At 26.3% G+C, this 133,027-nt stretch overlaps 4 protein-coding genes across 4 annotated transcripts; 2 read left to right on the forward strand and 2 right to left on the reverse strand.

The window, feature by feature from the left end:
- The first annotated feature begins 21,898 nt into the window (after positions 1 to 21,898).
- Positions 21,899 to 46,669, forward strand: LOC135121851 (calcium-transporting ATPase PAT1-like). Its single transcript, XM_064046133.1, has 32 exons — positions 21,899 to 21,983; positions 22,050 to 22,128; positions 22,187 to 22,292; positions 22,385 to 22,501; positions 25,142 to 25,234; positions 29,441 to 29,510; positions 30,977 to 31,063; positions 33,487 to 33,602; positions 35,595 to 35,672; positions 36,220 to 36,336; positions 37,203 to 37,279; positions 37,743 to 37,798; positions 37,967 to 38,063; positions 38,687 to 38,754; positions 39,595 to 39,674; positions 41,934 to 42,039; positions 43,498 to 43,576; positions 43,796 to 43,880; positions 44,023 to 44,124; positions 44,176 to 44,318; positions 44,371 to 44,489; positions 44,550 to 44,659; positions 44,712 to 44,888; positions 44,945 to 45,053; positions 45,103 to 45,180; positions 45,243 to 45,326; positions 45,382 to 45,489; positions 45,539 to 45,586; positions 45,799 to 45,840; positions 45,944 to 46,038; positions 46,175 to 46,228; positions 46,630 to 46,669. Exons 1-31 carry the CDS (start codon positions 21,899 to 21,901, stop codon positions 46,223 to 46,225), a joined length of 2,862 nt encoding a protein of 953 aa, XP_063902203.1. The 3' UTR covers positions 46,226 to 46,228; positions 46,630 to 46,669.
- Positions 46,132 to 50,638, reverse strand: LOC135121853 (RRP15-like protein). Its single transcript, XM_064046134.1, has 8 exons — positions 50,580 to 50,638; positions 50,442 to 50,529; positions 50,295 to 50,387; positions 50,154 to 50,232; positions 49,152 to 49,238; positions 47,853 to 47,917; positions 46,666 to 46,816; positions 46,132 to 46,322 (listed from the first exon to the last, which is right to left on the reverse strand). The coding sequence occupies exons 1-8, from the start codon at positions 50,600 to 50,602 to the stop codon at positions 46,294 to 46,296; spliced, it is 615 nt and encodes a 204-aa protein (XP_063902204.1). The 5' UTR covers positions 50,603 to 50,638; the 3' UTR covers positions 46,132 to 46,293.
- A 3,955-nt stretch (positions 50,639 to 54,593) lies between these two features.
- Positions 54,594 to 58,791, reverse strand: LOC135121854 (centromere protein F-like). The gene is made up of 7 exons (XM_064046135.1): positions 58,674 to 58,791; positions 58,519 to 58,614; positions 56,368 to 58,460; positions 56,188 to 56,309; positions 56,048 to 56,139; positions 55,042 to 55,991; positions 54,594 to 54,964 (listed from the first exon to the last, which is right to left on the reverse strand). The coding sequence occupies exons 1-7, from the start codon at positions 58,734 to 58,736 to the stop codon at positions 54,667 to 54,669; spliced, it is 3,714 nt and encodes a 1,237-aa protein (XP_063902205.1). The 5' UTR covers positions 58,737 to 58,791; the 3' UTR covers positions 54,594 to 54,666.
- An 8,482-nt stretch (positions 58,792 to 67,273) lies between these two features.
- Positions 67,274 to 68,585, forward strand: LOC135121855 (uncharacterized). The gene is made up of 5 exons (XM_064046136.1): positions 67,274 to 67,331; positions 67,440 to 67,558; positions 67,620 to 67,817; positions 67,894 to 67,965; positions 68,479 to 68,585. Exons 1-5 carry the CDS (start codon positions 67,304 to 67,306, stop codon positions 68,566 to 68,568), a joined length of 507 nt encoding a protein of 168 aa, XP_063902206.1. The 5' UTR covers positions 67,274 to 67,303; the 3' UTR covers positions 68,569 to 68,585.
- The last annotated feature ends 64,442 nt before the right edge of the window (positions 68,586 to 133,027 follow it).

The raw sequence follows: 133,027 nt of genomic DNA on the forward strand, positions 1-133,027 counted from the left end.
CCACAAAAAAAAAAGTTCGAATTTTTTTTTAATTTTCTCGTTCTATTAAAAAAATAGCGTTGGATTAAAAAAAGTTAGAAATTTAAACTTAAAATCTGCAAGGCTTGAAAATTTATATAAAAAAAAGTTTTAGCGAAATAAATAATTAAGTCTTGAACTAAATGTAAAATTATAAATTAATTTTAATTATATCAATTATAAAAATTTTTTTAAATAATTTAACATTGAAATAAAAATGGTTAAAATTAAATTTTAAAATTAGCAGTAATTGTAAAAATTTTATATTACATTTTTACTTAAATTAAAAGGTAATATTACAGTAAAAAGTATTAAAGACTTAATATATTATCCTTGTTATTATAAAAAAAATTTTATTTCCTTATTAACAAAATAAAAAATTTGGTGGCTTTGAGGTAAAAAAAGTTAGAAATTCAATTACGAAGTCAGCATTGCTTGGCATAAAAAGCAGTACTTAAAATATTTGTTAAAAACAAAAAATTTAGAGATTTAATTAAAACCAATTATTCGTTAAAAAAAATTTAATTTAATTGTTCATGAGAAATTAATATCCACTTGTTTATTTTCCTTTCTAAAAAATTATTGGCTTGGAATTAAATAAATTAATAAATTTAGTTTTAAATTCAGCAATGAGTGTTTACTTTGAACAAAATTTTTATATTAAAAAAAAGGAAAATTTTACCAAATAATTTATTTAATTGGTGTACTGAAAGGCAAAATAATTATAAAAAACAGCTACTGAGTATACTTTTTCCCATCTGTATACTAAAATTCAATCTAAATAAAATATATTCAGCAGTAGAGAAAGGGTGGATTTTACTATTTTAAGCTTGCATTCCTCTATAAATTAACTTTTTAAAATTTCCAAAAAAAAAGTTATAAAAGCTGCAGCGTTTCTCTAACGTTATAGCTTATAAATAATAACACACATTTTTCTTATTATTCAAAGTTTTTACTATGAAAATACTGTAAATAAATTTATTAAAAATTTAATTTTTTTAAAGTTTAAAAAAAAAATTTGTAGGAAGATAGAGTACTTTATTACAATATTAAAATTTTTAATAAATACTACATTCTTTATTGATGTTCAGCTAAATATTGCGCGTTAAGTATTATTTAAGTTATTATAAAGTAAAAAAAAAATTGGATAGTTACTAGTGCTCTTAATTTTTATAATGTAAGCAAAGAAGCGCAAATTGCCATAGCTAGCTAACTTGGGTTTAAGTTATGTTAGAGAAGCACGGTTCGAAAGAACTACTCTTAAAATTGACAAAAAGTCAGACAAGTTATATAGCCATACGCCCCAGCATCAGGTTTCATAATCTATTTCACTCCCATAGGGTTCTGTTTCACACCTACTTAACAGTAGGTTTCCATATCCTAGTCCCCTTTTGAGTAGCTTAACCTCAACAAAGGTTTGTAGCCAGCAACCCGTACTTTCCGTTTTTTATAAAGTGGAGAATAAAAAGATAAGAAACTTTGTTTATATGAAAATAAACTAAAAGTATAAAGAAAAGTAAAGAGTTTAAAGATTAAACAAATTCTCAAAAAGATATATTAGCGAGGAAACTAGTTTACTTGCAATGCTAACTGTCAACCTTTTATCTACCAAAGGTCGGACGGCCTACTTAAAAGGGAAGTATATCACTTTCTTGAAGCATTACTTCAATATATTTCTTACTTTTACAAATGCTATTCATAACCTTTTCCAAAGCACACCGAGTAAAAAGTTTCGAGACCGACCCAGAAATGTCCCTTTTAAAAAGAGTTCATAAAATTTCAGTTAGTAGCAACCTAAAAGTGATACGTGTCAGAATTTGATGACTAGTGACTTAACCTTTCTTTATTTCGAGAATAATGGGAAAAAACCCGGATTTGTGTGTTGATTAAGCATTGTTTTTGATAGGGAACATACCGTTCAAGCCCAGCAAGGGCTTGCAAAAGTTGAAAGGAATCTGCTCCGTCGAAAACAACGATTTGTCAGTGGTTTGCTGACTTTGAACGGGGCCGTAAGTATGCAAGTAATGATGATCGCCCTGAACGCCTAAATGAGGCATTTGTTTCAGAAAACTTTATAAAAAAATTACAACATTGTCGTTGATGATCGTAAAGTGAAGTTGTGTGTGTTAGCTGACATCGCAAAGATCCAATTAAGTGTTTGAGCTATATTTTGCACGAAATTTTGGCTTGAGAAAACATTTCTAAATAGGTACCGCGTTTGCTCACAGCTATCTAAAAACAACTACGTGTTGATGCTTCGGGACGCTGTTTAAGCTGTTTAGGCGAGATATAAAGGATTCTTTTCTGCGATATGTAACAATGAATAAAGTATAGTTCCATCCTTACACTCCAAAGTTCATTCGGCAGTGAGCTGAGTGGAAAGTTAAGGATGTAAGCCGCTCAAAGAAGCAACAGTTGGTTGAAATATTAGGGCCTCATGTTTTGAGATGCGCAAAGTATAATATTCATTGACTACCTTCGGAAAAAGAAAATCCATGGATAGCGAATATTATATTACACTATGCTAAAGGAAAAAATTTTCAAAAAAAGGACTTCAAACGGCGAAAGAAAAGAGTGCTCTTTATAATGCATCGTTTTACAAGTCGATGTTTACGTTGGAAAAATCGCATGAATGGAAGTTCGACACCTACCGTATTCCACAAATTTATCCAGCGACTATTATTTCTTTGTAGGCCTTAAAAAAAGAAGTCATCGGCCTTCTTTGAAGGTACAGAGAAATCGTAATCTAATGTAGAATTGCTGGAAACGTTGGATTAATTTCTTTCGTTTTTTAAGACTATCTTAATGTGGAATTTTCAAAAATATTTTTTGTTTTAGTTAATCTTGGGACTTTTTAGGCGATGTGTTATACTTAAGTAAATTCAAGCTCTGGTGTAAATTTATTCCTTACTAAATAAAAAGAAACCGAACCCCCCGTTAAGGAGAAAATCAGTATGGTATCAAGTCTGAACAGTGTTGAAGTCTTTAAGTTATTGTTTACTTAGACTTAAAAGGTTATTAAAAAAAAAAGCTTATAAACGGATCGACCTTACTCTAGGTCTACCTGGAATTCGTTAAAAAAATCCAATTCTTATTTTAAGTGGTCGCTACTTCCCAATATTAGAAGAGAAATGCTGTGAACCGCTTAATTTACTCTTTTATCCTTAAATAAACGGCGTTATATTAAACCCGAATTTCTATAAAATTATTATCAATTATTCTTTAGTAGCAGCTTTTTGCAAAGACTATAACTTACTTAAATTTTTAACTTTAAAGATAATGTAAAGTTTTTACTCTATTTAAACAAAATTACTGAAAGGCGTTTATGTTTTTGAAAACGGCCTTAAGTATGTTTCTTAAGAGTGATATCAGAGTTCTCCATCGTATAATGCTCTACTTATTAAAATAAATTAACAATAAATTCCTGAAGGAATGTATGAATGAGTAATAGTGGGAAAAAGGAAGTAAAAATAGTTATTACACTTGCAGCGTTTATAAACTTCAATTTCGGCAGGTTTACTATCTTATGCGGTGTTAACGCCTGATAAGTAGCAAGTAAAATTGGTATAAATATAAATATTTAGCTAAAATTTAAGTTTGTAACGTATTTATGCTAGTTTATTAACTCTCCTGTATTCATCGCAGAAGTCTTACTAATTTAGCTTACACCTTTTTTATATTTCTTGGAAAAGTTTAAATATTAATAAATATGAATATGAAAAAAAAAACCGTAGTAATAAACATTTAATTCTACATAAGAGGTAATATGACTTAAACTTTAAATGTGGCTTTTTACCCTATAAAAAAAAGAGTAAATCAAATAATAGTTATAAAAAAGGACTCCGAGAATTTAAAAGGTTTAATAACATTTTTATATAAAGAAGAAGCCGTGTAGTATTTAAGAAATTTTACTATTTAGGAAAAATCAAAAACACACTAATCGTTAAAAGCTATCAAAATAATAGTTAATAAGGAATGTCCAAACAATTAAAAGACTAATTTTAAAAATCTATTTTCGTTCTTTTAAAGCATTTTAATAATATTTCTATATAACAGAGAAGCGTGTATATGCCAAGCAGTGTTTAAAAAATTTAACTTTTTTATAAAGGGACCAAAAACATTATGAACCGTTAAAATTATAGCGACATGAACAATCATTAAATCTTTATCTTTAAAGCCCAAATTTCTTAATATTTTACCCAATTCAATGTGAGATTTGAAGGTGGGCTCATCAAATTCCTTACCGTTTTGTCGATATCCATTAACAGAGTTAAGAAGCGTTGCTGCACATTTAGCTTTTGTAATTTTGTCTTCTAAAAAGATTTGAATGGGTGCAATATTTCCTCCGTTTTTAACAGTATTATTGTAATCACATCTACCTATAATATTCCCGTTTATTTGATACTGGAGATCAGTATCGAGACACAAATCATGTTCGGTTAGTCCTACTAGTTTTCTAACTTTATTTTTACTTAAGTTCACTGAATTTAAATTCGCGTACTTGTTTATATTTTCATCAAACAAAGTTGCCGAACTATACCGCCTTCTGCTATTTTTCGGTATATCAATGTTGATGTTTTCTGCGAAATGGTTGATAAAAGCGGAAGTTTTTTCTAGCGGGCTGGGAGGTTTGCTAGAAGAATTCTCCGAGTACAGCTCAGTTAACCTACTTCCAGACTTCCGTTGAAAAAGTTTTTTCACAGTGGGGTTAGTACCATCTACAAGCAGATCGGTTTTTTTTTTGACTAAAAATAGGTTTTGAGTAAATTCTTCTATAAAATTGTGCATTCCAAACGGTTGATTTAACTTTTTAAGGAGCATTCCGTAACACTCCTTGAGAAGACTAACCTCCTCGGGAGCTAAAGCTTTCTGTTGAAAAAAAAAATAGCAATTAGGGACCAACTACATAAAACTTTAAAAGTTTAATTAATTATTTTTGTAAAAAATGGTTTTTATTATCATAACTTCTCCTGAACATAAAATTCGATTAAATGTTTAGTTTTTTCTACAATAAATTCTTTTTCTTGAGCTAAAAAAGTATAAATTTAAGATTAATCAAATAGTTAAAGCTTCGATATACCTGAAAGTTCTCCCTCTATGCTCATTTTAATAAACTTATGGTTATTACTTGGTTGTGAGTTTTAAATAAAAGTAAGAACTTGATAACTGTGAATGACGTCCTTGATTAAATTGTGACGCAATTCATTAAAATTTTGCCAGCTTCGTTGAGAATACATAAAATGAACCTAAAAATTTGTTTTTTTTAATCAGATTTAACTTGTAGTCCACGTTTTTCCTTATATCTAAAACCTTAAATTTATTCCTTCTTTGATAATTCGACTCATCAGTAAATTGAGCCTTCTAAAAACGTTAAGTTCTTCAGCCTCTTTCCGAAAGAAATGAAGTTATGTTCTTTCAAATATAAAGTTTTATAATAAAAATAATCAATAAAATTTTATAATAAAAATAATCTTAAGGAAGAACACTGCTTCATTTTAATATAATTAATAATACTATTAAGTTAACTAGTTAAAAAATAATATTTATGCTTACTTGTTTAACTACAAATTAACAGTTACAATTAAAAGAAAGAATCCATTTGGCATGTATGTTATTTGAAGGTGGTTTCCTATTATATGTAGGGACAATCTTATTGGCTATAATAAAACATATATTTCTTAGTTTTTATGAAGACCGACCAATGGCCTCATAAGAGTTAAAATTCACATTCATAAATATCTTTTTTTAATTATAAACCAGAGAAATTAATATTTTTTTATTTAATAAAAGAAAAATTTTATGTTCCTCTTTATTGTTTGGGCTGGAAAAAAGTTTTTACTAGTATTTCAAAATAACTTATTCGTGGGGCTTTGAACTTCATATCGCGCTTTAAAAGTGGTTTAAGTTTTAATATTAATAATTAGAATTTTAACTTTACTAATTATGTTATAGAAAAACTTAGACATTTATTTAAACTTTTAGTTTAAGGAATTTTAAAAAAAAACTTTAAAATTAATATAGTATTAACAATAGAAATAAGTGATAGTATATAATGTATCACGGAGGCTGGTTGCTGTTCGTACTATCATTGTTTTTTTTGCGTTTCTAGCATATGGTCTTTCCTTGATTCCGTATTGCCGTTGTAATTTTCTCTTTCTAGGCCAACTCTATATACTTTGTTTGAATTTATGTTTCTGTGTACCTTCTATCTTTAACTTAACGAAAATAATAAATTTGAAACTTTGAACGCAATTACTATTAAAATTAATTCTTGTTATTGCTTTTATTTTTTATTACTTAAAATTCTTACTGAATTTAATTAATGTTATGTATTTACGTCCTTTTTAGTTATTCTAAATATTATATTTTACTTGCTATATGCGTTTGTGTTTTTTAAGTTTGTCCAAATTAAATAAAACTTTTTTTATAATATTGTTAAATATTTAAAGAACTATATACCATAAAAATATTTGTTATTATGGTCCAGTTAAAAAAGTAACATTTTAGCTTGCTTTTTTTGTTACATTTTTTTCAAGGCTATAAAATTTTTTAGACTTCATATCAAAACGATTCCATAACTTAGAAAGCAAAATTTCTTTAATTTTTTTTTTTGCACCTACCAGCTTTTGTCAGAATACAATCGCTGTAGTCAAAGTTTAAAATTAGCACGTTGGGATTCACAAACGTGTAAAGTAAAAAGATTTAAAAACAGTAAGTTAGGGATCAAATTGATTTTAAAGTCCGTAAGTTACCTGAGGAATTTAGTCTTTTCGAAGAAGTGTTAAGAGAGCATTTTTTTTGGTTTATATTGGGAGAAAAGGAGGAATTTTAAAGCATTTTTTTTGGTTTATTTTGGGAGAAAAGGAATTTTAATTTATTAATGTTGGTCAGCCATGAGCGTTTTAACTAGGTTGACTGATGGTACATTACGAATAAATGCATACCCAATTAAAAGTTGGATCCGAAGGTTCGTGTACAAACCTAGTAAAACCAATTACAATGGTAAACGTTTTTATGCTCGCGTCCCCGCAAGCAGTGAATGAAACAATAAAGTAAATCATTATGCTTAAGAGATCACAATCTTTCTGATGAAGTGCGAAGTAAAAAAAATAAAAATTCTACCTTTACCTTCCTTTTTATTTTATATAAATTAAGGCTATAGTTCAGCCCTAAGATCTACGCGAAGTGGAGTTTAGATCGACAGTACGTAGCGTGTATAAATTTTTATTTTTGTATGGTGTTATGTTTCTGACTATAATTTGTTCTAAACTCTGCTACTGTTGTTTTTTAAGTTAAAAGAGAATGCTTCTCTTATTGTACTCATATTAACATAACCTGTTGTTTAGAACTCGGTGCTTATAACATAACGAAAAATAAAAGAGCGAGAGCGAAAAAGACAAAGATAAGTATTACGGCGAAAAATAGTTAACCCCATAAATAAAGTTCTTGTATTCCTTAAACTTTTTTAATTTTCAGTTAACGAGTTAAGGGGAAGTACCTCCACTTATCCAGCCTGCCTGCCTAAATAATGAAAGCCGTTTTAAAGTGCCAATTAACTAAATTTCAGATGAGGCGTTAACCTCAACTGGGCGGTCATTAATTTCAGCAATTGCTTTATTTATAGACGTGCAGCTCGCTTTTTTTTAGCTAAACGTTTTCCAAGTTTATAACTATAGGTTAAGAATTTTTTATAACTACTAACCTTATTTTATATTTTTTTTTCTATTTTTCACTTAGTTTAACTTTATATTATCTTTGGAGAACTTATTTGTTAATAGTAACTTTATGTCGTCTTCTGCTCTTTCCCAGTTAAACAAGTTTGGGTAGAAACAATAATATTATATATATTTATGTTGGTTAACGTAACTTAAATTCTTATAACAGATAACTATTTTTGAAATGAATCTCTCTTTTATCTATATTTGAAGTTATAATATTTTAGTAAAATTGTGTTTAGCAACTTGAAAACACCTTGCTAACTGTAATCTCTCTCCCTATACCCATTTTTACTTGTTCTTTGCAGGGGTGAAAAACTGGATAAACTTAAAATAATGTTCTAGGCACTGTAACTTCGATAAGCAAAATGTTAATTTATATCTAAATAAAATTAAATTTGCAAAAGGATAACCGCAAGCTAAGAAGGAAGAGTTGAAAAACTTTTAAACCTATTCAAAGCGAAACTGTCAAGGAATACTGAGGGGATTATTAAAAAAACGCTTTTTGTAAGCCATAACTCAAAAACCTTACAAAAACTGGTATAAAGCTAGTAAAAACTTTAAAATTGGAACAAATCTTTTATTCAGCTTACACTTTAAATAAAGTAGCCAAGTTAAAGGATAAAATCTTTTAAAAAATAATTACCCATACAACGTTCTTAATCAAATGTTTACAAAAAACCAGGGCACAACACAATGGGAGTGAAAAAGCGCGACCACTTTCACTACAACAGGCAGCTTTAAAATACATTAACACTCCCCCGAACGGGTGGTTGCGTACAATATATAGTTTTTCTGAGGGGATCCTTTTGTGTACTTTAATCCAATCAATACATCTTTTAATATTTTTAAAATATTTTTAGGTAATTTTAACTATACGCACTTTAAGGTTTCCCTGTTTTTTTTTTTGCGAAAGCAATATGGGTCGTGTTTTTGTTTGTGCTTTGTTATTTTATAATTTTATAACCCCTTCTTTAAATATGTGCTAGTGAATTACGACAAAAACGCCTTTTTTTTAACAAAATCTAACTAATCATTCGAAATCATTGTTTAAGAATTAATTATTTTATTTCAAACAATGATATTATAACTCGTTAGTTTTCCTATAGTTAATTTGTAGATTCAATATTTAAAATAACTATAGTGAAGCCTTTTTTGTAAGAGAATTTTAAATTTTATAAACCTTTATATTTAATAGTTTATCTGTTACTTCTGGCTCTTGTCCGAGTAGTTCGTAGTGGTTAACTATAGCATCTTTAACGTAACACAGAAGGAGAAAGCAAAAAATAGTTTTTTTTGTTAAACTAGCTCGGGTTGACGTAGCCTTGTAGTTATATGTCTACAGTTTAACTTAAGGCTCCGTTTCTGAATATTAGCGTACTCTTTCTATTAATTCTTTGTTAGTCGCATACTTTCTTTTTAACTCATTATACTTATCCTCTTACTGAGGTAAACCCTGTTATGCTCTTAACCTTTTTTTAAATGCTGGAAAGGTTCACTCTCATACTCGTTTATTAACTGAAAAGGGACATAAAATTTAGATATTACGTAGATTAATAAGTAATCCTTCGAGATTTTCTAAGTAATTGCACTATGGATATGTTTTTGTAGAAAAAAAAGTTATAATGGTCTATATAAAAAACGGTTTCATATGCGTTTTTAATGGTTCATTTATATATTTATATTTGACTTTTCTTGGTGGTTGCACGAGTTAACAACTGATTACTGGCGTTCTCAGTAAGGAGTAATCGGATATATTTCACATCAATCGCATTGTGCTTATCCAGATTCTCTGAGGAGAGCGCATAATGTGGCAGCCTTCGTGATCACTTACCGCAGTACTAAGCAGGCTTCAGGATATTTGCTTTCTCAGATAGAAACGGGATTGCAATCTTAAAAAAATTACAAAAACTTATATAATATTAAAAAAAAATTGAATTTATTCATGAAACGCCTTATCTTTCGTTTCTTAAAGCAACTTCGCTATAATATAAGCAAGCCTCCAAACATGAGAAAATAGACATTTAGGCATATAAAATAAAATTAAAATAAGTTAATGAATTTAAAACAGAATTGGTATGCATTGTAAGTATTACTCTTGCCTTAGCGCGATCTTGACTTAAGTAAGAAACTCAAATACACTTTTATACTAGAAATTGAGCTCAACGAAGGCTGTTTAGGAAATTAGTTGGCTTACTAAAAGCGCTCTCATCGAAGAGCCTACGTAGTTTTTTTTAATAGTTGAATTTTTTTAAAAGCTTTAAGGGAAGGGCTCGCCGTGCTTATTCTAGGTATATACTAAGTAATAGCACTATATACCGCCGGTCAAGGGGAGCAGAAGGCACCAGGAGAACATTTGCATAACATGCTCTCATACTAATATTTAAAGATAAGCTAATTACCAAAAAAATAGAAGGAGTCAAATAGAAAATTAAAGAAAGTCTAGTCTTTGTCAAATTCCATTATTTAAACACAAGGTTACTAATAATTATAACCTGATATTTCTTAATAAAGATAACTGTTTGGATTTTTAAGTGGCAAGAATAAAAAAAAATAAATAAAAAATAATTTTTTTAGTGACTAATTTAGTATTTAAATGACAAAATTACTTAGAGATAATTTTATTTTGATAATAAAAATTTTTAAGGCGACGAAACTAAAAAAAATAAAAATTTTATTTTAAGAATTCTTATCAATATAAGAAAAATATAATTTTAAAATTCTTTTCATAAAATTATTTCAACGTAAATCTCGCTACCTCTTGAGAAACGTAAACTTCGTCAAAAAAATTACCAATTTATTTTATGGAAGATGGATTAGTACTGTACAAAATTAAATTGTAAATTTAATAAAGGAAAGTTGTAAATTATATTAGAAAATAAAAATATTTCTTCTAAGAATCAAATTATCAATGTCCCTGGCTAATTAATTTTTATTCAAGCTTTTAATATATATAAACTTCAGTAACAATAACCATTTCTTTAAAATGAAGGATTGAACTTTTACTGTTACAAGAATATATATAAACTTCTTAAAATAAAAAGATTAAATTTTTAAGTGATAAAAAAACAAATAAATTAGATATTATCTTTTAAAATGAATGATTGAAACGATCAAAGTAACTGTGTTCATCACTCTCGGTCACTATATTATCTTCACGAAGAGATGGTAACGGTGCAAGTACCGGATTTTTTTGATCTTTTTAAAGGAGCGGCCGCTGTTGCCTGTTTCGAATATGTGGTGCAGGTTTTGCCTCCCATTTATTGTTATATTGAGCTATTAACTTCTTTCTTATATGCACCTGTGCAGTCGATTAAGCGCTAGTCTGTCTCCGGCGCTCTGAAACACCATGGCACACATGAATAAGACGTCGACGTTGGCAGAGCCGTGCCTTTAGTTCGTCAGGCAAGCGATCGGGGCGGTACGTTACTCCAGGAGTCGTCGGGCAGTAGTGCAAATCATGTTCAGTGCGCTTTCAAATAAGGCGACAGCATCATCCAGCAGGGCGGGTGTGGTCGGTAGTGACGGACACGGAGGGAGCATAGTTTCTAAAAACTCAGCATATTTGTGCAAGTTGGTAAAAAAGAGAGGGTGATAGGTCTACGGTGAGCGGCCGTGCTAATACATATAGAACTAGTACCTAATACCTCTTATAGTAACAACACTATTTCTACCGATCACGATAGATCAATGTACATTACTAACATTAGTATAATAGTACAACTAGCTAATAAATTCTATAGCTTTATGTATCTAAAACCGTACCAATGGTCCTAAAGCAGAACTAAAGTGTAAATGCATCTCACTCATTCTATAGCACTTGCTCCGATCGCTCCCGTTCGCAACAATTTCGCTACTAAGGAGTAGACTCCTATAAAACTTAGCTGCTGTCAACTAGGTTTAATAGTGTATATGTTGAGTCCTACAGGCTCGACCTAAGCAAATTAGGTTTTCTCGTCGCCTAATTCGACAACAACTAGAAGGTGATCAGAGGGCAGCTTGTGAAGCGCATCAATTGCTATTGTGAGATGTATATCCTTTAGTATGGAGATATCTAGTGCGCCCAGTGAACCTGTAGTCGCCAAATGGGTTAATTGTTGGGACCTAGTATGCACAGCCTGTAGTCATCAGTATAGCCCTCAAGGGTGTGGGCCATTCGAAATATCGACTCGGCTGTTCCATAAAGGGTGCTTGCGATTGAGATCCCCACACAAAACAGCTGAGAAGTCACCCGCATAGATGGCGTCCAAAACCCGAGGGCGGTATTAGCTTCCGGGGGATTGGTAGACAGCGATTTACAGACATGGGTCCCTTGTCTGCCATATACAGGGAATTTCCACTGCCTCGAGCCTCTGGGGAGATGGCAGAGAGACCGAACGATGCGGAATGCTCCGGTTTACCAAGACAGTCACGCCCCCGCAGCGCGCGTCGATCCGGACTTGGCAATACGTCATAAAAGTTGCACAGGTTTAATTCAACCTTAGGAAGGAGGTGTGTCTCGTTGATAGCGCACAACTCAAGTGCTTTCACGTTGTAACAGCAGCTCATGCTTCTTACTCTGAACACCAATCTCATTCCAAAATAATAGTCGAATGTAGCGACTCCTCTTTGGCTTAGAAACCTTTGCAAACAGATTCTAGCCCTTTCAAAGTTTCAAGCACGCTGGGCAAATTCGTAGTTAAAAATTGGTTACAACTGCCGTAATGTCGTCTGTGGTTATTGCTGTTGCTGATCAGTTTTCGCAGTAGAAGCGTGGCCAGAAGCTTTAGAACTAACGAAATAGTAGGCGACTCTTGAAGAGGTTATGTCCTCAAACGGGACGTGTAAGAGGCCCCCGGAGAAACGGTGTTGTTTGTAGTGAGTACCGACGAAGTGGACTTTGCTGGTTGGCTGGCGGTCTTCCACGAAGAGTATTTGCACCGCAATTAGCATAAGTAGCAGAACCTATCTCGTGCTTCCGTGCATAGGGCTGTCAAGTGACCCGCACCACATTAATCGCATTGGGGGACTGCAGTTTAAAAGCTTGCGATGTGCCTAAAGGCCTAACAACGATGGCACTGACCAACGCGATTTCTCTTTCGAAGTCCCTCCACTCGAATTTGAGGAAGAGATAGGCTTTAGTTCTAACACCCATTCGTCTCTCATTTCTGGTTATAAGTACTAAAACTAGTGGTAAGAACGCTTCTCACGTTCGCCATTGCCGATGTTCCTCCGTGTGCATTCGCGCAACTCGAAAGGGTGTGACGCCCTGGCAAGCAAATCCTCCTCCACGGTTGGAAGAGCGAGTTCACTGTGAATCCCACGGAGGATAAATAAATTTCAAATTTTCCTCAGGTAGTTGATACGTAAAGAACTGAACTCCTGAGCTCGCATGATCGCTGTTTTAGAGCGGTAATCGTTAGCTGCCGTGGGAAACATCTTGATTCAAGGCGGGTGTCCCTTGCTCGTGGGATATTCACCCCTTTGGTTTGTTGAACTACTAAGGGCCACTTTTGTTTTTCGCATAGAGTAACAGGAGGAATTTTTTTTCACGAGATTTCATTCCTTTCGGTCGTTCATTTTTATTAGGAGCGGTGCCCGAAGCACTACCCATCTCCACCCCATACGCTGTGCCGTAAAGCTAGCGGGCTTTTCCAAGTCTCCGTAGATTTCGCTACTCTCACTACTCTCATCTAAGCTATATTACCTCCCTGATTATTACTAAACTTATTACCACTACTTAACTAAATAATATTACTAATAGCCTGGTCGCTCTCGACTATATTTTTCATAGAAACGCTATTATGAGGAGTATCAATATTACTACTACTACTATTACTACTAAAACCAACTTTATTGATAAGAGTTTCGTTTTGTTTAACTGTAAGTTCTCGCTTTCTTCTACCATTTTAGAAGTATGTGGCTGATCTAGAAAGACGTAAAGTCGAGTAAACATTATAACCGTCAAGATATCACCAGACTCCTTTTGTCTTTTAGACTTTAATTTGTCCTGAGTAGTTTTTATGTGCTCATTAAGTTTAGCTTTAGATGAGTCCTACTCTCTTCTGATTTCTTTGTTGATAGCTAATAAGTTACCAGTTCCCTCTGGCAGCTAGACCTTCCCGACTATGATGAGCTCCTCACCAGCAGGGAGGAGCCCCCTAAGAAGGTTTTATTTATTTATTTTTTATTTATAACTCTGACAAGCTACAGTCAGTATAAGGGTTCAACTACTGTTTAAGCTAATTTTGTTGCGGCGTATAAAATCGGATGATTGGATAGTCAGATTAATTAGGGGGTCACCGGTGCATTGGACACAATCAAGTTAATGTTGAAGTCTCCTGTATTTCTTGTTTAAACTCCTATCGTTTTCTTAAATAAATAGAGGATTAGAATGAGCCAAAACTTTCTTAATTCCTTTTGGCTGTACGTTGAGAAAACTGTGGTAGAGTTTCAATATTTAAGTCGCGGTGAAGAATAAAGATTAGAACAAACTATTGAGCACTTAAAATAGTTCTTAGTATAGAGTTTTTTATTACCTGGAGTGGCTAAATAATGGCAGGGAAACAATATGACCACGCCACGGATGCGTAGGTCATATTTAGTCTAATAGTAGTGAGATAAAGTTGAAGCTTTTTGTGTTTAAAGAGGAGGGCTTTTCCCTACAGATGAGCGGTTATAGTAGTTTGATCTCTAGTGTAGCCTTTTTCGTGCCATGATCCATATGGTTGCGCCAAGGGGGTCTCTTGTCTATGTCGAGGCCTGGTTAGTTTATGGTGGTGCGTTAGGGGGCTGGTGTACCGTTAATGATAATTGGTTAACAACTAGTCTTTTACAATATTTAGCAATGATTTCGACTGCACTCCTTGAAGGGTTAATATTAAGGTGCCACTGGGCGAACCAGAGCTCGATATTCCATTGTATGCTTTTACATGTTTTATTGCTAGGGGAACTGAGTTAGAAGTAGTAAAGGTTATCGTGTCAACTGCGAATTGTGGTGAGGGTATTGGGTGACCTGGGTATGTCAGTCATGTGAAACGAAAAGAGTATGGGTGGAAGTAAGGAACCTCGTGCTACGCCTTCCCTGAGTTCCTTTAACTTGAGCAGACCTTTCCAAAGTTAGTGAAAAACTTTCTTCGGTGCAAAAATGATTCGGTTAAGGTGAGAAGGTAATCTGGTAATCTTAGGATGATCATTTTAGCTATAAGACCCGCTTGCCAAAATCTATCAAATGCCTTTATAATATCTAAGAGGTCAGCACATGTGCACTTATTGTTAAAGCCTTTGTTCACGTTCTCGGTGAACCTCAAGAGTTGCTGCGTAGTTGAATGGCTCCCCTGAATTCAAATTGGTTTCCATGGATGATGTGTATTTGTTCTATATTTCAGTAATCGCCTAAGTGTAGTAGCCTCTGTTACTTTACCAGCACAAGATAGTAGACTTACTGGGCGATCCCCGGGGCAAGAGGAAGGGTTTTTTAATTTGGGTAGAAAAATAGAAGTGGCCACTTTTTATGGAGCTGGAAATAATGAAAAACTAAGAGTGGTGTTCATTATGAGAGTGAGATTTTAACGGCCTACCCAAAAAGGTTTTTTAGCGTAAGGTTTATTATACCATCAGGTCTTGGTGACTTATTGAGCAGGTGTTAATAATTAATTGTACCTCCCCGAAGTTTGTGTGATCCTCCAGCGGTGCTTGCTTACTAGAGGGGGGTGAGGGTTGCGTATCCTATCTGAAGGAATTGTTAAGGGGGTGTATTGCGACAGTAGACAGGAGCAAAGGTTTTCTCTTTCTTTTTCTTCTCGTAAACAGACCTAGTTTTTGACTTTAATGGGAAGCTGTGCTGCTATGCTGTTTATGACTGTTCTTCACCGATTTTAATGAATTACTAAAAAGAAAGAGGGCTATTGTTTATTCCATAAAATAGAAAGCTTATTCTCCCAATCTCCACTGTGGAAGGTGAGATGACTTTTTTTGACCTTTTTGCCAAGGTTTTTAATAATCGTTTATCTTCAGGGGGCCAAGTTAACGCAAACTTCCTCTTTTGCTGTTTTCTGGATTGAAGAAGAACTTCAACTACTGTCGGCAGAGACGGTTTCAAATATGACTGTTTCATAGCGGTAGAGATCTTTTGGTATAATGATTTGAATGACCGTGCTTTCAAGTTAGCCACTGAATTATTGAGAAGTGTGGGTGAATTAGATCTTAAAGGGTTGTCCTTAAGATTTTAGCCTAGAAGATTTTTAAAAAGTTTTCAATTGGCGAATTTAAGTAATAAAGGCGGAGGGTCGACTATTTTGGGGAGCCTATTTCGGGAACTACAAATAGTTGATCTGTGTAAAGCCCATATAAAATCGTCTGTTTAACTTCGGGACAAACATTTTATATAACTGCAATGTGTAATACATCAGCATTTCCCCACTTTGGAATACGTGTGGGCTGGTTGGATCAAAACAATTAACTCCTTATCTTCGGCGTACTTGATGAAAATTTCTCCATTAGGATTCACTATTCTGCTATTCCAAAATGAATTTTTGCAGTTGAGATCGTCACATAGATTTAGGGGGTTATGACAACTTATGACAAGGTTCAATTTCGTCACCTACTAGGGGCTTTCCAGAAATTTTAAAAAATGTAAAGACAATCGCTACATTGCCTAGAGCAGATAGATTTTTTAAATTAAAATTGCCTCGATAAAAGTTAACATTAAATAAACCTCTGAGAGGGGAAGGTGTCTACTGACCAATAATGCTACATCTCCTTTTCTAGAGAATTCTAAATTTACGGAATACTATGTAGTTGGACAATTTAAAGATATTTCCGGGTTTTAGGTGTGTTTCGCTTGGTTTTTTCTCTTATAAGAAGCTCTTCCAACTCCGCTCTTTTGCATCGCAGGCCGTCGTTGTTCCAGAATAAGATACGAAAACTTTAATACGTTGTGCAGGACAATCATAACAATTTGAGAGGTTCATTAAGCAATTTGGTTATAGTAAAAAGTGTATTTTTTAAAAAAAGAGGGTTTATTATTATTTTTATTCTAAATTTACCAAAAATACTTTTTAAAGTTTTTTAACTTATAAGAGTAGTTCAGGAAAACAATACTTTAGTAGAGAATTTTTTAAAACTTCAATTATACGATTATTAAATGGAATTTTCATCTCCATTGTGCAAGTTAGACTAATTATGCCAAAATATTTTAAAATTTTAGTGTCCCTTTCGTTTTTAGTAGAAAACAATACTGTAGTTTAAAAAAAAATGTTAAAGTTCATACATATGCCTAGTTGATAGGAGGAAGGTGGTTTTCAAATAAAAACGGCTGCGACAGGTTCTCTATTTTTAAATTTTATGCTTCAGTTTTTATATATATTCAGTTCGTAATTTTTTAATATATTCTTTATATAAAATGAAAAAAAACAGGACTAGAGTCTCTCTTTTGCATGTAAAGCCAAAGTACTCACTAACTTTTTGGTTTTTACATTTACAAAGTTTAGAAATAACGGAATAAAAATAGGAATGAACTTAACTTATCTTTATTCCTATTCCTTTGCACAATGTTCTTGCTTTAGTTTTACTTAGGGCCTTAGAGTATATGATGTCAGCTCCATTTACAATAGTTTAAAAACACAACTTATTAAATTAGAGTGAGTATTTCACTGCATTATACGAAGTTAATTATTGTGCTATAAATGGAATTTATTGTTATATAAATAATGCAAGAAGACTGATTGGTTTTAACCCCATACTTTTGCATCTCCCTTTTTTTTATGTATATATTTTTGTTAAAGTGGTTTCGGACACTGTCTCATAATTTGTATAAAAAATTATATATAAAATGTATAAGTTAGAGCTGCTTTTATTGACCAGTTTGGCCTGTATTTATACCTCTACACAAGGGTCCTAATACGCTTCCGTATATGTACAATAAATTTAATAGAACCAGATAAAATTTTACTTTATTTTGTTTGTTTCGATTAATAAGGTAGGGCCATTATATTTTTGGTATTGAACTATTAACTTCTCTTTTCTTGTATATTTATTGGTTGTTTCTCAGGTTCTGATTGGATTAAACACTGATCACTTCTCCTGAGAAAATTTAGAGGGATAGTGTTTTGTATTTTTGTGTTTATATGTTTTACGGTGGCGTGCTTTATACTTAATGTATTATACAATATTTTGTAGTCTATTTTTTTTTATTTTTGCTTTTTCTATTTGTGTGTTCCGTATAATGTTTTGTGTATCTTTTGTTTTTAATTGTGTCATAACTGTCGTGTGTACTGCGTTATTGTGTTACTCTATGTACCAGTGAAAAAAAATAATTACTCCCAACTAGGTTCCCTTACAGAATTGTGGTGACAGTTTTTATCACATTTTAGCATCGTTATGTCGATAACAATAGCGACTTTTGACTAAAGGTAGTGAAGGACAGGAATCGGGAGTTATATTAAATTGCTGTGCCCTACACCTCAAGGGCTGTTGCCTTGAGCGTGCGTATAACTAATTGCTTGGCTTACCATAACATATTTTGAAGCTCCTCCTGTAGCAAACTAAAGAGGGACATCCACTTCTACGAAGAAAGGAGGACTTTTTAGAACCAGAAGAAAATTGTCAATAATATATATGTTTCTCTATAGTTAAGTAAGAAGAACAGAAGAGAGACATCCAACCATGAAGAGAATAAACAAACTCATGCTTGCCTGCTAGGTGCATATATACACGTGAGTACAAGTATAAAATAAATTAATGAAAAAAAAAGGCTTAAAATTATAGTCTACGGTCGTTTTCATCACCTTTTCCTGGTACTGGCTTTCTCTATAGTGCGTTTATTATTATTTTTTTAAATTTTAATTAAACAGTCTTTAATTTACATTCCTGAGTACTAAGTTAAACCCTCCATTCGCGTAACCTCTTTTAGCTTGTCACTAGCATCTTCAGTAATAAATGATGTAGCAGGTGAAATTGAACTATTTCACGAATAAATACTTAAGACAGCTCACGAACATGTTATACTACTTTGCCATTTTGAACTGTGATAGAAGAAAAATTTCAATTCGTATATCAGTACAAAAATTATATAACCAAAGTACAACAATAGGAAAAATTAAAAACAAGCTAAGAGCAAAAAAATTGGTGACCACTTATTATTCACAAGTATGGTGCATATTTCTATATTAGCAAAATATTAAGAAATTAAATATATTTAATGTAAAGTTTTATTAATAGAGGGCACATCACTAATTAATTTTAAAAAAAAAGAAATGATTTGCGCACACGTTCTTTTCTTTTTGATTATCTTAGGTGGTGCAAGTTGCCGTCCTTAGGTACATTAAAACTATCAAATGAATTATTAAAATTTTTTTGTATTCCAATAAGTTTATATAACACTTCTTTGTTTCTTATTGAAAATAGTCCTTAAAATCTAAGCTTGTAAATAAAGAAAAATTTCTTTAGTTATTTGACGTAAATTACTATACTTTGTTCAAGATTGCTTTCTTTTAAAACCAGACAACTTAAAAATTTTTCCTTATTATATATAAAAATTAGTTGAACAGGAATAATTAACATATAAAAAGTTACGAAATGTCTTGAACCTCAAGAATGTTCCGGAATGATGATCAATACAATACAAAATTTTATTCTTAATAAAAATAACCCTTAAAAAATGTGACAATCATTGTTTAATTTAGTTGACATTTTTGTTTGTTAAATTTGTTTTAATGTAAACTTTGTATTCAGATCGTGTTATCAATATACGGTGTAAGTTTTAAACTTCGTATTATATATAGAATTATTTTTTGCATTACTCTCAATATATTATAGAATTGTGCTAAAAGTTTAAATAATTTTGGTTTTCGGATAAAACTTAGACCACCGCGCACATTTTAGACAAAATTATAAAAGTGGTCCCTCAGTTGAGCTTGATATTCACTTTCGAATCATTTTTTCACAAGTTTTTGCGCTTTGCGGTTATGTTTTTATACAGTGTATAGTAAAGAACATCTATAGTTGAGCTAATTACGTTAAAAAAATTAAAACGTGTATTTCTTCCACCTACACTGAAAGTGCTATGATCTAGCATGGTCTTTATCTTAATTTCTATTGGATATTACTATTTTATACGCGCCAATGCATGAAAACATTCTGATTTGCGCTTTTGGCGCTTAAACAGATATTTAAGGTTCCAACCCATGGGATGAGGGAGTGGATTCTGTTAATTTCTTTATGTAGAGCGCTCGTCGCGTATTTTCTCTTTAGGTTACTTGCGTTCAATTTCTAATTTGTTTCATTCTACGTTAAATAAATAAATAGATAATAATAATATTAATATATATAAATTAATATTTAATGATGAGATAATTAAAAAATAAATAAATAATAATAACCAAAAACAAGTAATAAATATATAATAATAATAATAAAAAATAAATTTAAGGGATTTTCCGTATAAGTTGGTCGAGGTGAGAAGTTTGATTCATAAAGATTGTTGTTATCGTTTTCTACGTCCTTTCCTAGTATTTGTAAATTATGCTATATTTTATGCAGTACTCTTTTTTAAGATTTTCTATAAATGTGATGTGGTCTCCAATTATAATGCAGTCATCAACATATTTCCGCCTGTGCACAGCGATGATAGAGTTGTGCGCATTAGTTCCATTTTTGCTCTGAAACCTTAGCTCTGTTAAATATTATTGTTCAAAGTTAATTAGTTTAGTTTTTGTTTTTTTCTCCTTATCATATATTTTAATTCTTATAACTTCACCTCTAGGCGCTTATTATCGTTAGAGAACCTTATGATCTAGTATCGTAAGAGAAGGTATGTTCCATATATCGGGAATTATTGTAAAATTAGTATTTGTAGATTACTAAATACAACAAGAGCAGGGCCAATAACAAGACTAAAACAGGACGGTTATAATAAGCCTTAGACTAAGGTTAGGGTTAAGGATTAGGTAGCAGTGCTTCGATCCTTATTACATGTAAAGTTACAAGAATGTGCGTATTAGGAAAAAAACTAATAATAACTACAATATAGCAATACAGGAATACCAACGCAGTTAAAAATAAGAACATACCAGCTAATTGCTATAGTAATTATCTTTGTTAAAGAAGACGGACTAAAAATTATATCTATTCCAGGTTTTTGGCATCTTATAAATTACGTTTTTTTAAAGTTCTATGGCTTGTGTTAAGTTTCAAGTTCTATTAAGAATGAACTAACGGGCGCTTAAAAAACGTAACCCGTCTTACAATATTATATTAGACTGTCCCTTTTTCCCGCTGTAACACAGGATAAAAGTTGAGATAAACAAATTCCTATTTTGGCTTATATTTGATATGCACCCTAAAGTTTTGAAGTAAAATGCTAAAATTTTTTTAGAGTGCGCATCTTTCAAAAAAAGCGCAATTTAAAAACAAGATCAGAATCGTGATATTAGAACGAATAGATACTTCCACTGGATTTTCTTTATTTTGCATAGTCACCTGATATTTATATAAAATATTTAACTAATTAACTGATAAGCAAAAAAACCATTTTTTTATGATATACGCATTTAAAACAATTTAAGATTTACAAAATAAACATCGAACAAATAAACAAAATTAAAGCTAAATAGAACCTGTTGAGGGACTAAAACTACCAACGTTTTATTTCCAATTTTTAAAAGCATATCTTTCGACCTGTGGAATAGTAAAACAATAAATAATACCATATCACTCTCTGCAGTACAAATGAATATTTAGAACTATTAAACTAAAAGAAACATATATAATAATTGACAAACAATTATAAAGATTTAAAAATAGACTTAGCTGGGACACAGAGTAAAATGAAGGCCTATCATGGGTGTTGGTTGCTGCACGAGCTGTACCTCACAATTGTATAAAGTATAGTTTCATAATTTGGTTTTAAGATAGTCACAAATTAACAAAAAACAGGGCCAACTGGCGGTTTGTTGCCGTAGGTTGTGGAGGCTTTCCGCGGAAATCTTTCTTTAAAAAAAATTAAACCTCAAAACTAATTGACCCTCATTCAAAGTGAAGATCTAAGTTGAAAGCGTTTTTTAGCAAATTCTTTTTTATCTTTGCTTTGACCATAAAAGTTTTTTTTTACTTTTATAAGGACTTTAATCTTCTGTCTTCGAGAATAATTAAATTAATTTTTTTTCTCGTTAAGTTCTAAGACAAATATGTGTTGGAAATCTCCTGATGATTTAGCTAAAATAGTAAGTGAACAGAGCTTAGATCTTTTACAACAGTATGGAAATTTAGAAGGTAACAAAAAATAGTTTATAGTATATGGACCACTTCTTCCATTTTGTTACATGAAACTATATATAGGTCTTGCCCAGCTATTAAAAACTGATTTTCAAAAAGGCTTAAATAAAGAAGCACTTAATAAATATGGAAGAGTAGATTTGTATTATTATAAATTGTTATCTTATTATATATTGTACTTAACTTAAAACCATTTATAGTTACGGAGATAATTCGATACCTCAACCTCCTGTTGTTACTATGACTGAGTTAATGGTAGAAACGTTGGAAGACAAAACTTTAATAACTTTATCAATCTCCGCTGCTGTAATATTCTTTACTATAAATATATTTGAAATTGCCTTGATTTACATTTTATTTTATTTATTTTTTTTTTCAAACCTTTTTAATTGAGATAGATTAGTCTTGCTCTGGGTTTATATGAAAACCCATCGTCTGGTTGGATAGAAGGCGTGGCCATCTTAGCAGCAGTGGTAGTCGTCGTGTTTGTTACTGCTTTAAATGATTACGAAAAGGTGATTATTCTTTTGTTATCTGCTTTCTTTAGTTATTAAAGAAAACTCCATTCTTTTTTATACATTATTTTTTAAATATTAAGGTTTTAGTTTTATATAATACGTTTATTTTTTTTAAATATATAATTATTATAAAGTTTGATCTTAATAAGTTTATTACGAGCACTGATTGTTTCATTTAATTTAATTTTCCACAAAAAATTATATTTTACTAAAAAAGTATTGTAGTCTTCAATGTTATTTCGGTGTCTAATTTTATGAATATTTTAAATTTTTGTTTAAATTTAACTATATAATATTTACTAAATAACATTTTAGTTTATTATTATATTACTAACTTGTTGGAATAACCTAAAATTTAAATTATTTAAAATTCTTTTTCCTTATCTTTCTTTATTGATAATATATTATAATAATGAATAATATAAATAATAGTATTTTTAACAAAAACTATTTTTTTTACACTTTAATTTTTTTTGATTAGAACTTTATCAATCTTTATTCATTCAAAGATTGATTCTGAATGTAAAATTCCACTTTAAATTATATTAAAACGTTTTATTTATAATTTAAAAGAAAAATTTGTGTTTTAGTTTTAAATTTATAAGCTTTTTCTATATATCATTTATAATATTAAATAATTTATTTTTTTAATTGAACTTTTTAATAAATTATATAAAGAAATTAATTATAATTTTTATAATTTAGTGTTTTGCTGTTTTGATCTTTAAGTTTAGAACTTTTAATATCATAATATTTCTTTAGATTCTTAAAAATATTTACATAATTATTAAATTTCTTATAATATAACTTAACAAGTTTCAGTTGTATAACTAATTTAAACTTGCGTTTTACTATTGTTATTATGCACTTTACACTATCCCTAAAGTAAAATAAAAAATATATGTTTGAATAAATTGTGTTTTGGTTTATAAGAAACTTCTATCAATTAAGGTTTTCTGTTTTTTATTTTTATTTTTATAAAATAAAATAAACTTAAATGTGGAGATTTGTGCTTTTTTTTTTACTGTATTAAATTTATAAACTTCAAACTACTTTATGACAAAGTATTTATAGCAAAACTTTTTTATAAAGTTAATTAATTTAGTAAATTATAAATTTTTTTAATTATCCTTTAATTAGCTATTATATATATTTTTATATAAAACTTTCTACAAAAGTTTGACATATTTTTATTATCAATTAAAATTTTTTAAATGAGTTAATAGATTTTAATTTCGTATTTTTTTTATAAAATAACAACTTTAATTTATGTAAATTTTGTTTTAAATTATAAACTTTATTATAATTTTTATACTATAAAATATAAAAAAAAATTTTTTTTCGATTTTAAAAAAAGTTTACCCATTATAAATTATTATTTTAAATATTTTTTTAGTAAACTCCGAACTTTGACTTTCATTTCTGTAATTAACTGTACTTAATAAATTATGGTAGTGTTTAAAAGTATTTTTTTTTAATAAACACTAGCAAGTTATTATATATTGCCTTTAGACATCTTTCTTATATTTGTAGCGTTGACTTACTCTGGGATTGATTGATTATCAAACTTTTTATTACTTTATATATTATTTATTATCCAATAAAGTTAACTCTTTTTAAAATCAAATTTATTTTAGAACTTTATTTACAAAAATTCGAGTTCTAAATTTTGATTATTATTAATTTATAATTTTTATAGTAATTTACCAACTTTGAGTTTCATATTTTGTAAATCATTTTTTATATATAATTGTGTGATCCGTGTGTTATTTAAACTAATTTATAAACTTTATACTTTTTACTAAAATACTTATAATTTATCTTTTTATAAGGATTACTAAATTATATGTAATTTAATTTAAATTTTCCATAATTAATTTTTTGATATGAATATCTATAGGTTTCTTTCTTTTCTTTACTATTTTTACAAAAATTTTTTGTTAGTAAAAATTTTACTTAAACTAATGAATGCTAAAATATAACTATAAATCTTGTCGTGCTTATAATTATTACAATATTTATTCAATTTTTTTTTTAAAAAGGTGTTATAAAAAAATTTTATATATAATTTTTTTTAACTTACATTAAATAATATAAAAAATAGTTTTTTTCGATTACAATTTTTATTTTTTACAAAGTTATTTGTACTTTTATAATTTATTTAATATATTTCATTTTACTTCTGTAAAAAATAATAATAATTCTTCTCGTTATAAATATTGTGGTGGTTTTTTGATATTTACAAACTTTTTTATACTTTCATAAAGTTTATTAAAATTATTTTTACTTAATCACTTTTTCGTTAACTATTATTATTTTTAATATAAAAATGTGTTCTATTTTATAAACATTATGACATACATTGTTTGGTTCCCATATTTTTTTTAATATATATATATATATATATAAATTTATACAAATTTTATATTTTTTAATTTTGTTAAAGTTGAAAATTTCTATTATACTTTATTAGTATTATTAAAATCTTTTATACTGTATATAAAGGGAATTTTTTTTTATAATAGTTATAAACGTTCTTTTCTTTTTTTTCTTATTTATAAAAATTTTGTATTTTATTTATATTTAATAAATGTAAATTTTATACAATATTTTTTGATTAATTCTTTAATTTTGCAGGAAAAACAATTTCGAAAGTTAAACGAAAAAAAAAATGATATAGACGTTAAAGTTTTAAGAAATCAAAAGCAAACTGAAGTTTCTGTTTACCAGGTTTTTTTTTATAAAAAGTTTATTGTTTTTAGTTTAATTTTATTTTATATTTTTTTAGTAATTATAATTAAAGTTATGAATTTTAAAAAATATTAATCTATTGAAATATCTTTTTAATAATATATGAAACTTACTATTATTATTTCTAATTTTCTTTATAATTTTTGTATTAATTTTTTTTTCGTTCCTTCTTTAATTTAATAAATGTATTAATAAAAATATAGAATTGATAGAATATATTTTTTAAAACTATTATTGATGTTATTATTTGTTTTTGGCAATTTATTTATATATAATATAAATGGAAACTACAAATTGTTATAATAAAATTAAAGTTTTACAAAAAGTATTATTTTTGTACAGTTGGTACTTTCTAACTATATTTCATTATTTTAGTAAATTCTTGTTTTTTTTAATTTTTGTTAATATTTTAATTAATTTTTAAATATATAATTTTAATTTTAGAAATGGTTTATAATATTAACAAAAATTTTAATTATTAATACTTTTTATTTTTATTATTTTGGTATTTTTTATATTCTTTTATGTTTATTTTTTTACACAAAATTTTATATAAATTTTTTTTTTAAATTTATTAGATTTTATTAATTTTAAAAAACTAATAATAAATATTTTTTTTATATATTTTAAAATTTATATATTAACTTATAAATAAATTAAACATTTTATTTTAAATTTAGAGGTAAATATTTTATAATGGAAGATATTCTTTATTTTTTTTTAATTTATTGTAAAGAAAACTAAAAAATCTTAATTTCGATATAATAAATAATGATTTACTAATTTACTAAATAAAAGATTTTTCTTCATTTTTTAATCAATAAATACTATAACAAATTTGTTTATGCTTTCCATTATATTCTTTATTTATTCTTTTTGTTTTTTTTCTAATATCGCTTAATGTTTATTTTTATATACTTTTTTGTAATTTATCTTTATTTCTTATAATGGAAGGAAACTTTAAGCTTCCTTTGTTTTTTTTTTTCACTTTTATATAAATTTTATTAGCTTTATTATATAATTATTAATTGAAATTAAAAAAAAATATTAACTGTTGCAATAAATTTAAGCTATTATTTTTGTATTGTTGTAAACTTTTTTATTGCATTTTCACTTTTTTTTTTTAAAGCTCTTTTAATTTTTTATAAAACATTATTATTATCATTTTCTTTAAAAAATTGTATAATTATAAAAGGCTATAAACAGTTTTTTCAAAAAATATTAAAGTTTTATTGTGAAATTTATTTTTTTTAATAAAACTTTACTTTTTATAATATTTTAAAAATTTTTAAATATTATTAAAGTTACTGCAGAATACGTGGAAGTAAAATATATTTATTAGTTTGCTAAAACCTTTTATAATTTATATAAAACTTTATTATATATAAAAATAATGCTGGAAACTCTTTTTCTAATTTTATTATATTTACTAAAAAATTATTTGATAGTTTTTTAATAATAATTTTTTATAGAATATTTATATTCATAATTTTACTTTAAAAAATTTTAACAGTATTTTTAAAAAAAACCCAATTATAATTCAATTTTTTTTATATTATATATAATATTTAAAATATTTAACAGTTTTTTAGCAAGTTATATTTGACATTACAAAAGTTTTATTTTTTTTATTTTAAATATTTAATAGTTATTTTAATTTATTAATTATTGTTATTTAAATCTTGCTGAGTTTTTTTAGAATAATTGTTGGCAATTATTATTATAAGTTTTGCGAGAATCTTTTAATCAACTTTTTCTTTAACCTCAGTTATTATTAAACAAAAAATTTATACTTTAACAAAAGTTACTTAACAATTTTTTATGATAAAAATATATTTATTTTACTAAGCAAAGCTTTATTTTTAGTAAAGTAACTTAATTTTTTCTATAGTTTTACAAAAAAAGTATTAAAGAAAATTCGATATAATCTTTTCTAAATTTTATTATCATATTTTTAAAATTTTACAGTTTTTAAATCCTCAAGCTTTTTATTATTTTTTATACTTTTATTAAGAAAACTTCATAATTAACTTTAAATGAAATTCGGAATTTTTTAAAGTTTTTCTAAATGTTTATTAATTAATAAATAATCTACTATTAACTAAAAGAAGAGTTAATATCTTATTTTTAGTTTTTTTGGATTATATTACTTTTTTTTATAACTTTATATTAAGTTTAAGGTTATATTAATTTTTTAGTATATTTTATTATTTTTATAAGCTTTTAAACTATTTACAAAAGTTACAATATAATAATTATTGTCCAAAATTTTATTTATATTTACGAAAAGTTTATATTATACCAAAATTTACAGAATTTATAAAGTTTTTTAAACTTTCATAGTTAACGAAATATTTTTCTTTTTATTATTTATGGTATATTTTATACTTATATTAAGTCTATGTATATATTAATAATGTTATGTATTATTAATTATAATTTTTGCTTAAACGGTTTACTAAAGTTGCAAATATAATAGTTTAAAAATAATCTTAATACTTATTTTATGCAATAAACTTTTTTTTGAAAATTTTAATAAAAAAATGAAACTATAATTGCTGTATAATATAGAAATTATATAATAACAACCATTTAGCAGTTTATTAAAGTTATAATAAAGAAAGAACTTTTATAGAAATCCTTTTTTTTTTATTATAATAATTATTTATCCAGAAAAACTTTTATTTTTAATATAAATGCTTATGGATACGTTTTTTATTTAATAATTTATAAGATTCACTATTAATAAACAAAATAAATAACAAAAAAATAATTCAAATGTAAATATTAAAGCAGAACAAAAAGTATTTCTAAAAGTGTATATATGAAAATAATGAAGAATAATATTATCATGTAAAAAAATTTATTTGAAATTCATTACTTTTAGGATTTACTAAATGAAGCTAAAAAAACAGTCAAACTTTTATTATTCTGTAAATATTTACAAATTTTTCTTTAGAAAATTTCATTTTTTTTAGTTAACTTTTCATTTTCACATAAAAATATATTTATTTTTATAAAAACATCAATTTTTTTAAGCTTCAAACTTTTAATACTTTTTATTTGAGCGACTATAAATTTTTAGTTTATTATTTTATTTTTAAAGTTTTTTTTGTAAAATTTTCTCTTAAAATTTTTTTATAAAGAAAATATGTATTACTATTTATTAAAATTTTTATTATCACTTAATATTATATTTATTGATTTTTTCATTATTATTACTTTTTAGAGTGACTATAAAGATTTAGTTAATTGTTACCTTTTCAATTTTTTTAAAAAAATTTCATTCATAATTTATTTTTTATATAATAAAATATTTTATATAAAATATTTTTATCATTATAACGTTTTTTCTTTATATTCTATTAAAATTATAAAAACCTCTTTTATTATTTATTATATAAAAAATATTTATAATTAATATTATTTTTTAAATTTTTTAATATTTTTTTTGTAATTCTATTAATATTTATAATAAATTATTTCATATCTATTAATAAAAAATATTTTATATTTAATATCATTTATAATAATATTTATTAATTTTATTTTTCGAAGTTTCTTTAATATTTTCTAAATAATTCTATTAATATATATAAAACACTATTTCATTAGTTATTATATAAAGATATTATAAACTTTATTTTATTTTTAATAATAATTATAAAATAATTTTTATTATTTTCAAGTTTTTTATGCTATTTTCTTTATTATACTATCACAATTATTGAAACGTATTTTATTATTTATTATTCAAAGAACAAATTATAATTAAGATTATTTTTAATAATATTTAAATTTTATTATTTTTCAAATTTTTTTGAAAAATTTTTTTTTCTTTATCATTCTTTTAAAATTTTATTAGAAACTATTTTATTATTTATTATAAATGAATATTTTAAGTTTATATTATATCTAATACCGTTTATTTATTTATTGTTATATTTATTTAAGTTTTTGATAATATTTCCTTTACAATTCTATTAATATTTAAAAAAAAAGTATTTCATTATTATAAAAATAAATATTTTGTATTTATTATTTTTATTGTAGTTTACTTATTGTTATCATCTTTTAAAGTTTAATTAATATTTTCTTTACGTCTATTAGAAAAAATCCTAAAAACCCATTATACTTAAAAAATATATATTTAATTTTCATTAAAAAAATAAATAAAATTTTAAGGTTTACGTTGGGGACATTTTAGTGGTTGAACCTGGCGACATTTTATGCGCAGATGGCTTGCTTATTACTGGTTTATTAATTTCACTATATAAATTTATATTCATGTGATTTTATATTATTAACACCGTAAAAGAGTATTATAATAAAAATAAATATTATAAATTTATTTATTATATTTTATATATACTTCAAAAATTAAAATTAACTTTAATGAAAAGTTTGTAGAAGTAAAAATTGAAAATAGAAAACAATGAAATGATATTTTTTATATATTACAAGCATTTTTTTAATAATTTCTTTTACAATAATATATTAAAGAGTAAAATGTATTTATTATTATAATATTTTTTATTTTATTATAAAAATTATATAAAAGTAATAAATATATCAAATAAAAATTAATAATAAATAAAGTTTTTTGACTGGTACGAGTTTATAAAAGAAGTGAAATTTTTTTAAAAAAAAATTATTTTTACAAATTTTAAATTATTATGAAATATAAAACCGCAATCACTTTTTATATCATAATTTATAAGAAGTCAAAAAATTATTAATACAACCAAATAAAAGTTAAAGTAAATTGCTGAGTGTGAAAAATGATATTCTTTATAATTATTACTATACTATATATATTGAGTATCCTTTTATTAGCATTTATAAAACTGCAGTCATTTTGATATAATAACTATATGAAAAGTGTAAGAAAACTATAAATGTAATACATAAAAGTAAAAGTGAATTATTTTAGTATGAAAAAAGTAATTTTTCTATTTATTATTACTAGTAGTATTCATTAAACTGCATTTGATATAATAAATATAAGAAAACCACAAGAAATTTCTAATGATAATAAATAAAAATAAAAGAATATTATTTTATATGAAATTACTACTGAAATAAATTTATTTATTACTATTTATAAAATTTTGTAAAATTGAATTTTTTTTAATAAAAATTTAAAAAAATATTGCATTCTGAAAGTTGGCTTACATTTAATAAATAATAAATTTCACTTTCTTGTTCGTAAAAAAAAAACCGTGCATAAAATTCATGCATACCACGCGTCAGCACGTGTTTGTCTGAGGTAAAGATTTCTCCGGTACAGTGCAAAGCAGCTAATTAAAACTTATCAATGTTACTTGACTATAAAATTTATATATTTTTTATTAGTAGTGGTATTAGAAAAGTGTGTGTCGTTTCTATATTTTTACTATAAAAGTTTGTTATATAGAATATTTTATTATTGATAAAAGTAATATTTGTTAATAAACATCGTTTTATTTTATTATTAATAACTTTTATATTTCGTTGTTTTATCGTTTGTTATTAATTAAATTAAACAATTATAATAATATAATTAATTTAATAAAATTTTGTTATAGACATTATTTTGTAACTTTCATTGTTCTACACTTTTTTGTTATAAAAAAAGATTTACTAACATTTTAAAAATTTTCAAAAAGTTTATTAGTTATTACGTTATTTTTTATATTGTTATTATTATTTATTTTAACTAATAAATGACTAATAAACGAGGCCGGAATTTAGTTTGTGACCAATCGAGTATAACTGGCGAATCTAAGCCAATCAAAAAAGGCAAAGACGATCCGTTTATGATTTCTGGTATTATTAATATTAAAATTTTTACTTAAATAATTTAAGACTTTTACTGTTTTTTGTTTATAATATTTTTACTCACAAAAAACTTATTATTAATTTTTATTATAATCTGTTTTAATATTTTTAGTATAAACTTTTTTATATATTATTTTTAGTTTCTTAAAAATTCTGCAGAATTTAAATATTATATCAACTTTTTATTAAATGTTTTTAATAAATATTAAATAATAAATATATTATATATATAAACGTAACTAGAATTTAATATAAAATATTCTATTTTAATAACTTTAATGAATAGTTTTTAAAAAACAAAATACTCTAAACTTTTTTTATAATAGTTCCTTATTATTTTTTTTATTTTAGTGATATAAATTTTTCTTTACTTAATTTTGGTTATATTAAGGACTTGTTTCGTTAAAATTCCCATTATTTTTTTTGGTAATTGTATTACACTTAAAAAAGTTTTTTGGAATATTTTTTCAGTATTACTTTTTTTTTATTGTAAGCCTATATTTAAAAATAATAAATTTTATTTATTTTTGGATTAATTATTTATAAAAATTTATTCTATATACAGATTTTTTTTGTTTTTTAATAATTTTTATGAATATTAATCAATTTCACTGCCAAAGTTTTATTATACGTAAAAATTTATTAAAATTTCCTAATTTGCATTATATTTTGTAATTTTTTTTAATAATTTTATAATATTAAAAAATATGATTTGTAATATTATAAAAATTCATTATTATTTTCTTGTTTTTTTTAATTATAATAAATTTAAAATATTTTTTTTTGCTTATAATTATTATTAATAAAAGATTCATTATTTTTGTCATTTTTTATTGGTTATTCTAAATTTTTTAGTAACGTTTCTTTTGATATTATTTTTTATAATAAAAATCATTAAGTATCATTTTTTTTAATTTTAATTATTTTTCCTATAACGAAAATTTACAAAGAATTCATTAATTTTAGTGTCAATTTTTTATTCTAATTTTTATGATGTTTTTTAAACCTTTTTTAATTTTATTTTATAAAATTCATTATTTTTGAAGGCTTTTCACCAGTCTTAAATAAATTTTTACTTTTTATATTTAACTCTTTTTTGTTTTTTTTTTTAAATTATTTTAAAAATTCATTTCTAGTACTTTTTTTATCCATTTAATTTGATTAATTTTTTTATATAATAATTTAAACCGTTTCTTTAATATTATAAAAATTCATTATATTTAAAGACTTTTTTTTGGTTAATATAATAAAAAATTATAAATTTGTTATTTTTATGGTCTTTCCAAGTACTTTGATTAGTTTAATTTTTTTTAATTTTTTTTTAAATTCATTATTTTTATTGACCTTTTTTCAAATAATTTAATGAAATTATTTAAAAATTTTTTTGTGACCTTATGTTTTATATACTTTTAAAATTATATATTGTTGCAGCTTTATTAACTTTCTTGTTTAATTTTTTAATTTTTTAATAAATTTTTATAACATTTTAAATTTTTTTATTTGTACTTTTTTTATATTTATAAAATACTTTCTCTTCTTTCTTTTTCTTTTTATTGTTTTATACTTCATTATATATTTTATTTATTATTTTACGAATAATAAACTTTTTTAATATATTTTTCCTTTTTAACTCTAATGAGACCCGTTCTCATACCACATGGTACATATACCATGTGATATTGTATCTCGTGTCCGTGCCACCTGTCTGTCTGGTTAGGCTCCACGTCTCTACACACGCTCTTTATACCGTGTACTCCTACCACGTGTCTACACACGTATTTCTATGATTTCTCCGACATTTTTTATATTAGAATAGTTTATTATAATTAGTATTTATAATTTATAAAAGTTATTACTTATATTTTTGTTAAACTTCCTATTCTTTCTAAAGAAAACTTGCATTTTTTGTAATTATTGCATTCACGTTTAGTAGTTTCATAAAATAATACTTTTATATATATTTAATGTATTTGTTGTATTTCTTCTGAGAAATAGTTTTTAATATTTATTATTAAGTTTATTTATTTTTATATATATTTCTTGTATTTATCGTACTACTGAAAAAAAGTTTTTAATATATATTATCAAGTTTTTTTATTATTTGTTATTAAAAAAGAAGTATATCTAGAAAAATTTATAATAATTATTATATTAGATTATATATTTACAGTAGTTTTTATGAAATATTAAGTTTTAAGTTTATTATTTTATCATTAAAAGAAAGTTTACTTAGAGTATTTGTTATATAATAGTTTTAATAAAATATTAATAGTTTATTATTTTTATTTTATAAAGACTTTAAGAAATAAAAAAAAATAAAAAAACTAAAAATATAATTATAAGACCAAAAAAAAAAGAAAAAATTAAAAATAGAATAAAGATATTTTATTATTATTGTTTAATAATAAAAGGCTCGACCGTTAATGAGGGCCACGGAAAAGTCCTCGTATTGGCTACTGGCATTCATTCTTTTCAAGGAAAAACTTTATTGGCTCTTCAAAGGAAGTCTGAAGAAACGCCTCTTCAAGTTTTTTTATATATAAAAATATTATAATTTAAAATTTTTTATGTAAGTTTTTATATAATTATATTTCTTATACGGTAATTTTTTAGTGATACACTTTTTTATGTTTAATATTTTTATATAGTTAATAATTTTTAAAAATACTATTAGTAATAATAATTATATAAAAAAAATAAATTAAAAATTATTTTAGTGCAAAATATTAAAATATGAAAATTTTTTATATTTATTTTATAGTAGTACTATTTTGTTATAATAAACTATTTTTATATGTTTAATATTAATAAAATTCTTTTATAGTATTAAGTACAAAAAATAATGAACTAAAAAAAAATATAATTTTTTTAATATAAATTATTAAGGAAAACATTATAATAAAAAAACTTTTATATTTCTTTTTAGCAATAATATTTTTAATAAACTTTTTTTTTATTAAATAAAATATTTGATAATTATAAATATAGAAAAAAAATAAAATAATAAAATTTCAAAAAAAGAACTTCTTATATGTACGTTTTATATGAAAATATTGTTATAGGATAGTTTCTGTTTTATTTATATAAATATAAGAAATATATAAAAGAAACTACTATTACTAATAATAATTATTTAGTGAAGTATAGATGCTTAACTTTTTATATACAATTTATTAATTATTATTATCGTTTTTTATATATAGTTATAACATAATAATGATAATAATAACGTCTATATATTAATTTATTAATATATTACTTTTATTATTTATTGTGCGTTATTAAAGTATATATATATAATAATGGAATAGAAAAAAAATATTTATAAGCCAACGAAAACGAGGAATGTTTCACTTTTCTTTTTGATAATAAATTCTTAGCCAATGAAATTAATGTAATTTTAGTTTTCATAATATACTATATGCCAATGAAAATTTGTTTCTTATAAAAATATTTTCGATTGCAGTTTTTTATTGAATTAATGTAAACTTTAAGCCAGTGGAAACAAAAGCTTGTTTACCTTTTTTTAATGTTAAATTATTTTAATATAAAAACACTTTTAAAAGGAAATTTTAATATTTTATATAAAAATACTTTTAATAGAGTAAATTATTCATAAATATTAAGCCAATGGAAATAAAATTATTTATTTATTTATAATGAATGAAAAAAAAATAAAAAATTTTAGGAATTTTGGTAATAAATTTAAGCCAATAATTTTGTTACTATTTAATTAAACTTATGAAAATAAAAAAAGATATATTTTTTTATTGTTTAATTTTTTCTGTAGAATTGTATATTATATAACAATTTGTTTAGATATTAATCGTAAAAATATAATAAGTATTAATAAAAATAAAAAACTAGAGAAAATTTTTCATTTTAGTTAGTGATAATAATAATGCTCAACTTTTTTTATAAAAGAAACTACCCAAAAATATTATTAAACTGTATTTTAAAAAACATTTTTAATATCTTTGTATAGAAATTAGAAGTACTGTAACTCTAAAAGTAAAAAAAAAATACAAAAATTTTTTTTAATATATAAAATGAAAATAAAATTATGATAACCTTGTTATTATTATCTTTTTACTTGATACACTTTTATATTAGTAAAAAGAATATATAAACTTTTTGTGAATACTTTTTACTTGGCGTATTTTTATATATAAGAAATTCTTTTGTACATCCTTAATGAAGAAAAATTTTAGTAAACTTTTATTATTATTTTTTTTACAAGATATACAATTTTTTATCCAGAATAAGTTATATATAAAATTTATATAAAAAAAGTAAAACGAAAATATTTTCAGTATTATTTACCAAGTATCTTAACGGTTAATTACCATATTTATATTTTTTTGTCTAAATTTGTATACTACCAAAAAAAAATTTTTTGCTACTACTTTATATTCCACAGTTTTTTCCTATATAAACTTTTTTTTATATTAATAAATTAAAAAAAGTACAGCCTTATTATTTCTTTTCAACATTTTTATTTTTCTTTTATATACAAAAGAAAAAATTGAACAGTTTGGCGGACAAAATTGCCTATTTTGGAATGGCCATGGCGCTTCTCACAATGTTTTGCCTCACAGTTATTATAATTACTATTATAATTCATTTTTTTCTTTTTGTCTATATTATATTATGTAAATTTACTATAATTATTGATACTACAAATGTTTTATTAGGTTTTTATTAACATTATGGTTTTCTTATAATTCATTTATGACAATTATAATTTTTCTATTAAAACATTAATTTGCTGCCGTAATTGAAGTTATTGGTAGCATAGTGAATGCTGGGCGCCTACTTGTTTTATTCTTTTTTTTATTTTTTTTGATTTGTGGATATTTTTTCGCACTAAATTTTGTTATTATTTTTTATCACGAATAATTATTATAACCTGTTAATATATTTCGCACTGTATTTAGTTATTATTATTATGAATAATTATTATTATAAATTATGGTTTGTTATTATTTATTCGCACTAAATTTTGTTATCACTTTTTATGTATTATTATTTTTTTATATTCTATTGATGTTATCTATTTTGTATTTAATTATATATTTTTATAATAAAGTATTTTTTATATAAATAATGTTATATATATATTCATTATATTTTTATATAAAAAGGTTCGATATATCGTCAATATGTACGTTCAGCTTCTCCCTTTTGATCTTCACTTTTTTTCTGTCTTGACTAAAATTATTATTACTGGCGTTACTATTCTTGTCGTTGCTGTGCCTGAAGTAATATTTTTTTTTTACTTAAAACTATATTATTAGCGAGTCTATTATGAAATATAAAAAGTTTTTATATTAATAACTTTTAATAAATAAATAAAGAAAAAATTAAAAAATATAAAAAGTTTTAAAAAAAATTATTTATAAAAAACTATATATATATATAAATAAAATATAATGAGATGTAAAAAGTTTATAAAAAAACTTTTTAGTAGTTTTTTTTTATAATATAAAACCTTTTAGGAAATATATTTAGCAAAAATATTGTATAATAATAAAAAGTTTATGAAATTTTTTATAAGTTTTTTATTTTATATAAAAACTTTTAAGAAATTATTTAGGAAAAATATTAATTATAAAAAGTTTATAAAACTTCTATTAAAATTACTTTTTTTTATATAAAAATTCAAGAAATATCGTAAAACTGATTTTTTATGCTTTTTTCCTTATTTTATATATAATGTTAATGTAACTTTAAAAAAATTATTTAAAAATATATTTCAGAACAATAAGAAGTTTAAAAAAACATAAAATTTACTTTTTTTGTGAAAACTTATAAGAGATATTAATATTTTAACTTTCTTAATGCTTTATCGTATATTTTCTATATTAAAACTTTCTAAAAATTGTGTTTAGCAAAAATATTATAGAAATATAAAAATCTTAAAATTATTAAAACTTATAAAAAATGTTATTATAACTTTTTCCATGCTTTTTATTTATTTTATATATAGAAACTTTCAATAATATTATAAAACTGATTTTTTATCCTTTTAAAAATATTTTTTAGACCTCTAATGCTTTTTCTGTAGTATTAAGAAACCTTTACAGAAATTAATTTAAAAATTTTTATATATATTTATTTTCTTGAGGGACTGCCTTTAGCCGTTACTATTTCCTTAGCGTATAGCGTTATGAAAATGTTCAACGATAATATTTTAGTCCGAAGGTTTTTTATAATATTAATGGCTATCATTTTATTAGTAAATATTTGTATTTTATATTTATTTTTTTTATTATGTACAATTTTTATTTTATTTTATTATAATAATAATAATGGTTTAGTAAAGAACTTATAAAATATATAAGTAACACCTTATATAATACTAATACTATAAATTTATTAATATATAATTTATATATATATTTTTTTACATATACAATTTTCTTTTATTATAGAATTACTATTATTTTTCTTATTATAATAATAGTAATATCAATTTTAATAATGAATAATTATGTTTTTATATTTATTTTCTTATTCAAATTTTTTGTTTTTATTTTTTTTATGGTTTTATTATTTTTTTAATTTTATATAATAATAATAACATAGTCGGGTATTATTTAAAAATATAATAACAAATAAAAATAACATAAATTTAAATACTAATAATAAAAATAAAAATAAACAGGCTTGAAGCATGTGAAACGATGGGAGGAGCTTCGGCTATTTGTTCTGATAAAACTGGTGCAATTCATAACTTTTTATGTATTTATAAATTCTTAAGTATTTGTTTTTATTTTTTATTTTTGTTATATATAAATTTTTACTTCTCAATATTTATAAATATCAAGTTTATTTTTATTTTTATTATATAAATTTTTACTTCCAATTATTTCTATTTATATTTTTCAGGAACTCTCACTCTTAATAAGATGACTGTAGTTAAGGGATTACTGGGAAACGAACTTTTTGATGACATGAAACAGTTGAAAACAGTATACGAAAATTCGTATGTTATTAATATTATTATTGATATATTTATATATAAGCTCCTCTACTAATAAAATTTTATATTTTTATGAAAAAAAAGTAGTTATTATATTATTAAACAGTTGAAAAAAGTTCATGGGAAATTGTGAATTTATATTATTATTATTTAAATTAATATATATATATATAAACTATACTAATAAAGTTTTTTCTTATACTATAAACGATTTTAATAGTTTATGAAAAGTCGAATGTTATTATTATTAATTTTATAAAGAATATTTTAATTTTTTCTACTAATAAAGTTTTATATTATTAAACAGTTTTATTAAGTTGCGGGGTTCGTATTATTATTATTTAATATTAAAAATTAATTATAACAATTTTATTATATTCTACATAAAATTATATCATGTTTATATGAAAAAGTTATAAAAACTAAATTTTTTAACCCGACTATCATTGAATAAATGCTCCAATAAACATTATTTTCTGATAGAAAATCGTATTTCATTTGTTCTAAATTTTTGCTAGTGCACCACTTTTATTACCAAAAAAGTGTTTACATTGGTTTTTTAGAAAATTTATTTCCTAGTTTTGTAGTTAAAAAAATTATTTTTTTTGTATATTCACTTTTTATAGTTTTCTCAAAGATCTTATAAATGAGAATATTTCTTGCAACTCTACTGTTTATCGCTTGGAAAAAGAAGGTTATTATTTTTTTATTTATTAATTATTATTAGATATTTATATTATTAAAGTTTTTCATTACTATTGATTTACTAAATTAAGTGTTTATAAAGTTATGAGCCACTAAAAAACAATAACTTTTTTGAACATATAAATTTCACCAATTAAACAAGAAAAAATAGAAATAATATTATCTTTATTAATTTAATTATATTTTCTTTAATATTTCATTCTGATTTATGGCAAAGAAATTATTATTTTTTTTTTATTTACTTAAGTGATAGCTTCTTAAAGTTATAAGCCACTTGAAAGTATAGATTACAACTTTTGTGCACATAAATTTTACCAATAAAAACAAGAATAAATAGCAAACAAATTTATTTTTAAATATTTAAATTTCCTTTTATAATAAATCTAATAATTATAATTTTTATACAAAGAAAATTAGATTTTTGTGTTATACTTTATTTATTATTATTGTTGTTTTAGAAATTAGACTTTTAATAAAACTGTTATTATTATAATTATAATATAAAACAAAAAAGTTTAGTTTTTTTATTATTTAACTTTTATAATTTATTATTTCACCAAACTTCTAAATATTAAAAGAAATTAATATATTGTCGATTTGTTATATTTTTTTTTTATATTTATATAAAGTTTCTTTTTAGTTAATATTTTTTGAAACTATTATTTTTATTTTCATAAATATTTGTGCGCAAATTTATTAATACTTTTCTGGGTTAATAATAGTTTAATGAAAAAGTAATAAATAGATTGTAAATACAAATTTACATAATACAATAAAAATCGCCTAAAGAATATTTTTGTTAATAATAATAAAAAATAATTTTTTTCAGGGAAAACCATCATTGCAGGCTCGCGAACAGAAACCGCGCTTGTAAATTTCTTAGCAGAACTCGATTATGACTTTGAAAAAGTTTTTTTTTTATTATTTATCGTAACAAGTAACGTCTTTTACTTTTTTTTATCATGTAAAAACGTTATTATTATTAAAAAGTTATTATGTAATTATTATATTCTTGAAAAGTTCAAACTCATTGTTTTTCTATATTTAATTTTTTTTTAATAGTTATTATATGAGTATTTATATCCTTTTTTATAAAAAACTTTTATTTCTGTATAAAAATTGTACTAATTACATTTATTTTAAAGTTCAAGTATTTTTATTATTATTAAAACTTTTGTCTTTATTAAGAGAAGTTAATAGTTTATAATATTTTTATATATTTTAATATGAAATTTTTATCGTGTTTAAATATTATATAGTTGTTTCTACTTATTTATAATTATTACAATTTTTAGTTAAATTTAATTTTAGAAAATAATATTTTTCTTAATATTATTCTCTCTCTTTAACTAATTTAATTATGTTTTTATTTACTCATGACTATTATACTTATTAAATAAATATTTTATATATTTTAAATTTTTAAAAAAATATATATTTATAATATAATTATTATCGACCTGATTTTTTTTATTTTACTATTTAATATATTTTTATATACTTATTGTTGTTATTTTACAAATTCTTTTGTATATTTTTAATTTATGGAAAGTTTTATTCTTATTACTTTTTATTATCATTTTTTTTTTATTTCTGATTTAATATTTTTTATTACTTTTGATTGTGCTTCTTATTATTAAGAAATATATATATATCCTTTATATATTTTATTTTAAGAAAAATTTTATTTTATATAATTTTTTTACTATTTAATATGTTATTATTTGCTTATTATTATTATTTCTCAAATATTTTTAGATTCATCTTATTTAAGGAAAATCATAAATTTCCAAACTTTTATTAAATATAGTTTTCGTTATTTTTAACAATATTTTTATCATAATTTTTATTATTAATATAATTATTTTTTTATTATAGTTTTATTTACTTATTATTATTTAAAAAATATATTTCTATATTTATTATGAAGCAGAATAACGTTTTTATTATAAATATATTTATTTCTTTATTTTTCTATTCTATATGTTTTATTTACTATTATTAATATTAAACTAATATTTTTATATTCCATATATTATAAGTAAAATTACACTTTTACTTAATTTCGGTTGTTAATAATATTATTTTATTATAAATATTTTTTTACTTGTTAATTTTTGTTTTATTTTTACTTTTTTTTACAAATAGAGTAATCTATATCTCTACTAATATTATATTATTATTTTGTTTCTTTTAAATATTTGTAATATTTTTTATTACTTTTTTATACTAAAATAAAAATATATATATTTTTCTTTTATTATTATTGTTTTATTATAATTCTCTTTTTTATATATAGATAATTTCTTAACACTTCATTTATTTTGCTTTTCATTATTATAAAAGTTATAATTTTTTTTAATATTTACAGTTTATTTCTTTTTTATTTATTAATTTTATATCTTTATAAGTATTTAAAATACTTTTTATTAATATTTTTTTATTTTTTTTTAAGTTTTAATATTTATTATTATTATTTATTTTTTCTATATATTATTAATTTTTTTTAATAATTTTAGTATTTTGTATTATTATAATTTTTATATTTTAGCATTTCTTCTTTTTCCTCCAATAAATAAAATATTTCACTTATACTTTTGTCAGTGTATTATTTTTTTTCTCTTAATTATTTACAATATTTTTTAATAACTTTTTTTATTTTTACTTTTTTATAATATATTTATAATTTTTTTTTTAATATTTACGGTTTAAATCTTTTATTCATATTATTTCTTTTTTTAAAGCTTATAATATTTATTATTATTGTAACTTTTATTATTTATTATTTAAAATTCGTTAATTTTATTATTACATTTTTACACTAAATAAATAATATTATTTTCACTTTTATAATTATTATTATTGTATAATTTTTATTACTATTAATTATATTTTTCTATAACTGTTATTTATTTTTAATTTTTATTATATGAAAATTAATATTTTTATTTCTTTTTAAAATATTTATAATTTTTTTTAATTTTCTATAAATTTTATAAATTTACTTTTATATTTATATATATAATTTATTTTACTTATTATATATTTTATATATTTATAATATTTTTTATTTTTTTAGATCTTATAATTTTATTACTACATTTTATTAATATAATAAAAAAATTATTTCACTATCATTATTCTTCTGTCTCTTATAAATATTTTTAGATTCGAGAAAAAACAGATATTCTCAACGTTTTTCCTTTTTCTTCAAAAGAAAAAAAAATGTTGACTATTATTCAAAGGCCACGTGGAAAAAGAATTTATATAAAAGGTAGAAAATTTTTTTGGGGTGCAGAAAAAAATAGTGATTCGAATAATTATATAAATATAATATATAATAAAGTTTATAAAAAATTCTTTAAAATGTTTACCAGTTTGTGTAAAAAAAAATAATTTTGTGCAAAAAATATTGTGATAAAACACTATAAATGACTTTTAGACGTTTTATTGGTTTATTTTTATATAAAAAATTAACAAAATAAAAGATAATTAAAAATTTTGTTGGTTGCAGGAAAAATAGTGAAAAGAAATAATAAAATAACTTTTAAATGCTTTTTAGTTATTATTTTTCATTTTAGTATATATGAAAACATATTTGTTGATTTCAGTAAATATGGTGAATAAAACTTTAATATTTATGTAAAAAAATTTAAGAAATTTTATAGTTTCTTCGTATAAGATATTAGTAAAATAAAATACTTTAGGTTGGTTGCAGTATAAATATAGTGACAAAAATTATAATAAAGTTAAAATATATATTGGAAAAGTTTAATAAAGAAGAGTTAAAATATTGAAAAGAATTTTGGCGAGTTGCATAAAAATAGTGAATTTTAGAAAAATTTAGTTAATTTAAAAGTTTATAATAATAATACAATATTTTGAAAAAAATTTTCTGTCGGATTCAGAAAAAATACTGAAAAAATTAATGACAGTCATTATAATTGTAATAATTATACTACTATAAAAAATAAAACGACTATTTAATAATAATAGTGTATGTTTTCTTTTATAAAGTTATTTACTAAGTATAATGAAAGACCCTTTTTCGCGACTGTTATTTAATAATGATACCTTTGGAAAAACAAATAAAAATGAAATACAAAAATATTTTAATGAATATTAAAATTTTTCTGAAACCTAAAAAATTGTAATGCTATAAATTTTTTTATTATAAAAAGTTACGAGTGTCTATTTATAATGAAGTATATCTAATATGAAGAAGTTGATTACCCAAAGATAAATAGAAATGTTATACGGGAAAAAAAATAATGGGACTTTATTAAAAGTATATAAAATACAAATAAGTTCATTATTTCAGGTAAATAATTTTTATTAACGGATAAAAAAAAGAAGTTCTTTATAAAATTTCTTATAGTAAATAATTTTATTCGATAATTATAAGCTTATTATAGTTATGGTGTTAAAAATTTTTTAATAAAAAAATTAAAAGTTTTTATTTTTTTAGTAATGTGTAATTAATAATTATAATAATAAGTAAATTAATAAAAATAAAATGAAAAGTTATTTTACTTTTTATTAACTCTCTATAATTGAATAAGTTCACCTATTATTTTTATTGGTTAAACTTTTTACACGATTATTATTAATCATAAAAATTCTTTAGTTGCTTAAATATTAATGGACAGATACCTTTTTAACAATCCAATAAAAAGCTTTATTTTTTCTATTCACTATCGTTAAGTCTATTCCCTGTACTGCACTATTATAGGTGCGTCGGAAATGGTTCTGAAGTCTTGTGAATCCGTTCTTACTCACGACGGAAAAAAAACGGATATTCCTCAAAAATGGTGAAATTATAATAATGAAAATATTATTTTTATATTAAAAGTTTCAAATTAGTGAAGTTATAGTGTATTTTTTCATAAATTTTTTAGTAACTAAAAAAATTTGTATTTAATAAAAAAAAGTTCATAATTTTTAAATAAATAAGATATTTATTTATTTGCTAAACATTTTTTATTCGTTATTTCTTTTGAGGGTTTTATATTTTAAACTTTTTTGTTCAGGTTTTATAATGAAATTGACCGCATGGCGAACGAGGCACTTCGCACCATCGGATTGGCCTACGCCGATGTGGATGAAAATTTTGATGTACTTCTTTTACTCATGGTTTATTTAGAGTATAACAAAAGTGGCGGCCCACGTGCTTTTGAAATGCACTGCCGTCAGGCGCGTGTTGTAACAATTTGTAATGCTGTTGACCACGTGCGTTGATTGTTCACCTCGCGAATAGGCCGAATTCGAGTATGCTGGCCCGTTTGTACTACTTGGCATTGTAGGTATTATGGACCCCGTCCGGCCGGAAGTGCCCCACGCTGTGCGCCAGTGCCAGCAGGTTCAATTTAATTTGCTCGTTTTTTAATGGATACTCCTTATAGCACGCTAGGCAGGCATAACTGTCCGATTGGTGACTGGAGACAACGCAATCACCGCCAGAGCGATCGCCCAGAGATGCGGTATCGACGACGGATTAGTCATGGAGGGACCGGACTTCGAAAAACTCAGCGAAGAAAGGCTTAAGGAAATTTGGTGCGAAAAGTCACGTGTCTCCTGGCCCAATTAATTGCTTATTGGTTACTAGCCCGAATTTGAGGGTCCTCTCCCGTTCCTCGCCCAACGACAAGCTTACTCTCGTGCGCGTTCTCAAGGAGTTGGGAGAAATCGTTGCTGTGACGGGCGATGGCGCCAACGACGGCCCTGGTAGACGCTTATTTTTGTGAGGGCGAGACCCGTGAGCGTTTCTCTAATGGCGCCTTGCAGCTTTAAGCCAGGCACACGTGGGATTCAGCATGGGCCTGACGGGTACGGAGATAGCCAAGCAGGCCTCTGCCATTGTTTTGTTGGACGACAACTTTAAGTCGATTGTCCAAGTAAGTTTTATAATTGGTCGTAGATGTTCTGTTTTGCTCAAGCAACCAATAGGCGTGTGTATGGGGTCGGAACGTCTTCGATTCGATCCGAAAGTTTCTGCAGTTCCAACTGACTGTCAACATTGTGGCTGTATCTCTGGCGTTTATTGGGTCTCTCAGCAGCGTGGAGGGCACCTCTCCCTTGAAGCCTGTCCAGCTGCTTTGGGTCAACCTCATCATGGACACCATGGTACCCCTTAAGCCATGTGGCCACTCCGGATAAATAGAGTGATTGGGGGTATTAAGGCCGCTCTTGCTCTGTCCACTGAGCCGCCATCCCCCGACCTTCTTCAACGACCGCCTAACGGCCTTAATGAACCACTCATCACTTCGCTTATGTGGAAGAATATCATCGGTTGGCTCTACGTAGGTCTTCGGTTAAACTATCTAACTCGGCCGGGCAGGGCAGGCAGCTTATCAGTTATTGGTCAATTTCTATGTTCTCTACTATGCACCAGCTGCGTTTGGGCTTGAGTATCTTGGTACAAAATAAAATTATATGGTATCATTTAATAATTTTGTGCGCTGATGGTCAACTTGGCAGGAAGAGAGCACCTGACTGTGTTTTTCAACGTGTTTGTCATGTGCCAGATTTTTAATGAAGTCAACTGCCGGAAGATCCATGGCGGTCCGCCTTTTATTACTATTATTGGGATTATTATTATTACTCCTTATTTTTATAGAAAAAAATATCTTTGAGAATATTTTTAAAAATACTGCTTTTGTTTCTGTTTTACTCTTTACAATGGTGGTTCAGTTTCTTTTTGTGGAATTTGGCGGCGAGTTTGCTGGTTAATTCATTATTATTATCCACTATAATTATTACTATTATTGTTATAGGCACAGTGCCCCTCTCGCTCTATTGGTGGCTTTATTCGATTGGTTTAGGTATACTTTTATATGGAATAATCCCAAATATCATTTTAAGTAGAATAAAAAAACCCCTAATAACTTGGCGCTATTAACTATAAATAGCCAAGTGGCTAAAACACGTGCTTTCGTACATATAAAATTTCAGTTGACTCAATAATCTTCTAATGAATAATAATTGTACAATAAAAATCAGTTGCTGATATAATTAATTATTTGATTCAATTAAGGCGCAATTGGGATCCCCATTAATTATCTTCTCAAAATAAAAGGTTGTTTATTAATATTTATAAGAAAAAGAGTTTTTTTTACTACTACTACTAATGATAATAATAATAATATAATATTAATAATACTAAAACTTTATATAAAAAGTAACAAAAAAAAAGTCGAGAGTAAGAACAGGATCAGCCGCAAAAATGAAAAGAGCCAAAATGAAGATCAAAGCAATTTTTGCTTTTTCTCACGGAGTTTATTATTATTATTAATATTATTACTAACACTATTATTATCATTATAGTAAAAAAGGATTCATATATATTTATTAATACTTTTATAGTATACTTGACATATTTATAAAATGATTTTCTTTATTTTTTTGTCAAGCGCTTCCATCAAAACGTCCGACGGGCCCACCACGAGCACAATAACTTATGATTCGTTACGTTGAAAATATTAAAAAATTGTTATCATTACTATTATTGTTATTATATTTAACGTAAAAGTTATGATCTGCTATCGGAATCAGAAGAATCTGTTGGTGTATAAGTAAATAACGTTTTAATAATAAAAACAAAAAGAAAAGTTTAAAAGTTGCAATGAAAATATGAAGTTACAAAAAAAGTTTTGTTCTTTTAAAATTTAAAGATCAGAATTAATAAATAATAAATAATTCAATAATGAATGTAATTATAAATTATAAAAAATAATAAATACAAATAATTAAAAATTATAAATTTAATAAGTTACTAAATGAAAATATCGAAAGGTAAAATCTATATAAATTTTGTTATTAATAAAAAAATTATAGAAGTAATTAATAATTAAAAAATTTAAAAAAGTATACAGAAGAAATAGATGCTAATAATATGGACTACCTTGAAGCAATTCGGGTTCTGATTCTTCCTTCTGATCCCAATTAAGCTTCGATTTTAACAAAAAATCCGCTTTTAGCCAATCCGCCTTATGTCCAGGACAGCTGTCTTCAGTTAGAAGAGTTTTTTGATTGGTTGTACTTTCAGAGTTTGGCTGAATATGAAATATGAAAGTTTGATTTATTAAAAACATTTTCTAAAATTTATAAATTTATACATTTAAATTAAATTTAAATTTTATTAAAAATAAAAAATTTTCAAAATATATTTACTGTCACTAAAAACTTCTTAATAATAATATTTCATTAAAAACTAAGTATAAAAAAAATAATACTTTTTTTTAAGATAATAATAATTAAAATTATGTTTTAAAAATTTTAAAAAAATCTAGATTAATAACTTTGCAAAGTTTAATAACTATTATACTTTTTTTGAAAAATAAAAAAAAAATAATATCTTAATTAAAAAGAATTAGCAGAATTCTTGATAAAAACTTTGCAAAGTATAATAGATAAAATACTTTGTTTAGAGATTTTAAAAAAAATAAAAAAAATACAATACTTTGTTTAAACTTTAAAAAAATAAAAGAAAATTAAATAATTTAAAAAAAAAAGGTAGCCAACTACTAGCAAAAAACTAGTAAGAAAATTTGTTGAGTATAATGAATAAGTACATTTTTAATAAAGATTAATTAGAAAAAAATAACATAATAGAATCTAAATTTTGAATTATTTTAATAAACTTTGTAGCAAAGTACTAACCAAAATCTAAATAAAGTTACTTTCAAAAACTTTTTAGCAAATTAATAATATCCAGATAAAAAAAACTTTTTAAGTATAATAAATACAATACTTCAAGAAAGATTCAAGAGAGCAAATTTAAATTTAAATTTTTTTTTAATTTAACTAAAAAAAAATTAAAAAAAAAAAACTAAATTATTTATTATTTATAAAAATCTTCGCAAATTACTAACAAAATTTAGAAGATACTTGGTCAAGTATAATTAAATGCACTACTTGGAAAGAGATTAAAATTACTTGAAAAGTTGTAGCAAAACATCGGCAGAGTATAATAATTATTTTGGAAAAAAAAAATCTTATTTAAATTTATTTTATAATGAACTAAAAAAATTAAAAATTAAAAATTATATTAAAAAAAACTTAAAAGGCTAAAATATATATAAAATTTACTTTGGCTAGTCTAAAGGTTTTCAAACTTTTTAAAAATTGATTCTTGTCCATTATTTTCTTGGTTACTTCGTAATTCATTATTATTAATTAATAAATATATAAAAATTAATAAGATTAACTAAAAAATAAAATGCACAAAAAATTTTTTTTATTAAATTAAATAATTATATAATAAAGTAACCTTTTAGCTAATAATAATTAATTGCGGTTAAAAATATTTATATGAAAGTTTTACTTTATTTTAATCCTTAAAATCCATTAAAAAAATAGTTAAAAATTAAATCTTCAAAAATTTAAAGTTCCAAATATTAATTTTCGCTAGATTTGTTTGAATACACAAAAAATAATCGTTAAAAAATTTACTTTGATATTAGAAATTTAAAATTCTTACATTTAATTTATAATATAAAATTTATATAGATAATAAAATTAAATCTTTACTCAAAATATTTCCAGTAAAAAAAATTTAAACCAAATTTACGTAAGGATCATTACTTTTAAGTACCATCTAATGAAACTTTTTATAATATATACAAGTTCAAAAGTTACATTTATTTGCAAAATAAAAAAATTATATAAAAATTCGAATTCTTTTCCAAAAAAAATAATAAATTTCCCACTTTCAAAAGTAAATAATCTTTCTAAATAATTAATGTTCAAAAAAATTGTTTACTTTTGAAAAAATCAAAATATTTTCCTTTAATAAATTATAAATTAATAGAAATATAAGTTATATACAAAAATTAAATAATTGAGGCCAAACTTAGAAATTTATAGTTTTTTTGTAATAAATTGCATATAATAATTAAAAAAAACATTATTCAACACGAAAAAGAAATTATTTCATTAAAATAAAATTATTTATGTTAACTGAATTATAAAGGCTTATAAATTTTGTAATAAGAGAATATAAAAATTTATAAATTTATATAAGTTATACAAAAACAATTATATAAATTTAGTATAACAAATTAATTCTGTAAATAAGGGGTTATATGTAAATCAATATAAACTTCACCACGACATATAAAAATAAGAAATTCTATAAAAATTATGTATATTTTCTAATATTTGGTTTATAACAATATCAAATAAAAATTTTGTTTAACAAATAAATTCCACAATAAATAATAGATGTATATGAAAATCGATATAAGTTTCACACCTAAAAGAATATATAAAAACCGGTTCAAAAAATATTGTGTATAGTAAATTCACACGGTTTATTAAATAATAGAAGCTAAAAATTAAAAATTAAAATTCATATTATAAAATTTATTATAAATTTATATTAGAAACCTTTTTTTTCTTCAAAGCCCGAAGCTTTTGAAAGAGCAACTTGCAAACTTTTTTGTTGTGTTCTTACAGCGTTAAACAAAGCAATTACTATAAAAAAAGTGATAAAGTACAGAAAATTAAAAAGTATAAAAATATTAAGAATTGCTCCTTGAAGATGTGATAAAATTATTATATATAAAACGTAGAAAAACTTAAATTTTAATAAAATTTAAACTATTGATAGCACTTTCAACTAAATTAAATTTTAAATTTATTTGCCATCACTTTTAAAAAAATTCAATTATCTCTTAAAAAAATTAAAATTCTATATAATTAAAAAATTAATTCGAAAAGCAAATCTTAAAAAATATTTAAAATTATAAAAAAATTTTATTTTTCTCTTACCATTAAAAACTAAAGTTATTTTCTTTATAAAACATTTTTTAATAAAGATATAATTGAAATTTTTTGATTATAAATTAAAAATATAAAATATTAGGGTATTCAAAGTGAGGCTAATTTTTATAATATTAAAGCTGACAAAAAAATTAGTTATATCTACTATATCAGTATTTTTTCTGCTCAATCCTTATAAAAAATCCACACTTAGTAAAGTTGGCAATATCTTTATTTTATTAAACAAAATTCTTATATAAAGTTCTATAACAAAAGATTTATTATACATTCCTCGCACAATGAAAATAATTTAATTTAAAATTTTTTTAAATTAAAAAGATTTTTTTATAATATTTAACCTGTAACTAATTAGAGCTAATAAAAAAATTAAATTGACTATAAAGAGTAAAAAAAATATGAGAAAGATTTGTTTTAGTCTTTTTTATAAAACGACGTTAAGTAAAATTTGGTAATAAAATAAAAATTTAAAACTATTTTTATAAAAAAAATTAAAAGTTTTTAAAAAAAGATTTACAAAATATACAAAAATATATATTTATATATACTATAATAATATAAAAGTTAATGAATAACAATAAAGCAATTTAAAAAAAAAGCAGCAACTACCTCCTTGCGTTGCAGTTTTCTGCAGTCCGCGATCAAAATCTTTTGTAACAACAGAAGGAAGTACGTAACCAGGATCATCCTCAAATTTTATTATCGTAAAATAATATCTAAAATATTCTTATAAAATAATTAAAATATAACTTTTTTTATTTTTTTAACGGCACAGACATTTTCCTCTTTTAAAGAATTATCAATTTTTCTCTCTGTGCCTCTCGATCTCGCCAAAATTGGTGACTATCGAAATGTTTTAAATTTTCCAAATATACTTAAAAAATATATATTAAAGACTTTTCTCTTTAAGCAAGGTTTCAATATTTTTGCCATAGCATCTGCTAGGCCTAAATTTTCCTCCTTAAATTCACATACTGCACTTGATCTGTATAATTTTATAAAAAAAGGAAAATAATAAAAAATGAGCATTTATACTTGGTTAAGCTTCCAGTCTCCATGTTAACAGTACTAATACAACTTTCTTATTCGTAAACTTTCTTACACTTACAATAATACTAAAACCCACGCAAACTCCTTTACAAAACTTAGAAAGAAAGCACGCGTATGGTTGCGGTCACGTGGGTCTCGCACATGCTATATTATTACTACTTTCTAACTTCATAGTTGACCATCGAAACTAAAGAATGAAAAAGGCGTAGTTTTGAGTTACGTGAGGCATGGCTCACTTAAAAATAACTAAATATAATAAATTTAAAAAAAAAAATTATAATAGTAAATACTTATAAAAGTAGCGTCTGGATAACGCCCTAGTGACATCTACGGGCCTTCACACCGAAAATCTATAGAGGGGTGCCGTCCTCAAGCTCTAAAATTTTATCAAATTATCAGTTTTAGATCTAAGAATAATATAGAAGTATTTAATCCTATTTTTCTTTTGGAAAACTTGTTAAACATTGGGGAATGCTAATAACTGTCTAGCGTTAAGATACAACCATAGTATCTTTATGAAAAAGTAAGGATAGGGTAAATGGCATACTTAACGTTAACAATTATCTTAATAACTGTAAAAGTAGTACTTCCTTGAGTGTTTTACACAATGAAAGGCTTTTAGAAGAAAAAGGAAGAGGCCTGACCATCTTAAAAAATACTTTTGGGCGGGCTCAAAAGGTGGTGTTACCGTCTTTTTCAATTGTAAATTAGTTCATTAAAGACGCCTTTTAAGAGTTATAATATGTGCATTGTATTTTAATAAATTAAATATTTATCAGATACTGATATACTTGGTGGGTTTTTCTAGCTCTTTCTGTCAAGGTTGACATGTAATTACATTAAAGTTATTATTTGCGAATACATACATAAAATTAAAATTTTGATGCTTTAACTCTTTCAGGTATACTAAATTTTGTTGAAATTGTCTTTTACCTTCTTGCACAGCTTTCCATAAATTGTGCAAGTCAAAATGTTTAGCCATCTTTGCGTCTTCTCGTTGATGGAAAGTGATTTGTCTCATGCTGAAGAGTAAGCAATTGCTTAATGCCACATTTAAGTAGCTGGTGCTCTTTTTTCGTCATATAGCCTCACAAAAGCATAGAGCTTCTAATTTATCTTGAGCAGTCTCTTTAAATCCAGGTAGCCAAATTTTAGCCTTATACGCTTTTTTTAGTCATTTAGTAAAAAGTACTTAGTAAACAGTCCTAGTAATTCCCAGCAATGGAGCCTCAAATGATCTGCCTATGATTAAAGAGATCCGCTAACCCTTTAAAAAAAAAGGATTTTTTCACTTAAGTTAACTTTGGACTATACGAGAGGAAGGCGTGGATTACTAAAACATCTATCATAGGATAACCCTAATCGCATTTTATAAAAAAGGATTGGAGACGCTCCAATCCTGACTGTGAAACTTTGCTCAGTCTGTAAATAATCTTGTTTAGGTCTTTGCTGCGATCTTACCTCGCTCAAGTTAAGTAGGAAGGTGTACGCGGATCAAGGAAAGCGTACTTAATGCCTCGACCGCTTAGCAGATGAACGTCCTCTAATACGGCTAGATCTATCACGTCTAGTGTTTGTTTTCGTTCTGTGTGTGGGTCATTGAGGTGGTCAGGGGTAGATTTGTTATTATTATTATTACCTGACATACTACAGTCAGGCCCTATATAAATAAGAGTCTAATATACAGCTTAAACTGCTTTAAGCGGACACGAATGCCCATCTGAAGGAGCTTGCGATATCTTGACTTCCCCCCGCAGTTTATACAATTTTTAATTTACACTGTTCCAAGCAGCGTGTTTACAGTAGGATGTTTTGCAGAGGATGACGGGCGAGTTAAGGTACAGCAGCGGAATCAAATCTGTTATAGTTGCGGATTGCCGGACAAACTAAGACATTTCAAGGCACATACGCTTTTGGAGTTTGAAGAAGTTATGGGATGGCGCGGGGGGGGGGGGGTTTACCCCATCAAAATAGTAATGGCCCTTTCCCTAAGACAGTACATCTAGTTGCTTAGTTCTTGTTAGGCGTCTGCTTTACATGTGCCATGCTCAACAACGTGAGATCCACACCTTTGTGGCGGACTATGTCAACCTCACATCTGTTTTTCAGCTCCTCCAATGGCATTTTACTTCAATAGTAGCAACTGACATAATGGTCTGGAAAGAGCAATTCTGATTATGTTGCTTCTCGCTCGTAGAGTGGATTAAGTGCAGCAATCTAGCGTCATCGGTATCCCAACTACTTGTTGGGGAACAGCAGGTAACTGCTATTGTTAGAATTATTAACGCTAAGTTTTTCCCCAATATGACCACGAAAGACAACCACGATGCCACCGGGGGGGTTTTCAACGGGCGTTAGATTGCTTTTTATACTAAAAGATTTATCCCTTGCATTCTCGAAAGTTCACAGTATGACATCAGTAGTACACTACGCAGAGATAACGAGGCTTAGATTTCAGTTTTAATTGCTCTTTCCCACACTTAACGCAGCGTAGAGGTACGAAGCGGTTTTGCGTGCTGAGCCAAGGCGCTGACGCGATAAAAAAGATGCTTTAATGTTTATTCGCAGAAACTACGACTAGGGTCAGCGGTTGCTTCGTGCGTTGATCGCGCTACTCGAAGAAATTGAAATTTCATATCATGGAGCGCCTCTTTAAGGACGACATAAAAAATCAGGATAAAGTCCTCAAAGGCTACCTTTAAAAGTTTGTCTTTTAGAAAATGGTAATATTACAGGCTTTAATATTTTAAACCAATGAAAATTTGATGCATTTCAGAAAAAAGATTTAATTCAATATCCAATAAACAATGATTTAACCTCCCCCTTTTAATTAAATGCTTTAAATTTTCATTGGTTTAAAGTCTTGTTTTTTTCACAGCGGTCGAGAGCGGTAGACAAATGACTTCCAACGTCACCAGGTACCACGAGTTTCAGCTTGCCTACATGAGAGGTGAAGGATGAAGCAAGTTTTTATTTCCTTTGCTTGCTTCTATAAGATTTATAGGCTTCAGTAGCTTTTTAAATCTTTATAAAGTTTCAATTTTACCTAGAGTTCAAATAAATTAATTTGGTATTCTATTATAATATATGTTATCTTCTTATCTCGTTCTAAGCTAGTACACCGAAGCTCTTAGTTTCAAACTAAGAGGGAAACATTAATAGTAAAATTTTTGATTATAGTTTTTTCTATTTCTAAATAGGCGCAGTGTTTACTAAGGTTTTTAAAATATTAATGAATGAAGTTTAGGTTAGGGATCGGATTGTGTCTAGAATTGCCTATCTTTATCAAATTTTATTCTACCTATGTCTTATTAAACAAAACTTTTTTTTATTAAAATCTAAAGCAACCCGTTTTCCCCTCCACGTTTAAGTATTTTAGTTGTAGGCAGATTACTTTTGTCTGCAAAATCTAAATAAAATAAAATTGCATTCCTTTAGTACAGCTTTCAACAGTTGCTACTTTTTTGGTCAAATAAATTTTGATTAGTACTTAGTAATTTGGAAAAAGTGTATGCTAGCGGAATTCTACTTCACAAAAACGAGGCCATATTTGTTCATTCAAAATAAATCCAATTTTGTGCAATCATTGTGATGACGTAAAGAAAGCCTCTTCTACTTGCAAAAAATATAAATATTTATCTTTTTTTAATTAACAAAACACTCTCCGATTTATTTTGGACAGTGATAAAGATGGCTTAAGCATGTGTATACAAAAACAGATAGCATAGTAATAATCGTACTCTAAAGTGTACTAGGTAGAAAAGAGAAAACCAAGTACTGCGAATTTTGATTAGAAAAAGTAATGAATATATTCCTAAGGTGTAGACCAAGCGTGTATTATGTCCTAAATAAATTTTATACTTAGAAAGTTTTGTCTTCAATTCTTAACACTTTGCCAGCTATAAAAACCAATTAAATAACAAATTAAAAGGTTAACTAATTATTTTCCCCTCTAAGTTGGGTATTCTTTACTGTTAATTCAGAAAGTAATAAATTACAACGATTTTTTAGCACTGGAACTTTTTCTGTTCTCCCTTCACTTACAAAGATGTTAGGCTTCATATTTATGTTTTCATTTCATAAGTTCTACAATTTTCTGCCGCAATTTGGAGACTTTTGCGGGGCGTCGAGCTTCTGGAAAACCAGAAGTTTTTTCAAGCATTTTTTTGAGTTGATTTGTCTCGCGCGAAGGGCACGAATTAATGTGTTTTGTAGATTCCGTGAGGGGATGTACGTAAGAAAGATAGTATAAAGGTTCTTTGGTTTTAGCAGAACTTTCTCGAAGAATTTTAGAAGTTTTTTCAAGTTTAACAGCAAAGACCACGGCCAGTGCCACTGCTTTAAAAGATATTTTGCTTCCCTTTGTAAATCTATAATATAGTAAGCATTAATAATCATGATTTTTCACAATCTTTTGTTAAGAATATAATAATAAAAAAAACAATACTGTTTAGTGGTTTCCAAAAAACCGAGTTTTTGTTTTGTGGCGTAATCGAGGGCACCCAAGAGGGCTTCCTGGTTGTGCTTAAGCGCAGCGATGCTCACGTGGTCTCGTTTAGCCTTTTCTTCGTATCGACTAAGCAGAGCGATATATTCCTGAGTTTTCTGTACAAATGTTGTTATTTGTTGAGTATTAGCGACTTCCATTTGTTCAATAATCTCTTCTGTTTCTTTTTTAATACGCGAAAGCTCTTTTTTGTGTTCATTTAGTTCCCTGCTTAATACCTCTTTTTCTTCTAACACCAGATTTAGTTGTTTTTGTTGTTTTTCTAAATGTTCTTTATATAAAGGAATATCAATAACATCTTGTTCTAAAAGGTTTTTATCCCTTTCTAACGAGGCAAGTTTTTCATTTAAACAAGTGTTATTCCAGTGGAGGTCGGAATTTTCTTTCCTCAGTTCTTCGAATTCATGCCGCAGACGGGCCTCTAGCATCTCTATCTGAGCGAGTTTCTCCTTGGTTTCGAGGGTATCCCTTTTGGATTCTATTAATTGGCATTTCAAAAATTCATATTCAGTACTAAGTCTTTTATATTCTTCGTTTAAAACTTCGCTTTCTCTTTTGAGTCCTTCCACTATTTTTTCGTACTCATCTTTCTGAGTCCGCAATTTTTCAAGTAAAAGCTCCTCTCCTTTATTACTATTATTAACTAAACGCTTAATCTCCTCTTTAAAAGTTTCTTCCTTTGTACTATACTCTTCCAACTTTAGGAGAAGCAGCTTCCTTTCGTCATGCCACTCAGCTGCCTCCTCCTTATATATGGCCTCTTCTTCCTTTAAATTGGAAAACTCTTTTTTACAGCGTTCCAAATCTCTTAAAAGATTATCATATTCAACTTTCGGCATTGTTTGTGAGTTGTTTTGCTTAGTCAACTCGTCAGTGCTTTTCATTTTTTCCTAGTTTAATATAATTTATGAGATAATCATCCCTTGTATAAGAAAACTATGGTAACCAATAAAAGTTCTTGCGTTTTGGCAACTTCTTCTTCAAGTTTCAATATATGGCTTTTAAGATCAACAATAGTTTTGTTAGCTCCTTCTTGCTCTAAGCCAAAAACTATTAGGTAAAAAAAAGAGGGAACAATAAACGCACCCTCAAGCATGACATTCTTTATATAAGCAATAGTTGCCTGAAGCTGATTCATCTCCTTTTTATGCTCATTTTCCTCGTTGGACGCCTCCTGAAGCACAGAAGATTTGTTTATTTTCCCTTCCCTAAGTCAAAGTAAAGCATATAACTAGGTGTTAATACTGCGAGAAGATCAGAGTATACGGGAAGGCTGTAGAGTCTAATGAATCGGGTAATACCGAATCACTACTTTTATATAGAGTCCACAGAAGAGCAACGGCTTCTCTCATAGGACGAGCGTCTTTCAGCTCTTCAATAATATTAGTCACGGCGGACATGCGAGCATCGTCCCGGGAGAGAGAAAGTTGCTCGGACTGGTCCAAGTCTATCAACTTGTTTAAATAAATTTCAGTTGAATTAAGATCCGAGCTGTCAAGTAGCGAATCAATTTGATGATACTGTCGGATGACTGCTTGCAATTCGTCAATGCGCTGGATGGCCTTTTGCAACTCAGACTGGCAGGAGTTGTATTTGTCTAGTGCTTCTTTTCTGGAAAGCAAGACAGTATCAAGCTCACTTGTAAGCTCTCGTACTCGGACTTTTTGAAGCTCGTAATCGTCCGGATCGAGAGACTCATACTTATTTTTAAGAGTTTGAAAAGCGAAATTGTGGGTCTCTCTTTGTTTATGGTGATAATGCAAAAGTTCACGTAAATCTTCAGATAGTCGATGGTACTTATCCAGCAGATCCCTTTGCTCTGCGTAAAGAGTTTCGTTTTCATCCTTCACGCATTCATAGGCGGATATCACGTGCTCGTAACGGGCCTTCAAATCATCACAGTCCACCCGTAGAACGGAATTTTGGTGATTCAAGTCTTCTATTTGACGAGTGAATGCGCCGCAAGAGTCGCAAGGACCAACCGCCGGGGTCCTAGACGGTTGGCTTAAGCGGAGTACAGCGCTATTGGCGACTTCTATTTCTGTCTGTATGGCGGTATTCTTCTCTCTTTCCTCGTTAAGTTGTTTTTTTAACGAGAGAACTTCTCTAGCCAAAAACTCTCGTTCACTCTGCAACTGCTGAACTTCTGCATCCCGCGTGTTCTTACTGGTCACCGCAAAAGTCGTCAGCTTTTCGTTCTGGCGAGTAATATCAGTCATATTGGCAATCATTTGGCTTTCGAGGGCTGCTTTCTCGTGCTCCAACTTTTTGGTTAAGTTAATAAAATGTTGATTTACTTGCATAAGCTTCTTGTTTTCCTCTCTAATAAAATCCAATTCTACGGCTGTACCCTTTCTTTCTTCAAGAATTTTGTCAAACTGCTCTGCGACCAACTTTTCTATTCCTGCAATCTTCTGTACTTTTTCCTCAATAGTCTTTTGCAAGGTTTGCTGGACTTCCAAGCCATGCAGAAATTCAAAGGCGTAATTATTGAGGTATTTTATAGCTGACTTTTGTTGAGCCGTTTTTTTATTAAGGCTGTTTTTTAGGTCAACAGAAACGTGAAGGACCTGTTGCAGGGTATATTCCGTACAACTATTGTCAAGTATCTGCGGAGCAAAATACCCTATCAGAGCTCGAAAATTATCGGCCTCAGCCACAGATCTCTCGTGTTGGGCTTTTAGTTCGCCTTTTATTTTTTGCAACTGCAGGCGCAAGTGAACTTCTTCTTGCAGTTGGCCTTCCTTAGAGGAAAGGGTCTCCTGGGCAGCTTCAAGATTCCTATAAAGCTCCTCAGCACGCCTGTTGGTCTCTAAAACGGAAGCCTCAAGCATGGCTTTTTGCTCGCGCATTTTTTTATTAACATGTGCGTTTCGAGCCAACTCTTTTTCAAGCTGTGCTACTTTCTGCTGCTGCTGGCCGGTAAGTCTTTCCAACTGTTCAACCTTTTCTGTGGCCGTTCTCCACTCCGTTTCCCTGCGCGCCAACGTTGTCTGGAGACACTCCAGCTCGCCTCGAAGGACAGCCAGCGCTTTCTCTTTTTCTAGCAATTCCTCTTCGAGAGACTTCTGCTCCTGATTTGCCCGCTCCAAAGACGTTTCTGAAGCAGAGAGCGACTGCTTAAGCAAGCGAATTTCGTTAACAAGTTGCACTTGTTTAGCCTCTAGGGGGACCCACGTAGTGTCTCTCTCGTGGTTAAGCATTTCGACTAGAACTTTAGCTTTTCCCATGCTTCTCTCAGTCTGCTTAAATTTTTCTTCTACAGATTCCAACTGCCGAATGAGCTCTGCGTTCTTTGCAGTCGTCTCTCTAAGTTGAGCTTGAAGGATAAACTTTTCATCATCAAGAATTTTAGTCGTCTTTGTGAAAAAAATTTAAAAATAAATTTGAAATTAATTTTATTAAAAAAAAGAGAACGTTATTCCACTGGTTCTTTTGTTGAAGCGCAACAAATCCAGGGAATTCTAATAAAAAATTTTCAATGCCAGCCACCAGTGAAGGAAGCTCTTCAGGCTGCACATAAAAATTTCAAGAAATGCAAATTACTTTGTCGACTTCAACTATTCAATAACCTGAACGAGAAGACGAGAAAGCGAATTCCGAATGCTTCTACATCGCTCAGTGATGTACTGCATTTGCCGTTCCTTTTGTTGTTCATAATGCTTTTGAATGTCGGCAATCTCAAGCTCGTAAGTCGTCTCTTTGTCTTTCACCAACTTTAAAAAAAGCCAGAGGAGAAGAATTTAATTTTATTGTAAAGAATTTAATCAAAAGGGAATTTTAATTAGAATTAATGAAATTCTCTAGATAAAATATTGTTTAAATTTATATAAATTAAATTAGTTAAAATTGAATAGATTTACAAACCTTTTGATACCTTTCTATTTTTTCTTCAACTTCAAAAAGAACTTTTTGGTAAGTTTGCCTCTGATTATATAAATTGGAGATAAATAATTAAAAGTTAACTAAAGAGACAACTAAAGAATTAAAATTAAAAAATCTTTGCCTCTTCAAGGAGTCTTACTTCATAAGATTCGCTAATTTCCTTCAATTCCTGTGAAGCTAAATTCATTGAATTTTTCTATAAAAAAATTTTTAAAAAAATTATAATTTGTCAACTTCTGAATTAATTTAAGTAATTAAAAAACCCTCATAACTTCCATTCGGCGTTGCAGACTAAGGAAATCTCTTTTTTTAAGATGGAACTATAAAAAAATATTACTTTTTTAATTTAATTTTTTCATAAAAACTGGATACCAACTTTAAGTATTGTTGTATAGAAGAAATTAAAGAATTTAAAGATTTATTATCAGCGGTAGCTCCTGCCTTAAAGAAATTTGATACATTTTGCAAAAAGAAACTTAATCTATATAAAATTCTAAATTAACTAAAATTTTGCAAAAGTAAACAATATTTTTCTCAATCTCTTCTTCTTGTTCTTGATTATCAGGCGATGCCTATAATTTTATTAACAACTTAATTTAATTAAAAGTCTAAAAATAAAAATTAAATTTATACCGTATAAAGTTCTTCAAAACTGAGGGAAAGTTCTAAAATATTTTTTTAAAAAAATTGTTCGTTACCGGTTTATGAAATCATAAAATAAACCCGAATTAGTAAATTCAACGGTGCCATTTTGAGAGAAGTTTCCAAATGTTGAAGAGTCAATAACTTTGTGATAAAAAATAATTCTTAGAATTTTGTACTAAAAATTAAATAAAAAAAAACCTAAATAAGTACCTTTATTTGATGGAGACATAATATTTTTCACCAATTAATGAAGCAAAGAACAAAATTCACTTAGTTTCTTGTAAATACAAGAAGGTTAAAGTAAATCACAAAAAGTTATTGCCATTAGTTTTTCAAATATATGAATATTAATAAAAGGAACAAATCTCGAAAAACAAGAAAACTTTAAATTAAAAAAAATGGTCGAAACTTGAGCTACAAAAAGCTCCAATTTGGAAAGCGTAGAAGAGTTTAGCAGCCCTCAAGCCCTTAAAACTAATTTCAAATTCTCAAGGCACAACAGCAATTTTATAGTTATTATTAACTTTTAAACAAAACGGCTTTCGCTTGACTTGATGATTATAAAAGAATTTATCTTATAAACTAAATGTTGTTGCACATCACCTACTAAAAGTCAAAATTTTTAAGAACACAGAGGCATTATATAGCATGATAGTGTATAACAAAGTTATTATCCAAAATTGTGTAATGAACAATACTAACATGTATACTAATTTAAAATGTAATATATGAAAAGCTAAATATAGTGTTTCATAGTAATTTATCTAAGCTGGTAAGTAACTAAAATAATAGAGAAGAGTGCCTTAATAAAAATAGATGTGTGCTGTTAAAAATAATTATTAATTTAAATAAGGTTCTACAATATATAAAAAGAAGCGACTTTATATGTATATGGTTATTTTAATTCATTTTTCTTATTCTTTCTTTCCCCAAAAAATAATGAATAATCCTTCTGTGTAAGTCTAAGCTATAAATTAAAAAGAATGGTGTAAATAAAGATTAGGAAAAATAGTAAAGAAAATTATTTATAATTTAAAAGTTAAAGACGTCAAAAAGAACCTACCCGGTTATATAACAGCATATAATGTTAGTAGGTCGCGTTGGCAAAAAAGTTTATATATTTTATTTATTTTAATATAATTTCTATAAGTAAGGGTAAGAAATAATAACTCTCTTTTTTTGTAAGTGCGTATTAAACTATCGTAGATAATAAATTATCGTCCTCTGTGTTAACGAACGGGACAAAAAGTAGTATTTGAGCAATTCTTCAGTTAGGAGCTCGAAACAATTATATAATGTTTTTGACGGCCTGCTAGACTGTGTCTAAAAGAGTATAAACTAACACCTTTACTAGCCGAATGTCTCGGAGCTTAGCCGCGGATTCTATAATATTGGTATAATGGACTAAATTTGACGTTGTGAGTGGTAAAGGTTGAACAAATAACGAGTTTAAACCCTTAGACTCTGCGCTCCTTGATCTTAAGTATGTATGTTAGAAAAGGACAGTTTACTAAATAATGCTAGTCTAACTTAGTATATAAGTGCAGAATAAAAAGTAGTATATAGTCTAAGTTATTAAGACTCAATTTTTAAAAGGTTTGACTACTTTTTGTTTCGTCCCTGTTAGCTTTAAGTTATCTTTGGGGTAATAACAAACTTACATATTACTATATGATTAGTTTCCCTCTTAGCTCCTTATATTACATTTTATATATCACCTCTTTTTGTTTGGCGTCTTTTTTTTACGAAGTTTTTATCAACTCCCTGTTTAAGGTCAGTTTGGAGGCCTGTGCTATGAATTACCAGTAACCGTGCAGGTTGACCTATGAGTGTGTGGTTAAGACTATTGAACTTGTCTTCTGATCGAGTCTGCTGTACAATGAAATAAATTTCGTGAAAAAATGCGAGGATTAGCTTTGTATTCGTAAGTTCATGATCGTAAAATTACTGGTAAACTCTGTATTCTTACTTCGAAAGAAAATTTTGAGTGAAATAGAACAACGCCTTTTTAATAGTACATTTAGTCTTGGTAGTCGGCATGTGCTTGAATAAGACGAGCACTTGACTTTTATTCGAGTGCATATGACTTGAAATTCACAGACTAGAACTATCCTTGTATTTATCTAAAGCCTCTTATGAATAAACTTCTTTACTGAATGATAATTATAAACTAATTCGTTTTTAACTAGTTTTTGGCTTGCTAGTTTTAGTTCATTAGTGCTATTAAATTAATTTGCTTTGACTTCCTTTCGGTTTGCGAACTAGGCGTGCTATTATAAGATTTTCGTTATACATTTATTTAACTTTTCGTCCTTTTTAACAAAACTTTTTTTAAATGTTTAATTTTTTCTTTGAATCTACATGGTTTTTGTAAGTAGTGTACTTTAAAACTATTTATAAGCATACAGTAGCGTGAAATTTCAGCCTGTACTATTTAAGCCTTACAACTTAAGCTGCGAGAGCGAGCGTTCTTCTTTGGGTTCCGTATCTAATGTTTGTGCTGCGTTAACTAACATTACGGGAGCAAGTAAGCAGCAAGTGTTGGGCATCCACCGCCAAATCTAAATGAACAATTTTGGTTTGTGGAAATAATGAGGCAGGTTGCAATATAATGCTGCAGTCATCCTTTTGAGGGTTTTGGCATCCTTCTTTGAGCTATAACTGCGGAGAGGTAAGCGTTGCCTGTCCTTAAAGCTCCATTGTTGACAACTAAGCTAGTCGGCCTCCAAGCGTAGAGTTGACAGATGGGCTTGTTATCCACTTTTCTCTATCATTCGATGTAATACAGAATTTCAATAAAGCGAGAGTTAGCTTTCTGTCCATGAAATCACGATCGTAATACTGCTTTTGAGCAACAGCCTTATTAGAATACGCCCTTAACATTTCACAGGTATTCCGCCTTAAGTGATTGCTGCCTAATTCGTTAGAGCATGGTACGTAAACTTTCCAGAAATTGTTTTTAGACCGAGCCTGTCATTTAGGGTCAGTTTCCCTAGATCTACTCGTAGGTGACATGTGGTAAACATAGTAGCCACTAACCTATAAGGAGTTAAATCAACCGAATGATTAAAATTTAAACACTCTCTTTCATCGATTAAGCTCTGTTTTAAAGGTTGGCTTGTGCTGAGACAAGTTAATGTTCTTTTTCTGGTGTAGATTAGAGATTAACTAGGTCAGCGCGGGCTAACTAAATTGAAGTTACTGTTGGTATAAAACTCGAAGATATACTGCAGTAACTGGCTTGAGATGGTAAAGCATACTTTGTAGTATACTAGTATTTGTCTACGGCGTTTATTTAGAGCTAGAAAAAAGGGAAATTTATATAATAATTCTTATAACTAAGTTTGCTAGAGTGAATCAACTTAAAAAAATAGTTGCCTAAGAAAGCTAGAGTTTGTATCGGTTTTAGAATAGTAATGGAAATAGCACTGATTCCATAAAATATCATGACACTAGCCTTGTTTGTAGCTAAAGTCCTTGACCCGAGATTGGTAATTTTACTATTCACTCTCGGTTCTAGACTTGGTAAGAGTTGAACTAATATGTTTAGTGTATCTATTTGGAGGGGTGCTGAATTTATAATAAGGGCACTATGCATAGAGTGTTATTTACTACTGTATAAAAGAAAAACTTGCGCTTACTTTAGAATAGAGATTTAGGGTAGGTCTTCGTCAATGTGATAAGCTCAAGCAGTGCCATCGACCTCTGTTACTAGTACATTAAACTTTTCTTGTGTTACGTTTGGCCTCTTTTTAATAAATCTAGTCGGTTTTACGTGATCACAGGAAGAATTTGTCCCCATTTGCCCCCAAGTCCAGCTTCGGTTGGCTACTCCCTGAATTTCGGTTCATACAACATTAGTTTTAAAGATAAGGCCATTAAGCCTCACATAAAAACTGAAATATGGTTTATTATTACCAAGCAAAAACTACCTAATTCAACTGTCAGAAGTAATTATAGTAAAAGAATACCTGTTGATCCTTCTGACGCAGGGGAAACTAACAAATTACATGTTAAACTTGAGCACCTTAAGCCAGTGGTACATGAGAAATGCGCTATATAAGAAAGAGTTATTCCTCTGCCTACATTTGGGGGCCTTCTAAATGGTTAGTGTTCTTTTTTACGGCAGGAAGAAGTCCATAACAATGAAGAGACTTCATTATGTCGACTTGGATAAGCCATGTAACACATGCAAAGATGTAGGGCTTTAGATAAAAATACAATGACTTACGAAGCATTAACATTTATATTTTTACATATTAAATAAAGAAAACATTAAGACTTTAGTTTTATTACAATGATAAATGCCACATTTAACTGTGCATTCATTTATTAATACGTCGAAATTACACAAGATTAGGATACACATGGCAACAGCATGTAAATGCCAGCAAGAACAAGTACCGGGCAACCTCTACAACTGATGAGTTACCGAATACTAGGGGGAAAATAGATTAAGTACTTGATAAGAGGCGCATAAATTCTCTCAACAGGATGACTGGCACAGGTGCCACCTATTTCTAATATTTGTGAAAGAAGCAGTCGTAATACAAGACATAGCAATGGAAGTTTCGAAACAATTATTGCAAAAAATCTGTAAGGCTAGTCATACTAGACAAAGCGAAATAATCTTTGATAAAGGAACTATATAACTTTTATGCAACGACCAATTTAAAAGGAGAAAAGCGTGTAAAAAAATAGACGCCTAGAGAATTTTAAAAAATTTTAATAGCAAAACAGTAACGAACTAAACATTACAAACTGCAACGTAACTAACTACCCTAATAAAAAAAAATAAGTAAAATACATAAGAAAGAAAGTTAGCAGAATTACTTTACAGTGTTCAGAGTGCATTGTACTAACAAGTAAGTATCTTTAACCACACCGTACAGCAGGTATTAAGAGCAAGCTCACAGTTGCTAACATATCTACACAGGCAAAAGCTTAATTAAACTAGTCGAGATGGAGCCAGCATTCTGAAACAATGTAATGGCGAAAGAAGCGCTTCAAAAAAATTATAAACCCTTTAAAGCACACAGCATAATTTTAAACAGACATTTTTGGCTTCCACAGTGATTGTAATTTTTAAGAAGCCTTTTTAGTTTTAGGGTAGTAATTAGCAGCCTTGATTATGCTGTACTTTTGGTTTTCAACTATTAAAGCCATAGCTTTATAATTATTAGTTATGAGTAATCGGCGTTTCCTGGCAGTCGATAGAGTTAAATAATTTCGAGCCTCAAAAAGGTTTAGTCGCCTATAACTTCAAAATTAAATTATTAAATTATTATCTTAAAAAAATATTGCTCTTTGTATTCTTAAACCTAATAATTCTTTTTCTCCTTCAGTTCTCATTATTAAAACTCCAAGAAGGCTTTTATTAACCCCAAATTAGCGTCCAACCATCACGTTGAGAGTGCGACATATGGGCGGGTATGTTGTGCGCCGCTCCACGCCTCGAGCGGTTTTTTCGCTAAAAGGCGATCAGCGTGTTCCGTTATCCGTTCATAAAGAGCGACTGTATTACTTTTAAAGATCAGCGGCTCAATCTGCAGTCTATAGTGAAACGCATAACACACCACTATCATTTACACCACAAAATTTACTTTTGCTCTAAAACTGGGTGACTGTCTGGAGCTTTGCCACCACGTAATTCAGGGGCGGATGCCATGGCAGTTTAGAAACTATGATATCCCCCAGGTATTTGACCTAAGGACACCACGAAATTTCCATGACGTTAAGGGTCAACGGTGTCGCTAGCTACTAAGAAAATTAAATCTAAAACGATAAATACCAAATTAATTATATAAAGAGAAATCAACCGTAAACATTATAAACTAATAATTTTAGAAGACAGCATCTTTTTGATCTTTTTGGCAGAGGCTTAACCAAAAATCACTTTATACAATTATGGTAATCTTAAACCTAATCTAAACAAATATACATATATGAATTTCTGTAAAGATATAAAACTGTTCTGAGGATAAAGTATTGGGGTAAAGCCTAACTTTTCTTTTTCTTTAAACTTTTGGTATTTACTTATCGTAGAGCAAAGCCTTTTTATTTTTGTACGAAGCGCTTTGTTCTGTGTTCCACTAATGGGGGGTTATATAAGGGCGAGTTTAAATACGCGACATTCAAACACCGAAAAAGAGAGTCGCGACGGTGGGATTCGCACCCGCTACCTTGAGTATACTCGTCAATGCGCTTAACCGCTGAGCTACAACGACAACGCTCAAGCCCGGTATGATGACTTCACGTATATAACCTGTTAGAGGCCCAATTGTCACTGAATTAGCAGGTGCGTCGAAATAACATAATAGATGCTGAAGACGACTTTGTCAACGAATGAATCATCGTATCATCAGCGTAAATGGCGATCGGCAGAACTATCTCTCTTAAGATGCGCATAGAGTAAAGCCTTGCAGAAATTCCGCTGCGAGATGGCGAAGAGGTGAAAGTGCGATGGCCACCCGCAAGCAAAAGAATCCGGCCGATTAGGTTTGAAGGACATGCACAATTGCCAGGGTGTGCAGATGGGTAACGAGAGTTCATGCCACACTCTGTCAAAAGCTTTCTCAATGTCAAGGATAGGCAGTGCCAGTAGTTTTTCTTAAAACTAAAAATGCTGGTCGTCATCTGGTCGAGTGAAGATTCGTTGGACCGTTAACTGTCCCTTGTTTATTCTAAGTAAAATTCCGTAATATTTTCTCGACCATCCAAACAATTTAGTATTATTGCTTCAGTTATCTTACCAACTGCCGACAAATAGTTACTTAGTCGGTACTTTCAGGGCTCAGCGATTTTGTTGGTAATATCACGACTACACAGAGTTAACTAGGCAGCACATATGAGCCATAGCCACTTCGACATTTTGTTTGATGTAATCTTAATTGCGGTAGACAGCTTCAATGAGATTGAAAGGGATGCGTAATAAACAGTTAAGAAGGGAGGCGGAGAGAATACCGAGCATTAAGATAATTAACTGAGAGTGTCCCTTCGTCTTTACCGCTTTCGACTACGCTATCATTAACACGGGGGTGGCAGAGGTGAATACCCACAATTTCTGGCTCGCAAGAAGTATTTTTAAAATAAAGTGCGCCCGTCGTTACCAGCCTCCAACACTTCGTAAAATTGTTTCCAGTGACTGTTAAGGTGCTTTCTCGGATTTTTCTAATGTGCAGATAAAGGCGGTTTAGTGCTGGTTTGTCTTTAACGCGTTGAAAGGCTATAATTACTTAAATGAGGCTCCGAGGATCTTATATTAGCGCTTTTAGCTTCCCAGAAAGACCATTAAGACGGTTCCTTAACTTCACATGTGGTTGCACTGTTCAATAAAGCAAACGTTTCATTTATATTCAGAACGTTAGGAGTTCCTCTGCTCAAATGTCTTGCGTTAATCGTGTGTTACATTCTTATTTATATGTAAAATCAGTGGAGAAAAAGGTTATGAATGTTATAGAATAATTTTTTCAAAAAAAGTAATGTTTTTGAAGATTTTTTTATTTTCTAAAAGATTTTGCTTGCGTTTATCGAAATGCTTGCCAACACCCCTCGTGGCTAGTAGGGCTTCTAACCCAAAAAGTAAAGGCCTTTATTATTAATTGAAATGCCCCTATGGTCTTCTTAAACCTGTCAGACTTCTTCCAAGTGGCAAGTAAGTTACGCCATAAAGATGAACTTTGAACCTAAAAGTGTTTATGGTTATCTATTTAATAATTTCTTCCTTTTTTTAAATCTATCACTTTGATTTAAATATTAACTTCTTTCATAGTTACCAATTTCATCTCTTTTCATATACTTTTACATAGATTTTACTGTCCAAGATATTAAAGGGCAATCCGTTAATTTAAAGGATTATGTAGGAACAGTTCTTATTTTGGTCAACGTTGCAAGTAACTGTGGATTAACCAACAATAATTACGGCCAAGTAACCATATATTATTTTGCAGGTCGTTTTACCTTTTTTTTAAAGTTGCATTTATCGCAAGCTCCAAGCCATATATGAAAAGTACGCACCAGAAGGTCTTGAGATTTTAGCTTTTCCTAGTAATCAGTTTGCTGGACAGGAACCGGGTTCCCCAGAAGAAATCATTCAGTTTGTTAAGAATAAAGGTGTAACATTTCCTTTGATGGCCAAAATAAATGTTAATGGACAAGACGTGTGTCCGTTGTGGAAATACTGTAAGGTTTGTTTAAAGAATTTAAGATGTCTGAACAGTTTATAATATAAGTAGTTCGTTTTGTAAAATTTTAATTTTACAGAAAGTTCTTCCTGGGTTTTTAAGTACAAAAACTATCAAATGGAATTTCACCAAATTTCTTGTTGATAGAAAGGTTGTAAAGTTTTCACTTAATATTTTTATTAATATTTTTAATAAGCCAAACTAGAATACTTATGTATAAATTTTAGTTGTGATCTATAGAAAGCTTTCACGTTTTCACTTATTAACCTTTTAACGGTCAAAACTATGGGGCTCAAAATAGATTTGTTTTACGTTCACTGCTAACTAAATTTAACATTTTTTATGTTTTGTTGGTTGCTGCCTACTCCTTTAAAACATGGTACTTAAACTTACCAAATTTGTTTGTCAGAGACCGAGTCTGTCGTTTAGGGCCAATTTCCATAGACCTACTCTTGCAAACTGAACCTAGGCAACAAGTGGTAAAAATAGTAACCAGTAACCTTTAAAGGGTTAAGCTAAACTTCATTACGTACGTATAATTTTTAATTTTCTAATAGAGAAAGCTTTAACATTTTTTTATTAAGCTAAACTTGATTACTTTATTATAATAAATTTTGATGTGGATGAAGCTTGCTACTTTTTTTAACATTCTTTATATCATTAGGGAATTCCTGTTAAACGCTATGGGCCGTACGAAGAGCCTAATTCCATGATACCTGAGATAGAAAGATTGTTAAACGAAAAGATTAACTAAACTCTCTTTTTTATATAAAAATGAAGCTGGCCCTGTAAACTTTGTATTTGCCATATTATAATTGGAATACTCTTGATTTATTGTTTTCCTATAAGAATGTCTATAAAGCTTTTTAACAAAAGTGTAGCTTTAATTTCTGTTTATTATTGTTATCCTTATCGCTATCAATTACAACAGTTTTTTTAATTAGTAAAAAGTGTTATTGCTTAACTTAAAATTATTAAATAAAAGTTTTTTTTGTATAAAAAGAGAGAGAACGTCAAAAACATGCTTTAAAGCTATTTCAAAACAATAGATTTTAGTAAGTGTAAGCAGGATTTGCAGATTTAAGTTGAAAAAGCTACTCAATAGCAATATATTAAATTTAAAAGTCTACCTTAAAATATCGTCCCAAAAAAATTCTTAATAATTCAAGAATGTTATTATAATATAGAAATAAAGTTTTCTTTTGCTTTGCCTTTAAGTAATAGTTTCAACGAAACATTAGTAAAGGTAAAAGTCTTTGAGCGAGACAAAAAGTATTTTTTTACTCATAAAAGTACAGCGACCAATTTTTAATAGATTTTATAATTTGACTTTTCTATTTAAGTTTAGTGCTTTTCTATTATTTATAGGAATACATGTAGTTAAAGCAGTAAAGACAATTTACGTATATATAGAAATTAACTTTTCCAAAATGGAAAAGTACTTACTAAGTTAAGTACTATGAGGGGAAGATGTTATCTTCAGCGAGCAATATTGTCTTTATTTAATAAATTTTCCATTTAAAATTATTGTTATTTAACAGCCGTGCAATTAAGAATTTAATTTTTTCAATACTAAAATTGATCTTGAAAAAAAGCTGAAAACCAGGTAGCTGTTTTTAAATTTGATTAGGGGCTTTCCCACTTTCCACTCGTTTCCTCGACGCTGAACTCTAAATTTTTTGATTCTTATTGAAACTTACTTCTAGTGCCGTACTGGAAATTGTTTTGCTTTTAATTTAAGTTAGTCGGTTCTCTTTCTACACACGAAATTAAACAATTTTCTTCATGGTCTTAAGGATCTGCTTTTCTTTTCAACCTCCAAAGTTTGGTTAGCTCCTTTTTAGTCTAAAATTTCTCTTCGTAAATTCTTATTTGGCATTTGACCAGTTTATGATATTTTTAAAGTAAAAGGACACGTTATGGTCAACCTTAAAAACTGAATAGATCTAATATGCCTAGCAGAACTCTACTGATAACCTTTACAGAACCTTATATTTTACTAAAAGAACATCTCGAGTCATGACTTCAAACAAAAAAAAGATTCATTTTGAAAACGAATGAGATTAATAATGTAGTAAACAAAAAAGTCAGGGGGTTAAAGATGTTTAATTTACAAGAGGCTACATTTAAGACGAACAAGTTTTGGGCTTCCTTAACAAATCAGTTTTGAAAAGTTTAAAATATCATAATTCCTCCAAAAATAATTATGATTGCAGTAATATAATACTCTATACGTCGTGTTAGGCTTGGACGCCCACTCCCAATGGACAGAAAACTTATTTACTAAGGCGCCGCGTCCTGACTATATGAAATATAATGCTGAAAAAGATAACACTGCGGAAAAGTACACCGTTCATTTGTTGAAGTAATTTTAGTAAAAAAGTAGCCATCCATTTATAATGCAAGCAGGTGATACATAACGCCTTCTTACATTAGTAGAACGAAGACTTAAACTATACCGTATAGTTTAGCTCTGACAATAGGATATTAGGTTTATTTATTCCCTTCAAGTTTATGCACAATCCTATTAAAGCACTATGTATGCTAAAATAGTGAGAAAACAATCTTTAGTCAATTGGCTTCGTGGCCTTTATTATATATATAGTTATTTCACCTTATTAATATTAATAAAATTTATATTTTCATTACTTTACGCATAATTATTTTCACAATCTCAAAACTTGGCCGTACTGCTTATCTATTATAATAGCTGCGCTTTTTTTAAAACAAAGTCCTTATACGAATCCCCTCTTCAAATTATTTTTGTTTTCAAAAATTTTTTTATAGCTCGAAGTAAGTTTTAAGCAAAGAGGCCAATATAAACTAAAATTACAAAATACTGTATTACCAAATAAATTGACACGTCCTTAAATTAAGATTACTTTCATCTCATTCCTTAAATAAAAGTTTTTTAAATAATCTATTTCCATAAGTTCTCCATTAAATTGTTCCTTTTAGCGGACTAATCATATTTAAATAAACAGAAATACATTTTTGTATTAGTATTATAGATACTACAAAATTTTTTTTTATAACAATGTGGAAAACAGTAATTTTGTAACACTCCTTTTCCTCTTTTGTCTTTAAATTATTTGTTATCTTTTATTGTTATGCTATTATACTTTTATGTTCATCTTTATTTTAACTATCTTGTTACTTTATTAGTACCAAAAAAAAATATGAATTATTTACTTCAAACGAAAACAAAAAAGGTATACTACATGGAAGTTGAACCATCAAAAAATTGGCTCAGACATCGAACACAGTATATATACAATTTAAACAATAAAAAGCAAAAAAGAAAAGTAAAGTTTTGCAGGACAAACAAACTTTTATCTTTCAGTATCTTACTGTATGTAAACCTTTACAAAAGATTTAAAGCTATTTCCATGTTTGTAAAAAATGATATATTTTACCAGATTAATTTTTTTACTTTTACTTTGCTTAATTTGTATCGATATGTTATAAAATGGAGTCAAGTTAACGTTTTTGTGTTTCGTAAGTAAGGCACATGAGGATTGAGCGCTTTAATACACATCACTAAATGGTGTTGAAAAAGACGTAGCATGCACACATTTTTTTCTTTTTTGTTTGTAGGTGTGTGGGTTGTGTTCCCTAGGCAGCTGAAAAATTATTAACAATACCTGATAAAGTTAAAAAAAGGGGACTGTATGTATGTAACGTGCGGTAGAGCGCTTGAGGGCACATCACTAATTGGTAATTAAAAAGCGTGGTATGCACACATATTCTGTTCCCTTCTATTTGATTGTTATATTAGATGTATGGTTGTCACCTAGGACAGCTTGAAAATTATAAAATAAATTATTACAGAGTTTTTTTATATTTACGATAAACATATATAATTCTCTTTGTTTATCTTTAATTTGAAATCGACAGTTTAAAAATAATTTTTTCTATCACGTTCGTTAAATTACTGGTTGCTAATTGGTGTACTTGTGGATCACTTGTTATATGAAAATTTTTGTTTGTGTTTCGTTTTTCTTTCTTTGTAGCCTTTGTGTTTTATGACTGTCTTTCGCTTATGTTTATTTGTGTCTATTACGTTTTATAACCGTCTTTTAGTATATATATTTATAAGTAGTTTTAATGTCTATTTCCTGATTATTGGAAATTGTAATTTTTTTGACTGAGTGATGTATAATTATTTAAATTATAAAATATTTTGTGTGGGGCATTATGTTTCCTTGATAGTTTTCTTGTTACAATCTATCCTTTTAAGAAAATAAGGTATATAGAGAAAAAAAATTTTTTTTAAAAAGTTATGAAACGCTTTACTTCGAACTTAGAATATTTATTATAGTCTGCATCCCATTACCCCAAAAAAGCATTTGGTTAAAAGTTATCTCGATAAAATGATAATAGTTAGTTTAAAATGTAATAAAAAAACTCTCTCTGCTGACTAATGCTAAAAAGCTTATACAACTTTGTACCATGCGCCAAGGACTTAAAGAGCACGCTAATAAACTATATTTTTAGGAAAATTCGTTATACTGCCATGTACAATAAGAAACATTTTACTTGCCATGACGTACAGATATAGTGTTCTATCTCAAACATTGTCATTACTGAACAACACTTTATTAAGATTTGTATGATAGAATATAATAATATGAATATATGAATAAGTTTGTATATGTATGACGTGTTAGAGTTATTTAAAAATAAATTATGTATATGTACAAAAAAAATATAACAAAATAAGAATATATGCGTGTTAAAAGAAATAATGACAGGCCTACTTCTACAGAATTACATAAATATTGGTTTAATTAATGGGTTCATTTAATAGGACGTGTACCTCTTTATTTACTTTGTAATTTCCAGGTAACCGTAAGAGCTATTATTAGTTAAAACACCTAGTTATGATTGGCAACTTTCGGATCATTTTTTAATTTAAAATTTAAGCGTATTTGTGTTTTTTTTTAAACGGTTTATAAATTACGTTTATCGATTTTTTTTTTGTTTTGGGTTAAGTTATGTTATATATTTTGTTTTATCTCTTGAGTTTTGTGTTTAGTGATTAATTTTTATCGTGTTTTTTGTGTCATACTTCAACAATTAAAATATGACCTCGACTTCAGTTTTTCGCTAAGATCATGAGCAAACACAAAACACCTTTCTCTTTCTAATGTAACAGATTCTATACCATCGAAGGTAAAACTATACTGTGAAATAGAACATCATACCTTATTTAGCTCTACTGTTAACAAATCATGGCACTATTGTAAGAAACTAGATAATATAGTGCCATAAGCTGTTTTACTCTTCTCTAGTGCACAAGAACGAAGGCAATTAATCCTTCCCTACATTATAAGACTCTGCAGAATACCTGGGTATTTTTTCTCTCCGACAAAAGATACTTAATAACTGTACGCATAAGCTAATTTTGCAAACACCACATTTTGGCAAATAAATACCAAAAAATTACAGGTTGTACAATTTTACAGAGGTGAAGCTTTATTTAATATTAAACACAAAAAAGATTTGATAGCAGTTGCAAAACTAGATAAAAAGTGGATTTACTGTAACTTCTGATAACGATAAACAACATTTAGTAAAAATCTTAAAATAATAGCATAAATATGAAAGGTAAGGGTGTATATAAACTCACTAACAATACTTATAATAACTACTGAATAACACACCAAGTGTCAACATAATTATTTCCTGTAAACATGTTAGCTATAACTACGTACAGGAAACAAATTAGCGCAAGCGTAAAATTAATAACTTGCAAAGAAGGTGGTATGTCAGGCAGATGAATTTAAAAAAAAATTGACCCAAAAAAATCTGGTGTATTTCCTTACAGTAACTCTTTGTAAACCCTCCACGCCTTAAGCTGGTTATAATAAATTAAGATTGAGGCATTTGAATAACTACTTTAATAGTATAGATAAGAAACAACAAAAAATACATAATGAAGAGGAAAATTAACAGCAGTAACTGCTCATACAAAAAATCAGAGCTGGTGACGTTTTTAAATATAAAATATATATGTATCGCTAGTGGATTTGATATTGTAGGGGTAGAGTTAAGTCAATTATTACGGAAGGCATCCTAATGCATACATGCTAAGTAAGAAAAGTTTTTAAAAGATTTGTGAGTTTTATAAAACAAAATGGATATAACGCACTAATGATGTATGTTGGGATAAAGGTTAGAAATTTCTAAATATACAAGCCATAAGCCCGAGTTAGACTTACAGGGGGGGCTCTCCTCGCTATTCCAATGAACTTAATCAAGCATTGGTACTAAATTCTCAAAATGTAATCCTAAAATATATTTAATTATGGAGACTTAATGTTCTTTGAAGACAAATTTCCTTATTACAATTGGAATTTAAAAAAAATTAATAAATGAGTTTTCTCGGCCACCTGAAAAATAATCCAGACCTCCGCCCTAATTATAGTAAAGCAAACAAAGCGGATTGACTATACCTAAATAATTTTATTAAGAAAACCTTAAAGGTTATACGACTTCTCCTTAACAATGATATGTTTAAAAAAACAAAAAAAAGGTGATTTAAAAAAAAGAACTTAGTTTAGAAAAAAATGTTTACCATGGAACTAATTAATTGCCGAAACTTGACACTAACGAGGCAGGACCAATGATATCTATTCTAGACAAAACCCAAAGGATCGCAAAACTAATAATATATTAATACTTCAAATACTCCGCATTAAATATATTAAAAATATTGTAATAAGTATATTCAAAATCTAAACGAAAAAGTAACAGACACGGTAAGTGGTTTGATATTTAAATTAATTATAACGTGATTGACTACTGTTGCCCTCATTTAAGAGCCTTGTAACAAAATTAAAATTTTTTCAAAGAAAATTTAATGCATTTTATTAGAAGTGTTTCTATAAAATATCCAAGAAAGTATGGTTTTCAGGTCAATCTAGATATTTTATACTTTTTTATGTTAAATTATGTTAACAAAACAGACAGAAAGGATATCGCTTGTACTGATTCAGCTGTTTTCTATACTTTTATTTCTGTTTCCTTATTTTGTTATTATTTTTCTCTTTTTTTACAAGCTTATATATAAAATTAGTTTTTTTTGTTTAGCTTCTTGTTTTGTTACATTATGAAGCGTAAACTTAAGGTCATGGGTTCGTTTTTACTGGTCTTATTCAATTTAGATTAGCTTCCTTCCCCGAACAAACTGGCAAAACACAATGATCAACTATAAATATTTAACAAAATACAGATACCAAAATAGCTATTAAGCTGACCAAAACTTACTACTAATAAAAAGCAAAATATCTGATTTAAATATGATGAAGTTATAATAATAATAATACTCATTTTCTTATATAGTAAAAAAAAATTATAAGTGTTCATTACTGACCGTGGAACATATAACATTTAATAAAGCACATAGTACACAAGGCTGCCATCTGAACAAATTACCTCAACTATGTTGAGCTGTGAAGGATAAAAATATAGACAAAAGTTCATAAATATTCAAGGAATGAAGCATTTTAAATGCATCGTAAAGTAAGATGTCTCATAAAAAAGGACGTACTTATTCTCATTTCAATCTTTTATTAAAATTTTTTAAAATAAAGACCAATAAACTTTGTAAAAATTATATTTTAAAGGACCAAGCATAATAATTAAAACCACTTTAATGCATTTCATATTTGGCTCAAGGGAATATAAATAACAATGCTATTAATATGTCAAGTGAACATTTTTAGTTTTACTAATTCTTTTCTTTCGTTCTACGTATATTGTTCTCTAAAATATTTTATAGATTTTTATATGTCTATTTAGTTCCTTTTTCTATAATTTTACTGTAATGTATATATGATTTACTTGTAATCAACTTTTGTTCGAAAGCTTTTTATATGGTTTAAATCACAAGTAATAAAGTTTATTTTTTTTATATAGATGTTTAAAATTTTTAAAGATTCATCTTAATTTAGCTATTTTATGTACACTATAGCTCACGGCAGAAGGAAGAGTAGATAGAAAATTACAAAGAACACTATGTAAAAAGCTCTGATGGGCCCGTTCACCAATTTGTAGAGCTTAAACATGCCTTCAGGTTATACTGCAAATGTGGATTTAAATCAAAAAGGATTTCAGGATTAATTGTTTTAAGACCTGCCTAATGTTCAATGCCTTTGAGTCACACTGGTTTTTTCAAAAATCTCAACAAGGGAGCCGCTAGACAGCGGTTGCGTTACTCTGGAGTTCCCGATTACGTAGGGCGTCACACGATCCCAATTTATTTAATAATTCTGCAGACGTCACATAAACCCAAGCGAATATTTTTTTTCGGTGGTGAGACATAAGAAGCCCTTATAGGCAGTTTGTTTGTTTAATATGACTCGTGGAAACCCCTTCGGCATTGCAAAACGTTCAGAGAGTGTAACTCTAACTCTACACTGGGAAGGTTTATCAGCGCGGTACCTCCTCGAAAAAGTGGGTGTGACAAAAGAATCTATAGTACATTTAACAATCGTCGGTTTCAAGGACGCGTAAGGTTCATTTCGGATCATTTTAGTAGTCGACGACCAAAGAATTTAACATACGGTTAAGCGTAATGAATGTCTTACATCCCCAGAAATACCGCAGTTTTCAATCGGGAGCGTCAAAGCCAAGTTTTATTCAGTATCGTATAAGCGCGCTTACAAGCCAATATACATTGACATTAGGCTCTACGAAAACCACGATTCCGACGAGAGAACATAACAAAACGTCTTCAGTGGGTCAGAACATATGATTAAATAATGGAAGACTGGAAAAGCGTGTTACGGAAAAGCATGTTATGGACTGACGAATCTAAATACGAAGTACCGCCATACTCTTGGAATTATTGTCCTAAGAAACAAGGATGAAAAAATGTTACCAGCAGGCGTAGTTCCAAAAGTGAAGCAGGGAGGGGGCAACGTGTTAACTTGGGATTGTTTTTTCCCTTGTGCCGGCGTTAAAGATTTCATCAAAATTGCAGGGATCCAAAGTAATTATCTCCAAATGTTGGATACCATCCCGGTGAATTTGATATGAAAGTCGGGAAGAATGTGAATGTGATATCAAAGAAATACCTGTCTAGTAGGGTTCTCCAAAAGGATAGAACTATACCCACATGAAACGTTGAAAAAATTGGTAACAAGGATCCCAGAATAGTGCGTGCAGTTAATGCATCCACATGATGAGGCTAAAACAATTTTTTTTTTTTTGCGTTCGTAAATTTTTTTGTAAATACCCCACCCCCCCGAATTTGCTGTAATAAATGTCTTTTTGTTTTTATTAGGGAATTTACCATGTAATATTTTACGGTTTAATTATATTACACTAATTACTACGGCGTTTATTAACTTCCACCTGATGTTGCCCACGGCGGAACCACGTGCAGACAAAAGAAATATTCTTTGTAGGTGTGGCCCACCGAGAATATCGTAAAAACTTTGGAGATGTTAGCGGATATCCACCAACTTGAAGAACTTTTTATTTCTTCTACACATCCGGAAACTATGAATTTAGCTTTTGAGCATCTTCAGAATGTTAAGATTAATTATATTTATGTTTGTGACCGGTTATAATTAAAAAACTTCACTTTAGCTAAGTTTAAAAGAAGGGTTCAGTCCACTTCTTTTAAAGCTAATGCTGAATAACTCTGTGTCCTCCATAGCTAAGCAAGCTTGTTCTCTGTATTTTAAGAATTTAGTTTCTCAATCTTGGTATACTTTAGAGCCTAAAGAAAATTTGGTTAGCTGCTCAAGTATTTCTTATTATCAATAATTAATCTATATTTTTTTGATTGATAATGTGCTCACTCTACTCAGCTTTGTGAAAATGATAAAGTTTTTTGTAGGCGACTCATCGTTGCTAGTTTGTGTCAAGCAACTCCACAATGCCAGTTGGGTAGCATTACTTCTATATTTTTTGTTCACACTTACATTTTTCATTTTTCTTAAAATATTATATTTTTAATTATTGATATTTGAATACGTTATATGAAGTTTATTATAATAATTTATATAACTAATTATAATAAAGCATTGTGCAAGGCTTATTCAAAGATGCTTGGATGGGACTTTCCTATGCTTTGGGATGGAAATCTCAATGAAATTATAAGAAATATAGAAAGTAATAACATGGATATTATTTATGGCTCACTTCGTTGCTTTTACGAAATAGCAATAAAATATTCGTGAGTTTTCTATTTTATTATTATTTTTATTTTCTTTATAGTATAACTATTAACTCATTTTTGTATTTATTTAGAATTATTATTTATTAATAATTTCCTTTTTTTTATTAATAATTATGATATTTTTAGTTTTGAAAAGACTTTTTTCTTATAGTTATTTTAATTTCTTACTTATTGAAATTGTTTATTAATTATTATTTATAAAAACTTTTTTTTTGATAAGTTACAATTGTATAATTTTTTTTTATATTTTTTTTTTCAGAACTCGTGATGCTGATGATTGTAAACCTTTTCATGAGATAGTAGAAAAAATATTCCCGAAATTTTTAGAAGTTTTCAACTTTTCTTTAAGCAGACAAACTGAAATGGATCTTAAATTAATTTACATTATTTTGCGAATTTATTATAAAACTATTGAGGTTATTATTTTATTAATTATAAATTAAATACTTTATTTTTTTGTTTAGTTTATATTTCCATTTTGTTTGAGCAAAAATGAACATGTTCAACCTTGGATGGAAGCAATTATTAATTCCTTAAAGTATTTTTTTTATGTTGATAATTTTCTGAATTTCATTTTACTATTTACTCTTTCAAATTCGGAAATTAATTTCTTTTAAATCAAGTCAAGTTTTATTTTATTTAATTCCTTTTTTTTTATTTTTTAATCTTGTATAGTGATATTATACTTAAACTTTTTTAGTTCTCCTGCACCTTTAGAATATCAAACCTTAGAAGATGACGGCAGGTATAATCCTGTTTGGAAGTATAAAAGAACTTGCATTAAAATTTTAGACAAAATTTTTAGCAGGTAATCTAAAGTTTATGTTCAATTTTAATTTGTTTTACTAAAAATAATTTTTTTATTAAATATATAAAAATCTGATTGCAAAGTTATTATTAATTTTATATTATATATATAAAAAAAAGTATATAAAAATATATTTTTTGGATATAATAACTATTTTTAAACATATTTTTTAAAATTTTTATAATTCAATATAATAAATCTTTTTTTACGGTTTTATATTAAATATTTTTTTCTTATAGTTGAAAGATTTTTAGATTATTATTAAAATTGAGTTATTGTTATTTGAATAACAACTTTTATATATTTTTTAAGGGTTTTTTTTTTGAAAAAAAGTTTAAAATACTTTTTGTTTTCTTTAAAATAATTTACTGTTTAATATTTTTATTAACTTTATGGACTGAAGAGTTTATAGTTATAATTGCTACGGTAAACTAATTTATTATGTTTTTTTATAGTTATGAAGTTTATGATAAACTAAGTTGAATATTATATACGTTTATATTTATATTTTTTATAATTTTTAAACTTTTTTATAAATATTGTATTTATTTTATTGTTTTCTTTTTATATTATTTATATAAATTTTTATTTTAGTTTAATATTTTTTAAAACTGGATTTGAATTAATTATATAATTAGCATAAATTAAGAGTACATTTTCTTGAAATGTATAAATGTTACATAATAAACCGCTAAAGTTTTAAAAAAAATTTTGTTAAAAATTTTAATTTAATTTTTTGTGGCTCTAAATTTTTTTTTATTTAAATTTTTTAAATATTTTTATAATTTAATTTTACTTGTTAACAAGTTTTTTATGTTCTACTTTTCAATGTCATTTGGATACTAAAATTTATTTATTTTATGAAAAAAATAATTTTTTCTTTGCAAAGCTTTTTATTTTTACTATTCATTATTATTGCGAAGGAAACAAGGGAGAATGTCAGCAGGTTTGTAAAAAAAAAAATAGTTTTGCAGAGTTTTTTGTTATTAATAATTTTATTCTAAATAAAATGTGCGATATTTTAAGCCAACTGAATGATGCTATTAACATTAAGCGATTTTTTATTGGGTACTGGATGTTCTTTATTTAGCGATAATAACATATAATCAATTTTTATAGGTAAAAAATAGTAAGCTCTATTAAAAAAATATTTAATATTTGTTATTATTATTCTGTTAACTTTATAATAATTTCAACTTGTTTTTATACACAAAGGATTTTTTTTATCACAATTTATATATTATTTTGCTCGAAAAACGTATTCATATTAAATTTTTTATAACTTTTTTTAATTTTTTAATAAAAAAGTATAAGTTTAATAAACTTTTAACATAGTAAAAATAAAATTCTTTTAATAATGAAGGCAAATATAAATAAAAACAATATTCTTATTATAGGAATATTACATTATTTATAAATATTATTATAATTATTAAAAATATGTTGTAAGAGGAAAATATTAAATATTATATGAAAAGCTTATAATATTTAAAAAATATATAATAATTAAATTTATTAATATAAAAATTTATAAAATTGTATAATAAATTTTTATATATATATTTTTTTTTATTAATTATCATAGTTTTAATATTTTATTAACTTTTTTGTATTAATCCATTATTTTGTATTTTTTTTTTTATACAAAAGATAATAAATTTTTTTTCGTTTATAATTAATTTTTAAATTTCGTTACGAATTTTTTAATAATTATTATTTTTATTATTATTAAAATATAAAATAATATAATTTTTTTCTTTAAAATTATTATTTATTGATTTATTTTTAATTTTTTTAAGAAATATCGTTTAAATAATTTTTTTAATTATTAATTTTTTACTATAATTTTGAAAAGATAATAAAATATTGTTTAAAATATTATAATTTTTTATTATAATTATTTTATTTTTTTATTATTTTTTATAATTATTATATTAAAATTTTTGTTATTTATATTTTTTTCATTTTTTTACTAAATGATAAAATAATATTTACTTAAAATTTTATAATTTTCATTAATAATATACTTTGGCTAACCTTACATTTATATAATATCTAATATTTTATTTTTATTCCTTTTTTTATATTTTACTTATTATTATTTATCATATTTTAGTTTATTTTTATATATATTTATAATAATTATAATAATAATATTTCCCAGGTACGGCATTCCTAAGATGTGCTCAGAAGCGTATAAGCCGTTTGCTACTGAATTTATTAAGACTTTTGGTCCTTTTATTACTAATGTATTAACTTTTATAATTATTATTAATCTTTTATTCCTATATGAATAATATAATTTATAAAGTATATGAATTTTTATTTATTTTTAATACTTTTTTAGGAAAGGCGCCTTCATTTCTTAAAATTTTTGTTTATAAAAAAAATAAACTTTATTATCTTAGGAAAAGAAAAATATAATAATACAAAATAACAAACTAAGAAGTATGGAAAATAAATAAAAGGAAATAAAAATAAATTATTTGTTTGACTTTACCTTTTTATTTGGTCAATAAAAAGTTTATATAAATTTTAAACATGAAAAATTAAAATTTATTTATTTATTATTATGAAAATGCGCGCCGTAAAACTATATATATAAACCTTTTTTATATTATACAATTTTTTATGGGTCGCTTTACTATATAATTATTATTTTTATTGGCCTCTATTTTTGTGATCACCTTTTTTTATAGATCTGTGTAACATTCCTCGTGGAGTCTCGCGGAAACCCCAACATTCCTACGCGTTTCAGATTTTTACTATTCAATGTTTTGACTTCCTCGTACGCTTATTATTCATATTTTTTTACTTTTATATATTTTTATGCGTGCGTCAGTGACTTTTATTATAATAATAACTTAATCTTTTCTTCCAGCTTATCAATTTTTTTGTAATAATAAGTTTTATCAATTGTATAAATAATATTTATTATAAATTTTTGGTAACTGAAGTAATGGTACTAAAAAAAATGTTAATTATATATTTATAACCAAAAAGATATGTGAAAATAATTATTTTTAATGAATCGTTTTGTCTAACTTTTACGACACATGAGTTTTCACGTGGTTGTAGCTTGTGGTCTGGTAGCTTTTGGCGCTATTTTTGTGAAGAGTTATGTTATTAATTATTATAATGTATAATAATAGTAAATGTATTATTTGTAAGTGTTAACAAATATTGTATAGATCCCTTATATTTTATGATTATTTTAATGAACATTACTGGTTGATATAAATCGCGCTTTTTTAAGTAATCTTTTTATAATTATAAGTTCAACTTAGAAGTAATTTATAAGATAACATACTTTTTATAGTAGTAATCTTTACTAATAATTTAAATAAAATAGTGAAGAAAATTTAAATGTAAACTTTATTTGTTTTTTGTTTTTATTGTATGGAAATGTAAAAATGTTATAATGAAGCGCGCTTGGTCCATACCTCGTGCGTTTTGGCAACCATATCGAATAAATAAATTTTAAGATCTGTTTAATTTTGGATTATCAGATTGTTAGCCAATAACTGTTAGGAATAATGCTTGTATAGATTTTATTGGCGGAGGTTTTTCACTAATTAATTAGATATTTTTTATAAGCTTTTTAATTGTACATTTTTTCTTGACACTTTTTTCTATAGACTTTTTATAATTGTATACTTTTTTTTGAGACCATTTTTTTTGTAAATATTTATTTTATTTATTTATTTTTTAAAACTTTTTATAAATGTGTAAAATTATTGACTTACAAACTTTATAGATTTATATATAAACTTTATTAAATTTTTTAATTTTTAATAGACACGAATATAATTTTTTTTTTAAGGAAAATAAAAATGGAACTGTATATTTTATGAATTTTTCTTTAACTTCTTATTACCATTAACTGTAGACTTATTATTTTAATGAATTTTTCTTAAAACTTTTATAAAACTGTATAGTATTCATGAACTTTTATTATTATTTTTTTCCTGCAGCGTATATCACAGCGTTTCTTATGGCGAAGTACGCATTAAATTTCATCCTCTTCTTTCTGTTGCTGTTGATGCTCTCATGCCCTCCAATGAAGACGATCTTCTCTGGAAGGATGACCCTCGCGAGTACGTCCGGCTCAAATACGGTTCTCGTATATTTTTACTATGAACTTCTGTGATGATTTTTTTCATTTAAGTTAAAAGTTTTGCTGTAAATTTTTTAACCATTTTGAACTTTATAATTTTTTCTATTTTTATCAGTTTTAATATTTTTTTTATATTATTTTTAGAATTATAATTTTTTATAATATATTTTTTATTCGATAATTAAAATTTTTAATTGTTTTTTAATTATTGTATGAAAGTTAACTTTTTATATTAGATTTTTTTATTTTTGGTTAACTTTATAAATATTTTATTTAACTGTATATAATTTGATACTTTTATTGTTACTTTTATGAGATGAAAATTATTGGTTTTTATTTTTTTTCATATTATTATAATTTTCTTTTTTAGTTTGTACCATTTATTCTTTGGTTTATTGCAATTCTTAGACTAAATTTTTACAAATAGGAGTAAGTAAAAAAAGTTGTTACAATTAAAACCGATCACTGTTCTTTTTTGTTTATATTATTCAACATTGATATAGTCGCGTGGTTATAGTAAGCATATTTTTCTTATTCTTAGTTTTTTTTAAAGATAGGCGTGACTTTATTGGTGTTTACAGTTTTATACTGCAGTTCCCATATTTTATTATCATTATTTTTAGTGCTAGTAACTTTTTAAGCTTTAATTTTTTTTTCTGGGGAGGGGGGGGGGTACAAATGTGCGCTTGCCATTATTTTTTTTTATAGTGAAATTTTGGAATAAAGTAAATATATTATATGCATATATTGTTTATGCGGTTATACAGTTTATTATTATTATTAGTATTTTTAAACTTTATTTTTATTTCTTTATTTATTTGTTGTACTTGCATATAAAAATTGTATATTCACTATCTTTTTAGCCGAAAATTTTATTATTTTCTGGTCAACAACTTTTTGTATTATTTGGTTTTTTTTCTTTATTTATAAATTAAAAGTTGCCACGCAGCTTGAATAATATTTTTTATTGAAGTTACATATTTTATAATATTCTTCATTTGTATTTTTTTCATAAAAATACGTTTTATATAATATTTTTTTCTTTTTTTATCATATTTTACAGTGAATACAAACTCTACACGCAATTTACTATTGATTGGACAACTTTTTTTTACTTTTTAAGTTTATTTCTCAAAAAAAATTTTTTTTAATCAATTTTATTAGTGATTGTTTTAGCGTTTTTTTGTTTGACTTGCATCATTTCGTTTTGCTCTATGTAAGTTTATTATTTGGCTACAGTTATTGATTAAATTGGTAGTTTGAAGATGTATAATGTGCCTGTGTAAGGTTTAGGTTGTATTTCTTTATTATTACTATGAGGTATTCGTTTTTACTTATCATCACTATTTATTGATATAAGTTTTTTTCTTGTAATGTTATTATACTTTTTATTATATTTTACAGTAAACTTATTATAACAAACTTTAATATAAATTTTGTTGTATTACTAAAATTTTATTATTAACTTTTTTTTCACTTTCCTTCTTTTTTATTATTATACTTATAAACATTACCGTTTTCTGGTTAACTTTTTATATTTTAGTATATTTATTGATAAAGTTTTATGTATTTACTTATAAAATAGGACTCTTATAACTTTTATATATACTAATTTTTTAAAAGTTTACTTTATTTACTTATAAAATAGAATTATAATTATATTTTATTTATAAATAACTTATATTTGTATTATTATATATAAATATTATTGTATTTTTTTATAGAGTATTATTATTATATTTTATTTATAAATAACTTGTATTATTATTATTACTTATAAAATAGAATTATTATAAATTTTATTATAAATAATTTTTATATTATTACTATTATTATTTATAAAGCCATATTACAATTTTTTATAAAATAGAATTGTTATTTTAATTTTATTATACATAACTTTTTTAAAATTTACTATTAATTTTTATAAAGTTTACTCTATTTACTGTTAGAAAAAATTATTATATTTTATTATAAATAAGTTTATTTTTATTATAAAAAGGAATTATTATTATTATTTATTACTGTTTTACATAAACTTCTATTTTTAGTTATTTGAAATATATATTATAGACTTTTTTATTATTATGAAATTCTTTTTTTTTTAATATAATTATTATTATAAATCGAAATAATTTTTATAATATAGAACCTTATTTTTATTAGAGTAAATTTTTTATTACTCTTTTATTTATTATTAAAATATTATTATATATTAATTATTTTTCTTTTGATTTGTTGGATTACTATATTTATTTATTATTTTTTTATGAATATATATTTTTATATTTATTATATTAGATTGAATTATTATTATTATTAAATCATGGTTATTAAGTGCTTAACTATTATTTTTTTTATTTATATTTATTTTTTATAATTTTCTTTATTATTCGTTTCATATTTATTATTATTATTTTTTTTGTTTATTTTATTATTATTTAATTTTTTTGTGAAAATTATTCTAATATAAATATTGTTATTAATATAATTTAATAGTTTTGAATAACTTTTTATGTTTTTAAGTATTTTTTTGTTAAGTTTTTTTTATAGCTGTTTATTATTATTATTCTTGATATTATTTTTATTTTTTTATATTTTCTTTCTCTCTTACATTATTTACTATTATTATCATAATTTTTTTTAATAATATATAATTCACATCATTGTTATAATATTTAAAATAGTATCGTTATGAATAACTTTTATTATATAATATACCCATTAACTCTTTTCTTATAGATTTTTATTATTATTCATTTCTAATTATTATATAATAACTTTTCAGAATATAATTGCTATTACTTTTATTATTTCAATTTATACTTATTTTTACAACTTTTCTTTATATCAATTACGTATTACTATTATTATTATCATCACTATTTTATATTTTTAGATATTAATTTATAATTATCATCATCATTATATTTATTATAGATATTGTTATTTATATTATTTTATAGTAATTAATAAGTTTTATTGTTATTTTAATAATTTAAACTACTTTATTACTATTTCTAATAATTTTTATATTTATTTATAATAGCTTTTCTTTTGATTTGTTGCACATTTTTTAATAATAATAATGGTAAATATTTATCATTTTCTTATTATTTATATTTTTTCAGACTCTTTTACTGAATCGAAAGAAGAAGAACTTTCTGTTACGGAATTTTTGAAATGCGTTTGTAAAAAAAGAAAGAAAACTCTGGATGCTTTACTTCACTATTGTTTAAATATATTGGGCACATCAGAAAGTTTCGATGATTTAGGTTTTTATTATTATTATTGAACTTTGATTTATTTTTTTCTTCATTTATATATATATATATATTTTTTGATATTTATAAAATAATAATAAAATGTCAAAGTTAAAATATCGTAATAATAACAATTTAAAATCAAAATATAATTTAGTAATAAAATATAAATTTATATGATAAATAATAATAATAAGTAAACGTTATTAATTTTTTTTAGTTAATCAAAGTAATAATATTGTTAAACAAGTTTTTATTATTATTATTACTAAACTTTTATTTATTTATTTTTTTTACTTTTTAATATTATTAATGTTTTTTTTAATATATAATTTATTTATTTTATTTTTTGCTAAACATTGTTATTTATTATTTTATTTTAATATTCATTTTATAACTTTTTTATTTTACTTATTTTTCTTATTACAACATATTTATTATTATATTTAACATATAGAATTATTATTATAATATTTTGTTTATTTTAATGTTTATATTTATATCATTTCCTTTAATATTTCATTATAAATATTTTATTATTTTTTAGTATTTATTTAATTAATTTATTATTATTATACTTTTTTTAAATCTAATTTATTTATTATTAAATTTTTTTTTACTAGTACCATATTATAATAATATTTATTCTTCTTATCGAAATTTCATATATTTGTTTTTATTTAAAATTATATTAAACTTCTCTATTAGTATATTATTTTCATAGAAATATATTATTTATTTTTTTATTTTTTATTTTTTTTATAATTTATGTTTTTATCTTTAACTTTCTTAAACTTTTTTACTAATTTTTTGTATTTATATATAAATATTTTATAATTTATTATATTATATTATATTTTATAATTGGAGTTATTATTATTACTATAATTTTCTAATATTTTCTGTTTATAATTATATAAACCTTTTTTTAAATAATAATTTTTTTTTATTTTTTGTTTTTTCTAAATCTTTTTTAAATTTTTTATATTTAAATTTAAATTTAATATTTTGTATTATTATTACTATATTTTACTATTATTTGTTTATAATGATAACAAATTTTATTTTCCTTTTTTTAGTTATAATTCTTAAAGTTAAAATATTTTTTATTATCAAAATTGTTATTTCTTCCTTTTTTTTATTATAGTTTATTTTTAAAACTTTTTAATATATCTTTTAATAACATTTTTTATGATTTTTAATTTCTTCAGCCCCTAAAAAATCTCAAAAAGTAGCATTAAGGTTAGCTAATTAACTGGCTTCGTGTAAACTGAGCGTGGTTTCATTAGTGCTTGTTTCTATAGCATTCGATGCTCGTCCTAAATTAGTGTCGATTACACAGAGATGGAACAGTGTTGTTTACCAGTATAAACTATGCAGAAGCCGAACCATTTTATTTACTGTTTATGTTTATTTAAAATCTTTCTGAATATTATTATATTTAGAGTTAAATTTCTATTATTTATTTTATTATTTCTTTTACTACTATTATATTTTTAATTTGTAGTATTATAATTATTATAATTGTTTACTATTTATTAATTTTTTTATTTTTTATTTCGCTAAATATTGTTTTAATATTTTTTATTTTCTTTAATGAAGTTATTATTACAAAATTTTTTGTGGTGATTTTAATAATAATTTTATTAAATAAAGTTATTTTTACTACATTTATAATAATAATACTATAAAATAGAACACGCTAAAAAAAAGGACGCCGTTTTTAATATTATTGGAAGTGTTTCTGATATAATATATAAAAAAAAAGAACTGAAAGGCTGTTTGGAGTCTTTTATACTGAAATATATTTTACCGAGTTGAGTATTTTTTATATATTTTCATAAATTTTTATATTTTTAAAATAATTATAAAAAATTAAAAAAAAAAAAATTAAAATAATAATAAATATTTTATAAACTAACGAGGATGTGAATTTTTATATAAAAGTATGTACCTTAAATAGCAATTAAGTTTAATAAAATAAAATTTATTGTTTTTAAGAAATTTTAATTATATATAATATAAATAATAATTAAATAGTATAATTTATATTAATATGAAACTTATATTTATATTAAAATTAAAAATATTTATATTTTACATATTAAATTCTTAATTTAAATAATATACATACAAATAACTTATAAATTATTATTAGTAGTACTTCTTGATAATAAAACTTTTTTTTATAATTTTTTAAATAATATTAAAATTATAAAATAATGAATAAATATTATAATTAAAGATCTGAAATAATTTTTTACACATTTAAATACTTCTATTAATATATTTATAAAGAAAAAAATAATATTTATTATTAACATAAGAAATATAAAAATTACTTTATTCAAATTTACCATTATCATTGTATATTTCTAATAATAGTTGTTCTTTTATATAATAATTAATATTATATATAATTAATATAAATATTTTTTCTATAATTTAATTATATAAGCAAATTTTTAGAGAATAACATCAATATTTTGAATAATAAATAATATAATATACAGTAAATATATATTAAAATTACTTTATATAAAATATTTTATAATTATTATAAGCATAATTTAATAATACGGAAATATTATTAAAGTAATATAATATTTAAATAAATACCTTTTCGTAAGTATAAATAATAATATTTAAACGTTTTTTTAATTAAACGATTTATTAATACTGTTTACTAGAAATTTAAAATAAAATTGGTAACTCATTAAACTTTTTATAAATAAAATAAATATTGATGATATTTTATTATTAAAACTTATATTTGTGTGAATAAGTATGATAATAAACAATAAATATTAAATAAATAAAATAAATAAAAATTCATGTATTTTTATGGTAATACTTCTTGTTAGTATTAATATATATAATAATAAATAAAAACCTTATATAAATAAAAAATAATAAAAATCATTATTTTCTACTGAAACATATTAGTATTAACCAGTATAATAAATAATTTTGTTTTTTTTAAATAATTGTTTTATAATATTTTAAATAAATTTTGTAAAATAGTAAAATTTATTCTTTATTTTTATTTATTTCAACGAATCACTAATAACCTACAAAAAGGTTATAGTGGATTATTATAAAAAAGTTTTTATAGATATAAAAAAAATAATTATATTACCACCAAATATATTTATTAGTTTAAAAATAAATTTAATAAAATAAACTTCATATTAAGAAAAATATTTATTATTATATTACGAAAACTTTTATTTGTACAAAGAAGTATAATGAATAATCTTTTTTCTATCAATTAAATTCATTATAATTATCTAAATATAAAAAATATTAAAACTTACTGTCAGTTTTTTATATAAATTTTGAAAGAAAATTTTGTTAGTTTTAAATAATTTTTACATTAATAACTTTTCTAATAGTGTAATTATTATTTTATTTTAAAATTATGTAATGTAATATTATAATGATATAATTTATTATTACTATTTTACTTTAATATAAATAAAAATTTACTATGATATCATTATCTATTTATGAAATTATATTATTTTTACTATTGCACTTTAATATTAATAAATGTTTTCTAAGGAAAAATTAGTTCTTTATGAAATATATTTTTACTTTTAATTTTAATTATTTAATTTTTTATATACAATAAATTAATTATACTAACAAAATATTTTTTTTTTTTAAATTTATTAAATAATAATGAAATATTTAAATTACAAAAATATTTATTTAATTTTTACTTTTACTTATTATTTTTAAGGTTAAACAAATAATTTATTTCATTAAAATCATAAAATATTAATTTTTTTTTTTACTTTTACTAGTTACAAAAAAATATAAATATTATATTTACTTTTACTGTGCAATAAATATGTATATTTTAAAATGCTATGTTTTACTTTTATTACTATTTTACTAGTATAAAATAGTTGAATACTAACAGAAGAAAAATTTTATTAATAATACATAAGTTATTAATGAATGAATAAATAAGGAAATAATTTTTTATATTGAATACTGTTAACGCATGAATATAATGATTAACTTCTTTTAAAAAATTAATATCTTTATATTAAATATAATTAATACTTAAAACACTTTTCAGTTGTCTTAAAATAATATAAAGAAAATAAAAAATATTTTTTATATAAATATTTATTTTCATTTACATTTATATAAATACTAATAAACTCTTTTTATTTATAATACGAAAGAACTATAAAAGTAGTATATTATTATAATAAAAGTTTAACTTTTATAAAATATTATTATAAAAAAGAATATATATAAATATTATCAAAATATTAATAAATATGGAAAAAGTTTTTTTAAAAAAAATTAACATTTGTGAAAAGTAATAAATAAAAAATTATATTGTCATAATGATGAGAAAAAAATTTGTAAAAAAAAAATAATTATTTATTTAATAACTATTATTGTAACAAGAAAAGTAGTGATTTTATAAATATTTACAAGAAATATAGAAAGCTTTACTTATTTTTATAATAAGTAATCATAAATATTCACTGGAGAAATATAAATCATTATAAAATTTTTTATAGATTTTTCTTCCCAACACGGATTTTTGCGCGCTCGACTTTGTTGGGCCGTTAACCAGTTTTGCAGCCAATCATTGGATGACCCACTTCTCATAAAATCCTCAGCGAGCGCCGTTGTTGAGAGATTTGCCGATCCGGAACTTCCCGTGAGAGGCAAGTTATCAATATTATTAATTTGGAGATATGCAGTTATTTTTACGCAAACCTTTATCTTATTATATAAATAAACTTTTTCTACTGCAAAACTATAAACTGTTATTAGTAATATTAATTGCTTCATTTTATTAGTAATGGCAGCCAATTCCATTGCTAATTTTCTCAACTTTGAGGAAGGGCGAAATGTGATTCGTCCATTTTTGTTTTCCATTGTTGAGGCTTTATTAAAATTAGTGAATGAAACAGCCAATAGCGATCTTACAGAAGTCCTTGCGCTGCTCTTCGATGTTTTTCCCAATGAACTTTCTGTTCATATTCTTGATATTTCGCGCCTTTTGGTTCATTATTAATATTATATTATTAATATTTATTATGTTTCTAATTATCGTGAACTAAAAAGGTAAAAACTTGTATGAATGTGTACAACGAAAATAGTTTTTCTGATGGGGAAAGCAACTTTTTTTATATTATTTATGGGCTTCTTGAAACGCTGCATACCATTGTTATCACCTTCAAAGAGAATACTCAACTCTTGGCTTCTCTTCAGCTTGTCGTGGCGCCTTTGCTTCATTGTTTATTGAAACTTTCCTCTTTGGGTATTCATTATTTTTATTGCTTATTATATTATTGCTATTTTAAATTATTATATAACTTTTCGAATTTTTTGGTTATTTTTTAAAGACCATTTTCGGTGGTATTATATAATATATACATTAATAATTCACGTAATAGAATTATTTCTTTATTAAGTTCTTTAAATTTCTTCAATATTTGTTACTATTCATAATATTTTACTTTTTCCATTACACATATCAATATCCCTAAATATTTATTGTGACTATTTATAATAATATTTTTTTAATTTATTTTCATATATCTTTTTTATTTCGGTTTCATTATTATTATTTACTACTTTTTTATTTTTTAAATTTGTTGTCTTTATGTCATTCACTATTTTTTATGACTTTTTCTAGTATTTCTTAGTATTTTATAATATTTCTGCTTAATATTATTATTAATAATTATCATATTAACAACTTATTATTGCTTTCATGATTTATAAAATATTTGATATTTTTCTTTTATTATTTATTATAATTTAAAACATTTTTTATTATAATCAATAGTTATTGTGAATTTTTATATATTATTTATTATTGTTATGAATATAGTAACTTTATTATATTTATTGTTTTTTTAATTTTTTTATGTAATACCAACCAATTATTTTTTAAACTCACTTAACCAATCATTATAGTTCTTTTAGATTTTTTTATTTTTTTATATCAATATTGGAAAATTTAATTCTTTAAATTTTTTCATAGAAAAGTTTTTTTTATTCTTTTATTATATAAATTTAATATCAATTATTCTTTTATTATTAGAATTTATTGAAAATGTTTTAGAATTGATGACTGATATGATAAAAATATCGCAGTCGGTTATTATTACTATAATTGTTATTAATGTCTTTATTATATAACTTTTCTTCACATTTTTACTTTTTAATTTATAGCGTATTTTAGTTTATATTTTTTACTTTTAATTATATATTATTACCAATTCTAATTTTTTTTTTCTCATTTTATAATATACTTATTTATATTTTTTATTTTTCATTATTTTTTTATTTTTATTTGTTATTATTTTCATGAATCGTTAAAATTAATTATTATTTATATTTGTTTCTTTTTTTAATTATGAGTTTAATATTCTTTTTTACGATATTTTATTATTATTATTTTTGTATATTTCATTTATAATTTTGCTTATTATATAAAATTTTTATAAAACTTTTTTACAATAATTGATAAAGCTGTGTTAATTTATAAAACTTTGAAAAAGTTATTTTTATAAAAAATTGAATTTTTTTTTTTTAATATAATAAAAAGAAATAATAATAACTTTTTTTTTTGATAAACAGAATAAAAAATTATAAATTCTATTTAATACTTTTTAGAGTGGAAAACCTTATATAATATAGTATAATACTTTTAAAATTTTAGATACAAATTTATTTATATAAAAGTAATATTTATATAATTTTTAAATATCCTTAACATATAAAAATTGGATATCAATTAATAAAAAATGATTCGTATTTTGGAGAAAGTAAAAAACAATAATAAACTTTAAAAGTTCTATGCTTTTCATATAAAAATGGTTATCAATTAATTAGAAAATGATTCATATTTATGAAAAAGTAAAAAAAAGTAATAAAATTTAAAACTTTTATACATGAAAGTTTCGATAAAGCCTTTTTTCTAAAACTGACGATAAATAAATAAAGGGCTTTTCGATATGTTTACTTATGCATTTTTTGATTATTAGTTTTTATTATCTATTATATTATAATAAAAAGTAGATAATTACTTTATATATAGCAAGAAACATGATAATAACCATCAAAGTCGTTCTTTTCTGTATAATTTTTTTTTTAACTGCAGCGTTTTTAGTGACATGTACATGTGCACCTTTTCATAACAGTTAATGACATTAATTTCTTTTTATGTCCATATAATATTGATCTTTTTTTTGATTTTTTTAATTTATTTATTATTTTTATTAGTAATAAAACTTTTACTATGTTTCTTTTTTACGATTATATTTTATTTTTTATTTATTACTTTTATTGTTTTTATTTAATCTATTAATGTATTAATTAATATATTTTAATAATATTTATTTTTTACTTTTTATACATTTCCTTATATTACTTTTATTGCCGTTTCTTTTTTTTACTTTTTATTATTAATTTAATTTTTTTATAGTAATATATACATATTACTATTAATATATCTTTTTCATATTATGGATTACTTTTATTTAGTGTTCTTTAAGTACTTTTATGTATTATTTTTTTTTAGGTTCAGCGCGATTGGTGGGAATTTCTCCCTATTCTTTATAAAACTTTTTGCGAAGAGGCAAATGACTACTTCGAAGGTTCTATGTTTCCTTTTTTTCTACATTTTATAAGTACTTTTATTATATATATTAATTTTTATTACTCAAAAATTTATTATATTTTTATTTTATATTAATTAATCTTCTTTCAAAAGATTATTATTTGTTATTTATAATAGTTTTTTATATAATTATATTTTTTGTAACCTTTTATATATCAAAAAGTTTTTATAATAGCTATTTAATAGAGGGTTACTGCTTTTTTTGTATTATTTCTTATTGTTATTAACTTTTTCCTTATTTTACTTAATTACGCTTTATTATTATTACCATTTTTTAATAGATTATTCTAATTTGTTAATAAGCTTCGTTACTTTTGATACATCAACTTTTTTATCCAATCAAGGTTCTTTTTTTATTGTTATATTTACCGCAAAAATTATATGAAATATAAATATTTTTAACTTATAAGAATAATTTAAATTAGAAATAAATATTTAATTGTAATATTTTATTTATTTTTTGAAAATAATTAAATATTAATAATATGAAATCATTTATTATTACTTACAAAATATTGAAAGTGTTATAAAACTATTTAAGAATATATTTATATTGATACATTAAATATAAATATGTTAAAGTATTTTTATATTGTTTATTTTATTTATTCATTTTAGAATTAATTTATTTTTATCATTAAATATTCATGATTAAAATAAAATATTTATTGTTATAATTTCTACATGCAAAAAATATTTTTTAATTAGAAATATATATGAATATATTATAATAATATGAATAGTAAAAAATGTTATATAAAGAATATTTGTTATTATTTTCTTTCTTATTATTTTTTAAAAATATACAATTTATTATTATCGTTAATTTTCAAAAGTAGTTTTTATTCTAAATAAAAACAATCTATAAATATTTTGTTTATAATTGTTTTTTATTATGAATGTATTAACTTTTCTAATTTTTTTTAAAAGCTTTATTTTTTATAATATATTTTTAAACAGTATTATTATTATTTTTTTTAATATTTTTTTACTTATATATTTTCTTAATATAAATTTTTTAACATAATTCATAAATACAGAAAATTTATCAGTAATTTTTTTGGAAAAGGTTTATTATTTCAGAAATAATAAAATTATTCATATTTCCTCATATTTTTCTTAATAATAACTTTTTTATAAGCTTTTTATTTATTTGTATATTTTATATATATAAATTTTTTCAGTTCTTCAATCTTTTAAATATAGTTTTTATTAGTATAATTGAAATCTTTTTTTAATTTTATTAAGAAAAGATTTTTTAAAAAAAATATTTTCTAACTATTCATAGTTATATTATAACTTTTTTTTTATTATTTATTTAATTTTAATTAATTTATTTATAGATATATTTTTTATTTATAGTAAAAAACTTTTTATCATTTTTTTATTTAGAAAGTTTTTTATTAGAACTCATACCATATTTATATTTATATAAAAAGTTTTTATTTTGTTATTTATTTATTTTTTAATATTTTTTTATTTATAATTATTTTTTGATAGTTTCTTAGATATACTTCTTTGTTTTTTATAATTTTTTATTTATTTAAAAAAACATTTTAGTAGTAATTTTGTTTAAAATTTTGTAACCATTTTCTTAATTTACTACAGCTTTATATTATCTTTTAAAGTTTCTATTCTGTATTATTAATTATTATAAAGATTAAAAAAATATATATTTTTACAAATGTTTATATTTATAAAATTTGTTAAGTATTAATAATAATAATGAATAAAAATATATATAAATAATTTACTAGAAAAATTAATTAATGAGGATTAAACTTATTATTTTTATTTTATATGTAATATTAATAATAATATTAAATTAAAATATAATAAAGAATAGTACTGTTAATAATAATGAATTAAAATAATGATATAGAATAATACTGTTTATACATCGCCTTTATTTGAATTTTTATAACTAAAAACTTAATTTATTAGAACAACAAAAAAAAATAAAAACTTCATAATATTGTTATTTTTAAAATAATAATACTAATAAACTGCATTTATTTAAATTTTTGAAAGTATTTTAAAGTTTATTATAAATATATATATTTATTAGAATAATAACTTAAAAAAATAACAACTTCTTTATATCTTGATATTAATTTTTTTTTAGTAATGATAATAAAAAATTGCATATAATAATAAATTTATTAGAATATAAAAAAAAGTTCAAACTATATTTTTTTAATTAAAAAAATTATTTTTCTTAAAAACTTTTTTGTAAAATTTTTATTAGTTTTGTATTTATTATTAAAGTTTTCTTATCTATAAATAAATAAAAGTTTTATAGTAATTTCATTTAGTAACTTTTTTATGTAGGATATAACTGTTTCTAGTTTTTTAAAAGTTTTTATTCTTTTTAATAATTTTTATATGCATAAATATATTCATTAGTAATTTTCTTAATTTTTTTATTATAAAATTATAAATATTACGAATTCTTTGTTTAAATAATATTTTTTTTCTTTAAAAGTATTTTAACTTTTCGTATTTTATTTTCAAATTTTTTTTTATATTTATTATTTTGATAAATATTATTTCAATATTATGAAAACCTTTTGTTAGTAATTTTCTTAAAAGGTATTATAATATTTATATATTTTTAAAGTTTTTATTCTGTATTTTTTTATCAAAGAATTATTTAAATAGTGCTTTATTATTGTAAAGTAAATACTCTAGTTTTAATAGTAATTTCAAAAGAAGACAAAGTACTATAACTTTTTAGTTTTTTAAATCTTTTATTTTTATATTATTATTATTTCTAATACTATTTATTTTTATATTTCTAATTTAAATTTTACTATTATTTATTTTTTATATTAGTTTACTATCCCTTTTTATAAATAAGTTTTTTTTTAGTTTTTTATTTCTTTGTTAAAGTTTTTTTATTTTATTATATAAAACATTTTATTAGTAAATTTAAAAAAGGGAAAAAGAGTAATAACTTTTATTTTTATATAATAATATTTATACTTTTATTAGTTTATTATATATTTTTAAAAATATATAAATTTTTTTGTTTAATTATTTTATGTTTTTATTATGTTTACTTTTTAGTATTATTTAAATTTTTTTTTTGTACTGTCGCTTTTATATAGTAATATTTATAAATAATATATTTTTTTATTAGTATAATTTTTATATACTTTTTAAAAATATCTTTTTATAAATTTTTATTATTCTTGTTACTTTAATTTTTTTATTAGTTTATCTTTTTATATTACTTTAAATGAAGTTTTTAACTTTCTATTTAATTATTGTTGTTTTTATTATTTGATAATGTAAAACATTTTTTTAGTAATTTTTTTGAGAATTTTTTTTGTAAATATAATATTATTTTTTTAGCTTACCTTTAAGTTGCTATTGATTATAATTATAAAATATATTAATTTTATTTTAAATATTGTGCTATTTAGTTTATTTTTTTTATTTTTATTAAACGCTATATTAGTAATTTTGCTAAGAAAAAATTATTTGTATATAGATATAAAATAACTTTTTTAAAAGACATTTTAAATTCATATCGGTTTTATTTTATTTTATTTTATTTTGAATAACTTTAATTTATTAACTATTTACTATTATATTTGTTAAATAATAATTATATTTCTATAAACTTTTTTTGTATTTTTGTTAAGAATATAATTTTTAATAATATTAAAAAAAAAGACTATTTTCATGCGTATTATGAGATGTGCTCAAGAGCTCTTGACAAGCGCGAATCTGAAGTAACTGATAGGTTCTTATTTTTTCTATGTTATATATCTATTAACTTTTGAATAGTAATCAATAATTTTTTAAAAAACTCTAAAAGTTTATATTTTTTTAAAAATATGAAAATATATATAAGAAAGAATATTTTAAGCAAAAGAAAAAAGTTTTTATTGTATAAGACTATAACAAAAAAATATTTGTGTGCGATTTTTATGATAATAAGGGTTGAAAAAGATTGAAAAGCTATACCATTTTTAATAATAATAATAATAATAAAACTAAATGTTTATATATTATAGCTTCTTTCAGTTATAAGAGAGTAACTTTTATCAACTTTTTATAAAGCTAAAAGTTTTTATATATAAATTTTAATAATATAATAAAGTTTACTTTGTACTTTCTATTAATAAAGAAAGAGTATACTATTAATATAAAAAAAGTTTTTTGGATGATGTTTTATTATAAATAAAAAAAATTTTGATATAAAATATTATAATATATTTACAAGTCAATTATATTATAATAAAACTAAGGCGTTTATTATAATAGATAAATCTAAAAGTTTAATAGTAAAATACTTTAATTATTTACTAACATTTTTATACATTTATAAGAAAATCATAATTTTTTATAGTAATACTTTCATATATTTTTTTGTATATAATATTTTTTTTTATAATTTGTTATTTTATATTATAGTATTATAAATATTTATAAATATTATAATTACTTACATAATTATGTAAATATTTTTATATTATAGTATTATATAATTAAAATATTATTTATATGTAATTGTAAGTAAATAATTATTTGTTTTAACATAAAACTTAATATTCTTAGTAAAAGTTTATTAAAAAACTTTTTAAGTCAAAGTATATTTATAAAATGTTTATTATTATAATATTATATATAAATATGAACGTTACATATTTACTAAAACATAATAATTATCATAAGAAACGTTAATTTTTTATATTTATTAAAAATATCATCGCTATTAATTTTTTTATTAAATATTTTTAAAAATATATATATTACTTTTCTACTATATTTCTATGATTAATATATTTTTTTATTTTTATAACTAAATAATAAAACTAAAAAATATGTGTGTTTAAACTTTTTATAATATAAAGTAAATGAAACGCAAAATTTTATAAAAAAATATTTTTTAGTATTAAATCATAAAATAAAAAATTTTTTTTTAATTATAAAAAATAAAAACAGAAGAACTTTAAATGCATTTATTTTTTTACTTATAAATGATAAGTTTTTTTGTATATAATATATTCAATAAAACTTATTATTATAATTTAATTAAAAAAAGCACTTTTTTTCTATTTTATTTGAAAGTAATATAAAAATTTTTAATGTATAATTTATAAAACTTTTATTATAAAGTTTTATAAATTTCTTGAAGAACACTTTTTATATTTATTTAAAAGTATTTATCTGTATTTATATTTTTATATAAAGTATAAAAAAGAAAATTTTTTTTATGTATATTTTTTTAAAACCTTTTTTATTATATATAAGTACTTATATATATTTATTTCAGTTATTAAATAAATTATAATAAGGAAACTATAAAGTAAAAAAAACTTTAATAAAATTATTTTTAAATGTATAATTGAAGAATTTTTTAAAACTTTGTTTTAAAGTTATATATATAAAAAATATCAGCGCTTTTATAAAAAAATAAGTGAAATAAAATTTAAATTTAAAGAAAAAAAGTATTTATTTTATTAGTGCATAAAAAAAATATAAACTTTAAGAAACTTTTTTATATGAAAAACATTTTTTATATATATTATAAGAATTCTTTATATGTATTTTTTATTAATAAAACTTTTTATTAAAATTTTTTAAATAAATAAATACCTAATCTTATAGTTATATAATATTTACATGTATTTGTTAATGCTTTATAGAATAATAAAACTATATAGTAAATATAAAAAACTTCCATATATGAAAAATAAATAAAAACGAAATTTTTTTTAAAGGGCAGTATTTTGCGTTGTTGAATCTTTATTGTTGAATTGCGGAGCTTCCATTGGTCCGTTTCTTCCTCAAATCGTAGCGTTGCTGATGACGCGATTCGATGAAAATATTAAACTGAAATCTACACGACTTTTATTAATGAAAACAGTATCTTTTTATTCACTATAATAATTATTTATATATTTACTTATTTTTCATTAACTTATTGTAGATAATTATTTATATATTTATATTGTATGTGTATTATCATATTTAAATATACGTTATATTTATTCCATTTATTTTTTTCATACATTTCGTGTTATTATTACATTTATATTAACTTTATATATACGATATCATTTTCTATCATAATCATTAATTTTTATTTTATTTTTTGTGTCATTACTTTATAAACTTTATCCAAACCTTATCCCTCATTAACTTTTTATATCATTTTACTATATATTTATATATATATTTTATTTTTATTATTTTCTTTATAAATATTAAAGCATATCTATAATAAATTTCTATTTATATTTTATTTTTTTTATAGTTTTTGGTGTGCGTGTGCTGTAACGCACGTACGACATTACTAGCTTGGCAGTCTTTAGATAATAACTTTATGCAAATGGAACTTTTTTTGAGTATTTGGTTTGCTAGTATTCGTGTTATGATGAGGTTTGTATTATTATTGTTAATATTATCTTTAAACTAAAGAAAGTTTGTTAGAAATATATTATTTAGTTGTATTAGTTGTATTATAAAAGTGTGTTATTTCATTATATAATAACTATTCTATAAAAAAGTTTACTTCGTATTAATAAAATATTTATAAATAATAATAATAGCAGTAAATATTAAGTTATTAAATATATATGTAAATATGCAACTAATATATTTAATAATTGTGATAGTATTATTGTATATATTGTAAACTATAATAATAAGTATATATAAAAATATGTTATCATTACTATTGCAGTTACTATAAGTTATATGTATGTTGTGAATAAATATACTTTTTTAGGGCTCAAACTTTGAAAGTTATTATAATCTCTATATGTTCCTTGCTGCGTTTGCCTCATGAAGAACTCCCTTTAGTTATACAAAAAGGTTCATTTTTTTGACCACAATAATAATACTATTAATAATATATTACTTATTAGAAATTTCTCGTTTGCTTCGTATTCTTAACGATGCGGTTTTTCTATACCCCTCCGCCCTCGAAAAAGAACAATTGGAGCTTAAGAAAGAAGAAAACTTCCAATCAGACGTGCCTTATGGTGGCGAGTCCTCCAATAACGGTTGTATACTTATAATGCTCACATTTTTATAGTATGTCAATTATTTATTAATAATTTTTTTCTTTTATGGAAGTTAACTTTTATTATTCTTTTCATTCTTATTCTTATTATTTTTATTATAGTTACAGTTATTATTATTATTAGAAACTCTTAGTGATGACGAGGATGCTGAAAATGAAGATGCTTTTTATGAAGATTTGACTTCGAATGTTTTTCTTATTACTTTCTAATTAGATTATAATATTTTTATTATTATTTTAGTTGGAAGATGAAAACTTTGAGGATGAAGATTGGTCTGAGGACGGTTTTTATTATTATTATTATTAATTACTATTATTACAAATTAAAATAAATATTACATTATAATCATTTTATTAAATTTACTGCTAAAAGGCATTAATTGATTCTACTTTTTATAAATTTTATTTATAAAATAAGTATGGTAATAATAAATTTGCTTATAAGAATATTTTGATGAGTCTTTCCCGTCTGCATTCGATCGCGTAGATCCCCTTGCTTTTTACCGCGAAACTTTTTTGGATCCAAGATTGACTGAACTTTTAAACGGGGTTTTTATTGGCTTATTTATATATATATTAATTTTTAAAAAACAATTTAAAAAACGTTGAAGTAAAAAAGTTAAATATTATTGTATAATATTTTATATTTTATAAATATTTACTATATATTTTTTTATATTCATATATTTATTGTTTAGGTCCTGCAATCTTCTACTAATTTTTCTTGTTAACAATCTTTTTTTTTATTATACTGGTTTTTATATATATTATAATAATATTTATAACTGCTTATAAAAATATTATTTTTTAGAATTTTCCGTTCTTTGGGGCTCGCCAGTGTTATTAAATTTAATAAAAAAACTTTTATAATATCTTTTTCTATAAATTTTACTATATTTATTATTATTTCTGTGAGGCGTACATTGTTCACGAATCGCAGACGATTTTTAGTAGCTACCGTATAGAAATATCATTACTTTTTATTATTATATTTAAGTTGCATTTGTAATAATACTTTATTATTTTCCTAGCAGTCTTTAATTTTTTCTTCGTAGTAACAATTTTCTTGAAGTTGGTATTCTTAAAAAGTTTGTTGAAAAACTTTATAATATTTATACCACTCATAATATATAAAAATATTTTTTAGACTTAGTTAACTTTTTCGTTGTAATAAAACTTTTTTTTAAAAAAAAAAATTGTTGATCATACAGAATTGACAACTACAAGAACTACTATATTATAAACAAATGAGCATGGGATATTATTTTATATTACAAAATAAATATTGTGTAGACTTAATGATTAAGAGGAGCTGTGCTAATTCATTTGATTGCTATCGATCCGCACCACGCTTGCCACCCGACAAGCACCGACAACAACAACAGTATCATAAGCGCGAGCTCACAACACCCTTAAATGTTTAATCAGGATTGTGCCACCGACGGCCACCCCTCAATTACATATGACAAAGTAGAAAAGCTTTCTCTCTCATATTTTTAAAAAGTTTGAAGAAAAACCTAAAATGTTATAGTTAAGGTTCTTAATATTTCTAAAAGGTTTATAGAATTTCTCTTTTATAACTTTAAGTAAAACTTTCATTTTTATATTAAAGTTTTTTCAGTATTTCTAAAAAGTTTGAAAAAAAATTTTTAAAAAATTTTAAATGAATTTTTCTTTCTAATATTAAAGTTTTTCTAATATTTTCAAAAAGCCTGAAGATAAACTTCAATATCTCTTTTATATCATAAAGTTTAAGTAGTTTTAAAAAGTTTGAAAAAAAAAAACTTTTACTATTCCTAAAAAGTTTGAAAAACTTAAATATTAATAATAGCATTCGTAATAACATAAGTTTTATTTTTTTTAAAGTTTCAAACTTTTTCGTAGTAATAGAAATTTTTTTTGAAAAATATATCAAAAGTTTTTTTTAAATTCTTTGAAAGTTTGAAGCAATACTTTATAAATACTTTTTATAGCAATATTAAAATTTAAATAATTTTTTTAGAAGCTAAACTTTTTCGTTTTACCAGAAATTATTTCTTTCGAAATTTTTACGTCTGAAACTTTATTAAAAATTAAAAATCTTCTTGTTAATATTTTTACTTGCGACTAACAAAGTAAAACTGGACAGGAAAAAATTACAAAAAATTTTAAAAGTTTACATAATTTTATTTTTTATAAACCTCTTCATTAAAAAATTTTATGTTTTATTATTAAAGATTTATATAGGAATATGAGATGCGTCAACATTTTTCTCCTTTCATTTAAATTATTTTTTACATATGTTTTTGTTTTCTTTTTTCCTCGTATCTGTAAAAAATATTGAAAAAAAAGTTTTATTTTTAGTATAATAACTTCTTTCACTTAGTAATCCGCATATATTATCGTTTTGTTTTTTACTTATATTTTTTTTGGTATATTGTACCTTGGTAGAATGTTCCCGAATGTTCGTAATTAACCTTAGCATACATCTAAACTTGAGGGTATAAATAACTTCTGTGCAAGACCTCAAAAGCCCTTCTTCTTGTGTGATCTGAAGCTTGCGTGGGGTTGGACTTAGGTGTGGTAGTTGGTATAGTGCATGTTAGTGATAGTGTATTGATTTTTTAATACAACTAAAAAAAGTTGCAGTCGAATGTATTATGTAACACAATTTTTTTAAAAGTTGTAGTTATATTAAAGATTCCTTGCATTTTTTAAAACTGTATTTTCTTATAAATATAGGCTTAAATAAAACACTTTTGTTTAATCTTAACTGTTTGTTAAAAAAAAATTTAATAAAAGTTATAAAATTCGAGATTCCTTTCACTTTTTAAAGTTATATATCCTATTAAAATGTTTTTTGTAAGCTTTTATTAGGTTATATTGAAATATTAAGAGTTCTAATATTTTGAGATCCCTTTCACACTTCAAAATTATAATTTTATTGGAATATGGCCATTATTAAATTTTGTTAAGCTTGTAATAAAATTTTTTTAAAAAAAATAATATATTAGAAAATTTTTCGCTCTTCAATTATAATTCCTTTTATTAACGGCATATTCATTCATTTTAAAGTTTTATTAAAAGTTATAAAAATTTTGAGAATTCTTTCACACTTTAGGTTTATAATTTCCTTTTTAGATGATCTTTAATAAAATAATTTTGGTGAGGTTATCATAAATCGTCTTGCATTTTTTTAGTTATAAATATCTCGAGATTTGTTTCGTGTGCTGCCTAGATAGATAAAAGTTTCTCCATACCTGGAAAATTTCCTTAACAAAAAAGTGTACTAATAAATTTTAAAGAGCTTTAAAGGAGAATCTATTAAAAATGTTTTTGCATATACATGCTTTAACTTACCAAAAATAAATTAATTTTAAATTAAAAAAAATACTAAATCTTCATTAAAAAAACAAAATTCAAAAAAATTGTATAGGTAGAAATATATACAACACATATGATAACTGAAAGAGATTAAAAAAAAATTAATTTAAAGGCAAAAGCAAAATCTAATAAGCAAAAAAAAGATTTCGAAACTTTTATAGAAATTACACTTTAGAATTTATTTGGTGGGTCTAGAAGGTTAAACTGAATTGCTGGTAATGTCTTTACTTTTGTTATTAACTTTATAAGATAATATTAAAAAAATATATTTAAGTTATTACTCTAAAGATTATAAGTAGAATTATTAGACGGCAATAATTGTTAAAAAAAAAAGATATTTATTAGATACTAAGTTGTGAAATTCTTCATGTTAATTAAAAAGTTAAAGTTTTGGCTGTTAATGGCTTTCTATTCTTAAAAGAATGAAAGCATTATGGTTATAACTAATAAAAAATATTTAAAGATAAATTATATTATAAAGAAAATGTTTTGAAATTGTATATAAAAAATTATATTTTCAAGGAAATGCAATGTAAATATCTTAATAATAATATTTATAAATAGAAATAAAAAACTAAATAAACAGTTTAAAAAATTAAAAAAAAAATTAAGCTAGTTAATCTAAATTCTAAAAATTTAGTTTAATAATTTCTTGCTACAAAATTGTTACTCTTTGCTTACTGGTATTACTAGACATAGTTATCTCTTTAGAGTCTGCATATAATGTTTTTGGATATAATGAAAAGTACGAATAAGGAGACTTTAATAGATATATTTCCATTTAATTAAAAAAAGAATTTAAAGCTTAAAAGCGATTGGACCTATGTAAATTTAAATAAAGTTACCCTAATCTTATCAAACAGTATTGTTTAAACTAATCAAGCGCAAAATGCTCCGCAACATTTCAGTTATACAGCACGAATTTGCTGTTCATGTTAATTTTTCTCCGGCTACCAATTCCTAAAAAAATTTAAAAATTTTGCCCACATTATGTGAATTTCATACTCTTAACAAAATACTATTAAATAAAAGTTGTTTATCCATTCAGCTTGGGTTTAAACTACTAATAGTCTAGTATGAGAACGCTTAAATGTACTCTACAATGGTTTAAATATTTCTTTCATTATTAACTTATGCATCTGTACTATATGACGAGATATCAGTAAATAATTGCAATAATTTATTTTGAATTTATGTGTTCGCTCAATAAATGTAAAAAGCATTAACTCTATGCAGCATAAGCATAGGTTAAAATAAAACGTACTTATTGTTTTATATGCTGTCACCTTTCCTTATAATCAAAATGGCTTTTCTTTTAAGGCAATTTTTTCTTTTCATCAGTAAATATAGTTTAATTATTAGTTTTTTTGTCTACGGTCATCATAAAAATGTAGTACACTAGAATACTAAGAACGGTCTACGCCATGCAGCAAAAGACAGCACCTTTTCTAGTAGAGGAATATGCAAATTGACTTTTTGAACATATATTTTTAAAATACTAACTTTCATACCACTCATAACGCTGGCACAGGCGCAAGCATCGTGAAGTAAAGTAAGTTTCCATTCTCTTATAATTGGGTTTTTACGAAGCTTAATTATTCAAGCACTCCTTTTTAACCAAAGAAGTGTATCATTACTCAGAGAAATAAGCAGAATAATTAGATACAGCTTAAAGTCCTTGAGCCTAGGTAGCTTTTACAGTGAAAAAGTAGATCGTGATTAGGTACTTTCCAAAATTTTATGTTGTCGGGTCTTTGAGGGTCAAATGAAAGTAAAAATAGGACAAGGACAGACCTGTAATTGACGCATCAAGATTTTTTGTAATAAACCAATTACCTATACTACCCAATTAGCTTAGCACTAGAGTACTATGAGGTGGGAGCAGTGCCTAGATTTAGAGTAGGGTTCTAAAATGTTTAAACTAAGTTAAAATACGTTTGTTTATCCCACTTCAATAAGATTAAGTGATTTATAGTTTAATAAACATAGAGATAGTTCTAGAGATTCTCTACATGTTGGTAAACTAGGTTAGTTAGAAAGCTAGTCTCAATTACTAGTAAAATTAGCATGCTATTTAACCTTTTCATCTTTAGTAAAGTTCTCTGAACGGTTTATATAAAGATATAGCTATTACATTAGGTTTAAGTTATTGTATCAGTCCCTATAAAGGAGGTCAGTTTAGGCGCCTTCCTTAGGAGTAGATGGGGATTAAAGTATCTCCGTGCGGTGTGCTCTGGACAGTCAAAGTAAGTTCGATTCTCTAAGGTAGTGAACTAAAGATTATTATTTTTTTCGAGCTTAGATTAGAGAGTAACATTATTAAACACTCTTATATGTTTCCTAAAGGTCACTAGAAGAAAGCTTTACACAGCTTTACCCTCAGGATCAGATAGTTATAAAGCACGTAATAGATTCTAAGAGTAATACTAATTATCTTAACAGCACGGGTGCTTAGAACAACATATGGGCTCGAGTTATCCAAGAACTAGCTGACTTCGCTAATAAAATTATTTTTAACGAATGTAAGTGTTAAACACGGCTTTCACACAAGAATCTTGGACGAAAAAGTAGACTATGTTTAATTCGAGCTTAGTCTTTTACTTCAGGTTAGATGTAATGATAATCTTTGCAAACAAAAATTATCATAAAGCTTCTTGAAGATACTCAAACCATTTCTTTTATCAACAAACTTTCGTATGCGCTATAGAATAGTTTTATTAATAAAAGTTTTTCGCTAAAATCTCCAGAGGTATCCTTAAATCGAGCTTGACTGATTGTTCAAAAAAGAATCTTGAATCAGGATCCTTTCTGCTGCCTGGGCTTCTTCAGTGGAATTTGAGGGCACTTGGTAAGCGAAAAAGCGAAAAGTTCTAGAAGAGGTCTTTTCAGTCTCTTTTATACCTTTTCAGGTTTATACTCGGAAAGTGGTTTCCAGAATAATTAGAAATGTTCGGGAACGTTTCATATAAAAAAGCATATGACTTTAATATTAGGTTTAGGAACATTATAAAAAAGAATCAGTGCTAGCTAGCTATCCTCCTTTTCTAATTTATAATGCTCCACTTTCCGAGTTTACGAAACGATTCGAACCCAATAATTTATTGATATTCCGAGGTCTGGAATACCCAATCGTTATAGGGCAATTATTGCCATAGCTATATGACATTCGTGGCAAGGGCATTTCTAATTCAACTCTGCCTCGGTCCGTTCGGGTCATATCGGATATGAAAAAAGAATCGTTTCGTAAAGGTATGGTTGTTATCGTTGTTCTCCTCTTTAGATAACATTGAGAAAGCGTATCTAAATATTACATATAATCTTTTTTTGGAATGTCCCCTCTCCATTAACCTTGCAAAAAGTTTTACAACATGATACAAAATCCTCGCGAAAAGAATTTTGTCTGTAATATTTAGAAATTAAGTTTCTCACCATACCTTTTACAACTCCTGGCGGATGTGCCGAATGAGGGGTAGGATATAAAAATAAATTTGTATCCTTTTCCGCCGATGTTGTCCATAACATCGTACCATCTGTATGAATACAGATGTCGAGGAATTGTAATTTACCATCCTTCATAGATTCTTTGGTTCATTTTAGACCAGGAATACTGTTAAGGATGGCCAGCATTTTCTTCTCTAAGAATCTCCCATTATCTTTTAAAATCACCAATGCATCATCCAAGTATCTTTTATATAAGATGAGATTGGATTTTAAAAGAGGGTATAATTTGGTAGGTTCATAGTAAGCAACATAAAGGGTTGCTATACTGGGGACTGCTGGATCCCCTATAGGAATGCCGTCCGTTTGAATGTAGAGCTTGTCATAGAATTTAAAATAACCAGTACTCAGAATTAAACGAAGAGCTTCTACAAACAAACCACCATGAATTGGTACAAAATGCTCTAGAATATATTTTTTAATCTCTTTATATGCTTCCAGGGGGAATGGAAGTATATAAGGCTGAAATATCTAGAGACATTACTTCATGATGAGACGACAAAATGGTACCCGGAATAGCAGTCAGGATGTCATCGGAATTCCTGATGTAAGAAGGGATGGTGGAACCATTTCCACAGACCAGGAATAAGTGTATTAACACACGCAACTAATGGTCTAATGTCTGGTACACGTCTAGGAAAACCTTTTTTGTGTACCTTGGCTAACCCGTAAAAATAATAAAGTTTAGTCTTATCCAGATGATGTAAAATGATTCTGGTCAGTTTCATAAATTCATTATTTTTATCCAACGTTCTTTTTACCTGCTGATAGAAACCAAGAATCTTATCTCGACGCGTTGTCAATATCTCCTCTTTATTGCGCTTCTGAATTTCGAAATAAGAATTTTTATTTGTAAATGGTCGCTACACCATTTTACATACTGTATTGTGGTCATTAATGCAGGGCCTTGGTTTTTATCAGTATTGATCACTTTCAGATATTTGTTATTCTTAAATTCCTTCAAGAAAATTGTTTGAGTAGATTCTAAATTCCACTTGAATAGTTTTTCTATTCTTGTAAAACTTTCGAACGTGGTCTAAAAAATTAACTTTTAGACATCTGAAAGTGTCAATAACCTCTCCCGAGACATTGTCCTGTATGAAAGATTTGTTGGACACATTTGCATTGCTTTTGACAAAATTATTAGAGAAATCATCAAAGTGGAATGCTAAGCTGATTCCTCTCATCAAGTTGTCAAAAACTTCTTCGTAGTCTTTCATGGTTAGAAAAGGGGATGTGGGACAAAAGTTGAGTGCTAATAAAGATATAAATTGAGTTCCATTTCATTAGTTCTATGAATAATTCTATTATTAACTTTCCAAATATATGAATTTAGAAAGAAAATGGAATTGTTCTGGTTTATCTCTAAAGACCAGCTTAGCTTAGTACAATCTGAAATATGACTGATAAAGTCCGAAAGTTGAACTTTTTTTTTTAACCATATGAGAAGTATATCATCCATATTTCTTTCATATAACTTTACATAAGGAGAGAATTTATGAAACTTTAAAGCTTCATAATACACTGAATATGAAGTAACCAAGGCTGGAGGCAGCGGAATTGCTCATAGGATTCCCCGTTCAGTTCTTGGTATAACATAACATTAAAGACATTATTATGTAAAAGATGGATCGCTTCATAGTATGTACAAAAAAATTTTGGCCTGGAGACCCTTTTAGAAAGAATGCTACAGAAATCCATCAAATTTCTATTGGAATACTTGTATAGAGCGGCTCTATAATGTCTTTACTTTCTAGTTTGACATCTTTTAATAAAGCTAAAAGGTTCTCAGGATTCTTTATAGAAACGTTTTTCTTGCCCAGTCCTCTTGCCGATTTTGGATGTGACCTGTGCACCTCTACTTTTTACTACGGATTTGCTATTAATAACTTACTTATTTACATGTTTTATTACTACAACGAAAACTTTAATCACTACTTTATTTTAATACATAAACTAAGCCTAAACCAATACTCTTTATATATATCTGTCTTACTCAATTAACTTTTATATATTAATTTTTATTTTTTACTATATCACTTTATTTACTTATATATATTGCTTAACATGTCTCTTGTTTCCTCTGGTAAAGATCCCGCAGCTTACATCACTGAGATACTAGCCATAAATGAAAAGCTATAAAAAGAATTAAAAATAGTGCAAAAGAGAATTAACTGCTAGAATCTGTTCCCTTTACAGCTATTAGCAAAAACAAGCTAAATGCTATTATAATCTCTTGCAAACCTGCTCCTTTACCCAATGCCTGCTCAGATTCATTTTCTGGTCTATCTTACAAGGTCAAAGCACTGATATAAACGGATTACCGTCTTTACTGAGTGATTTAACTACTCAAAACTCAAACACTCAGTTTTCCAATCGACAACACCCCACAGAACAGAAAACTCAACATATCAACTGGGAAAAACTTTCCGGAGACAAAGGAAATGTTTCAACTTATAATATTCGTGAGAAACAACGTAGGCCAGGTGTAGTTCCCTATTACGTATGAGAAACGTGACCAATTTTCTTCTAAAAATATCCTTATTACCGTCTTCCTCCAATAATTTTCAACTGACCCAGAAAATTATTATTAGAAAGTAATTACGAGTTTTACAGCTTATCGGTTTCCTGGGGATAGGTTTTTTAAAGTGGTATAAAAGTAATTTTTCCGGAACTTGACAGTAGCGCAGTTGAGAAAGGTTTACGCAGTCAAGATTTTCATCAATTAAAGGTTGTTCGTATGAAAGTTATTGGAAAGAATGAAAGGTTCTTAATTTAGTATTCGTACACTCGCCAAAATCTGAAGGCTCGGTATATAAAATAACATCAGTTCGTTATTAAATTACGTTTGAAGGACTCAAGAATTCAAACGTAATTGGCCGGTGCATCGCTGTCAACTTTTTGGCCATAATTATACCTTCTGTACCTCTGCCTTTAAGTGTATTAAATGTGGAAGCAACCAGGAAAATGGAAGCTGCACGAAGACGCCTGATGTCCCTCCGAATAGCGCTAACTGTCAAGGCAAGCACATCACTGACTGTCGAGGTTGCCCTTATCACCCAAGAAATTCTCAAATGCGCACCTCAACAAATCACAACAGAGCCATACTCCCAGACAATTAATTGCACATCTTCCAAGAATTTTCAAAATAAAGAACTTTTTTCTCAGAAAATATTCACTAGCCCACAAGAAGAGCTACGCAATTGCCGTTAACATGAAGCCAAAGTCAAAGGACTATGAACATCATTTAAATAATATAAAAACGACCATTTTAGCAATGGCAAGAATGTTATATGATCTTATTCTAAAGTCTTTATGATAACCTCTCAATGTCAGCTAAATATTCTCGCATGTTATTTTGGAACGCGGACGGTCTTTGTGCAAAAGAGAAGGATTTCAACACTTTCTTAATAGTCAGAAAATTGATAATGCCTTAAAAAGTGAGAACCCTCTAACATCAGGACACATCTTATAACTTTTTCTAATTACGAGCTTTACTGACATGGACCTACTTGAGAAAGGGAGAAGCAGCTATTATAATTAAAAAACAGATAGCTCATTCATTTACACCGCTTGCCAATTTAAAACTTATTGAAGCAGTGACTATCAAGGTCAATCTTTATGGCCAAGGGAACATGGCTATCGTTCCTGCATGCAAGTCTCTGGGACTGCTTTTGTTACCTAAAGAACGGGTCAGTATTTTTAACCAACATGTAACTGGAATTCTTTCTGGGGATTTGAACTGCAAATATCCTTCTTGGAATAGTAAAGTGGGAAACCCTAATGGATTAAACTGTACAACCACGCTGAAAAAAGAGGCTTTCTTGTTTCCGGTCTTTTAGAACAGACACACATATTTACAAAAGGGGTCTCAGATGTACTTGATATTGCCATTATAAAAAACATAACGATATGACTCAAACTTAACCACGCTAGCGGGTCTCTCCTCGGACCTTTTCCCCGTGCTTTACGAAATTGGCCTTCAGAATTTAACCCTTTGAAATATATACAGAGGTATACGGACTGGAATAAATTTAAAGAAGTGATTAAGGAAGCCAACAAGCACAATCCAAACACTTTTGCTTCATCATTTACTCTCAATGATTTGGTGACCCACTGTTCCAGGGGTTTTTTCAGGTCTCCCTAGGGTTGGGGTTGGCTGTGATAAAAGTTTTGAGGGTTTGAATGTTTTACTAAATATGTCGTTACAAACACATTCTCTCATGACTTGTTGGTCAACCTCTGCAGATAAAATTATTGAGACAAGTCTCATTATCAATAAAATATTTTTATAGTTAGCTAAAGTTTATAAATCTATTCATATACTATAAGATTTCAAACTATTTTAGCAAATCAATTCGAAAAGTAATAAAAAGTCATTATTACCCGATAAAGCTAATATTAAAAATAGCCATAAAGCTAAACTTCTGTTATGTATCTTTAATCGTCTACAACAATCACAGGTTTTTACATCTTATATTTACTTCTTTTTTAGATAAAGTTAGAAGTAGGTAAATTATTTAATCTTAGTTATAGGATTTCAAAAATCTGATTACTGTAACCTCATTGAACTTTTCTTTTTAGGTTTGAAAGGATCCTTCAATTTCTTAGTACTTTAGGTGTATTACACTTTTACGAAACAACTATATAGTGTAAGCTACACTAACACCTACAGTTTTCTTAGACCTCCTCGAAGGTTCAACTTAAGTCCTTATTTATTTAACATATTATCTTTTTTTTTACTAATATTTTGAGGTTATAAATTAGATGTTATAGAAAAGAATTTTTTAGAATTATAAATATGCAAACAATACTAAATGTTATCAGTTATTAAAAATTTGAAAGGTAATGTCAGTTTGTTTTGCTTTTAGTACACCTGCGAATTATAGACTTAGTACGATAAACTATATAGCTATAAAAGATCTTGTAAAAGAGATAAATATAAGGCCTCGACGGAAGTATAATAAAGTCAAAGAGTAAAGAGTACTAAATAGCAAGGAACACTTGAAGTGCTATGACAAAAAGTAATTCAAAAAAATGTAATGCAGTCAAGTAAATTATTTATACTATTACTAATAGATATACCCACAGAAGTATGTAAACAATTCACTTGGTCGCAAAAATCTACCTTAAAAGATTTTATAGTTTGAAGTATATATAAAATATATATCTGATAACATAGTATGTAATGAAAAAAAGGTAGAGATAACATTTATTTTAAGTAAAAAAAAAACACGCCAATGGGCCCTAAAACAAAGGCATACAAAATTCCAATTCATCACAGTTTAACTTTAACCCAGAGCAAAAATAATGAAAGCCATCAACCATTAGGAAAAACGAAAAGTAATAAAATTTATGGATTTTCCACAAAAAATTACTTTTTTAGTTTTATCAACAACTTTTTTTTTTAGGCCAAAATCTACTTAAAAATATAAAAATTTCTCGTATAAAATCTACAGGTGGCCTGCGACGGGCATCAAACAATATATTTAGAAATCCTCCTAAAGTAAAAGAGCCAGAACATTTGTATTTCTTCTATTATTTTATGTAGTCTAACTAGATTGCCAATAGGGCCCATATCAGGAGATACTCCCAAAATGCCATAATCAACTTTATGACTTCTGTCTTCAGACCTCTTATGCCGTGCCCTAACGTCCCCTCTTGTTTATCCACGGTAATGCTATCAACCCTTTTTTTTCCAGTATTTAATTACCACCTCACAGCACGGATTCAAAATTTGAATTTTTGAGGGTAACTATATGTTTATTAGGTACCTTTAATAATCTATTGCTAAGGTATGTATGGTATATACAAATTTCTTTTAATAAAACAGATGGCTCGCCATATATTTTTTGCTCTTTCTTCCCTTCTTTCTTTTCGGTTTTTAACGGATCTTTAGTGTTTTAGTTTTACGTTTGGTCTAGAGGAACCAGTGATATTATAAAGGTTACAATTTTAGTGTAGAAAGGTAAAACAAAGACTAAACGTCTAGAGGGCGTTATAGCTGAAGTTAGAAAATAGCTTAGTAGTCTAGAGGACAACTAAGTAAATACTAAGTTAAATACTTTTACTAAATATATTTTTTTTAAACAGATTTAGATACTTTATTTAAACACTTTCGACTAAGACATTCAACAAAATCTAAAATCTAAAGGGGGTTGTTCACCTCCTTCCAAAGACTCTAGTAAATTCGGAATATTAGCGTCGGGTTTCGAGCCTTTAACATTAGTAGGTACGCTGGTAATTCCTAAAAATAACAGTAGCTTTTTCAGGTTGCCTAGGGTATAGGGTTTGTAATTTTTTAAAACAGAATTTAAATTGTTGCAATTAAATGTTTTAGATTAATCCGAAAGCTCAAAATAAATTTAATTAAACCAAATAAAAACCCGACCTGCTAAAATAAGACGTGGACCTGTTATTGCATGTTGCGTTGTAGGCAGGGCTAGGAAAGTGTTGTCAAGATCTAAAGCCTTCAGCTTGAATTGCCCATAGTGGTCAGTTCTATTATACAAAGTGTGATTTACATAGGTTAAGTTTTCTTATGGATCTTTAAAGTAGTGACTTTCTAACTTGTAAGTTTTTGATTTTTTTTGTTTATGCAAATTGCTGTGCATTTAATATCTTAAAAAGTTATATATAGTATCTAAAAGACTAAAAATTTATATGCTATTACTTTAGTAGGAAAAAGTAACTAAAAAAACTTTTTTTTTAAAATTATAATTTTTTTATAAACGGCAGTGGGGAAATTCTAAGACTATTTTTTTGTTGGTTTTAAAAAGTAATAAAAAGTTAAAATTTTTTTATTAACACTTTATTGTAAGTAAAGTAATAGATTCCATTTTTTTATCATATTTTTTAGTCAGAAGACCTTTTTGCACAAGGCCATACAGATAACTTTCATACTAGTCAAGGGACGACCTTCTTTTGGCATAGAATAAAATGTAAATGAATGCCACATGTAAAAATAACCAGTTTTGTTATATTTTTTAAAGTCTAAAGAACAGCTTTTCTTTATTTGCGCACACTCCTGTGTTGGTACAATCTCCCCTTCTACAAGAAATATGTTCTAAAAGTGTTGGCCCCTCAAGTTTATCAATACTTAAGTTTTCGAGAGTGAGGACTGATGTCTTAATAACGGTTCATAAATCGTTATTTTCTCGGCAAAGAAACATATCTTCTGATCTTTACTCTCCGCAAAAGAGTGCTTTGTCTTGCAGATGTTATTAGTGAAATTTGAGACCCCTCTTCTTCGACACTTGGGACATTTAGAGAACCCGTCGAAAACTTCAAGTCCTCGGTCAAGCAAAAACCTCAATCAACACTTGAAAAAAAAGACCTCGTTCGCGTAGGAAATATAATTATATCGCCTACTACGAAGCCTAAAAGGAAGAAAAACACCTACTTTAACTTTATTTAAAGGCGCTAAAGCTTCCCTTGAGTATACGTTAAAAGAGTGGCTTTTACCCCTGACATTGTGGGTATATACAGCGTTGGGGCCATTTGGTCATCAGGGTCTTCTAAAACACCAATACTAAAGTTAGCACATGAGTTAATGTTAGGAACCCACTAGAGTTGGAATAGTTTCATGAATAAAGTAGTAAAATTAGTATTGGTGTTTAGATGGTAAACTTTCAAAGTAAGAAGCTAGTTCGACTCTGGCCAGTACAAGATTATAAGGATAATAGTTTTTGATCCTCGAATAAAAAAACTAGGAAAACCCAAATACTACGATTAAAGTAAGAAAAATAACCTTTCTATCTGGCTTAGTTAGAGTTTTCTCTACCATTCTCTTTAACTATCTTATAAATGATTAAAATTAAATAAAATAATAAATAATCTAATTAATATAGCAAAATAATGGAATCGAGTTGAAGTGAACAATTTCTTTGCTTTACTGCTTTCTTTGACTCTAGCTGAAAAGATAAAGGGGGCTATTTTATTCAATCTTACATTCAAGGTAATAGTTGAACACAGTAAGGAGTGACTATGGCTCCAGGTGACATTATTCAGCATCAGCTTTCGCCTCGTGTAGCGGTAGCCGATAACGGACTACCCAAACACAGTGACCTAGGTTAATTAAAAAGATAGCTAAAGATTCCTTGAGAATGGGGGCTGATGTGTCAATAACCTTACCTCCTTAATCGTTGTTCTCTTTTCTCAGAAAGATGTCTTCTGTACTTTGCTCTTCGAAAAGAGTGCTTTTGTCCTGCAGCTGAGTCCTTATTAGTGAAAGTTTGAGTCCCCTCTTCTTCGCCACTTGGGGCGTTTTAGAAATCTCGTCGAAAACATTAAGTTCTCAGTCAAGTGAAAACCGCAATCAACAATTGGAAAAAAAGGCCTTGCTCGAGTAGGAAATATAATTATATTGCCTACTACACAAGCATAAAGGGGAGGGAAAAAAAAAAACACCTTTAACTTTTTCTAACGGTGCCAAAGCTTTCCTTGTGCTACTCTAGAAGCGTGACTTTTACCCCTGGCGATGTGGAAATACGGCGTTAGGGGTTTTTAATTAACTAGATTTAAAATAAATCAAGCGTTTGTTCATCAGGGTCATTAAAACACCAGTCCTAAAGTTAGTACATGAGCTAATGTTAGGAACCCACTAAAGTTGGAATATTTTCATGAAAAAAAAAAAGTTCGAAGTAAGAAGCTAGTTCGACTCTGGCTACAAAGTTATAAGGATAATAGTTTTTGATAGATTCAAATCGAATAAAAAACTAGTAAGGTTCAAATACTACGAGTGAAGTAGGAAAAATAAACTAAGTTTATACTTCGTTCTGACTTAGTTAGACGTTCCTCTATACTATTCTCTTTAACTCTCTTATAAAGAATTAAAATGAAATAAAATAATAAATAACCTAATTAATACAGTAAAATGATAGAATCTAATCGAAGTGAACAATTTATATGCATCACTGCTTTCTTTGACTCTAGCTGAAAAGAGAAAGGGGGCTATTTTATTCAATGTTACTTTCAAGGCCACAATTGAACACAGAAAGGTTAGACTATGGCTCGGGGTGACATCGATCAGGATCAGTTTATTTCTTGTAGAGCCGTAGGCAGTAATGGACTGGTTTAACCCAAACACAGTGACCAAAGTTAATCAAAAAGATAACTAAAGATTTATAGTTTTGTTTTGTTTAAACTGAATGGTACACCAGAGATAAGAGATAGTTAAAGTCGTAAATTAAGAAGTTATCCATTTTTGCCGGGAGTCCACCAAGGGGTGTTCGGCATATATATAGTACTAGTAGTCACTCTGTTAGCAACCCACTCAGATTCGAACGATCAGAGACCCATCCGAATGAGTACAAGTTACTAAACATTGGTTCAATCAGTGCGATTAGCTAATATATTCAGGAACTTTAGTGATCTTACAATGGTTCAGGATTTGAACAAGAATTCTACCTTTCATCACTCATTCTATAGATCTTTCATGCGTGGCTTTCAGTGTACCTTACTTTCTTGGACCACATGTAGTTTTTCTATAGAACTTAGCTGTATACTACCCAGAATTCATTTATGTGTTTCAAGGGTTCTATAGATCTCCCTAAGCAAATTAGATTTTAAATTGCTTCGGAAGGCAATGATAGTACTCAAATTGAAGCTTTCATAACAAAGTTAAACAGTTTTCATCAATTTGTGTGATTTCTGTTATGTTTACGCTGTAAAGTCAAATATTTACCCAAGCCTCTCAAGTCAGTGAACACGAAGGCACCAAGCACAAGGCATATTAGTGACCATCATGTTTAGTTAAAGGTTTACAAGATTGTCCTTCCGCTATTTTTGAAATCATCAAAGAACTCTACAAGGTAAAATTAGAATTAACTATCTAGTTAAAGTATGTTATATCGAGCTAGCTTCAAAGTAGTATATTTGTTTGTGTGAATATCTCGAGGGTTAGGCAGATCGACTTTAGGTAGTCTTTGGTTAAGCTAGAGACTACTATGTCTAGCATACTATCTATGGTGGACAGTTACTGACAAAAGCTTCTGACGTACTCCGTAATGAAGTTCGGTTAATTAACTGAACTTAAAACAGAGTGATTTGGTAACCCTAATAAAAGGGTTACGATAATGAGTGATATTAAATAACAGTGTATGCATCAGTTCGAGTGCTTTAGGAGCAAAGCAAATTCTAACATAGTATTATATACACTAGTATTTTTACTCATTTACATATCTTGCTAGTTGTGAGATGTGCTCGCCGAGTTAGTCTGATTTGGCTAATTATAAGGCAAATTTTTAGGTTAATTTTGGCATATTATAGCTAAGTGTCATAGTCGGTAAGACTCTTCATTGATTCGAGATGCTTTGTGACCAACTGGAAACCGTCGATTAACTATATGTCTTTTTATATTAATATTATGCGAGAGTTAGAACTTGGTACTATGTTTAAATGGAGTAATAGCTGCATTCGGTACTAGACTTTCATGCTAACGGTAGCTTTAGGAGTATAATTTTAAGTAATATATTCACGGTTAGACCGTAGTTTGCGCGCCTTTATTAGAATTTAAAAAGTGTTTTCTTCTCATATAGGATATAATTCTAGCATCGTACTCTCCAAGGTTTTTTAATGAAAAGTTCTAATTTGAAATAAGCTTAAAAAATCTTGACTATTCTACGTAGCTAAGGAAAAATCTTGGTGAAATTGGCTAATATCTGTCTAACTACTGTACCTTTAAGCTAAATCTGACCGGGCACTTGTAGAGTTAGCTGTGAATAATAAAAGAGTACTTACTTATCCTGAATGACAGCAGTTTAGCAGAGCACTTAGCAGAGAAAGTAGTATAATAGTATTGCTTACTAGTTTACTATACTAATGCAAACTAAAGTACCGCCCCCTCCTTAAACTTTTATGGGTAATAATACTGTTGGTGTCTTTTGGAGGACCCTTTTCAATAATTTTTTTATCTTATATGTTTTATTAAGCTACCCCAACTGGAGTCCTACTTTACTCATTCGAGTTCAATCCAAAAGAGCCTTATATTTTTCCAAGGTAAAAGAACTTACTTAAAAACTTCAACTTTAATAAGTCGATACAAATAATAATCTCACCAACTAGAAAGTAATCTTGGTTTCTAACTTTGACCCTAGTCAATATCGAAACTCTGCTACCTGTTTCTGAATCTCCTTCATGTTGTAATAATCTCGTACTTATTTCCAAGCATTGACCAGTGGTCTATAGATCTGAGCAGTGATCTCTAAATTTCTTAAAGTTCAGTGAGGTGGAAAATCCTTGAGCTTTAAAAGATCATGGGAACCCTTGTTGAACACTTTTGTGTGAACATGCTAAGTTACTCAGTTAAGGTCGTGTTTTCGTGCAAGTAAGTGCGCTTATTTTTAACTAGGAATTATCCTTGATTGTTATCATTATAATTTTTAAGTAACTTTTGTTGAGCGCTGTTACCTACTTAAAATACTAAATATTATTAAACATATTTATTTTTTTTATTTAAAACATTGCTATTACCTATAATATTTAAGCACCTGAATCGCTCGTATAAGAGATAGAATCTTTTCTCTCGTGCCTCGTTGCACTCGCTCGTCCTGTGCGAGTATTTTATCTTAACTTTTAAATCTTTTTATTTCATTTTTCAGCGCGGGACGTGCGAGGCTTCCTTTATTATGACTGCGACCACAGCGAGACTAGCGTCAGTTATCCTTTAAAGATCCATTCATGGCCACTGTACAGGCTGGGGCAATTTAATGGTAGCATTAGGTGCTCTTTTGGTGCCTTTAAGACCGTTTGCTTGAACCTAACTGATGAAGCATCGCGATATCACCTGTACATTCTTTAACGCTACAACGGTTACTTTTTGCTGCCAGGGAGTTATCGTAAAATGTTCAAAAAAGATTGGCCCTATATATAAAAATAGCGCTCAACTTAGACGTTAGTCCCAACGAGTTTTCGATGGTTTCGATCTATGGGTTGCCATCCAGAGGGTGGAATGCTGCGGGCGGGTAAACTTAACTTAAACGGGTCATGTATCCCTCTACTCTGCAACGGAGTCAGAACTTGGTTTCAGTAAAAGCTAAGACAATCTACTTGAAATCAACTATGACACTAACGGCTAATTAACGGTGAAATCCTATGCAGCGTGATTATGGTAACTTCCTTATTAGAACTCTGTGTTATGAGGTCTGCAGTACTTCAGAGAGTTATACAGTTGCAGTAACCAGCTAAATCAATCAATTAAACATATACTAAGGACGCACGGGTCGAAAGATCTGCTCTTAAAACTGGTAAAACTCTAGGTTGGGTAAAGACCTTCGGGAAGGTTAAATCTTACCTGTATCTTAGGTTTTACCATTATGGTTAGTAACGTATTGTTCACTGACGAGACTTGGTCCTAAACGGATGAAATCTAAGTGAACTTTATAGCTAAACCCTAATAATAAACACGCAAACAGATCACAACTGTTTCACTTAGTAGGACAGCTCCGCTTTAAGTAATAGCATTGCCTTCCGGGGCAGTTTTTCATAATATACCGAGGAAGAGCATGGAAAGCCTTGACTGAAAACTTGGTGGAGTGTGCTAAGTTGCTAAGTTAAAATCTTGTTCAGTGCAATTAGGTGCGGTCAAAAGCAAACATGAAACCTAGTTTAGCAAGGAGTGATGATAGCTAAGATTATTTGTCTCCTTCCAAGGCCGTCGGCGACTAATTCTCCTGGTGGTTTGAGTTCTTTCCTTCTCTCATTGGACTTGGTCGCCGGTTGTAACTCCACTGTAATAGCCTTAGCTACTAGTACGAGGCGACCGTATTGATTTATTTATTTGTATGGTGTTATATTTTAACTGTTAAAACTTCCTGAACGAAGAAGCTAGCTGAAAACCTAGCTAACACCTTATTTAGGTCTTTAGTTTAGTGCTATTTACCCATGAAGACAAAAAATTTAACCTGCTATCTTTCTATGGGTATAAGTACTGTTTTTGACACTTTGGACGTGTTATTAACGAATTAAGACGTTTAAAACCCGTATAAGAGATAAAAGCTAATTAGCTCTTTCTCACCTGCACGTTGCAACTTTTGTGTCAGCGCAGAAGCTAGTGTCGCATCCTCCATTAGCTGTGACCACAGCCAGGTACGCGTCGGCGATCCTTTAGAGATTAAATTTTGGCAGCTGATTAGGTTGGGCTTTTAGTGGTAGCACTAGGCTTCTTTTGAGGCCTTTGACTGTTAACAATTCTCGTTGCCGGTGTACACCCTTTAATGGAGCGAGGATTGCTTTTTGTCGCTAGACCATTATCGTCAAGCGGTCGAAAAAGATCATCCCTTATAAAAAACGTCTACCATGGATGGTATTCTTTGAGGCTTCACGATGGTTTTCGATCTAGTGTTGCTGTTGGGTGCTATCCAGAGATGAAATGGCGTGCAACTTTAGGCTTATCTGCTGCGGGTCAGGTCATCTTCTACTGTTCGGCAGTGCATGGCGGCTCTTCCTGGAAACTCTCTGTTTGTTAATTCTCATTCTTAGCAAATTATGGCTAGTATCCGATTTAATACATCGGCTACGTTATGGCATTACAAACCAATGGACCGCGAATGGTACCTTCCTGCGGTGTGCTCTAAGCTTAGGGCTGCGCGTTACTCTAGAAAGCTGTAAGTTCTTTTCTGGTCGTATCGAAAGATAGGCTTTTAAAATTGGTAAAACCTTCATGTTAGCTTGGATTCTTTGGCAGATGTTATCTCTCTTGCGTTAAGAAGCGTACGTTATGGTTATGCACATGCCTTGCGCCTGGCCCCTTCGTGTTCGGAGACTAGAACCGTAAAGCTCTTTTGACCAACCTTTGGGCGTTTTGACTATTAATTAGTAAAGGCTAATTAACCTTAAACTTTTTTTAAAATAACGCCGTCGTGAGGTCTACTGGCCTTGCCTTCTGAAACTATTTATTCTTACACGTAGTGAATAAAGAGCCTTTTAAGTCTTTACTGAAACATTAACAATATTGGCTCAGTTGCCAGAGTAAAACAATGTTGGCGCAAGTTACAAAGACAAAAGCGAACGTTGTGGCTGCTCTGCAATGAGCGGTGGCTAATAACATTATGCCTCGTTCCTAGGCCGCTGGTTCATTTCCGCATTTGGTTTATATGTATCCAGTGATAGGTCAAGTAACCTTTAACTAATACACTGTCCTGGCTAAGTATCAGAGTGCATCAGTGTTAGTGACATGTTAAGGCCGGCCTAGATAACTGATCGAAGAAACGTGAACTAAACGGTGTTATTAACCAGTATACTTATAGCAGGGACGTTTTTGACGCGAGCTAGGGTGGGTTTGTCACATTTTAATTAAATAAATTTATTGGTAGCAAAATAAATAGTATTTCTTTTTTCTTGTTTAGTGTCTGTTAAGCTCTATTCTACGTATCATTGCGATGTTATACGAAAGTATTTTTACTCAGCTTTGTAACGAGTAAAACTTGGAAGTTTATTGTTAGGGTTGAGGAGAGATTGCAATATGTAAGTCTTGCACCATCCAGGTGGTAAATAGTTTTCAAAATCGTGCAAACTTTCTAACAAAGATTTTTTTAAAATGAGTAAAGTTTTATTGATTTACTCCAAGTTCTGCTAGCGTAGACGTTAAGTTTACCTTCTAAGGTGGTTGACTTTTTTTTAAATATTTAGATTATTCAAAGTGAAAGTATAGCCATTATTACCATGTCTGAACGCGCTTTGAAGGTAAGAAACAGCTTCAACCAAACAAAAAATTGCTAGTTATAAAACTTTTGCAAGAATATTGAGGATGTTTGTATTATTTTTTTTAATTCTTTAAATCCTTTTTATTTTAAAAGCCACTTTGCGAAATTATACTTTTAAAAACGAGTTTACTGAAAATAGAGAAAGCCTCTGAGGAAGCAATGTGCCAGGGAGACTTATGTTAAACAAAGAAAATTATAACTTTAATATAGCTATATAGTAAATATTGACGCCATTATAGGAGTGCTTATTTTTGAAGACTGGAGTAGTTAACTTTAAATATTTTTAAAAGAGCGTCAGAATGCGCCGAAATAGTGGAAGTAGATAATGTTTATCAAAATTAAAGAGTCCTCTTTTTGTTTGGTGGCAACTTTACAGAGATCGGTTACTGGTAATTTTTTATGTAAACAAGAATATGGGTTTGCTCCTTGAGAGTGAATTTGATAATTTATCCCATCTTTTTGTGGAATTTAAAAAAATTGTGGCTGAAGTTAATAAGCCTTTTCCAAATCTAACAGTTGAATGCATGGTTATTGATGTTGGACAGCGAAGAATTAAGGGGAAAATATATAAGTTATTTCAGCTTTTTAGTAACCCTGATTAAAAAGAAATTAAATGACTTTTTTCCCCTCAAAGCTTCGATAATAAGAATGTGTAAGCTCTACAGACGAGTTGAAGCTTATTAGTAGCCTACAACTTCTAAGTGTACCATAAATTGGATTCGTAAACTAAGAATAAAGTTAAATTTTTAATTTTACTTAAAAATACTGAAAATTTAAAAATAAAATCAATTAATAAATTATTTAGCAAAACTAATAAAATAATTTTTATATTTCAAAAACTAATAAAATTTAAATTAATATTACTTTAAAAATTAGTTATAAATATTGGATTTTATATGTAACTAAAAATAAAATGAACAATAAGTTTTTAATATTCTTTGATAAAATAAAAATTTAAAATTTTTTATTTAATTAAAAAAATTAAATTAAAATTATAAAAGAATTTTTTTTTTTACAATTAATTAATGTGGTAACATAAATAATTTAAAATTAAAGATTAAATTTTTATTATATATAATAAAAATTTAAACATGAAATTAAGTTTAAATAATAAATTAGTTATTTGGCCAAATTAATTTTGTTTCAAAATAAATTATTTAAATTTATAGTAATATTTAATTTTAAAAATTAGTTGAAACTAAATAAAATAAATATTTAACCAAAAAAAAAATTAATATAAATTTACACTGTAATAAATAGTAATTCAATAAAAATTAATTAAACGCGACGAAATATAATGAATTTGTTTTAAGCGAGAAGATTTGCAACGCTAACGCAAAATTTTCCCTAAAAATTTTCTCTTTTATATTAAAAAAATAATTAAAAAAAATTCACATATTCCGCCGATGCATTAGTCATAAGCAAACAAAATTTTTTAATGAATTGTTTAAAAAAATGCACTTAAAAATGCAAGTGAAAAAAAAATTAATTTTCATTAACTTTTAAACGCATTTAATATCATTTCAACTTTGCAGCTTAAAAATTTTAATTAAAGTCTATAAGTTCTTAATTGGAATTTATTTTCTTTAATTTTACTATGCGCTTTCTTCTTGGTCAAGGCATATCTCTCCTTTATACCACTATCTGTGTGAATTTAAATTCGGAAGGCTTAAAGGTTTAAATACCCTAATATGGAACACTAGGCTTTAGGGTTTATGATAATATATTTTACAAAAAGTAACATCGTAAATATTTAATGGAGGTACATATTTACCTCGAGAATATAAAGTTTTTAATAAATTTTATATATTTATTAATAATACTCACAATAGCCCTTGGAGAAATTTATTAAATTTGCAAGTAGTTTTTTTATTACTCTGGGATTAATTCTTAGACAAAAGGTTCCCTTCAGACAATTCTTGTTATATTCAGTACAGTAAAGCACGTCCTACATTTTTGCTAATAACCTCGAGTTCGTTTAGCCTTGTCCTAGTTTTGTCATATTTTTTAACTTTTTCTTGTTATCTCCGATTATTATTTAGTTATATATTAAATTATTATTAGTTTATTTATTTAAATTTCGTAATGCTGCCACGTTTTCTCATCTTTATGGCACCCTGGACGGTTCCTCAACCTTTTCTATATAGTCGAGTGGTGTGCTCTATTTTTTTGTTCTCTTCTAGTAAAAAATAATTCTTTATATTTATATTTTCAAGTTAATATTATAATTTTCACTACTATAACTTTTAAAATTAAAAAAAAACTTTTTATAAAAGTTTCAAATTATTAAAATAAAAATATTAATGAGTAAAAAATTCTAAACTATCAATTTTCAATCATTAATTAAAAGTAAATAAATTACGTTATATATACATTAATATCCTTGGTTTTTCGATGGCTATCTTTATTGAAGTAAAGACCTTTTCGGCTGTTACAAAGACTACTTTTACAAGCGTAATTATTGAGAATAGTAATGATATCATTGTAAAGTTTAGTAGTAAAGAGACTCTAGGTCGCAAAAATTTAAACACTATTCTCAAATATCTGCAGACTTTGAAAATTGCAACAAAAAGATTTTTTAAGGGCTGGTACTTCTGGACGTATTGCATCAACCTTATCTTTTCTACATGATCCCAAGACACTCCATATTCCCTCACACCGCTCAATATAAGTGTATTTGTAAATCATAAAAAAATTGTGCCTTCTTTCGTACTGAGCAGCTCCAGAAAAAACTATTTTTAGTAAATTCATTTCTTTAAAAATTTTATGAACTCATCATACTTTTTACAATTCCTGAAGGAAGTGCAGAATGAGAAGTAGGATACAATTGTAAATTTTAATCTTTTTTTTGCCCAAAGAGGTCCGTTACAGGCTTTCCAGGCCCTCTAAGGGTTAAAGATTGGGCACTTTAGGATTAACTTTCAAAAAACTGAGGGCCAATCACCCATTTACATATTTATGTTGTAACTATTAATAAAAGAAAGGCGTCGACATATGCTAATACTTTTTACGGAGCTACAAAGCGTTTCAAGATATTGGTTGCGCTTCATCAAGTTTTATTTTTGGTTTTGCGTCGTTATACTTTTAAAGCCCTTTTTCTCTAAAGATCACTTACGAAAATTTTTTTTACGGCCTCAGGTGTCAACGTAAGTTTGAGCAGCAATTTTTTTAAACTTTTTTAGGCTATTTCTTTAGTTTTAAATAGTTTTTATAATACTTGGTGCAGGTCTAAAAAAAAATTTAACGCTTCCTAAAAAGATATACAATTTTAAGGTGAATTTTAAAAACCATTAAAAGAGTTTATTATAATAGTTTACTGCTATGGTGCTTACAACATTCTTCTTCGAAAGCACCTCTTAATGAAATTGGCAATAACTTATTCATATACGTGCAATGGCGGCCTTATCCGTGCGTTGGAATAAATAGCAAAAAGAGTGCCTTCGGTTAAAGGAGCCAGGATTTATATATATTCTCAATATATTTTTTTTAACTTCAACATCTTTAATAGTTAGAAATTGGGCTTGTAAAAACAAAATTTACTTTATTTAAGGGATTTGATACACATTACCAATTCATCTTTGAGAAAGTCTTTTACGATTTTTGGAAGCTTACAACATTTATACTTCTTTCCAAAACATTACCTCGCTCACAAATGTGTAAATGACAATAGGCTATTAGTTTGCTCTCTTCAGGAGGAAAGTTTAGGAAGCTGTTTTAGTTTTCCAATTTTTTAATAATTTTATTTCTTATATGATAAAATTTAAATAGAACAATTTAGAAAAACTTTTGACGAATTGTAGGATTTGGGGTTTCTGTACATTGTGAAGACTAGAAATTTCAGGCATTTTCAAAAATTATAAAAAATTTTAGTGCGGATCATCCGAATTAATCACAGGGCACAACTCTACTTCCTATGCTCTCCGCAATGTACAAGTCTGACTTTCCACGACACTCAACACTAAACTCGCTGATATTACAGAAGACATAGCAATTTTTTCATCTTCAAAAAGACAATTATTAGTTTACTTGAATAATATCTTAAAATTTAACTTTTTTTTGTTTTAAAAACCAATTTATTATTGATAAGTAGAAAGTCCAAGCCGTCGAACAAAGGGTCGCTTATTTTCAACACCAAAATTCCGTGGTGTTTTAAAGTTACTTGGGGTAATAAAGAAACTAAACTAAAATTTTTTAAACAAAACTGTACAAAACGACAAAAGAAGGTGTAAGATCATCATATTATTGCCTACGCATCAAAAGTCATTAGTTAAAAAAACAAAATTTTAATTATAATTGAACTGTAGATTTATCTAAAACAATTGCTTCTTAGATTTACAAACTAAGCTGAAACTCTTTTAATAAAGGAGTACATTAAATTAACCGACGCCATAATATATAGTTATAATTACTTACCCGAACTCTCTAATAATAAAGGGTTACAAGTTAACTATTCCTAACAAATTTATTGCTAGATTTCCCACCACGGCCTCCTTAAAGGGCAGCAAATCCTTTATTAAGGTATCAAATCCAAACATATTTTATATATAATGCCTTCCTTCTCACCATTTACAATAGAGCTAACCCCTCCTTCTTTAATACTTAGTTAACCGAATCTGGTATACTTATATATGAAGAGAAAGCTGCAAAAAGCTATAGTTAGAATAGCTGCGCATGCTCTTATAGCTAAAAATTTAAAAATATATGACTTTGGGCTGGGAAGTTAGTTGTTCGTGGTTTCTGCTGTCTTTTGTAATTAAGCGAAGGTAGCCGAATTAATTATAAAGAGTTTAAGTTTGAGTTTTCACTTTACTACTAAACATTATATTTAATATGATTAGAGTTTACTTTGTCCACGTCGAGATTAAGAGCTTTACTAATGGCGGCCCGACTCACGTTTCTACTATTCCGGGCTGTCCTTTGGAGTTGAATTTTCTTCAACAAAAGCTTAAAGCTTTCGGTGCCTGTTTCTTTTCTAGCTTCTCCTCACTTCATAACAGACTTTATTTTAAAGGTAGAGAGATTTTATTAAACGAAATATATATAAAAAGTTTAAAAAGGTTTGACAAAAGTTGCCATAGAGAATAAACTTGACGATCAAAAAAGAGAATTAATTTTACTAAGCATCTAAAGACTAAATTCAATTAAAATTTTTGTAAAAGTAGTTGGGAAGGAGGAAGAAGGAAAATAAATAGGCAATATATATTTTTTCTATAGTTTTTGGCGTATACTTTAATACTTTTGTAGCCGACCTTATTTTTTTAGTAGTGCCACTTCTATTCACACGTATTATTCCTATGCACAGATATCCCTCCCCTTTCCTCTACCATTTCAGCTATATCGAGTAGCGAAAAGGATGTTTAACTTTTTCCTCTTTTAATAAATGAATTATCTCCAAGAATTTTTAATACAAAATGTGTGAAACAATTAAATATTACAATAAACCTTAACGTTAAATTCTACTAGGCACTGTAAAACTATTATAACACTACTTTATTAAATACAGAAAACACAGATCACTCTGTTATTTGGGTATTGTGAATTAAACTTATGTCCTAAAAGCAGTTAAAATGTTTGCTTACATATATATTAGCCGAGTTAACGTTACAAGTGTAGCGAAGCGCATTACTTAATCTCATTTAAAAAGCAATTTTTAAAACGTGACAAAACCCTAAATTACACGGTAAGTTTTTCTTACAAAGCGGTGAGATTTAATAACTCCAAAAATTTAACTTGAGCTAACAGGATAATTGATAACTTTGGTAGGTGAAATCATAATAAAGATTCAAGAAAAGCTTAAGAGTGAAACCTTTCTTCTAAATTTTGCGAAATCGTGAATTTTTGTTTTTGCCATCAGTTCATACAATCGAGCGAACTTGTGTAATTCGCCTTTACGAAAATTATCTTCCAGAAGAGTGAATTTAGATTTTCAAGATTAAACCAAACCGGGTTAAAAAATTACTATTCGTCAGTTTTGGAAGCGCAAATTTTAAGTCATTTAAAGATATAGAAGAAGTTAACTTGCCAAGATATAAAAAAACGACCCCACTTTACCATTTCAGTATAAAGATTTCAAATGAAAAATATACAAAATCTAATGTGTTAGTTAAGACCCGCTCGCGTAGTACGAGCTGACTGTAGCGCGTATAACAATAAGACTGATATAATAGAGAGGTAACCAATTTTCTAAACTATTCTGCAACCGCACTAGAAAAAATGAAAGAATAAGTATAGAATAATAATACAATAAACAAACTAGATGAAGCTGTTTATTAAAAGTGAGTATTTTTTAATTAGATTATATGGATGCTATTATATTCTATTCAACTGATATAAATTAAAAAAATGTTCATATAAGTGAACATAGTATCTGTCTCCCCCCCTCATATTTGGACCGTTACCGTATATGAGTCTGTTTTGCGGTTTAGTATATTGAGGATTAACAGTGCTCTTCGTTAAGAAGTCAGCATGCATTTCCTTAGTAAGGGAAACCTTAATAAGTTTTTTTTTTTCAATTTTGTCCTTAACGTAGTGAAATATCACATCAAGATGTCTTGATAGTTCCACTACAATTGTTGGCAATATGTATACTGGGCTGGTTACCAACGTATATAGTTCCAGTAGCGCTGTAACTTATTTAACTCATTTAATAGTTTTTGTCTACGGCGATATACTCGCCCTATGTGGAGGAAGATGCAACTATTTTTTCTGTCTTTGTTTCTCTAACAAAAGAAATTCACTTGAAATTTTTAATGTAGCGAAACGGAACTAGTAATCTTTTCCGGAGCCATAGTTTACATCAGAGTAGATATTATTATAAAGGGTACCCCTCCTTGGGTACCTTAATAGATGGTATCTTGTGCCCTTAAAGTACCTTATAACGCATTTTTCTGCCTCCCAATCTTCTTTTTCATACGAACTGAGGTGTTGTGATAACTTATCTACCGCCAACTGTATGTTCAGTCTGGTGTATGTTTCTAGATATTGTAATTACCCTATTAATTCTCTCTACGGATAATGTTCAGAAATCAACTCCCGCTTTTCCAGTTTAACGTTGTGCATAGGGTATTTCACTGGTTTTTAACCGTTTAAACCATAGTAAAGTAAAAGATCATCGACGAACTTTTCTTGGGTCAACTTAAAATGTTCTTTGAATATTAAGAATTTTGGCCCAAAAAGACCGAATTGGGGGCCTCCTTAATATTTTCAATTTGAATTATCATATCGAGGGCCCAACTATCCTAGTTAGTTTAGACTGGATTTTCTCTGCGATTGATAAACAGGTAAGGTTCTTTTTTCATCCCTTTAAAGTTAAGTCCCTTCAGCTTGTGCACTATGTATTTAAACCCTAATATTCTATCTTGTTTCCTGCCATACATTGCTTTTACTAGTTTAAAGCATATTTATAACCATTTACCAAAGGGTGTATTAATAAAAAAGCCACTGACACATTAAAGTATACTGTGTAATCCATATTAGTGTGCATATATGCATTTCAACTGTGGTCGTTGGCAGTTCATTTAATTCGACCATGCTTTAGTAATAAGCCTAATCGTCTCCTTGGAGATTACGGGGCAATGAAACCCCAGACGTACAATCTGGAGTTTAGCCTCCCTTCTGACTATGGAAAACTTTCATGTGGTCGTTTGAAAGACATACCTTAAAGACACCTCACTAACATCCCAAGTACCAGCCAGATCCAAGGCTTTAAGTCCCTTAGTATTTTAAAACCCCCCTTTCTGAAGGTCATAGCTTCCTAGGGCGTACTTGGGTACTGGCTAATAGCAACTTTGCCGCAGTACGTCCCCTGTATTTGAGCATTTTCTGGTATAACTCCAATACCTCCATCGTCGTATATGACAGTGATGAGGTTTTTCTATATACGACTTAAATATCCTGCACCTGCCCGAAAAACACTTAGGTTTCCATCTCCATGAAGTGCATCAACTCCCCAGGGTCACCAGATTTGAAACGTGCTCTTACCTTTCCCTTAGCCTTCATTTTTTCCAGCAAAGCTTTTTCTCTCCTTGGGTAGAGTTAATGACTTGGTTAACCGCTTCGGTTAGTTCAATCTTGAAAATCATTGAGTAAAGATGGCAATAAGGATCGAGAGGCTTTTCTGTTGGTGGAAGATCGGTCGCACAACTATTATCGATTATCTTAAAGTTTCTGTTCCTCATAATCCTTCTGATTGTGTAACTTTATCTTCGTGCGCATCCTCCACAAGAGTTTAATGCGGAACCCAAAAAGTATTCCATTTCTCGAGTTGGGTGACATCTTACCATTGCTCTCATGCTTGTAAAAGCTAGGTGCACTAAACATGTATAGTTAGTTTAACTATTTTTTATTATTTACTTATAAATGACTCTTCCCTGTACTCGATCGAGTAAACAACTTTGATTACTCGAACTCTCAGTCAGGAGTAATCGCATATATTTTCTGTCATTCGCATTTTGCGTATCCGATAATTTTGCTTTGTGAAGCATAGCCTTAGCCATCTCCTTCAATACCATTGTAGCATTCCATAATTAGGGTAATGCGACGGCGTTCTTAGAGATATGAGTTCTTGTTTTAATCTTCATTGCATTCATATATTACGGAAAGCCTTATCTGTATACTTGGTAACGTTATCTGAGTGAACGTTTCTCAACGATGAAACCATATAGGAATTTACTAATCGCTATGAGCACTGTAGGTTTAAAAAGCAATTGGTATAACATTATCCAACCGTGTCCCTTTGTATATTACGGTAAGAATGTACGTTGTCACGGTTAGTGACTTTGGTACAGGCCACATACATTGATATCTAGGTGAGACCCGGCGGGGATCCCATCGTGGTCACTATATTTCGGTATTCGCACAGATTTTCGGTGCAAGTTCTTTTCTGCACAAGGTAAGCAGGAAAGTTTCTCCATTTTGACGTTAATGCCGTATTTATTAAAGAATTCTTTTAGTTTATTTTACTTAATATGCCCCAAAATATCATGACATTCATTTATAAAGCGTAATGCTTTAACTCCATACAGATAAAAGCCTAACTGTATAAATTTCTGCTGGCAGTCATAACTGGTGACACTTCTCATAAAAGCTGATCCCATGCCCTTTATGTCATAGACTTTTCTTTAAAGTCAAAATTATTATCTTGTCCTCATCACTTAGTTTCTCACACTAACCAGGTTGTCCTGACTCCGTATCAACATAAAGTACCTCTTTTATTAGAAAATTATTCGAAACCTAAGGCTGGTATATGACCTTTTATGCCCATAACTAATCCATTAGTGGATTGGAAATCCTTAATAGGGTTCAACTCATTAAGTATATGGCGGTTAGCACCCGAATTCAAGTTAATATTACTTGTATTAGAGCTTCCGCTTTCAATTCTTCTCTTAAAGTTTTGGTTCCTGCATTGTCTTGTAACAGCCCAGCTCTTCGACATTTGCAACCTCTAAATTTTCGAAATCTTTTCCCTTGTATACTTTTTCCTTGTCATACTATTGGTAATTCCGTCGTCCTTTATCTTAAAAGACAGCTTTAACAAGCTTGTACCAAGGCTACACCCTCATGTACCCGAAATCTTGGTTGAGTTGTAATCTCCCATGGAAATGCAGAGACTACAACGCTCTCCAAACTTGATTTAGATTTAAAACAATGTCGACTTAACAATTTGTGCACCTTAAAGGATGCCCGCATCCCCCGTCATTTTAAGAGGGCTCCTACTAGAAGTATGGTTAGTTTCATACTTACACTAATTTTTGCATTCTTATATTGGCATTCAATATTAATGAGGTTCATTAATGATCTAATAGCTTCTTCATCCGGTTTTCTTGTTTGCAAATCCTTCTTCAAGAGTTAAAAAACATGCCTTCTCTGTGAAAGTAGTTTTGAAAAGATGGTACTATGTTTCCTTATATTGTATTTTTTTTGTTTATATACATTGTAATAGAATTTAAAAAAAACGCATCCATATAATCCAATTGAATATATACATAAGGAAATACAAACTTTTAGTATATCTTTTTCTTCTTTCTTTTCTTGTTCTTTTTTCTTTGTATTTGTTTTTTGTTCGTGCCTGTGAATATGTATATCTTTTCTTATTAATACTTTTAGATACTTATATTATTGCACTGCCCAACTTGTCTAAACCGCGAATCTCCCGAACGATATTCATAGACTCGGGTCTATGTTAGAAATAATGGCATGGCATGTCAATCCGAGGATTTTCTACACTCCAGTTTTCCCAGCCTTAACAGACAAGTCACTTACTACAAAAACTTGAGCGATGCTTTGACAGGATATAGTTGTTAATAGAGATTAGCTGTTACTCGTTAAAACAAAAATACATATAAACAAACACAAACAAAAAGAATAAAAAGGAAAAGAACACGAAAAGAAAGAAGAAAAGGCCTACTTATTTAAAGTTAGTGTTTCCAATTAGATCATATGGATGCGACTATATCATTTTAGATTGTATAAAAAAAAATATATATATCCAAATCAGGAAACAATGAAAGCACTAGATACTTCAGCCCTTCACGTAAACTTAGCTTACGTCGTAGAAATGC

The sequence above is a fragment of the Zophobas morio genome, unplaced genomic scaffold (assembly GCF_036711695.1).
Source record: "Zophobas morio isolate AGI-343-1 ecotype UQ-CSIRO unplaced genomic scaffold, CSIRO_AGI_Zmor_V1 ptg000743l, whole genome shotgun sequence".
Classification (NCBI taxonomy): Eukaryota; Metazoa; Arthropoda; class Insecta; order Coleoptera; family Tenebrionidae; genus Zophobas; species Zophobas morio.

Bases quoted from the DNA above. Each gene is read 5' to 3' on its own strand.
- LOC135121851 (XM_064046133.1), top strand. From the start codon at position 21,899: ATGTGTTGGAAATCTCCTGATGATTTAGCTAAAATAGTAAGTGAACAG. The intron at 25,235-29,440 runs GTTTTTTTTTAT...TAAAATTTTAAG, and splicing joins CTGAAGTTTCTGTTTACCAG to GTTTACGTTGGGGACATTTT. The intron at 42,040-43,497 runs GTAGAAAATTTT...GCACTATTATAG, and splicing joins AAAAAGAATTTATATAAAAG to GTGCGTCGGAAATGGTTCTG.
- LOC135121853 (XM_064046134.1), bottom strand. From the start codon at position 50,602: ATGGAGACTGGAAGCTTAACCAA. The intron at 50,388-50,441 runs GTCTTTAATATA...ACATTTCGATAG, and splicing joins AACCTTGCTTAAAGAGAAAA to TCACCAATTTTGGCGAGATC. The intron at 46,817-47,852 runs GTAAATTTTATA...TTTCATATTCAG, and splicing joins AAACCTTTAGACTAGCCAAA to CCAAACTCTGAAAGTACAAC.
- LOC135121854 (XM_064046135.1), bottom strand. From the start codon at position 58,736: ATGCAGTACATCACTGAGCGATGTAGAAGCATTCGGAATTCGCTTTCT. The intron at 58,615-58,673 runs GTTATTGAATAG...TTTTATGTGCAG, and splicing joins TTTCTCGTCTTCTCGTTCAG to CCTGAAGAGCTTCCTTCACT. The intron at 58,461-58,518 runs GTTCTCTTTTTT...TTTTTCACAAAG, and splicing joins AAAAGAACCAGTGGAATAAC to ACGACTAAAATTCTTGATGA.
- LOC135121855 (XM_064046136.1), top strand. From the start codon at position 67,304: ATGAACTTTGAACCTAAAAGTGTTTATG. The intron at 67,559-67,619 runs GTAACCATATAT...ATTTATCGCAAG, and splicing joins CCAACAATAATTACGGCCAA to CTCCAAGCCATATATGAAAA. The intron at 67,818-67,893 runs GTTTGTTTAAAG...TTAATTTTACAG, and splicing joins CGTTGTGGAAATACTGTAAG to AAAGTTCTTCCTGGGTTTTT.